Here is a 144,179-nt window from a genome sequence, read left to right as displayed (position 1 = left end):
CAATCTTGACACATGTTAAATCCACCCCTGAAGGAGAATATATACATAAAATATAAAAATTAAGTATAGCTCTATAGGACTTATAATGTAGATTCTAGTTTTTAGAGGATCATATAGAATTTCAAACTTAGTCAAGTTTCAATAATCGACATGTCAAATTTCAGTAATCAACATGATCCCATTAGCATTCTTTAGCTATATATCTCACTCTCTTTATCTTCCCCAAACTCTAGACCTATCTCTCTCCCTCTCTTGTCTCTCTCGCTTCTTTATCCTTGACTCTCTCCCTCTCTCTTCTCTCTCACTCCCTTATTGTTTCTCTCCCCTCCCACTCCTTTCTCTTGGTCACTACCTATCCCTTTTATCCTCTCTCTCCCCATATCTAGGGTTGTCCCTCCCTCACTATTCACCTCACTGTCTCTCCCTCCCTATATTATTACCCACCTTTCTGTCCCCCTCTAGGTTTCTCACTTATCTAATTGTCCACCCTCTAGTTCTCTCCCCCCCTCTCCACCTTTCTCTTCATTCTCCTTACCTCTATCTATTTATGAACTCTCTCCCTCTCTTATATCTCTCTCTCCAAACCTTTATCTCCTCATTCTCTAGGTCTCATAGTCCCTCCATGTCTACCTCTTTATCCATCTCCTCTTACTCATCTCTTTGTTCTTCTATCTCTTCTATTCTCCCTCCCTCCCCTCTCTAGGTCTCTACGTTCCTTTCTTCCTCTCTCCCTCTCTATCTCCCTCTCCCACTCTCTCGTCTTCTCTCTTCCTCTCTTATTCTCTATCTTCATTGTCTAGGTCATTACCTCTTTATCCCACCCTATCTCTCCTTTGTATACTTCTCCCTCCCTTCCTCTCCACCTATCAACCTCTGCATATAGGTCGTGTTACCCACCTCTCTTTATCCCCCTCTATCTATCTCACTCCTCTTTGGCCATCTAGGTCTCTCACCTATCTATATGCCCCCTCTATAGTTCTCTATGTCCCTCTCTACCTCTCTCTCCCTCCTCCTTAACCCTATTCCTTTATGAACTCCCTCCTTTTCTCTTCCTCCCCTAACCTCTTTATCTCCTCTTTCCATAGGTATCTCACTCTCTCCATGTCTACCTCTCCATCCATCCCCTCTTACTCCTCTCTTTGTTCTTCTATCTCTTCTATTCTCCCTCCCTCCCTTCTCTAGGTCTCTCCCTTCATTTCTTCCCCTCTCCCTCTCTACGTCCCCATCCATACATACCCCCATATATATCTCACTCCCCCACTTTTTAATTCTCTCTTCCTCTTTTATTCTCTCTCTCTATATTCTAGGTCATCAACTCTCTCTCACCTCTCTAGGTTTACCACTTCCTTCTTCTCCACCTATCTACCTCTACATCATGTCTCATTACTCACCTCTCTCTCCCCCCTCTATCTATCTCATTCCTCTCTCTTGTCATCTAGGTCTCTCATCTCTCTTTCCCAATATAGTTCTCTCACTCTCTCTTCCCTTATATCTCCCTCCCCATTTACCCCTATTTATTTTTGAACTCTCACATCCTCTTCCCGCTTTCCCCGCACCTCTGCATCATCTCCTTCCCTAGGTCTTGTAGTCCCTCCATGTCTACCTCTCCCTCAATCCCCTCATACTCTTCTCTCTCTTTATTCTTTCATCTCTCCTCTTATCCCTTCCTCCCATTTATAGGCATCTCTATTATTTTCTTCCCCTCTCCCTCCTTATCCTATCTCTCTCTCCCTTCCCTACTAATTCTTATTCTCTCTGTATCGTCTACATCATCAGCTTTCCAGCACACCCTCTCTAACCCTCTCTAGGTTTCTCCCTCATTCCCTCTCCACCTCTCTACATATCCATCTATATCTCATTACCAACCTCTCTCTACCCCCCTCCATCTATCTCAACCCTCTCTCTCTCACCCTATCTAGGTCTTTCATGCCTCTCTCCCCCTCTAGGTATCTTATATCTCTATATAACCCATTTGGGTATGTGCAAGAGCATGGTGGGCCATATAACCCTTTAGGAAACCATTACTATCTATCTTAGGAAACCATATGACCTCTTAGGACAACATATGGTGTCGTTACAAGTCATATGGTGTCCTAAGGGGTCATATGGTGTTCTATGACCCCTTAGGATACCATATGATCTCTTAGAACACCATATGAGCCCTAAGGACACCATATGGTGTCCTAATGGGTCATATGGTGTCCTAAGAGGTCATTTGGTGTTGCATGATCCCTATGGACATCATATGACCCGTTAGGATACCATATGACCCCTAATGACACCATATGACCCCTAACAACACCATATAGTGTCCTAAGGGGTCATATGGTATTCTATGACCCCTTATGACACCATATGCCCCATAATGACACCATATAGTGTCATTAGGGGTCATATGGTACCTAAGAGGTCACATGGTGTCGTTAGGGGTCATATGATGTCCTAAGGAGTCATATGGTGCCCAAATGGGTCATAGAATACCATATGACCCCTTAAGACACCATATGATCCCTAACGACACCATATGACCCCTTAGGACACCATATGACCCCTAATGACACCATATTGTGTCTTGAGGGGTCATATGGTGTCACAAGTGGTCATTTCATGTACTAGGATGTTAAAAGGGGTCATATGGCATCCTAGGGGGTCACAAAACACCATATGACCCCTCATAACACCATATGACCTCTTAAGACACCATATCATGTCGTTAGGGGACATATGGTGTCGTTAGGGGTCATATGGTGTCCTAAACAATCATATGGTATTCTATGACCCATTAGGATGCCATATGACCCCTTGCGACACCATATGACACTATATGGTGTCGTTAGGGGTCATATGGTGTCCTAAGGGGTCATATGGTGTCATAAGGGATTATATGGTGTTCTATGACCCCTTAGGACACCATATGAACTCTAAGACCATCATATGGTGTCCTAAAGGGTATATGGTGTCGTTAGGAGTCATATGGTGTCATTAGGGGTCATATTATGTCCTAAGGGGTCATATGATGTTCTATGACCCCTTAGGACACCATATGACCCGTAAAAACACCATATGGTGTCCTAAAGGGTCATATTGTGTCCTTAGGGATCATATGGTGTTCTATGACCCCTTGAGACACCATATGAACCCTTAGGATATGTCATATGGTGTCCTACGGGGTCATATAGTGTCCTAAGGGGTCATATGGTATTCTATGACCCCTTAGGACACCATATAACCCCTAACATCACCATATGGTGTCCTAAGGGGTCATATGATTTCCTAAGGGGTCATATGGTGTCAGAAGGGATCATATGGTATTCTATGACCCCTTAGGACACCATATGACCCCATACACCATAAAATTCCTAACGCCACCATATAGTGTCCTAAGAGGTCATATGGTGTTCTATGATCCCTTGGGACACCATATGACCCCTAATGACAACATATGGTGTCCTAAGGGGTCATATGGTGTTCTATGACCCCTTGAGATGCCATATGAGCCCTCAAGACACCATATGACCCCATATGACACCATATGACCCCTCATGACACCATATTATGTCCTAAGGGGTCATAGAACACCACATGACTCCTTAGGACACTATATAACCCCTAATGATGTCAAATGGCCCCTTAAGACACCATATGGTGTCGTTAGGGGTCATATGGTGTCCTAAGGGGTCATAGAACACCATATGACCCCTTAGGACACCATATGACCCCTAACAACACCATATGACCCCATAGGACACCATATAGTGTTCTTAGAGTCATATGGTGTCCTAAGGGGTCAAATAGTGTCCTAAGGGGTCACAAAACATCATATAACCCCTTAGGACACCTTATGATCCCTTAGGACACCATATGACCCTTAACAACACCATATGGTGTTGTTAGGGGTCATATGGTGTCCTAATGGGTCATAGAATACCATATGACCCCTTAGGACACCATATGCCCCTAACGACACCATATGATGATGTTAGGGGTCATATGGTGTCCTATGATCCCTTAGGACACCATGTGACCCCTTAGGACACCATATGATGATGTTAGGGGTCATATGGTGTCTTAAGGGGTCATAGAACACCATATGACGCTATAGGACACCATCTGACCCCTTAGGACACCATTTGGTGTTGTTAGGGGTCATATGGTGTCCTAAGGGGTTATAGAACACCGTATGACCCCATGGGACACCATATAACCTTTAATGACACCATATGACCCCTTAGGACACCATATGGTGTCATGTGGGGTCATGTGGAAACCATATGACCCCTTGGACACCATATGGTGTAGTTAGGGGTCATATGGTGTTATAAGGGGTCATAAAACACCATATGACTCTCTCATATATATTCCTTACTCTCTTATTGTCTCTCTCAATTCTCAAGGTCACCATGAACCCCTAGGACACCATATGACCCCTTAGGTATTGTTAGGGATCTTATTTTGTCCTAAGGGGTCATAGGGTGTCCTATGACCCCTTAGGACACCATATGATCCCATAGGACACCATATGGTGTCTTTATGGGTCATATGGTGTCCTAAGGAGTCATATGGTGTCATATGAAGGATACCATATGGTGTCCTTTATGGGTTGTATGGTGTGCTAAGGGGTCATATGGTGTTGTATGACCCCTTAGGACACCATATTGTGTTGTTATGGGCTATATAGTGTTTTAAGGGGTCATATGGTGTCCTATGACCCCCTAAGGGGTCTTTAGAGGTCATATTGTGTCCTATGACCCTTTAGGACACCATATGACCCCTTAGGATACAATATGGTGCCGTTATGAGTCGTATGGTGTCCTGAGGGGTCATATGGTGTCTGATGACCCCTTAGGGCACCATATGACCCCTTGGGATATAATATGGTGTCGTTATGGGTCATATGATGTCCTAAGGGGTCATATGGTGTAAGACACCATATGAGCCCTCATATGGTGTTGTTATGGGTCGTATGGTGTCCTAAAGGGTCATATGGTGTCCTATTACCCCTTAGAACACCATATGGTGTCATTATGGGTCTTATGGTGTGCTAGGGGGTCATATGGTGTTATATGACCCATTAGGACACTATATGACCCCTTAGGACACCATATGGTGTCATTATAGGTCGTATAGTGTGCTAAGGGGTCATATGGTGTCATATAACCCCCTAAGGGGTTGTTACAGGTCATATTGTGTCCTAAGGAGTCATATTGTATCCTATGACCCCTTAGGACACCATATGACCCCTTACGACACAATATGGTGTTGTTATGCATCGTATTGTGTCCTAAGGGGTCATATGGTGCCCTATGACCCCATAGGACACCATATGACCCCTTAGGTGTCATTAGGGATCATATTGTGTAATAATTGATCATATGGTATCCTATGACCCCTTAAGACACCATATGGTGTCGTTATGGGTTGTATGGTGTCCTAAGGGGCCATATGGTGTCCTATGATCCCTTAGGACACCATGTGACCCCTTAGGATACCATATTGTGTTATTCTGGGTTATATGGTGTCCTAAGGGGTCATATAGTGTTCTATGACCCCTTAGGACACCATATAACCCCTTACATGTTGTTAGGGTTCATATTGTGTCCTAAGGGTTCATATGGTGTCCTATGACCCCTTAGGACACCATATGATCCCTTAGGTGTCGTTAGGGGTCATATTGTGTTCTAAAGGGTCATATGGTGTCCTATGACCCCTTAGGACACCATATGACCCCTTAGCACACCATATAGTGTCATTATGGGTCATATGGTGTCCACAGGGATCATCTGGTGTCCTGTGACCCCTTAGGAAACCATATGGTGTTGTTATGGGTCATATGGTGTCCTAAGGGGTCATGTGGTGTCCTATGACACCTTAGGACACCATATGGTATTGTTATGGGTTGTATGGTGTCCTAAGAGGTCATATGGTGTCCTATGACCCCTTAGGACACCATATGACCCCTTAGATGTTGTTAAGGGTCATATTATGTCCTAAGGCCTCCTCCTTAACATACGACCCACAACAACACCAAGTGGTGTCCTAAGGGGTTATAAGACACCATATGACCCCTGACAACACCTAAGGAGTCATATGGTGCCCTAAAGGCACACCATATGACACCTTAAGACACAATACAACCCATAATGACACCATATGATGTCCTCAGGGGTCATATGGTGTCCTAAATGGTCATAGGACACCATATGACCCCTTAAGATACAATATGACCCCTAATGACACCTAAGCGGTCATATGTTGTCCTAAGGGGTCATATGGTGTATGACCCCTTAGGACAACATATGACCGCTTAGGTGTCATTAGGGGTCATATTGTATCTTAAGGGGTCATATGGTGTCCTATGACCATTTAGGACACCATATGACCCCTGAGGACATCATATGGTGTCATTATGGGTTGTATTGTGTCTTAAGGTGTCATATGGTGTGCCTTTAGGGCACCATATGACTCCTTAGGTGTTGTCAGGGGTCATATGGTGTCTTATAACCCCTTAAGACACCACTTGGTGTTGTTGTGGGTCATATGTTAAGGAGGAGGGGAAGAGAGATAAAGAGGGAGAGAGAGAACTATAGAAGGGACATATAGATAGGCAAGAGACCTCTATTTGAAGAGAGGAGTGAGATAGATAGAGGGGGATAAAGAGAGGTGGGTAACGAGACCTATATGAAAAGGTAGATAGGTGGAGAGGAAGGGAGGGAGAAACCTAGAGAGGGGAGAGAGGGTGGGTTGGAGAGTTAATGAACTAGACAATGAAGAGAGAGAATAAGAGAGATAGAGAGATAATGAGAGAGTGGGGGAAGGATATATAAATGGAGAGGGGAAGAAAGGAAGGGAGAGATCTAGAGAGGGAAGGGAGAGAGAATAGAAGAGATAGAAGAAAAAAGAGATGAGTAAGAGGGGATGGACGGTGAGGTAGAAATGGAGGGAGTGAGATACCTAGAGAATGAGGAGATGGATCTAGGTTTGTAGAGAGAGATGAGAGGGAGAGTGTTCATAAATAGATAGGGGAAAGGGAAAGGGGGAGAAAGTTGGAGAGGGACGGAGATAACTATAGGGTGGACAATTAGATAAGTGAGAAACCTAGAGGGGGAGAGAGAGGTGGGTAATAAGATAGGGAGGGAGAGGTAGTGAGGTGAATAGGGAGGGAAGGAGAGCCCTAGATATGGGGAGAGAGAGGATACAAGGGATTGGTAGTGAACAAGAGAAATGAGTGCGAGGGGAGAGAAATAATAAGAGAGTAAGAGAGAAGAGAGAGGAAGAGAGTCAAGGATATAAATTAGCGTACAAGGAAGGGATGAAAGGTAGAGAGGGTAGGATATACCTAGAGAGGGGAGAAAGAAGTGAGAGAGACACGAGAGGGAGAGAGATAGGTGTAGAGTTTAGGGAAGATAAAGATAGTGAGATATAGATCTAAAGAGTGCTAATAGGAGAATGTTGATTATTGAAATTTGACTAAGTATGAAAGTCAATATGATCCTCTAAAAACAAGAATCTACATTATAACTCCTATAGAGTTGAAACCACTCTCAAACATCCTACCAATATATACATGAAATATAACTTAAAGTGACTTATACTTAAATATTATATTTCATGTATATATTTGCATCACAAAACCTTCAAATTGGACAATGCAAGACATTTGGCGCGCACCAAATTTGGCGCTCGCCAAATGAAAAAAGTTGACTTTTCTCATTTGGCGCATGCCAAATTTGGCTCGCGCCAAATGGGAAAAGTTAATTTTTTTCATTTAGCAAGCGCCAAATAGGGCGAGCGCCATATTTGGCGCTCGCCAAATGGTCTGCATTGGGAACTACCAACCCTTTGGGTTGGATTGTACTTGGGTATCCAACCCAAAGGGTTGGACGACCATTTCAGGCCTAAAACGTGTTTTTAATAGAAGATTAGAAAATTTTCACGTATTTTTGGCCGTGCTCTCCATCAGGTTTGCATGTGTTTCAATAAAAATAAAAAAAATACCAGATAGACCTCGATCTCTCTCTTAGCTATCCAAGCATGTAATTCTTTTCACATTTTGATTTCGTTAAGGTTGTCATCTATAATTTCTTTTGTTAGTGTGTTCGTTTTTAGTCAAAAACCAACATGGACTATTTTGGGTATAGTTGCTTACACGTTCATCGGATTTTGAAGAAACCTACATTTTTAGAAACTAGACTCCATTCTACACAATTTTTTAAAAAAAAATCATTTTTTATTAGTTATCAATGATTTTAGGGGGGAGCACGCTCAAATTTCTGTTTTTCAGGATGTGTCCACTTCAAAAATTAGTAAAAAATCATATACTCATTAAAAAATTAGCTGAAAAATCTGGCATAAACTACAAGGTGTTAGCTAATTTATCACTGAAGCGATTTTAAAAATTCAAAAAAAAAGTTAACATTTTAGGGGCGACACAACAGACGCTATGTTATGTTTTTTGAATAAAAACAGGACCACTTTTTGTGGCCCCCCTTTTTGAAGCCCTTAATCTCCACCATTTTCAAAAAAAATTAGTAGTTTAGAAAGTAGACTCGAAGCACTCTGACTCTTGTTCTTGTTGCATCTTCAAATTTGGAGTCTAACTATCTTCAATTTGTCGTTGAAGTTCAAACTTTGTTGATTTCAGAAAAAAAAAGTGGCATCTTAAGACCCCCTTTTGGTACCACAACTTGGTGCACATACCCTACATGTTTTTTTTAACATATTAAATATAGAGAGTAAACTTACCAAAAGTATAGCTTCAATAGTAATGTGAGGTCATGCCTCAAAACCAACAATCTTGACCTACATAGATTCAATCAAATGACTACTAACAGTTCTGCATGCATATTATAAACAACATAATCATATACATAGCCTATTCTATGATGTGTCCAAGCAAAAAGAGTATACATAGATAATGTTCATGTTTGAACAAAAGGAACCAAACAACATCTCAACACTCATGAAGATGATCCTAACAGGGCTCCATCCAAGTTGTCCACCCCAAAGGGCCTTCCATCCAAATTATCTTCCTTCCCTCATGTGGCTGAGTCAACATCTAGATCTATTCCATTGTTGGGTTTCTGGCTTTTCAAATCTCAGCACCAAGATTCTCCATTGTAATGGAAAAAGAGGCGTGGTCTCCTGCAACCTGCTCCATTCAAATCCATTCTCCAACTCATTTACGAACATAGTAGCATGACCATCTTTGAGAAACCGCATAAATTTGTTCTTCTCTATCCTCATAGTTACAGAGACCTGTAAAATAATGTAATGAAGAGTGAGTCCATGAAATGACTCGGTAAGGTCCCTAGTTTTACATTGGAATTTATCTTCATTTCTAATTTTCCAACTATACCATAAGATATTAGTAGAAAGAATATGCCAGAATAGATTAGTATCTTTTTTCAAACCATTGATGCAACCAGTAAGAACTTCCATAATATTAACTTGGTTAGAAATAGAAATACCAAACATCAACCAGATTTCTTTAGCAATAATGCACTCAAAGAAGATGTGGCTAACATATTCAAGCACTCTACATAAATTGCACATATCAAAATTGGATTTATCTTTCCTAAAAGGAAGCTTGTTAATTAACATCAGTCATTTAAAACATTTTTTCTTAAGAACAATAGGATTGTTTCATAATCCTGTGAATACTTTCTGCCAATACTTTAAAGATAAATATGCATACCACAAAGTATTATCATGATTGATAATAGACTCATCATAAGAGAGATTATTACAAACAATGATAGACTTAACATTAGAAATAAGGATATCATTATTCCATTTATAAGCAGTAAATCTATTATTATCCACATTACAATTTTTAGGCAACTGAAGAACAACACAAGCATTTTCAACCATATTGTAAGTTCTTTTTTGGGAAGTCGGAAGATCATACTTAGCACTAAGTGCTTCCCAACTCATAAGCATATCACTATCAATAATGTCTTTAAAGCAACGAATACCTTTGGTAGCCCATGCTCCGGCAGAATAGCCTTGTGTAAGCGCAAGAGGTTTGGAGGAGTGGAAAAGGTTCCACCAGATAGATCTCTCTCCATGAATGTGATCATTATTGTTGGCCCTACCATTGGTGATGAATGGTCTAACTATTTCCCAGGCCCTCCAAATAGATTTAAAGACACATGAACCCTGTATTGAGACTGGGAAACCTCCAACCACCAGGTCACAAAAGGGTAAAGACTTCCAAGATTTAGCCCCCTTAGGTACAAACCTCATAATGTTGCTTCTGACCAAGACTTTCCATGGTTCACTGCCTTCAAATTCCTGAAAGATCCATTTTGCAGCAAGTGCAATCCCCTGGAGTCTCGGATCCTTTAGTCCGAGCCCTCCCAATCTCTTCTCAATATGACACCAACCCCATTTAACTGAATGCATCTTATTGTTTCATTTCCCATCAAACCATAAGAACTTCCTTATAAATTTCTGGATTTCAAGGATCTGATAGTTACAAAACATTTAGACAGATGAATAGTGAATGTTGTATGAAGATAGAATCTTTTGACAAACTTGCACTCTGCCAGCAAGCGATAGATATCTATTGTTCCACTTATTTAATTTATTTTCTATTTTACCTCTAACCCATATCCACATATCATTTAGAGAAGGGGAGATAGAGAAGGGTATCCCCAAGTATCTGACAATCTTGTTAGGACACCCCCACTAGAACCCCAATTGTTGTAACCAGTCTGGAGGATCATCTCTCCACCCAAGAAAGGTGGATTTAGTTTGAGAGATTTTAGCCCCTGAGATCTCACCGAGGAACTTGATTTTTCTTTCAAGGGCTTCCATGTTCTTCTTGTTGAGTTCTACAAATAATGCAGTATCATTGCAAACTGAATATTAACCAAATATGACCCATCAAGAAGGACAACACCTTTGATTTTAGGGGAAATGGTGCAGTCTCTCAATATGTAGTACAATGCATCAGAGGCAATGACAAATAGGGCCAGGGCAAGGGGGCATCCATACCTGATGGACCTTCCAAGTTTAATGACATGAGTGAGTGAGCCATTAACCTCAACTTGTGCGGAAGCATCTTTGAGAAGAACCTTCACAAATTAACAAAATTTGGTAGGGAATTTGAAGGCTTCTAACATCATCAATATAAAATCACATTCAACCCTATCATGATCTTTCTTGAAATCTAAGAGGAACATGGCAACATTTTGCCCAAAAGCATTAGCCCAGTCCATCGCTTCCCAACTGGTTATTAGGTTTTCCAAAATGAATCTTCCCTTAATGAAACCTATTTGAGTAGGAAAGATAAAATTGGGCAACACATTTTCTAGTCTGAGAGAAATAAATTTGGCCAAGATCTTATATGACACATTGAGAAGAGTAATAGGTCTCCAGTTTTTTATAAGTGTCTTATCCCCCTCTTTGGGTAACAGCTTGATAATCCCTTTGTTGATGATGTCTCCTAGGGATCCTTTCTTAAGAGCCTCAACATACAGCTCATGGAGATCTTGGCTAATCCATTCCTCATTAGCTTTATAAAACTCAACAAGCAATCCATTTGGGCCCAGTGCTCTGTCATTGTTAAGGGCTCTAATGGAATTTTTCACTTTCTCCATAGATATAGCTTGTTTCAAGGAATGGGAGTCTTCATTAGTTATTCTGTTGTGAATAAGTGCTCTGCATCTTTCTTTAGCTCTTTGTGAATTGGGATAATCTTCAGAGGAGAAGAGCTCCTTTTAGAATAGGGCAAAGGCCTCTTTAATATCTTCTACCTCCACTACCTCGTTATCAACCCATAGTCTATCAATTTTTTCTTTGTCCTTCTTCTGTCTAAGCAAATTAAAAAAGAACTTAGACCCTTTGTCACAAAATTGCATCCACTGACTTCGGGCCCTAATCATTGCACCTCTAATCTTAACCTGTTGGTGCCTCCTCAAACCATCCCTAGCTTGTGCAACTCTGCTGGATAAATCAAGGCTACCAGGGTTGCTCTGAATATCCTCTTCAATCCAGTGCAACTCGTCAACAAGTGCTCTTTCCTAAAATCTACTATCCTTAGATCTTTTCTACCCAATAGTCTGAAGCAAGTTTTGCAAACTCTTACCATTTTGATTCCATCTGTTGATCTGAGATTGCACGTTCTTATTTCTTTTATTGAGCAACCTAATAATGTTAATGGCAGTCAACACATCCTGATCCTTAAGGAGATGGGTGTTGAGGATGAATTTGTCTCCACCTTTCCCCTTCTTGGCCAATGTGTCTCCAAGCCTAATGAGAGAAACAATAGGGTGATGATCAGAGAGGGAAACCGACCAAACTATTACTGCATTGCCTTGATCATTCGGTGTAAAGCAGAAATGATCTCTATCTACATAAAATCTATCCAACTTACAATTTATTATGTGTTTTCCTTTCTCGTAATTGCACCAAGTGCACCATATCCCTCTCGCAGATTGCTTATTACCAAGTAAGGGGTCAAAGAGCTTCTTACAATTCTTCATCCTTTCACAATGTAGTTTCTCAACCCCTTTCCACTCGATAGAAACACCTCCAGACATATCCTCATGGTTTTAAATCATGTTGAAGTCTCCCCCAATAAATCCAAGGAATGTCAGGAAGAGAGGCAATCTGGTCCCATAGTTCAGTCCTCTCCCTATAATCATTGGCTGCATAAATTGAGCAAACACCTATGACAGAATTATTCAAGTTGAATGAGGCCCAAACTGCTCTATTACATGGAGAGTGTCCCTGACTAATAATGTTTTCTTTCCACTTAGGTTTGATGAGTAGCCCAACTCCCCCTCTCCCTTTATCATGATCCAACTAGATCTTAATAGAGTCTCTCCAAATGAAATCAAGATTGACCTCTAGAGTAAATTTAGTTGCCTTCAATTCTTGTAGCATCATAAAATCTAAATCTCTATGTTGGTTAAGAAACCTCCTAACAATTTGCTTCCTGTCTAGCGACTCCAGACCTCTAATGTTCCATGAAATGCACTTCATCATATCTAGGAGATTTGTTGTAAATCTTTGGTAGTCTTAAAATTGTTGAAGCATTTGGGGAGATCTTTTTTCTCTTATGCTTTCCTTTTATTAGAAGATCCTTTATTTTTGGACCCTAATGGTCTACCCCTCCTTCTTCTGGTTTTATGATCAGTGTTCTCACTATCAACCATCTCATCACCTTCTTCGACAAAGTCTTCATTGTATTGGGAGTCATCCCCATAGTTTGAATCCTTGTTGGGATCAGATTGACTGGGGGCCACCTCATCCCCAGTATAGGGTTTGTATATGTTTAAACTATCGCTATTGCCTATGAAATCTAAACCATCTACTAATGGATCACTAGGGTTGGGGTCACCTCTATTAGGGTCAACAACAATGACCGCTATAATGTAGTTATCTGCAATCTCAACAAACTTCTTAGGGGGAAGGTTTATAGACGACTCGGTAGTGAATTTTGTAAGAGGGGGGGCTCCCTCAACCAATCCAAGGTCACTAGACGAAGAGATCTCATAGGATACATCCATATCTGCAAAGTCCCTACAAGCAGCAGGCTTGATGAGTGCCCCACTAGAGCTCCCTCCCTTACCTGATTCACTATTGTTTCTTTCTCTCCCTTCAAAATTCTTAACCAAATATTTTGCATTCATACCTAAGAATCTCCTCTTGGGGGACATCTCCTATGCATCATCTTACATAGGAGAAGAAGAATTGTTCGCCCCAACATTTTTATCTTTACTATGCTCACTGCTATTGGGGTTAGCCGCTCTAATTTTTTCGAGCGCCAACTGCTGGTCATTTTTCCTCCTCTTTCTAGGGTTTTTGCCAACCATTTGAAAACCCTCTTTTTGATCTTTATCCATCTATCCTAGGGCTTCTATAATTGTAGAGTGGGGTAGGGGAGCTTCATTGAATTTCCCAAAATTTGCATTTTTATCAAACTCTGGAAGCGTTTTATTAGCTCCACTCATAGCATTTTTAACATTTTTACTTAAGGAGTCAAGTTTATCCATGAGAGGCGTAGAGGCCGATAAGGGCAAATGATTCTTGGAGGCAGACGAGGAGTCATGAGCACCCTTTTGGGGTTTCTCTACACCTTTTTTTTGATTGATAATGGGACAATTCTTCTGAATATGCCCCTATTTTCTGTAGAGGAAGCAAGCATTGACTCCTCCTAGAATTTCGATAGGGCAAGAGACAATGTCATCCCCTAATTTAGCATTGAGAAATTTAGGAACATCTAAACCAGGGTTAATCGAAACAAGAACCCTTGCATCCAAATGCAGTATAAGGGAGGTTGAATTATCCATACAAATGGTTTTGCCAATTGGGTCAATTAGTTGGGGTATGAATCTCCATAACAGTGGAGGGACATTTTTAACCAGAAGCCACCTAGGGCATGGTAGTGCCAAGATTTCTTCATTAATGGCTTTAGGAGACCATCCTAGGGCATGAAATGTGCATCTACCAACAGTCCAATATTGCTTATTAATAACTTCAGATTGGACCTTATGATGTTTGAAAAAAATAACAAATAATCCTTTTTGAATTTGTATGCAGGAAAAGCGGGGCTATGAAACTTAAAATGTGAAAAAAAGATGTTCAAAGGGCTTGTCCACACACCCACAGGATTTCTTGGTGCAAGTTATGGAGTCATGAGGAATTACTCAACTTCCCAAGGTAGGTTCCATGGTTCTCTATCTCATAAGGTCCCTCAAGCCAATGCCTTTTCTCTCAGATCACTGAGCAAAGTGACTTAGGGATGACAAATGCAAGAACAAGAGATGCTTTAGATTAATTTTAACATGAAATGCATCCTATTTATGCATGATTATGTAAATGAGTTAAACTAGATTATAAGATGACAAGGTTAGTAGCAATACTATCCTAACATGATATACTAGTTGTAGACACCTAAAATTGTCCAGTCTAATTAAATAAATATTTTATTTATTTAATTATTTGAACCTAATTCTTCAATTAATTAAATAAATCTTTATTTATTTAATTAATTCATTTATCCTCTTCTAGCCTTATTTCTCATTTAAATAAATACATTTATTTATTTAAATTATCCTTTTCCTAAATTAAATAAATATCTTATTTATTTAATTGATCCCACTTCTTCTATTACTTAAATAAATCTTTATTTATTTAATTAATTCATTAACCTTTTCTACCTATGACACATGTCATTCATCTCTTATTTCATACACTACCTACCCCCTTCATTATTTTATTATTTCTTTTACCTACCCTCTAATCATAGCCGACCTCCTTTTACACCTCTCAATCTTATCCCTCCATTTCATATTGTGTCTTCTATATAAGGAGATGTTTCCTTCATTATCAAACCCTAACCAACTAATCATCTTTTATGCAATTGACTACACTACGATCCTACTTGCAACCACATTCTGTTCTTTGTTGAGCTCTTGTGCACATAAAATCTGAGAGCAAATATATCAAGCAAGATCAATGGAGATAGGAAGAATGGAGATCAAAACCCTATTGGACGTGTGATGGTATAATCCTTGTGATTTCGTTTGATTTGCATTGTCTTAGGTAATCTTCATATGTTATGGTGGATCTTTGTTGTTGTTAGGCTAGGGTTTTGTGGTTGAATTCATTTAGCCTTTCAATATCATTATTGTTATCCATTTTCACCATATACATTTTGGCACGCCCGGTGGGACCCTTGTCCCTTTTGCATTTAACATCCTTGTTGCAGATTTTGTGTTTTGAAGTTGCAGATCTGACATTTTCGGCAGCATTTTGATATTTTCGCATCTGCACACTTTCAGATCGCGTTTTTGATTTTCTAGCGCATCTGTGACATCTGGAATCGTGTCTGTGTTATTGGAAGTATTTTATTTTGCAGGTTCCAGGAAAGCGCGTTTGTGTTATTAAGTCGCGTCTGCGGTGTTTTTAACCGCGTCTATGTCCAGAAGTCACGTCTGAGTTCTGGAGCCACGTCTATGTCTCACAGAACCACGTCTACGTCGCGAAGTCACGTCTGTGTTGAGGGTAAACGCGTCTGTGTTCACCGGTTTCAAATTCTGGGTTTATTGATTCAGTTTTGGATTTTGCATTTAGGGTTTCAAATCTGGTTTATTTTGCGCTAACATTTTCAGACCTAGCTAACGAAATTGGTGCAGCTTGTCTTGAAAGCAAAATTGTTTGGTTGAAGGCCCCTATTTTCACAAAGTTTTTTGGATCTAAAATTTACCTAACTTGTGTGCTTGCAGGAAGGGGTGATTATTTGAAACAATCCAAACTACTAACAACTCTTTGTCGCAGGTCTTTGGCAAGGGTTTTTGGATTTTTATTGTGTGCCTTGTTTTCATAGACTAGCAAACACTTCAATTGGTGCACTAAAATGAATCATTGTCTTTTGTGTCTTGAGCAATATGCTCTTTTTGTTTAATCTTTAGAGGGCATGTCTTCCCGTGTGGTCATTAGGACTACTAGTGAGAAGAGAACAACCCAAGTGGTAGCAAGGAAAACCCACCTCTTTCGAACCACTATAAACAACTATATTCATAGTGAAAACTATGGATAACGTGTGCTGATTAGTTCATACCGACACTATGTCTCCCCATAAACCCGTTTGATCAAATTTATTTGATCGGTTGTAGGACGTAACCCCTACCAGCTGGGAGCCTTCTGTATTTACAGAGTTGAAAGTGCCGCATGTATGGCTACACGAACGGATGCCCTTACTAGCACCTTTTTGTTTTAGAAGCCCAAATCCTTCTAGTTGTTGGGGCAGGAGGTCGGACCTCTAGTAGCGGCCCACACACATACGGTTCTTAGTAGAGATACAAAGTTCACCACAGGGAGTTTTTGTGGGGAGTTTTTGTGGGGACTGATGCTTGGCTGACCCGAGAACTGAGTACCGAGGGTGGAGCCAGTGAGGTCAAGCATCTAAGTATCCGCTCTGCATAATGTAGCCTCGGGGGTAAAACCCCATGTGGGATCAACAACTATTGTCTTGGCCAGCCATAAAAATTGTGCTTGACTTATTTTAAACATTCAAAACATTCAAGACCAAATAGCAAAACATTGTGTCTTTTGTGTCTTCAAGTGTATGCAAAACAATTTTACATCAAAACAACACACTTTTTATTGGAGTCATTTTGAGCCTAAACACTTGCAAACATTGGGTCTTTATCAACACTGTGTCCTCTTGTCACGAAAAGCAGTCAAACAGTCAGATTTGGTCACAACAAAATGACTTCACAGATTGGAAAAGATTGCACAAATTTTATAGAAACGCGTCTGTGTCGGACATAATAGCGTCTGTGTTGTATAACCGCATCTGTGAAGGACAGAAACAAGTTTGTGTTCCCAGAATCAACATTACACTTTGCAAAAAAATCTCAAAGACGCGTCTGTGTTGAACAGAGCCACGTCTATGTCAGGAAACTGCGTCTGTGAAGTATACAGGCGCGTCTATGTTCAGAATTGAAAAAACTTTTACAGTCCAGCAAACAAACACGGTCAGTTTCGGAATTCTTGAGCTTCCTAGGTTGTTTCTCCTTGTTTTCATCTAGCATTCAACTTGTCTTTGGGTCTCACAAAGTACATCATTGCTTCACATCTCACTTTACATTCACAGTTGTCTAAACTTGAGTCAAAAGGTCACTTGCTTGTCCTCATCATACTTTGTCGACATACTACATACAATAAAACTTTGCTAAGTGGTCCCTCATCAAGGTTTCTTACCTTTGGGTCTCATTTGGTCTTACTTAGAGTCAAGGTCAACTTACCTCATCAAGAGAAACTATCCTCTCTTTGGAAGTCACACCTACTCTACTACATACATACTTGTTCTTACACTTTGGACATTGCAAGTACACCTCAGATTCATTTACATTCCATTCAACTCTTGGTCTTCCGTACTTTTTCCATTTTCATCTAGTCTCACACATCTCGGTCAATACCTAGTTCATGGTTGAAACCTGTCTTAAAAAATATAGGAGAGAAACTAAAGAGGCTCAAGAGTCCGCAAACATGAGTTCTTATGAGTATGATAATGATATCTTTTTCAATTCCAATCATACTACATTACCTAACATGGATGCCTATAGAAACATTCCAAATGTTGAGAACATGGACACTACAAACAACAATGCTACACATAATGACAATATGGACAACTTCTCCATACATTCAGCAGATGTGGAAGAATCCATTATGAATCCCCATTTCAATAGATTGGTTGAGGAAATAATGAGGAGGGATAGACAATACTTCTTACAAATGATGGCACAAAGTGGAGCCAAGATACCTCATGATTTTGACATGTCTCAAATAATGGAAAATCGGCCTTTGCAACAAACTCACTCCAACATGGATCAAAGAAGGCCTAATAGTGGAGGCAATAGAGGACCACATATGGTACCTGAATCACCATCATTTTTGTTTCAAAGGCCAAAGGTCCCACATACACATGGTCAAGCATATGATACTCACCTTCATAGACCATTATGGAAGTCTTATGCAGACAGATATGCTCAATCACATACCAATGCTAAGGATAAACCACCAAAGCAATTGGATATTCAAAGGCATGCTCAAAATTTGGACACAAGGAAACCCCGTGTCAAATTTGGGGGCAACACATTAGAACATGACATGCCTGTAGAGTATGGTATACATGAACAAAATAGATATTTCATTCCTCAACATGAATCTATACCAAGTGGTCCATATATGCAGCATCACTATAGACCTCCTCCATATGAACATGTGTATGATCAATATCATCCATATATGCAACATGATCCTACTCCAATTGGTGCCTCAAGAATAGGGTATGGTCCAAGAAGTTGATCTCCACCTAAGAGCAATTTGGAGTAACAAATCAGGGACTTACAAAAGAAAATGGAGGACATAAATACACCAAAGCCAACATACACAATGAGAGACATATGTCCTTATCCATTTGACAAGAGCATTCCAATGCCTCCTTTTCCTACACACTTTGTGACGCCTAAATTTGATAAGTATAGAGGAAAAAGGGATCCTAAGGCACACATAAGATAGTTTTTCATAGCTTGCATTGAGGTAGCAGCAGAAGAGACATATTTGATGAGATTATTCCCACAAAGCCTAGGTGATCAAGCTATGGAATGGTTCTCGCAACTTCCACCTGGTATTAAATCATGGGGTGACTTAGCAAAGGCATTTATTCAACATTTCTCCTACAACATAGAGACAGACATATCAGTCACTACTTTGTGCAACACCAAGCAAAAAGAGGGAGAGACTTTTGCATCATTTTTACAAAGATGGAGAAATCTAGCCAGCAGATGCTCTTGTGAAATTCCACAAAAACAAATGGTAGAAATGTTCACCCAAAATGTTAACAAAGACATTGGTTATGACTTAAGGAAAGCTTGTTTGTCCACCTTCAAGGATGTCATTGAAAAAGGCTTAGCAACAGAGAAGGTCCTAATTGAACAAGGAGTCATTAAGATATTCAAGGAAAACAAAGATGACTTTAAAGGAAAAGACAAGCCGAGATTTTGGAATAGAAACAAGAACACAATCAATGATGGTGTTGTTGACACTAACACAGTGCGACCCAAATTCATCTTTTTGGGATCAAGTTCTACAAACAATCAAGTGAATACTCAAACAACTTCCAGATCACGAAGGAAGTACACTCCATTGGGAGAACCACTTGAGTCAGTTTTTAAGAAGCTAGTGGCAAACAAGGTAATCACAGTTCCAGATTTTCCTCCATATGAACCAAAGGTCAAACCAAATTGGTGGAATGATGATGAGTATTGCAAATTTCATAAGAGCAAGGGTCATAAGACAGGAAATTGTCATCGACTGAAGAACATCATACAAGATCTCATTGATAGAGGTGATATTGAGATTGAGGGACACTCATCTAATCAAGAACATGAGATGTTTAAGGAACCATTCCCAAAACATGACAAGGGAAAAGCTAAAGCCACAGAGGACCAAACCAACTATACCAGAGCATCCTACAACTATGATTCAACTATCAATCACATCTCGATGGACAATTATGTCTCTACCATTATCATCAAGGACAAAACATCTGAGAATTCTACCTGGAGACCCAAGATTGTCCTAAAAGGTGTTGGATCTTCTTCCGAACCTACCTCTGAATGTCATGTCACAACCTGCTGAGGTAAAATCACTTTGCAAGGTGCTCCAGCCAAGAACACCACCTCCTCATCAACCAAACCTGAGTATGACCTTGTAGAACAGTTAGGGAAGACACCCGCGCTAATCTCCATCCTTGAGCTATTACACATATCCCCCGCTCATAAAGCCATTCTTGACAAAATCTTGAGAGATAATGCTGTTCCTACTGATCTGAATGTCGACCAGTTTCAAGCCATGGTGGGATAACTTTCCGTTCCACATTCACAGAAGCTGATGACGCCTTTGTAAGTCAACCACATAATGCACTGCTACACGTTGAAGCCTTCATATACAAACATCGAATAAAATGAGTCCTGATAGATGGAGGAGCAGGTCTAAACATTTGTACATTGAGCACTATTAAACAATTGGGATATTCTGATAAGGCTGTGAATTCGACAAATCAAATCACCATCAAGGCATATGATGATGAAGAACGTTCGTCCAAGGGCACAGTCACCTTGCCTCTCAAAGTTGGGCCAGTTACAAAGGATGTGGTTTGTCAAGTCTTGGATCTAGATCTCACTTATAACATATTACTAGGACGTCCTTGGATTCATGAAATGAGGGTAGTCCCATCCACATATCACCAATGCATTAAGTTTCCTCATAATGGAGTGGAAGTAATAGTTAATGGCGATCCAAATCCGTTCATATACTGCAATAACATGAGATCAAAAACTGAGACCATCATTCCCAGTAATCGTGAAGCTATTCCTTCCTCGGCATACATTGATCCTGAGTCATTAAAACCTTTGACATCAAAACAAGGTGAACTTAAAGGAAAGTTTCAAGACAAGGGCATGGGGGAATACACTTTAAATTAGACCATGTACTTACGACAAGTCATGAGTTCCCCAAAAGAATATGGAAGACCACATCCTAACAAGCAAGTATCCATCATGATACTCAAATGGGACCCTACTACCTTTCAAAGATGGGGTGAACTGGAAGAGGAAGATTTATACAAAATGCTTTACAAAGACATTGAAGATGACACACAAGATCACATCAGTCTACCATGTGAGAAATATGGCAAAGGCTTCAAAATTCTACAAAAATTTGGGTATGATGGAAAAAGCCCTCTTGGGTTACGAAAGGAAGGCATCATTGAACCTTTACAACCTGAATTGACTTTCAAAAAGGAACGCTCAAAAGGACTTGGTTTCTTAACTTCCAAGGTCCACACCCAAAGGACAGAAGAAGCCTTACAAATCAAAGTTGCCAAAACTAAACAAGAGGATCGCTATTCCACAAACTCCAACGAATGGGAATGGGGTTCAGATAAGTCCTCCAGTGACTACGAGCTCGCCAAGATATTTAGAGAGCCAGATGAACCAACAGAAGAAGAGGAATTTTATAACAAGTTCAGAGTTGGTCAAGCAACAACCCATGAGGATTCCACACAGTCCTTGTCTCAAGGTTCTAGGTTGAAATCACATAGGATGAGAACACCTATCCCAGAATGCGCTACTAGTGATGATAATTTGGATTCGTTCGCGATCGAGACTGATGAGGAGAGTGCCATCGATGACCTCGATAATTACCTTGACATACCCGAATATAACTGCATCTTCACTCTTAGCCCCGCTAACTTCAAAGATGTTAAAGGCCTTCCCCTTGTTCACCACCAACTCATTGACTGGGATCATGAAGGACCTGCACAGTTTGACACATTCCAAAATGATGAAGCTTTTATTGACTATCTTGGCATACGAGATGATCTTCCTCCTGGGGACCATAAGGCGGGATACACTATAGAACTCAACAACATGGCATATTTTGGTGAGGGTGTTGGACCTTCCAGTCGCAAAAATGTGAAAATAAGAACAAATCAAGGGTCTTATGGAAAAAACCACACTATGGCGCTGTCTGATCCCAAAAAAGTAAAAAGAAAGGACGTATCTGAGGGTGAAAACCTCTTTGAGGTACCCAAAGATGGAAGGCTCGACATTCTCCCAGCATCATATGAGGAAAAGTCATCCATGTTGATAGAGGAGACTATCAAAACAAACATTGGTACAGAAGAGGGTCCACATAACATATTCCTGTCTCAATCGTTGACAGAGTCAGAAAGGTCAAAATTCATAAGTTTCTTCAAAGAACGACAAAACAACTTTGCTTGGTCATAGGCTGATATGCCTGGATTGGATCCGGATTTGGTAATGCATCATTTGATAGTCAAATCGGGGGCAAAACCAATGAAACAGAAATTAAGAAAAATGCATCCACAAGTGGCATTACTAGTCAAAACAGAACTTGAGAAATTATTGGATGTCGGATTCATATGCCCAATTGATTATCCCGAATGGATTTCCAATTTGGTGTCTGTCAGTAAACCAGATCGCAACATCAGAATATGTACAGATTTCAGAGACATTAACAAAGCTTGTCCAAAGGATGACTTCCCATTACCAAATAATGACTTGATTGTTGATCTCACAGCAGGTCATGAAATGTTATCATTAATGGATGGATTCTCTGGTTATAATCAAATAAGGATCACGCCCGACAATCAACACAAAACATCATTCATTTGTCCTTGGGGAACTTTCTGTTGGAATGTGATGCCCTTCGGACTAAAGAATGCAGGTGCTACATATCAAAGAGCCATGACTACTATCTTTCATGATCTCATGCACGTAACTGTGGAAGATTATGTCGATGACCTCTTGGGCAAATCAATTGACAAAAATACACATTTGGACATACTTTCAGTCGTCTTTGATTGTTTGGAAAAGTACAAAGTAAGATTAAACCCCAAGAAATGTGTCTTTGGAGTAACCTCCAGGAAGCTTCTAGGATTCATTGTATCCAAAAGGGGAATCGAAGCTGATCCAGCAAAAGTCAAAGCCATCTTGGAGATGCCACCACTAAGAAATATCAGTCAACTTCGATCCTTACAAGGCAGACTCCAGTCCATCCGAAGATTCATAGCACAACTTGTAGATAAGTCTAATCCTTTTCAGCACCTGCTACATAAAAACATCAAATTCAAATGGGATGATAACTATCAACGGGCTTTCCAGACACTCAAAGATTATCTTCTAAATCTGCTAGTTCTAATGCCACCAGTTCTAGATCAACCCCTGTTACTATACATATCAGCTACTTCAACAGCACTGGGGGCACTCTTAGCACAAAAAATTGTTGAGGGCAAGGAAAAAGCAGTATACTATATCAGTCGCACATTGGTAGGATATGAGCTAAACTACACACCAATTGAGCATGCATGTCTCGCCATGGTCTTTGCTTCGCAGAAATTATGACATTACATGCTCACTCATAAGACTAAGTTAGTTGCAAGGATTGATCCATTGAAATACCTTCTCAATAAAGCAACACTTACTGGGCGACTAGCCAAATGGGTAATGATCTTGAGTGAATTTGACATCGAGTATGTGGACAGAAAAGCAATAAAAGGACAAGCCATCGCAGATCAATTAGCAAATGCTCCCATGATAGATGATGTTCCTCTAAGTTCAGAATTTCCAGATGAATCTATTTTGACAATGTCACATGCGAAGCCATGGCAACTGTACTTCGACGGCTCATACACATAGCATGGGGCAGGAGCTGGCATCCTCTTTATAACTCCTCAAGGGGATTCTATACCAGAATCATACCACTTATCATTTCCTTGCACTAACAATATAGCGGAATATGAGGCATTAACAACAGGATTACGAATTGCAGTTCAGTGGAAGATCCAGGAACTTCGTGTTTTTGGGGACTCTCAACTTGTCATCCGTCAAGCAACTGATGATTACCAAACAAAAGATGAAAAATTAATGCCTTATAAACAAATGGTGGATGACCTAAAACAACACTTCACAAAGATAGACTTTGAGCAGATACCAAGAGAGAAGAATCACACCGCAGATGCCATGGCTACAATTGCTTCACTGATTGATCTACCTCCAAACGAGGCCCGTTATGAGTTCTTGGTGGATAACCTTTTGGTTCCTTCATATGAGATCATGCCTACTGAGATGATATGTGTTGTCGGTCCCGAGTCCCAGTTATATGGTTCCATCTTCACATACCTTCGTGACAATACCCTACCTTCTGATCTATCAAATAACCAACGTCGCACTTTCATTCGCCAATCCTCTCGATATGTCATTTTAGCTAATATCCTATACCGGCGAGGTCTAGATGGCACTCTTCTTAGATGTTTGGAAAGCGATGAAGCTCAGATTGCGTTACGTGAAGTACATGAAGGGATATGTGATCCACATGCTAGTGGTCCTACCTTGGCCAAGAAACTCATCAGGACTGGATATTACTGGCCCAATATGGAAAAAGATTCATATCAATTTGTCAAGAAATGTAAGCAATGTCAAATTCATGGAGACCTCATACATGCACCAGCACAAGAACTTCAACCAATTACGTCTCCTTGGCCTTTTTGTCAATGGGGACTCGATCTCATAGGCAAGATTCACCCTCCTTCTTCCAATGGTCATAAATTCATTATCACTGCCATAGAGTATTTTACAAAATGGATTGAAGCCGTGCCTCTCACACAAGTCACAAGAAAACAGATTGCTACATTCATCCTCAACTATATCATTTGTCGATACGGTATTCTTGTTTCCATTATCACTGATAACGGGCGTCCCTTCAAAAATCAGGATGTTCGTGAACTCTGTGACCGCTTCCATATTTCCCATCATTTCTCCATGCCATATTACCCCCAAGGTAATGGTCAAGCTGAGGCGTCTTATAAAACAATCCTTAAAATCCTCAAAAAGACAGTCGACGATGTTGGCCGTAATTGGCATATCCAACTTAATCCTGCACTTTGGGCCTACCGCACAAGTGTTCTCACACCTACAGGAGCTACACCCTATTCACTTGTCTATGACGCTGAAGCCATCTTGCCTATTGAGGTCAAGCTACCCTCTTTACGGGTCTCTTTGCAGAACATCATCAGTGATGAAGACTATAGGGTCTCTCGCTTACAAGAGCTGGAACTACTGGATGAACAAAGACAAACTGCTTTTAATCATCTCAAGGCTTATCAACAACGAATGAGTCGCACCTACAATCACAAGGTCAAGCCTTGCACATTTGAGGTAGGTGATTTGGTTCTCAAAGAAAACCCCAAAAATCAACAAGACAAAGAGAAGAAGGGCAAGTTTGAACCAAATTGGCTTGGTCCTTACATCATTATAGCAGCATATGGATCTGGGGCATATCAGATCTCAACTATAGAAGGTGAACCTTTGGAGGATCCTATCAACAGCATGCACCTTCGCAGGTTCTACACATAGCTCTTTGGAATATCCTAATTCAAAAATACAAAAAAATCAAAAAATTCAAAAATACAAAAAAATCTTAAAAACAAAAAAAATCGTTACTTGGTGAAAACCTGGCAAACAGGCTCCTTGTGACACAAAAAACATTGAAAAATCGAAAAAAGTAAAGAGAAATAGTTTCGTCCAACAGTGAAAACCACTTCGGTGGCGCCCTAGGCAAGTACTATGGTGAAAACTGGGTCACCAGCTCCATGTGTAGAGACATTGCTCCTCCCTCCTTCAGGATTCCATTTCATCCTTTCACTTTGCACACACTCACAACCTATTCATCCTTAATAAACTTACCGATTCCCATCATGGCTTGTTATTGATCTACCCAAGATTGGTTCGCTATTCATAATAAACATCCCTTTTCACTCCTTTCCATCCATAATAAATCAGCTCCTATCTGTGGCTAAGGCAAATCCTACGCCTAGTGATGGGTGTGGAACTGAGAACATCACACGTTTCGAGGAGTACAGTTTCTTCCAGCTTCCTTCAGTCTATCCGCACACAATCCGCAATAAAGCAACCTTTGCATCACAGATCCGCAATAAAGTTTCATCTTCTCCGCAATAAAGTATCAGTTTCATGGATTCAGTCAGTTTCAGATGAGACACAGCAACAACAATGGGCTTCAACAAATCAAATCTTTCAACAGACTCAGACAACATATGGTTCCATGCTATCTATCCTTTTTGTGAAAGTAAACATTGTGACCACAATCAAATAAGACTTATACAAGTGACAAGAGACACTAAACTTGAGGACTATAGTGGATGTTGGTGTTGAGTCTTGGTTTTCTTTTGATTTCATCTTTTTTGGTGACATGTCTTTTAGCTTTTCCGGGATGTCTCTGGCTAGAGATTCTATCTCCAAGATGTCTTTGACTAGAAAGACGAGGATGGGGTATCATCACCTATTTGTATTTGTTGTCTGTGGATTGTCTCTTAGTAATGTTATGACTTGTCCAAGGATATGAGGACACTGTGAGTCTAGTATGAACTGGGGCATTCCTTGTTTGCAACTGTCTTATCTCCATGCAAACGGGTACAATGACTTTCTAGGTCGAACATATGCCTCGATTGTCATAACCTACTTGCCATAATAAAGCTCAATGATGATAATGCACAAGAAGCTCTTTCACTTTCATATCTTCTGTCTTCCATCCCCCTTTCTTGATTGACTTCTATCGTCCTTCTCGAGACCGCGTAGTCTGCTATCACATGACTGAGTATAATGACACACCAAAAACATTTGCATTTCATGTAGTTGCACCTGCATTACCACATATAAGCATTTCATACATACATATAGATATCACAATTGCATCACATCCTGCACACAACACCTGTTAGCACAATTTACATTTGCATTATCATATTCATCTGCATTACATGCATTCACATTTGCATCATGCATACACATATAAAAGAACAAAAATATTGCATTGCATCATATACATATTTGCATCCATATCATAAGCATCACATAAGAACATCTCATCACATAGGTACACATGCATATAGCTGCTTCAAAGATGAATCATCTCATATATATATATATAAAGTGTCATGATACAATGATGTCAAAATCATATGGCTACAATCACCCGCAGGTGTCTACATCATCATACAAAAATGGTACAATACTGATACATAGGGAGCCCTCTACGGCTATGATGAACTCCCTCCCTCGGAACTGCTGGCCTCGATGGAATATGAGCCCCTGAAGGACCCGCCCCAGGTTCATCCCTCTTGTCCCCTCTATCTGGTGGTGGTGGAGGACCCATAACCCCACCACTCGATGCCTGTATCCTCCGGCTCCCTCCCGTAGCTGTCGTTGTCCGCGATGGTCTACAGAACCTCCTCGCCCGCTGATCCACTGGCACTGCACCATAATAGAGATCCCGCCAGTAGGCAATCTCCTCCCCTGCCCGCAGGACATAGGCATATCCAGCTCCTGTGTCCTCCGTTGCCTGTCTCCTAGCCCTCAGTGTTGTCTCAGCCTCTGTATAGCGTTGAATGGCCTGGTCTCGCTCCCGCTCAGTATCTCAAAGTCGCCTCCTGAGCCTATCCCTCTCCCTCTCCAACTCCTGAATCTCATCTGCCTGCCCCTAGCAGATCTCCCTCAGCTCCATCAGATCATCCTCCTCTGCATCAGCTCCCTGTGGCTCCCCCTATACGGGTGCCTGCCCCTGTGCCTGTGCCTATACTGGTACCTGTACTGGTGCCTGTACTGGTACCTATCCCTGTATCTGTCCCTGTCCCTGTCCCTATCCCTGTCCTTGTACCATATACACTAGTTAATGATTAAGTTAATGATAACAAAAATACTCTAAAATGCATATTAGATTAATTCCTATTATAAAGAGAGGCTAGATGTATTGATAAAATTGAGCATAAATGAGATACTAAAAGCTTGGATGATGTTGAATGGAGGAATGAGAGCTCTATTTATAGGGAAAATAGGGCAATGGATGGTCAAGATTGGAGGAGTTGATCAAGAGTCAGGATTAAAAGTTATCAATCCATGTTTACAATTTCCACCAATTAAATGGTGACAATTGTCAACATAAGACTGCTTGAGAGGAGAGGTAAGAAGCATTAAATGCTTGAGAAGACCTCATGGTTACCTTAGAAGGTAAGGGTTAAGGTTAGGTTAGGTTAGGTTAGGGTTATCCAATGGATAAAGCTTTTACCCAAGGGGTAAACTCTTGTGCAAAGGTTAAAGGGATGACCATGGTCAAAGCAATGAATGCTTGATGAGACCCCTGGGTTAGAAGAGGGTTAAGTTAGGCAAAAAGTCTCTAACAATGCCACTAAGGGTTAGTTAACCATTAATGGTTTGAAGACTTTGGTGACAAATTTGTAAGAGTCCTTCCAAATTTGGGGGTATTCAACAAGCTAGCTTGTTGAAGGCATAAAGGCTTTAATGCCTTTTTAAGACTTTACTCCAAATTTGAGAAGTGGCCTCCTCAAATTTAGGGAAAGGGGATAATGGATGGGTTTAGGCTAATTGATTAGGATTAGATGGATTCTAGATGAATTTAGGAAGAGGATTAGGATGCAAGTGGGAGATGTAGGAAAATGCAAGTGGATGAGGGATAATAAGATTAAAATAAATTGCTTTATTTCAATTTGGTTGCAAATTGCATTTGTAGATTTTGCAAGTGGGGGGATTTAATTAAGTGTAAATTTAATTAAATGGGCTAGAAGGGGGATTTAATTAAATGTAAATTTAATTAAATGGCTTAGATAGAAGAAGGGTATATTAATTAAATCTTAATTTAATTAATAGGCAATTAGAAGAATAAGGATATTAATTAAATATTAATTTAATTAATTGGAAGAATTAAGAATAATTAAATGAATAAAATTCACTTAATTCATTGTGCAACTTTTAGGTGTCTACAGAATTAATCTACAGAAGGAAACATGAAACCCTAGTTTAATATTCCACACATTTCTAAACCAATCATGAAGGAATTTTTGGGCCGAACACTTATCAAGATCAATAGCAGCGAAAAAAAAGCAACATCTTTTAAACTACTCTTTTCAAGAGCAATCTCATTACACATTGAATCATTAGGAATGACAGAAAGGGAGCCCAAGGAAAAACTAGGGTCCTTACCTTTCCCACTGGAGTTGCCATTATCACCTACTGCCAAGGGTTCAATGGAGACAAACCTAGCACCTTCTGCGATAGTGGGAAGCGGTTGAGCAACGACCTCCTTGAATAATTTCTTCATGCCTTTAGTTTTTGCATTATCCACCGCCTCCGTTTTGTTAAGAGTTGATGGTTCTCCTCCGAAATTGTTCTCCATGAAGTCGCATTAATCTTCGCACGTGCTTGAAAACAAAAGATCCCTATGTGGCGAGTCAGATTCTCTACCCCTCTCTTTTGCACAAAAACAAGGCCCCGGATCTGCAGGTATAGTATACAAAAGAGCGACAACCTTCAGAGTTAAAGACGCAAAGCAGAGAACGTAGGTCAAAATCCTTCTTCCAAACCCTCACATCACATCCATTTCGCTCTCTAAACCACAACAGTCACCAGATCTGAAGACGTCCACAGAAAACAGATCTTAATGAACTTCGGCCACAAGATCAAAAAATTACCCCTTAGCCGATTCTTCAAACCCTCCCGATCGACAAATTTGGATGTCGGGCAAGAAATCAATCTAGTTACGTGTTTTAAAAATATAATAATGCAATAATAGACTATTAAAATATTTATATAAATGGAATATAAAAATGAATTGAAATTATAAAATTATAAATCAAAGTTATACAATTCAAATAAAAATTTATAAACTATAGAATTTCATATTATGAAAATATTTATTAATTAATCAAGAAAATAATTTTTGAAATGAGGAGGCTTTCCTAATGAATTTGTGACATTAGGGATGACACCTGTTTCAATTTGATTGAGGCTGAAATTAGGATTTGATTTGTTTAAATTGTTATTTTTCATTGATAAGCAATTTCTATTCCAAAAATCCATAGACTATCATTGGTAAAAACAGTTTTGGACAAAAGAAAATATATGTGCGTCATCTTTTTTTCAACAATTTCTTAATCGCTTCTTTGTCGTTGAATAACATAACTATTTCTTAATAGACTATAGTTGTGCTTTGGCAGTTAACTTGGCAAAGCAATTTCATACATTGTATAATATAACGTGTGTGAGATTTTGGAACATCTATATAAATTCAAATTTATATTTTTTCTTTAGTATTTTATATTTTTATATAAATATATCAATTCAAGTATAAATAATTTTTTTCTCATTTATATTTCATATATTTATGCTAGCATATTCTTTTTTATATGCATATTTCTTATGTTCTTTTTATTAAGCCGATAAGCTTTTTGTATGAGGTTTTTTAAGCCGGAAAAGTGTCAATATGTCAGTTATTGCTATTTCCCGGGGATCATTTTCATGTTTTCTGGTAGTATCGAAAAGGAAAGGCAGTTGTTGTTGATGCGTGTTTTTTGAAATCTCTTTTTGTAATGACTCCCAAAATTTATTAAGAATGACCTTGCTCGTGTTCCACCCATCAATCTAGACAGGGAACCAATTGCTGTCAAATCCTTCGTGTCAGTGAGCAAGTACGACATATCTAGTGCCTACAAGTACATGTCATGTACTACCGCCTGCTGAAAGTATGCAGTCCGGTTTGGGCCCACACCCCGCCTCTCTCTCTCTTTCGCCGCATTTAATATATTTTTAATTATATTTTTAAAAAAAATTAATATATTTTTTCTATATTATTTTTTAAATATATATATTTTTAACTGTATTTTATTTATACTTATTTTTATTATTTAATGTATTCTGTTTATATTATAATTTTTTATTTTTTTAATATATCTAAAATTTTATAGATTTTATTTATATTTTACTCAATAAATTTTTAAAAAATTAGTTTAATAATTTTTTTTTAATTTTTAATATATTTTTATATAAATGTATAATATTCATATTATATGTTTTATTTTTCAATATATCTTTATATTTAATATTAATGTTGAAATATTGAATATTATTTTTAAATTTAAATTATTAACATTTTAGTTGTCATTTTATTGTCATTTATTTTAATATTAAATATATATTTAATATTAATTTAAAAAGTAGAGTTAAATTTTATTTTTTTTTTAAAAGGGGGTAAAGATTTATTCGGAAATCATAGAAATATAAAGAAGAGGCCTCAAGCCCTCCAAGACAACAACAAAAAATCCTAAAGGAACCACAGCACCACCACTACAAGTCCAGTGACCATAGCAATAGATCCGACCGTCGAATTTCCAATGATAATACCTTTTCGGAAAGCCCTCAGAGAGATGATGTTCATGGCTAGCTACTTTGGAATTGCATAAAGAATCAGACTCATCCGGAGCCTCAAAGGGTCTCAAAAATGACAATGAAAAGAACCAAACATAAAAGGGAATTTTATCCTACACCACAGGGTGCTCTTGCATCATCCTATCTTCAAGCATTAACCTGTCTAAAGTTTCAAGATAATCATGAGGTATATCATCCCTTCCACTAAAATCCCAACCATCAACATGCTCTTAAGCCCACTTGGCCAAACAATCATCCACTCTATTCCACTCCCTAGGAATATGACAAAAGGAGACAAATTCCAATGTGTTACACATTTGTAAAATCTGTCTGACCACAGAAGCTAATTGCCAACTCACATCGTTCAAATTTTGTTTGTTCAACATGTCCACAACAATCTAAGAGTCTGACTCACAAATAATCTTCCTCCATCCTAAAGAACATCCCCGCTCAACAACAATCTTAATAGCTAGGGCCTCCATAAGATTGTTGGAGTGTTGCCCTGTATAAATAGAGAAGAAAAAAAACTGCACAACCATCATCACCTCTACCTATACCTCCAATACCTGCATGTCCAGGATCCCCACGGGAAGAGCCATCAGTATTAATTTTTAAGATTCCCACAAGAGGGGGAATCCACCTTCCATCTCTACTTATCCACTGCTTTGCATGACGAGATCTATTTCCAGCAACACAGTCCATTTTAATGTTTTCCAATTGCAGATTCCTTACAATAGCATAATCACTCGATCAACATTTACAGACAAATTGCATTTAGCCGAGATTGTCTCCTGAAGCCCATTAACTATTTTTTGCCACAGTTGAGAACTCCCTATATGTGAATCACAAAAGACCCTCTGATTCATTTCCAGCCATAAATTCCAGATAATAAGAGTTGGCCCAATAGCTCAGGCCACTTGAAGAAAAGAGGTCTTTGATGGGGGTCTACCCAAGCTATCCCAAAATTCAATTAAGGAGGTAGCATGAAAACAAGCATGTTGCCAAGCCTCCCACCACTTGTGTCAAATATCCCTAGAGAAAGGGCATAGAAAAAACAAGTGGGAGCAGTCTTCCTCATTATGCATTCAAATGTAATAGACAGATGGTCCCTGGAAGCCTCTCTTACAAAGATTCTCCCACGTGAGGCATTTCCTCTAAGCAACCAGCCATATGAAGAAATTACATTTCGGCCAAGAAAAGCTATTCCAAACCTTCTTCCACCAGGAAACATCTGTCAAGCCATGCAATTGCCTATCAAGCTGAGCATAACCTTCAGCAATAGAAAACTTGCCTTTTGGATTAGGACCCCAAGCCAGAATATCTCTCTCCTTGAGGGAACTACATAACCTACCCTCCAAGATATTAAACAACACCACACGATCTTCATCTGAACCACCCAGGGGCCATTCAAGAGGATCCTTCAAACAAGTCACCTCAACCTGTCCAATGCGCCTAACTATTTTAAAATTCTCCACCTTAACCCATCCAACATCACTGAAAATGTTGGAAAGAGGCTAAAGCTGAGGATAACTAGACAAAATAGGAGGGTGACCATCCCAAGAGTCCTACCAAAAAAGAGCTTTAGAGCCTCTATTACAAATCTAGAAAAGACCATCTTTAATAAGTTGGGCACCTTTTTTAAGAGTATCCCAAATACAAGAGCCCCTGCCGACTAAACTGAGATGAGGCACCTCATGATCATTAGCACCAGGGAGATACTTGTGGGTTAAAATTTTGGCCCAGTCCTGATCTTGAATGTTACACCACCTCCAATACAGCTTAGCCACCAAAGCCTTGCTAACCAAAGCAATAGATCTCAAGCCAAGACTCCCAGCATGTCTCTGTCTACAAACAGAGTCCCATTTAACTAAACTCCACTTAGAAGAAAGAAAACTACCAGACCAAAGAAATTGACGAGAAAAAGCATCAAACTCTCTCACAAAGCTAGAATGGGGAGCCTGCACAAAACACCTATAAATGGGAAGTGCTTGCACCACAATCTTCAGAAGAATCACTCTTCCAGCAGAGGATAACCACTTGTAGGTTCAATGATTAACCTTACAACGAAATTTATCCAAAATTCCTTGCCAAAAATCTTTGCGCTAACCCCCCAAATCTAAAGGAATCCCAAGGTACAACAAAGGAAGAGACCCCGTCTGAAATATGAGGATCCTAGCAATCCTATTCTGAATAAGTCGAGGGGTATTAAAGAAATATATGGATGATTTATCTTCATTAATTTTCTGACCTAAGGCTTTACAATAGATATCCAAAGCTCTCCTGAAATTCACTGTCTCAATGATTCTGGCCCTGCCCATCAAACCTGTGTCATCCACAAACTAAAGATGGGAGTAGGGAGGTAAAGCATTATTCCAGCTCCAGCCCTAAATAAGACCATGTCTCACCTAGGAAGTGAGAAATTTGCCAAGACCTTCAGCCATGAGAATAAATAAATAGGGAGATAGAGGGTCCCATTACCGAAGCCCCCGAGAAGCACTAAACAATTGTGAGGGTTCCCCATTAATAAGAACTAAGAAAGAGGTAGAAGTCACACAACTAAGAACCCAATTCACCGACTCTTCTCCAAAACCAAAAGCCAAAAGGATCTTCTGTAAGAAATCCCAACTCACCCTATCATAAGCTTTGACCATGTCAAGTTTAATAAACATAGCCTTCTCCTTAGAGGAAGCCATCGAATGAATAGCCTCCATTGCTATCACAACTCCATCAAGGATTTGTCTTCCATTAATGAAACCACCTTGTTCCTGAGAAACCAAAGTGCAGAGGAGAGGTTTGAGTCGTTCAACAATCAATTTAGTGATTATCTTGTGGACAACATTACATAGAGCAATAGGCCTGTATTGATCCAAGCTATTAGCCCCCTCCTTCTTAGGAATGAGAGCCAAGAAGGTAGAATTCATAGATTTGAGCATTTGTTTATTCCTATGAGATTCTTGAACCACATCTAGGAGATCATACTTTATAATCTCCCAAAATTCTTGAAAAAACTCAATAGGAAACCCGTTAGGGCCAGGAGCCTTGCCTTTTTTCATTTGAAACACAACCCCCTCAAGTTTAGACAACAAAATGGGGCGCAAGAGAGCATCATTCATTTCAACAGAGACAAGAGGGGGAATAAAGTTCAGGATGGCCCTCTCTTCCACCATAGCTTCAGGATCCTCTTTGGTAAACAAATTAGAAAAAAAACTGATAGCTTCCGTAGCAATTTCTTCTTTAGATGAAAGATGAACCCCTTCTGAAGAAATGAGAGAGGTAATAGAGTTACCATATCTACGAGCCTTAGCAGAATTATGAAAAAAAGTAGTGTTTCTATCACCTTCTTGGAGCCAATCCACACAAGACTTTTGTTTCCAGAAAATCTCCTCACGCAGCTCTCACTCTTCTAAGTCCTTAAGAGCAAGGGACTCGGCCATACTGAGCTCCACAGTCATCCCTTGATCCCTAATTTGACGCGTAGCCTCATCCAGCTTGGATTGAGCTGCCATCTTGTGTCTATGCAGGTTCCCAAAACATTGTTTATTCCACCTCTTCAGCTTATATTTTACATGTTGTAATCTCTTCCCAAAGGAGTACATAGCCCGCCCATGGGTAGGCACCCCTTCATACCACCAATCAACCATAAGATCCCTCAATGACTGATCACGAAGTGACATCAATTGAAATTTGAAAGAGGGATTTTTGGAGGTTCTAAAAGATGTAATAGACAACTTAATAGGCCAATGATCAGAACCCCTCCAATCAAGAATTTTTGAACTGGTGGTGTAGACACCTAAAATTGTCATGTCTAATTAAATAAATATTTTATTGATTTAATTATCTAAGCTTAATTCTTCTATTAATTAAATAAATCTTTATTTATTTAATTCATTCATTTATCCTCTTCTAGCCTTATTTCTCATTTAAATAAATACATTTATTTATTTAAATTATCCTTTTCCTAAATTAAATAAATATTCTTATTTATTTAATTATCCCACTTCTTCTATTAATTAAATAAATCTTTATTTATTTAATTAATTCATTAGCATTTTCTACCCATGACACATGTCATTCATCTCTTAATTCATACACTACCTACCCCTCTTATTATTTTATTATTTCTTTTACCTACCCTCTAATCATAGCCGACCTCCTTTTTCACCTCTCAATCTTATCCCTCCATTTCATATAGTGTCTTCTATATAAGGAGATGCTTCATTATCAAACCCTAATAACCGGAAGGAGCTAATGACTTGATCAATTGACTACACTACGATCCTGCTTGCAACCACATTCTGTTCTTTGTTGAGCTCTTGTGCACATAAAATCTGAGAGCAAAAATATATCAAGCAAGATCAATGGAGATAGGAAGAATGGAGATAAAAACCCTATTGGACATGTGATGGTATAATCTTTGTGATTTCATGTGATTTGCATTGTCTTAGGTAATCTTCATATGTTATGGTGGATCTTTGTCGATTGTTAGGCTAGGGTTTTGTGGTTGAATTCATTTAGCCTTTCAATATTGTTATTATTGTTATCTATTTTCACCATATACATTTTGGCACGCCCGGTGGGACTCTTGTCCCTTTTTGCATTTAACATCTTGTTGCAGATTTTGTATTTTAAAGTTGCAGATCTGGCATTTTCGACAACATTTTCGACGTTTTCGCGTCTACATACTTTCGGGTCGCGTTTTTAATTTTCTGGCGCGTCTGCGACATCTGGAATCGCGTTTTTGATTTTCTGGCGCGTCTGCGACATCTGGAATTGCGTCCGTCTTTTCGACAAGATTTTATTTTGCAGGTTTCCGAAAGGCGCGTCTGTGTTACTGAAACGCGTCTGTGTCATTTTTATCCGCGTCTATGTATGGGAAGCGCGTCTGTGGTTTTTATCTACGTCTGTGTCACAGAGGCGCATCTGTGTAGAGGGTAACCGCGTCTGCGACATCTGGAATCGCATTTTTGATTTTATGGCGCGTCTGCGACATCTGGAATTGCGTCTATCTTTTTGACAAGATTTTATTTTGCAGGTTTTCGAAAGGCGCGTCTATGTTACTGAAACGCGTCTGTGTCATTTTTATCCGCGTCTGTGTATGGGAAGCGCGTCTGTGGTTTTTATCCGCGTCTGTGTCACAGAGGCGCGTCTGTGTAGAGGGTAACTGCGTCTGTGTTCACCAGTTTTGAATTTCGCATTTTTCATTGATTCAGTTTTTCGGATCTTGTATTTAGGGTTTCAGATCTGGTTTATTTTTGGACTAACATTTTCAGATCTAGCTAACAAAATTGGTGCAGCTTGTCTTGAAGGCTAAATCGTTTGGTTGAAGGCCCCTATTTTCACAAAGTCTTTTGGGTTTTAAAATTTACCTAACTTGTGTGCTTGCAGGAAGGGGTGATTATTTCAAACAAATCCAAACTACTAACAACTCTTTGTTGTAGGTCCTTGGCAAGGGTTTTGGATTTTTATTGTGTGTCTTGTTTTCATAGACTAGCAAACACTTCCATTGGTGCACTAAAATTGAATCATTGTCTTTTGTGTCTTGAGCAATAGGCTCTTTTTGTTTAATCTTTAGAGGGCCTGTCTTCCCGTGTGGTCGTTAGGACTACTAGTGAGAAGAGAACGACCCAAGTGGTAGCAAAAGAAAAGCCATCTTCTTCCAAACCACTTTAAATAAATGTATTCATAGTGAAAACTATGAATAACGTGTGCTGATTAGTTCATACCGACACTATGTCTCCCCATAAACCCGTTTGATCAAATTTATTTGATCATTTGTAGAGCGTAACCCCTACCGGCTGGGAGCCTTCTGTATTTACAGAGCTGAAAGTGGCGCATGTATGGCCACACGAGCGGATGCCCTTACTAGCACCATTTTGTTTTAGAAGCCCAAATCCTTCTAGTTGTTGGGGCAGGAGGTCAAACCTCTGGTAGCGGCCCACACACATACGGTTCTTAGTAGAGATACAAAGTTCGCCATGGGGAGTTTTCATGGGGACTGATGCTTGGCTGACCTAAGAAGTGAGTGCCGAGGGTGGAGCCAGTGAGGTCAAGCATCTAAGTATCCGCTCTGAATAGCGTAGCCTCGGGGGTAAAACCCCATGTGGGATCAACAACTATTGTCTTGGCCAGCCATAAGAATTGTGCTTGACTTATTTTAACATTCAAAACATTCAAGACCAAACAGCAAAACATTGTATCTTTTGTGTCTTCAAGTGTATGCAAAACATTTTTTACATCAAACAACACACCTTCTTGGAGTCATTTTGGAGTCTAGACACTTGCAAACATTGAGTCCTTATCAACACTGTGTCCTCTTGTCACGAAAATCAGTCAAACAGTCAGATTTGATCACAACAAAACAACTTCACAGATTGAAAAAATTGCACAAAATTTGCAGAAACGCGTCTGTGTCAGGCATAATAGCGTCTGTGTTATCTAGCCGCGTCTGGGAAGGACAGAATCGCGTCTGTGTTCCAACAGTCAACATTGCATTTGGCAAGCAAAAAAATCTCAGAAGCGTGTCTGTGTTAAGCATAGCAGCGTCTGTGTCGGGAAACCGCGTCTGTGAAGTATACAGGCGCGTCTGTGTCCAGAATTAAAAAACTGTTACAGTTTAACAAACATAAACAAGAAAATCTCAGAAGCGCGTCTGTGTTAAGCAGAGCAACGCTTGTGTCGGGAAACCGTGTTTGTGAAGTATACAGGCGCATCTGTGTCCAGAATTGAAAAACTGTTATAGTCCAACAAACAACAGAGTCAGTTTCGGAATTCTTGAGCTTCCTAGGTTGTCTCTCTAGGGTTTCATTTAGCATTCAACCAGTCCTTGGGTCTCACAAAATCCATCATTGCTTTACACCTTACATTACATTTACATTTGTCTAAACTTGAGTCAAAAGGTCACTTGCTTGTCCTCATCATACTTTGTCAACACACCACATACAACAACACTTTGCTAAGTGGTCCCTCATCAAGGTTTCTTACCTTTGGGTCTCATTTGGTTTTACTTAGAGTCAAGGTCAACTTACCTCATCAAGAGAAACTATCCTCTTTTTGGAAGTCACACCTACTCTACTACATACATACTTGGTCTTACACTTTGGACATTGCAAGTACACTTCAGACTCATTTACATTCCATTCAACTCTTGGTCTTCCATACTCTTTCCATTTTTCATCTAGTCTCTCACATCTTGGTCAATACCTAGTTCATGGTTGAAACCCGTCTTCAAAAATCTAGGAGAGAAACTAAAGAGGCTCAAGAGTCCGCAAACATGAGTTCTTATGAGTATGACAATGATATCTTTTTCAATTCCGATCATACTACATTACCTGACATGGATGCCTATAGAAACATTCCAAATGTTGAGAACATGGACACTATAAACAACAATGCTACACAAAATGACAATGTGGACAACTTTTCAGTACATTCAGCAGATGTGGAAGAATCCATTATGAATCCCCATTTCAATCGATTGGTTGAGGAAATAATGAGGAGGGATAGACAATACTTCTTACAAATGATGGCACAAAGTGGAGCCAAGATACCTCATGATTTTGACATGTCTCAAATAATGGAACATAGACCTTTGCAACAACCTCACTCAAATATGGATCAAAGGAGACCTAATAGTGGAGGAAATAGAGGACCATACATGGTACCTAAATCACCATCAGCTTTGCTTCAAAAACCAGAGGTCCCACATACACATGGTCAAACATATGATACTCACCTTCGCAGACCATTATGGAAGTCTTATGGAGAAAAATATGCTCAATCACATATCAATGCTAAGGATCAACCACCAAAGCAATTGGATGTTCAAAGGCATGCTCAAAATTTGGACACAAGGAAACCTCATCTCAAATTTGGGGGCAACACAATGGAACATGACATGCCTATAGAATATGGTATACATGCGCAAAATAGATATGGTGTTCCTCAACATGAATCTATACCAAGTGGTCCACATACACAGCATTACTACAGACCTCCTCCATATGAACATGTGTATGATCAATATCATCCATATATGCAACATGCTACTCCTCCAATGGGTACCTCAAACATAGGATATGGTCCAAGAAGTCGATCTCCACCTAAGAGCAATTTGGAGTAACAAATCAGGGACTTACAAAAGAAAATGGAGGACATAAATACACCGAAGCCAACATACACAATGGGAGACATATGTCCTTATCCATTTGACAAGAGCATTCCAATGCCTCCATTTCCTACACATTTTGTGACGCCTAAATTTGACAAGTATAGAGGAAAAGGGGATCCTAAAGCACACATAAGACAATTTTTCACAGCTTGCATTGAGGTAGCAGCAGAAGAGACATATTTGATGAGATTATTCGCACAAAGCTTAGGTGATCAAGCTATGGAATGGTTCTCCCAACTTCCACCCAGAATTAAGTCATGGGGTGACTTAGCAGAGGCATTTATTCAACATTTCTCCTACAACATAGAGACAGACATATCAGTCACTACTTTGTGCAATACTAAGCAAAAAGAGGGAGAATCTTTTGCATCATTTTTACAAAGATGGAGAAATCTAGCCAACAGATGCTCTTGTGAAATTCCACAAAAACAAATGGTAGAAATGTTCACACAAAATGTTAACAAAGACATTGGCTATGATCTAAGGAAAGCTTGTTTGTCCACCTTCAAGGACGTCATTGAAAAAGGCTTAGCGACAGAAAAGGTCCTAATTGAACAAGGAGTTATCAAGATATTCAAGGAAAACAAAGATGACTTTAAAGGAAAAGACAAGCCAAGATTTTGGAATAAAAACAAGAACACGGTCAATGATGGTGCTGTTGATGCCAACACAGTGCGACCCAAAGTCATCTTTTCGGGATCAAGTTCTACAAACAATCAAGTGAATACTCAAACAACTTCCAGATCACGAAGGAAGTACACTCCATTGGGAGAACCACTTGAGTCAGTTTTCAAGAAGTTAAGTGGCAAACAAGGTGATCACAATTCCAGATTTCCCGCCATATGAACCAAAGGTCAAACCAAATTGGTGGAATGATGATGAGTATTGTGAATTTCATAAGAGCAAGGGTCATAAGACAGGAAATTGTCATCGATTGAAGAACATCATACAAGATCTGATTGATAGAGGTGATATTGAGATTGAGGGACATTCCTCCAATCAAGAACATGAGATGTTTAAGGAACCATTCCCAAAACATGATAAGGGAAAAGCTAAAGCCACAGATGACTAGACCAACTATACTAGAGCATCCTATAACTATGATTCAACTATCAATCACATCTTGATGGACAATTATGTCTCTACTATTATCATCAAGGACAAAACCCCTGAGAATTCTACCCAGAGACCCAAGATTGTCCTAAAAGGTGTTGGATCTTCTTCTAAACCTACCTCTGAATGTCATGTTACAACCCATCGAGGTAAAATCACTTTGCAAGGTGCTCCAGCTAAAAACACCGCTTCCTCATCAACCAAACCTGAGTACGACCTTGTAGAACAATTAGGGAAGACACCCGCGCTCATCTCCATTCTTGAGCTCCTACGCATATCTCCTGCACATAAAGCCATTCTTGACAAAATCTTGAGAGATACTGCTGTTCCTACTGATCTGAACGTGGACTAGTTTCAAGCCATGGTGGGATACCTTTCCATTCCACATTCACTTACTTTCACGGAAGCTGATGACGCCTCTGTAAGTCAGCCGCATAATGCGCCATTACACATTGAAGCCTTCATACACAAACATCGAATAAAAAGAGTCCTGATAGATGGAGGGGCAGGTCTAAACATTTGCACATTAAGCACTATTACACAATTGGGATATTCTGATAAAGCTGTGAATTCTACAAATCAAATCACCATTAAGGCTTATGATGACGAAGAGCGTTCATCCAAGGGCATGGTCACCTTACCTCTCAGAGTTGGGCCAGTTACAAAGGATGTGGTTTGTCAAGTCCTGGATTTAAATATCACTTATAACATATTGTTAAGACGTCCTTGGATTCATGAAATGAGGGCAGTCCCATCCACATATCACCAATGCATTAAGTTTCCTCATAATGGAGTCGAAGTAACAGTTAACGGTGATCCTAATCCATTCATATACTGCAATAACCTGAAATCAAAGACAGAGACCATCATTCCCAGTAATCGTCAGGCTGTTCCTTCATCGGCATATATTGATCCTGAGTCATTAAAACCTTCGACATCAAAACAAGGTGAGCTTAAAGGCAAATTTCAGGACAAAGGCATGGGGGAATATACTTTCAATCAGACCATGTACTTATGACAAGTCATGAGTTCCCCAAAAGAATATGGAAGACCACATCCTAACAAGCAAATATCCATCATGATGCTCAAATGGGACCCTACTACCTTTCAAAGATGGGGTGAACTAGAAGAGGAAGATTTATATAAAATGCTTTTCAGGGACAATGAAGAGGAAACACAAGATCATATCAACCTACCTTGTGAGAAATATGGCAAAGGCTTCAAAATGCTACAAAAATTCGGGTATGATGGAAAAAGCCCTCTGGGGTTACACAAGGCATCATAGAACCTTTACAACCTGAATTGACCTTCAAAAAGGAACGCTCGAAAGGACTTGGTTTCTTAACTTCCAAGATCCACACCAAAAGGACAGAAGAAGCCTTACAAATCAAAGCTGCCAAAATACAATAAGAGGATCGCTACTCCACAGATTCTAACGAATGGGAATGGGGTTCAGACAAGTCTTCTAGTGACTACGAGCTCACCAAGATATTCAGAGAGCCAGATGAACCCACAAAAGAAGAGGAATTTTATAACAAATTCAGAGTTGGTCAAGAAACAACCCATGAGGAGTCTACACAGTCCTTGTCTCAAGGTTCTAGGTTGAAATCACATAGGATGAGAACACCTGTTCCGGAATGCGCTACTACTGATGATAATTTGGATTCGTTTGCGATCGAGACTGATGAGGAGAGTGCCATCGATGACCTCGATAATTACCTTGACATACCCGAATATAACCACATCTTCACTCTTAGCCCCGCTAACTTCGAAGACATTAACGGCCTTCCCCTTGTTCACCACCAACTCATTGACTGGGATCATGAAGGACCTGCACAGTTGGATACATTTCAAAATGATGAAGCTTTTATTGACTATCTAGGCATACAAGATGATCTTCCCCCTGGAGACCATAAAGCGGGATACACTATAGAACTCAATAGCATGGCATATTTTAGTGAGGGTGTTGGACCTTCCAGTCGCAAAAATGTGAAAATAAGAACAAATCAAGGGTCTTATGGCAAAAACCACATTGTGGCGCTATCTGACCCCAAAAAAGTAAAAAGAAAGGACGTATCTGAGGGCGAAAACCTCTCTGAGGCACCCGAAGATGGAAGGCTCGACATTCTCCCAGCATCATATGAAGAAAAGTCATCCATGTTGGTCGAGGAGACTATCAAAACAAACATTGGTACAGAAGAGGTTCCACACAACATATTCTTAGCTCAATCATTGACAGAGTCCGAAAGGTCAAAATTCATAAGTTTCTTCAAAGAACGACAAATTAATTTTGCTTGGTCATACGCTGATATGCCTGGATTGGATCCGAATTTGGTAATACATCATCTGACAGTCAAACCGGGGGCAAAACCAATAAAACAGAAATTAAGAAAAATGCATCCACAAGTGGCACTACTAGTCAAAGCAGAACTTGAGAAATTACTCGATGTCGGATTCATACGCCCAATTGATTATCCTAAATGGATCTCCAACTTGGTACCTATCAGTAAATCAGATCGCAACATCAGAATTTGCACAGATTTCAAAGACATCAACAAAGCTTGTCCAAAGGATGACTTCCCATTACTAAACATTGACTTGATTGTTGATCTCACAGCAGGTCATGAAATGCTATCATTGATGGATGGATTCTCTGGTTATAATCAAATAAGGATCGCGCCCAAGGATCAACACAAAACATCATTTACTTGTCCATGGGGAACTTTCTGCTGGAACGTCATGCCTTTTGGGCTAAAGAATGCAGGTGCTACATATCAAAGAGCCATGACTACTATCTTTCATGATCTCATGCATGTAACTGTGGAAGATTATGTTGATGACCTCTTGGGAAAATCAATAGACAGAAATACACATTTGGACATACTTTCAGTCGTCTTTGATCGGTTGGAAAAATACAAAGTAAGATTAAACCCCAAGAAATGTGTCTTTGGAGTAACCTCCAGGAAGCTCCTAGGATTCGTTGTATCCAAAAGGGGAATTGAAGCGGATCCAGCAAAAGTCAAAGCTATCCTGGAAATGCAACCACCAAGAAATATCAATCAACTTCGATCCTTACAAGGCAGACTCCAGTCCATCCGAAGATTTATAGCACAACTGGCAGATAAGTGTAATCTGTTTCAGCACCTGCTACATAAAAACATCAAATTCAAATGGGATTATAACTGTCAACAGCGTTTAATCCGCCAGTTTTGATGCCACCAGTTCCAGATCAACCCCTATTACTATACATATCAGCTACTTCAACAGCACTGGGGGCACTCTTAGCGCAACAAATTGCTAAGGCAAGGAAAAAGTAGTATATTATATCAGTCGCACATTGGTGGGATATGAGCTAAACTACACACCAATCGAGCGCGCATGCCTCACTGTGGTCTTTGCTTCACAGAAATTATGACATTACATGCTCACTCATAAGACTAAGTTAGTTGCAAGGATAGATCCATTGAAATACCTTCTCAATAAGGCAACACTTATCGGGCGACTGGCCAAATGGGTAATGATACTGAGTGAATTCGACATCGAGTATGTGGACAGAAAAGCAATTAAAGGACAAACCATTGCAGATCAATTAGCAGATGCTCCCATGATAGCTGATGTTCCTCTAAGTTCAGAATTTCCAGATGAATCCATTTTGACAATGTCACATGCAAAGCCATGGCAACTATACTTTGACGACTCATATACACAGCATGGGGCAGGAGCTAGCATCCTCTTTATAACTCCTCAAGGGGATTCTATACCAAAATCATACCGCTTATCATTTCCTTGCACTAACAATATAGCGGAATATGAGGCATTAACAACAGGATTACGAATTGCAGTTCAATGGAAGATCCAGGAACTTCGTGTTTTTGGGGACTCCCAACTCGTTATCCGTCAAGCAATTGGTGATTATCAAACAAAAGATGAAAAGTTAATGCCTTATAAACAAATGGTGGATGGTCTGAAACAACATTTCACAAAGATAGACTTTGAGCAGATACCAAGAGAGCAGAATCGCGCCGCAGATGCCATGGCTACAATTGTTTCACTGATCGATCTACCTCCAAATGAGACCCGCTATGAGTTCTTGGTGGATAACCTTTTGGTCCCTTCATATGAAATCATGCCTACTGAGATGATATACGTTGTCGGTCCCGAATCCCAGTTATATGGTTCCATTTTCACATACCTACGAGACCATACTTTACCTCCTGATCTATCAAATAACCAACGTCGCACTTTCATTCGCCAATCCTCTCGATATGTCATTTTAGCTGATATCCTATACCGACGAGGTCTAGATGGCACTCTTCTTAGATGTTTAGAAAGCGACGAAGCTCAGATTACGTTACGGGAAGTGCATGAAGGGATATGTGGTCCACATGCTAGTGGTCCTACCTTGGCCAAGAAACTCATCAGGACTGGATATTACTGGCCCAATATGGAGAAAGACTCATATCAGTTTGTCAAGAAATGTAAGCAATGTCAAATTCATGGAGATCTCATACATGCGCCAGCACAAGAACTTCAACCGCTTGCATCTCCTTGGCCCTTTTGTCAGTGGGGACTCGATCTCATAGGCAATATTCACCCTCCTTCTTCCAATGGTCATAAATTCATTATCACTGCCACAGAGTATTTTACAAAATGGATTGAAGTCGTGCCTCTCACACAAGTTACTGGAAAACAGATTGCTACATTCATCCTCAACTATATCATTTGCCGATACGGTATTCCTGTTTCCATTATCACTGATAACGGGCGTCCCTTCAAAAATCAGGATGTTCGCGAACTCTGTGACCGCTTCCATATCGCCCATCGTTTCTCCACACCATACTACCCCCAAGGTAATGGCCAAGCTGAGGCGTCTAACAAAACAATCCTTAAAATCCTAAAGAAGACAATCGACGATGTTGGTCGTAATTGGCATATTCAACTTAATCCTGCACTTTGGGCCTACCGCACAAGTGTCCGTACACCTACCGGAGCTACACCCTATTCACTAGTCTATGGTTCTGAAGTCATCTTGCCTATTGAGGTCGAGCTACCCTCTTTACGGGTCTCTTTGCAAAACATCATTAGTGATGAAGACTACAGGGTCTCTCGCTTACAAGAGCTGGAACTATTGGATGAACGAAGACAAACTGCTTTTAATCATCTCAAGGCTTACCAACAACGAATGAGTCGCAGCTACAATCACAAGGTCAAGCCTCGCACATTTAAGGTAGGTGACTTAGTTCTCAAAGAAAATCCTAAAAATCAACAAGACAGAGAGAAGAAGGGCAAGTTCGAACCAAACTGGCTTGGTCCTTACATTATTACAGCAGCATATGGATCTGGTGCATATCAGCTCTCAACTATAGAAGGTGAACCTTTAGAGGATCCTATCAACAGCATGCACCTTCGCAGGTTCTACACATAGCTCTTTAGAGTATCCTAATTCAAAAATACAAAAAAAAATTATAAAACAAAAAAATCGTTACTTGGTGAAAACCTGGCAAACAGGCGCCTTGTGACACAAAAAAAATATTGAAAAATCAAAAAAAGTAAAGAGAAATAATTTCGTCCAACGGTGAAAACCACTTCGGTGGTGCCCTGGGCAAGTACCATGGTGAAAACTGGGTCACCAGCACCATGTGTAGAGACATTGCTCCTCCCTCCTTCAGGCTTCTCTTTCATCATTTTACTTTGCACACACTCACAACCTATCCATTCATAATAAACTTACCCATTCCCATCATGGCTTGTTATTGATCTACCCAAGATTGGTTAGCCATTCATAATAAAACCTCTCTTTTTACCCCTTTCCATTCATAATAAATCAGATCCTATCTGTGGCTAAGGCAAATCCTACGTCTAGTGATGGGTGTGGAACTGAGAACATCACATGTTTCGAGGAGTACAGTTTCTTCCAGCTTCCTTCGGTCTATCCACGCACAATCCGTAATAAAGCAACATTTGCATCACAGATCCGCAATAAAGTATCAGTTTCATGGATTCAGTCAATTTTAGATGAGACACAGCAGCAACAATGGGCTTCAACAAATCAAATCTTTCAACAGACTCAGACAACATTATGGTTCAGTGCTATCTATCCTTTCTGTGAAAGTAAACATTGTGACCACAATCAAATAAGACTTATACAAGTGACAAGAGACACTAAACTTGAGGACTACAGTGGATGTTGGTGTCGAGTCTTGGGTTTCTTTTGATTTCATCTTTTTTTTGGTGACATGTCTTTTAGCTTTTCCGGGATGTCTTTGACTAGAGATTCTATCTCCAGGATGTCTTTGACTAGAAAGGCGAGGATGGGGTATCGTCACCTATTTGTATTTTTTGTCTATGGATTGTCTCTTATTAATGCTATGACTTGTCCAAGGATATGAGGACACTGTGAGTCTAGTGTGAACTGGGGCATTCCTTGTTTGTGACTGTCTTATCTCCATGCAAACAGGTACAATGACTTTCTGGGTCGAACACATGCCTCGATTGTCATAACCTATTTTGCCATAATAAAGCTCAATGATGATAACGCACAAGAAGCTCTCTCACTTTCATATCTTCTGTCTTCCATCCCCCTTTCTTGATTGACTTCCATTGTCCTTCTCGAGTTCGTGTAGCCTGCTATCACACCAAAAACATTTGCATTCCATGTAGTTTCACCTGCATTACCACATATAAGCATTTCATACATACATATAGATATCACAACTGCGTCACATCTTGCACACAACACATATTAGCACATTTTACATTTCCATCATGTAAATAATTATTTGCATTATCATATTCATCTGCATTACTTACATTCACATTTGCATCATGCATACACATATAAAACATAAACGAACAAAAAAAAAAATTGTATTACATACATATTTGCATGCATATCATAAGCATCATAAAACATCTCATCACATAGGTACACATGCATATAGCTGCCGCAAAGATGAATCATCTCATATATATATATATAAGGTGTCATGATACAATGATGTCAAAATCATATGGCTACAAACACCCGCAAGTGTCTACAATACAAAAATGGTACAAAACTGATACAAAGGGAGCCCTCTAAGGCTATGATGAACTCCCTCCCTCGGAGCCGCCTGGCCTCGATGGAATCTGAGCCCGTGAAGGACCCGCCCCAGGATCATCCTGCCTGTCTCCTCTATCTGGTGGTGGCGAAGGACCCATGACCCCACCACTCGATGCCTGCCTCCTCCGGCTCCCTCCCGTAGCTGTCGCTGTACGCGACGGTCTATGGAAGCTCCTCGCCCGTTGATCTGCTGGCACTACACCATAGTAGAGGTCCCTCCAGTAGGCTATCTCCTCTCCTGCCCGTAGGACATAAGCATATCCTGCCCCTGTGTCCTCTGCTGCCTGCCTCCAAGCCCTCAGTGCTATCTCAGCCTCTGTGTAGCGTTGAATAGCCCGATCCCGCTCTCGCTCAGTATCCCTGAGCCTAGTCTTGAGTCGATCCCTCTCCCTCTCCAGATCCTGGATCTCATCTGCCTGGCCCTGGCAGATCTCCCTCAGATCCAGCAGCTCAGCCTCCACTAGGTCAACCCCCTCTGCCTCTGCCCCTGCCTGTGGCTCCTCCTCTGCGGGTGCCTGCCCCTGTACCTGCCCTTGTGCCTGTACTGGTACCTGTCTCTGTCCCTGTCCCTATATCTGCACCTGCCTGGGACCCTATGCTGCTGGCACCTGTAAAGGCAATCCACCGCGACCCCTCACCACCCGAGCCTGCCTCTCCTCTCCACCCTCCCTCCGAGGTGCAACTCGCCTCTCTCCAACTACTCCTCTCCTCCTCCGTCGGCCTCGGCGCCCCTCGCCTCCACCATCATCCTCGTCACCACCACCATCTCCCTCCAGTGCCTCTCCTGGATCTGTCAATCGGGGGAATGGATGCTCTGCCCAATATGCTATATACTAAGCATCCATCTCGGCGTCCTCGATCTCAGGCCACATGTCCCAAGGTAGAGGTATCATCTCCACTAGCTGAGTCACTGCCTGATCATACGACAGTAGCGGCCCAAACTGTGCCTGATCTCTGACTGTGTGGGCATACATGCCTGATCCCCGGGGAATCCTCTGAATCCGACCAAACTGTCAGCCAATCCTGTCTACCAGCTGCCTCTCTAGCACATAGGGCGTCCGCCCAATCAGGTACCTACTCCGAAAGGTGTACGGTAGGTCAACTGTATCATCCTCCCACTGCTCACAGCCCAGATATGGTTTCCATATGACCTCATCAATGTCATCAATCACTTGCCCCCAGTACTTTAGCCTGCTAATCCGCGGTTGTGATGTGATCATATCGTACAAATGCACAAAGCTGCGTCCATGACCTCTGCCCCTGAAGTGTATCGGTCGGGTAACCGGCAGATGCTCGTAAGCCCATACCTGCAGCAATGTAACTCCGCAGCCCAATCCCACTTATCCATGATAAAAAATTTGATGAAGCTCGTAATACAAGTGTGCCAGCACACCCGGTCCCCAGGCATATCTGGTGTGCTATGTCACCAGTGTCTCCAGTGCTCCCCCCAGCCCACAGCCAATCCCCGTGTCGCCCTATCCGGACATAAGAACCCACTGATAGCTCCTCCGATCACTGCCGGCAATGCTAACCCTGTGGCTGTCATGGTGTCCCATGCCACATGTCCTGCCCTCATCTCCAATCCAGGATCCTGAAATACCCGTCTCAATGCCTCCCTATCTTCATCTCGATCGTATGGGATCAGCTCCCCATCGATCGGCACCCACAGAATCCTGTATACATCCTCCAGGGTGACTGTCATCTCACCCATCAACAAATGGAATGTGCACGTCTCAGAGTGCCATCTCTCAGCTAATGCAGTCAGCAAACCCATGTTTGCCCGAAACTCAGGCACATACAGCACATGTCTCAAACCCATCTCCTCGATGGCAGCTCTGTCCTCGAGCGACAACTCAAGTCGCAACCTCTGAGTAGATGGGAATCTCTCTCATGACTCTAGCATCGGCAAATACTCCTGCAGTCAAACAACTCAATCATGTCAGTTATAGTGGCATTCACTGTTTATCACAAAATGTTACTCGCTATCTAAATGCATATGGCTATCTACCCTAGTGACACTCACTGTTCATCACAAAGTGTTGCTATTTATCCTAGTGGTACTCACTGTTCATCACAAAGTACTACATGTGTGACACTCCCTATTCATCACAAAGTGTTACTCACATTTGCACTCTCTGTTCATCACAAAGTGCTTCTCATATTTCAGTACTCCCTGTTCATCACAAAGTACTCTATCTTGGTACTCACTGTTCATCACAAAGTGCCTTGATCTATCCTAGTCTTCCTAGAGGACCTGCTTGAGTGTATCCTCTCAGCAGCTTATCCAATCGGCAGCGTATGTTCATCACAGAACTATCGATTTGACCTAGAAGATGCACATTCATACTTTTCAAACGCAAACGTGCTTACATGACATACACACGCTCAAAGACTGCATAGGCGCCTGAACAACACAGATGGGCCTTCCTGACACAAACGTGCCTATGCTTTGCATAGACGCGCCTAGTTGACATAGATGTGCCTTCTTGGCACAAACGCGCCTGAACAACACAGACGCGGCCGCATTTGACACAGACGCAGGTGCAGACATAGACGCGCCTAGCACAAACACAGACGCGCCTATCGAACGCAGACGCGCCTGGCACCAACGCAGACGCGCCTAAACGTTTTTTTGACACTTTTTGGACCCTAGTCTAAGCGCATTTATTACCCTATTCGACATGCATTAATGACAAAATTAAATGCGTCAAAGTACAAGGAGGTTGGGTGGTACTTACTGGCTCTCTTGCCTCTGCTGGCCTCTGAAATCGGCAAATGCGGTCGAATCTGTGAGTGAAAGCCATCGCTGTTGACTGCTCCTGCTCTATTTTCGCTCTATAATATGCTCTTGTGAATGTGTAGATGACAATGAGGATGTATTTTCCCTCGTGGTCTATCTTATAGCCTACTCTAGCCCTTGCCTTCATTTCCCGAGTCAGTCTTCATTATCCCGTGACTTTGTCACTTTATCCGGTCAATCCATTCTAGCCTTTCTTTCTTATCGAGAGATTGTCTGCAATCTTTTCAGACATTTTCATCCAATCTCTCGAGGGGGCATATCATTCCCATTCTGGGGCAACTCTTTATCAGTTCATCTTATCTTCTTTGAAACAACGCGACAAGCCGCATTGTCTCAAAGAGGGGCAAAATGTAGACACCTAAAATTGTCATGTCTAATTAAATAAATATTTTATTTATTTAATTATCTAAGCTTAATTCTTCTATTAATTAAATAAATCTTTATTTATTTAATTCATTCATTTATCCTCTTCTAGCCTTATTTCTCATTTAAATAAATACATTTATTTATTTAAATTATCCTTTTCCTAAATTAAATAAATATTCTTATTTATTTAATTATCCCACTTCTTCTATTAATTAAATAAATCTTTATTTATTTAATTAATTCATTAGCCTTTTCTACCCATGACACATGTCATTCATCTCTTAATTCATACACTACCTACCCCTCTTATTATTTTATTATTTCTTTTACCTACCCTCTAATCATAGCCGACCTCCTTTTTCACCTCTCAATCTTATCCCTCCATTTCATATAGTGTCTTCTATATAAGGAGATGCTTCCTTCATTATCAAACCTTAATAACCCGAAGGAGCTAATGACTTGATCAATTGACTACACTACGATCCTACTTGCAACCACATTTCGTTCTTTGTTGAGCTCTTGTGCACATAAAATCTGAGAGCAAAAATATATCAAGCAAGATCAATGGAGATAGGAAGAATGGAGATAAAAACCCTATTGGACATGTGATGGTATAATCTTTGTGATTTCATGTGATTTGCATTGTCTTAGGTAATCTTCATATGTTATGGTGGATCTTTGTCGATTGTTAGGCTAGGGTTTTGTGGTTGAATTCATTTAGCCTTTCAATATTGTTATTATTGTTATCCATTTTCACCATATACAGGTGGACCACCTATCATGCACCCAAAAGCAGGAAACCAAAAATCTATCAAGCCTTTTAGAGATAGCCTCAACACCACTCCTCCTATTATTCCATGTAAAGACACTATTAATTGGCTTCACATCAATGAGATTCAAGAGACCAATATTATCTCTGAGTAAATTTGAGGAAGGATCAAGCTTGAATAACCCACCTCGCTTTTCCTCCAAACTAGTAATGACATTAAAATCTCCAGCCAAAATCCAGGGTAGAAAAGGATCCTGAGCTCGAACAAAATTGATGTGAGCCCAAAGATGAGACTTACCCACAAGATCCGTAGGAGCATAAATATTAGAGAAGAGGCATCTTTCTCTTGTCTCAAAGCTAGAAGCGACCATAAAAATGGAAGACCTGCTAGAAAACCACCACAAAGGGGAAACTTTCCTCGGGTTCCAAAGGCAAGCAACCCCCCCCTGAACTACCATGAGAGCTCACTCCCTGCCAAAGGCCCTGGGGCCAGACACAACAAGCACAACTGGCCAAACCATCCACTAAAAGCTTGGTTTCCTAAATAAAAACAACATCAGGAGACTCAGAGTCAATTAATCTATGAACAACCTTTTGTCTAGGGATGATGTTCAACCCCCTTACATTCCATGAGAGCACAATCATTTATGTGGTTGAGAGAAGTGAGAATCAATGGGCTTTACAGACCCCGAATCAACCAAAGTATCACCAATAAGCTTAACCTTTTCCTTATCCCGTTTTCATCCACTCCTTAAAGGTTTGTCTAAAGAACCCCTTTTGAGGATCTTCTGATGCAAGCCTAAAACAGGTGGGGCTTTGTTACTCTTCACTGAACTTGAAGCCAAAATAGTGGAAGGGGGAGTAGACACCATGATCACTGCACCTTCAGGAACCTGTGACTCACTAAGATCTCTGTTGTCTTGAACATGGGATGGCAAATCCGTAACCATTTGAATATCCTGTTGATTCTCCAAAGATAGGGCCCGACCCTCTTTGTTGGAATCCCCATCTAGCACTTCATGCTGAAATTGGGCACCCAAGGACATTTCAACTGGAACTCCTTCCTCTTGGACCAAATCCTCTAGAATCTCAAACCTATTTAGGGTGACATCATTTTCCCTATCCAACCAGGTTCTCTTCTTTCCCTTGTCTTTATTTCGAGGTTTCACAGGAATGAAGCCATCTTTATCAGCAGGACCATTAGGCATATGGGCTTTCCCCTTATCTTCCCCCAGAACAGAATGAGGAGGATCGGAAATAGTTGGTTTAGAAGATTTATTTATGGGGCATCTCCGTTGTAAATAACCATATTCATGACAAATTATGCATCTAAATGGTAGGGTCTCATAGTCCAACTGTTGGATCCAAGAAGATGTCCCCAAACAGATTTCCATAGAGTTTGGCAAAGGATTATTTAAATCAACTTCTACACATATGCGAGCGTAGGAAATTACCTTTCGATCTTGAGTTTGTGAAGCTGAACCCACAGGTTTACCAAGAAGCAGTGAGATTGAGTGGAGAATATCTTCTCTCCAGAACTCCAGCGGAAGCCTCGGCAATTGAATCCACACGGGCACACGAGAGGGAAGCTCCTCAGTAGAATTAAAGCCAATATGCCAAGGTTTGATAAAGAGTCCCACCTGGTTGAAAAAATAAGGGCCACCTTCAAAAGCCTTGTTCCTATTTGCCGGGTTGGAAAAAATAACCAGAAAATAGTTATTGGCTGCCATAAGTAGCTCCATGTCTCCTTCAGGATTCCAGACACGGCGTGCCCAAGACTCTAAAATAGGTATAGAGAGGCGAAGACCGATGAATTTGCATATGAGAGCATGGTTGCACCAATATTCAACATCCTCTGAAATTTGCTCAGGTTGAATAACCAAAATTGGGCGATCTTGGGATCTCTCCAAACAACCATTCACCTTTTTCATGCGAAAAGGCTCTTTCGAAGAAGAAACGCCTACCCTTGATTGGGAATGACCAATGTGTTCCTTTTCACATGCATCCATCAAATGAGACGAATCCGCCATAGCCAAATCTCCAGAGACCATCTGAGAAGAGGATACTCCTCTATTCTCCATGGATCCAGAGAAAATACCAAAAGAAGAAAAATAAAAGGGGCGGAAAACCCAACCCCACAAACCCCAACGACAACACAGAGCAGAAGAAACAGAAGAGGGTTGCAAAAAAAAACCCTTCGGCAACCCAAAAAACCCGACTACGGGCAAGCAAAAGTCGACCCCCAGCAAGCAAGAACTCCCCCCCCTCTGGAACAAAGCAAGTAGAGCGCAAATTACAGGCTAGGGCACTTCGGCCCTAGCACGACATCCACGCACACACAAAGCCATCCTCTCTTCACCATATATTAAATTTTTGTCCTTCATTTTCATCACGTATTAAATTTTGTCTTCATTTTCATCAAGTATTCTTATTTTCCTCTCACTCCATAAATTTTCAAAAGTAGAGTTAAATATAAAATATTAAACATGATGTTAATTTAAAATGTAAAATTTAATAAATTATATTAAACTTTAATATACTTTAAAGTTTAACATCATAATATAATTTAAATATTATAATTTGAAGTTTCATATTTAATATATAAAGTTATAAAACTTTATAAAATTTATTATTGGGTATGTTTGTAAACTTTATAAATAATATAGATATAAATAATAAAACTTTATGCATTTTTAATTTTTACGCTTTAAATATTTTATATTATAATTTCAAAGTGAAAAACTATTACTTAAAAGTGAATAAAGTTTCATTCCTAAAGTTTGTTCAAAAGTGGATAAATTGTATACACTTATAAATTTTCACTTATAAGTGAATAAAATTTATTATAATTTAAAAGTGAATAAGCTTTCACTTCAAAGTGAAACAAAGTTTATTATAATTCAAAAGTGAATAAACTTTAAAGTATTTAAAGGTTATATTATAATAAACTTTATGCACTTTTGAATTTTGAATTATAAGTATACAAAGTTAATTATACTATAAAGTATAGAAAAAATATAATTTAAATGATAATACATAATTAAATGAAGAATATATAGTTATTTATGAATTATATAATATAATTTAAAATTTAATATATAAAATTAAATATAAAAAAATTTATATTAAATATTAAATATTTATATTATATTATATAAAGATATATTATATCTCAATATTTAATATTTATGTTTATTCATTTTATATTAAATATAATATAAATAAAATATATTAAAACAAAAAATATATATATATAAATGAAATATATGACATTAAAATGTTAATAATTTAAATTTAAGAGTAATATTAAATATTTCAATATAAATATTAAATATAGAAATACATTGAAAAAAATAATATAAAAATGTTCATTTAAAAAAAATATATTAAAAAATTATATTAAAAATAAAATTAAAAATTAAAAACTTGCACCATAGAGCGAGAGAGAGGTGGGGTGTGGGCCCAAACCGGACTGCATACTTTCAGTAGGCGACAGTACCGGACAAGTACTTGCAGGTAGACCAAAGGTTATGGGCACTAACTATGCAGTGTTGTTTAAAGGGTTGCTTACTTGACAAAAGATAAACCGCTATCAAAACAACTGGTACAATTAGGATTACTTCGAAGGCACGTTGAGAGATTAGAAAGTTGCAATAGAACTGAAAGTACTTTTGTATGGAAAATTAGCACTGTATTAATGAAATTTACACTGATGAAACTATTCATTGAGATTCAGATAACAGATAAACAATTCCGCGAAAGGATTCCAATGTTATATTCAAGAAAATTGTATTTGTTGGGTTCTAGAGAATGTGTTGGCCTCACACTCATTGAAATTCATCATTCTCACAATCAAACCACAACCAAGATTTCTTAAAAAAAAGTCTAGCCAACAGCATTTTTCAAACAAATTGAGATGCTTATAACCCAAACCATTTTTCAAACAAATAGCTTGCAAAACATGTCCATTTGTAATGGGTAATTCATTGGAATTCTCAGCATTGCTTCTCTTATGCATGTTGGATAGACATTCCATGCTTTGATATAGACAAACAAGTTATTACGTTAAGATTTTTGTAGTCTACCAACAATCAATAACAATTGTACTGTTTGAAATTTTTCCAATAAATTCATCAAGTGATTACCATCACCAAGAGAAAACAGTGTTCTTATAAATCTATTGTGCACTGATAATTTCTATGCATATCATTTGAATCTATATTAAGCAGGGAAGATGTACATACTTGAAATTTGACTGCTATCTTCTCAACAATGAATTAGATTTTGAAATATAACAGAAGTATTGGTGACAGTATGTCACTAAATCTCAACCTTTATGAAATATGTACATACAAGTTCCCACTGATGTTGGAACTGTAGTTTGAAGATCTCATTAAAAACCATTGCTGCTAAAGCACAATTCTTCATTTTTGTTAGCCAAATCCTATTTATGAGTGCTCACTATTGATTAATATGCATACAATTTAGAAATATGATATTTATTTATGATTGCTTATATATATGCCAAAATATAAGACTCTTTAGATATGTTTTACTTAAATGTTCAACCATATGCTACTAAATCTTGATGACTAATTACTCTTTCCAAATATTGGAAGTTTTGATATCACATTGCCTATAAAAATCTACATAATAATGAAAGCTATATATAAATTCACCTGTGAACATCTCGCTTTTGGGTTGTTAAATGATATTATGTCACTTTAACAAATCTCTTTGCAGATCACACTGTTCATCCATTTTCAACAGCATATGAATTTTGAAGACTAACAAATCTAACTGTGAGTTGTGCAACTGTAGTGCATACCTATTCAGAAACCATCTAATTGTGGATGATACTTTTTAGTGTTGTGCATTTTTTTATCAATGTTATTTTGTCAATAAATATAAAATAATTGCAATTGACAATTGATATTTGTGTTCATTTTTTAAAAATGTTTTGTTAATGCTAAGTATTATTGTATATTTTGTTTTCGTAAAGTTCAAAAGCTTTTTATTGTATGTTACCAAATCACTACCCATGCCCTTAGACTTGCATACTTGATCGCCTATCGGCTTCCCATTGCACGAAAATAAAACGTACAACTGCTAGTTTGTATGATAAGTAGCCTAAAATTTCTTGTGTCTCTTTTTACTCGAGGTTTAGCTTTGCTCATCCATCCCTTCTAGTTTCATGATTCTTGTGTCATTTTGTCTTGAGTCACATTTTTTTCCATCTATTTAATCATCTTGGTCTACTACCATCTTATGTCTTCTTTTATGTGGAATCATATACTAATGATGAATCGTGAGGCTTGATCCAAAAAATTGGTGACAAAAATTCTACATGATCGAATACAACTATATTAACTAAATAACATGTGCATGAAGAAATAAAAGATAATAAATCAATGCTTTGAAATAAATTGTGACATGTCTTTCGAAGGATTTAAAGAGATTTTTCGGACATTACATGGATTTTTGATGTTGCATCTTAGTGTTACCTATTTTCGCTGCTAGCTCAATTAGGATGCAGGAGATATCAGACCAATGTGTCCTAGAAGGAGAAACGAGTGCTAAGTATGAAAAGAATACATGTTTTTGTCTAACTTGTTTGCTTCATGTGCAAACACAGGGAAAATAACTTTTTGACTCATTGAATGATAGCATATGGGGTAAAATGTGGCTCCCATGAGGGTTGAGCCCAACATGTTGATGGAAATGGGTGTTTCTTTGCAGTTTCTTGAATTTTTGCCTTATCGGCATGACCTACCCCAATCGGCAAGACTTACCCCAAAGACCCAAAGAGTAGTGCGAAGCACAGAATGTTGTCGTCGGGTTATCGGAAGGAACTATCTTATGTAATCCCAGTCACCCGATAGAAATTGCAAAGCGGTGTGCAAAGTCATCAGCTATCGAAGGGAGTGTTTTCATCTTATCCCGACGACCCGCTGGAAAAGGCTAAGGCGAACCTTTTATCCCACATTGGCCACAGGGAGGAGCATTTCAGTATTTATGTGCAAGGTTGCGTATATCTTAAGTGTCAAAGCTTACAGGCTTTTAAAAAGGAGCAGTTCAGTGTTGGTGGGCCTTCCACGTGTGCACGCATCTTAAAGCAGTCAAATTTTGCAATAAAAGGGCAAATTAACAGGTGAGCAGGTTGCAAAGGATTTGACGACCATCGCTATACTGCAAGATAAAAGTTCATGATGAAACTAAGATTTCGATAAGACAAGAAAGCAGTTCACCGAGTGCTTAGATCCATCGACAAAGGCACATCGAAGAAATATCAACCGGTTCCATCGAAAAGTGAAGGCATCGATGAAACTGCAGTTTCGATGAAACACAAAAATGGATAGTTGAAGAGGAAGATTGGTTGAAAGGTTGAAGCCGAGCAAACCAAAGTAAAACGGTGGGCCCAGTGGTGGTGAGATGGCGTCCACATGGAAGTTGAAGTGGCGCCCGAGTGGATCATATAGCGAAACAAAGGCGTGACACGTGGCATAAGAGAGAGTCGCTTAGAAAGTTAAAGGTCGACCAAGTTGAAGAAAGATCAACGGTGATACGAGAGATCTGACGGCGGTCGATATGTCGCTATAGAAAGAAGCTCGCCAGTTATCATAGCGACTTGGCGACAAAGAACGTGCGGAAAAGAGAGATTCGCTTAGAAAGTTAAAGCTCGAGCAGTTTGAGGGCAGATCAATGGTCGCCGCTATACTGCATGATGAAGATGCTCGTTGGTTATCTCATGCGACTTGGCGACTGGCGAGGTGGCATTTAAGGTGGTCAACCAGGTGGGCTCAGAACGAGTGAGGATACGCCATGTGGTAGAGAGAAGATGAAGAACCAAGTCAGACCAAGTCCAGATGGCAGACAAAGTGGACCCGCGAGCAAATCAAAGGCTAACACGTGGCAAATGTTTGCGGACAAGCGGATCAACTTGGAATTTGAACTTCAACTTGGTTCAATCATTCAAAATGGTTCAACGCTTCAAAACGGTTCAATGGCTCGACAATGGTTCAAAGTACTTCAATGGCTCAATGATGGTTCAACCGGTTTAGGGGTTCAACCGGTTCAAAGGCAAATTAACAAGCAAGCAGCGTGCAAGTCATCGGTTATCGGGAGGAGCTATTCCAATGTTATCCCGATAACCTGATGGAAAAGTGCGGAGTAATGGAAAAGGCGCGAGGTAATGCGGGAAGTATCGGAACATTGGGTAATTCATTCCAATGTTGTTCCGAAGACCCGAAAGAGGATGCAGAGTCAATGCAAGAAAGAATGCTGCTGGGAGCGCGCCATCGGTTATCGACGAGACTATTCTGATGTTACGCCGATAATCCGATAAGAAGATGCACAATCCAAAATAATGGCATCCAACAAGATCACTAGAAAGCGGGCCTAAGTCCGGTAGCATCCAGGTGGAATCAGTGCGAAAGAGAGTTTTTCTTTTAGTCACAGCCCTGATTTGGTGCATAAATGTCAACACGTGTTTTGAGAGCCTTTTTTTCATTTTTTTTGAATTTTGAATTTCTGTAAGTTCAGTATAAGGGGCTTGACGGATTCAGAGTTCGGGGGTTCTGGGTCTGATCTTTGTGGCAGCAGATATTCACACTTCTGTAACTCGTTCCTTATGAGCATTGCTCAAACTTTGTAATAGAAACTCCTTCTTTTCAATAAAAAACGAGTTCCTTCTCTTGTATCTGAGCTCTAAATATTGTTGTGAATACATTTTGGATGAAACAATTGTGATTATTATTCAAGTAATCCTTCCTTTTATCTATTTTCCTTCAATGTTCAGTTCATGGTTTAGTATGCTATAGTGCAGGTTTGTGATTGTGTAAGTTATTTTGTTGTGTCAAGATTGTGAGAAACATTTATGTTATCCTTTTATGAACAACATAAAGCTATCCTTTCATAAGAATCATTTTTGCAAGTACGCATTAGGGAGATGTGAGCATTTTAGTTTCATTATTGGATCATTGTGAGTTCATTATTATAGGAAGTCATTTTTTCAATAATTGGTGCATCACCTATTTGTTCATTTTCATTTTTATAATCTTCCTTCCATCCCTTTTCCAAATTAAGTTTTTGTCATTAGTTTTCTTAATATATCTGAAGGAAGCCAACCCATAATCTGGAGGTCTACTCTCGCTATAGGATACACACAGCGTAAGAGTAGTCCCATGTTGCACGAGATTGCAAGAAAATCAAGCTTGCATCGAGTGCAAATCCCCGTGACAACACTTAGAAGATGTAAAATCTCCTTTAATTTTTTAAAAAAAAAAAACCCAAGATAATGGAAATTAAATTCAATTTCCCATCCACCAATGTAAGAAATTGTGACGACTGAAAATTATAAGAAAAAAAATTAAAGACATACTTAAAAACTAGAGAATTGTGTTGAAGCGAATGGAATTATTAAACTTTCTTATTAAATGGTAACCTTATGGTATACATTTGAAAGACCTGTCTTCGGATATAGATTATAAAGTGTTTACTCCCACCACTCATTTTGCTTGCAGGTACATATAAATAAAGCGATGGTGACTTATCTATAAGTATATTAGACACTAGTTATTTCTATATCGCATGTGTGGATGTATCTTCTGCAATCTATTGTTTTTTTTTTAATATTTAAAGATATTATTAAATAGTTTTTCAAATTATAATGAAAACATACAATTTGTAATACATAGTGTAAATTAGTTATATTAAAACTGTATATATAGAAAAACAATTCAAAACAAATTATTCTATTAGATGTAAATGCAAATAAATTCCTGTTTGGAAAACTCAAAGCTAAGGTTCCATCTAGTCTGATCCTGGCAGTGGATAATATAAGATAAGACAGTTCAATATATGGCAAACCAAATAAATAAAGTGGAATAATAGTACTCCACAAGAATATGGAGACATGAAACTTTACAGAAGTAGTGCAAAAAAATACAAACTAGAGATTTCAGATTTCCATAAAATTACTTTGAAAACTAAATTACAAAGATGAAGTATGAAAATTTTAAAAATACAAAGGTGGGCTCCAGTTCAAGCCACTTGAGATGTGTTCTTCTCTCATACATACTGTCAATTTAAAGTGCTAATACTACTATGCTGATATTAAATTTCTTACTGCACATTTAAATTGCCAACTACCTTCTGAGCTTGACTCCTTTTGAGGGGATATACTGCTAATGGAAACCTGAAAAACTATGGCTGCACTTTGAACTAATGTATACGTACGTTTACATATATATTACGAAGGGAGGCCTCGCTGCACTTCCGTGAGGTGACCACCATAAGGGCAAAACCAGTTTAGAGCATAACAATGGGCTGTCATCAGTATAAGATAAAACTGAGAAAGCATCTTAGTTTGTTGAAAGCGTCTTAGTTTGTTGAACTCGTACTATCTGTCCTTTCAGCTTGTGCAACTGCATGGGCACGGCCTCTAAGTTCCTCAAATGCGCGCATACTCTCCGCATCAAAACCTCCAGCAAACTACAAGAAATTGTTGTCAGAAAACACATGCATGTTCAACTATCTTAAAAATGAATTTAACACACAAAAATCACTTGCAAGTTGCAAATACTATACTATAATTTGTATGAAATGCATCCTTACACAGTTTTTCCTTTATATTTTTTACTTCTTTTAGGCCAACTATACAATATTTTAGAGATTATAATGTCTCACCTGGTGAACTCGAAATGCAAAACGTACACCTTGCAAAAGTATGAACTCTCTCACTGGCTCCTTCTCTTGAACATTTATAGTATTATCTAGCTCTGATGCAACCCTTTTCATGTATTTTCTTGCCAGTTGAACAGATGCAAGTTTAATCTGCAAATTGAAAGTGCTTTTAGTTTCCCATTCACTCTGAAGAAAAGAAAAGGCTAGAATGTAGCAAGTTATGTAGAATGCTATCTTGATGAATCTAACATACACAAAATAAATGAGTAGACTTTCCATGAACAGAGAGCAAGAAACAAAATATATCAACTCACTAAACCATTTCAACACATAAATACTAATATGATTAGGGAGCACATAAAATTGCAGAACATTAATATTTCACTTAAATGTTTTGGTGCATGTAGTAAGAAAATTAGTTTCATTCATTTGGAGAAAATGGATGACATGGTAGCTACGACTCTCAGAAATTAAGAATTGATAAGAAAAATTAGAAGAGAACATTTTGGATGAACACCTATAATAATTGCCACGTGTCCAAATTACTGCTATAATGAATCATCAAATCTTTTGGATTTTGAAACAGAATATGGATGATCAAAATAATTACTCTGAAAAATCCATTCATTTTATGGCCACTGTTTAGTCATTGGCAACAATTCCCCTATAAACTGTTCCAAATCAGACTTCTCCAGTTATTTTTTTTGTCACTAAAATTGGCTGTTACTTCAAGCAAAATCTTTTCATGTGAATTTAAGTATGGCTGGGAATTCTTTAGAATTTGGCTTCTTGGGTTTGAAAACTAGAGACAGCGTTTTTAATATGTTGTTGCAGAAAAACAGAGGAAAACAAGAGATGTTATTACCACAATAGTAGAGACTAGGGGAAATACTCAGAGAACTGGATGATAGGAAAAAAGCATCGATGATATAATTAGGGAGACAGCAGAGAATGAGATAATTGAAAGAACAAAGAATAAAACACACAAGGATTCCCTCATGGCAGTAATCCCTTGCAAATTGTAGAGCTCTGTCTGTAAATAATAAACTCCATAGATTGACCCCTAGTAATCCCTTGCAATTTTTATGCTGCCATAGCCCCACCACCCCCAAACTTTGGAATATAGTCCTTCCCGTTTGCCACCTATGGATAAACTATTAAATGCAGAAAGTAAATGCACAGAACATAATGGAAATATATTAGAGAACCAGTCTTTGTATTAATTCAACAGTCCATGTACATCAAGTGCTTATAACATCACACCCAGATACGACTATCATTATGCTACTAAGAAGGAAAGGTATACAATATATAATACCCGAAGGGGTGTGACCAACCGTCGCATCCAACTGCCCTTCGGGAAGACTAACTGACTGCCGTAACCCATAATTACCGACGACACCATAACATAATACGACAACATAACATAATGATTATTCCCGACAACATCATCCCCCCAAGAAAAGAAGTTGTCTCCGGACAACTTAATACAAAATAGAGATGATGTTTATACACTAAACAGAATCAAGGTATAGAACTGTAGGAGCTGCTGACGCCAGTCGAGCCCGAAACTCATACACCTATTGCATCCTCGCCTGAAAAACCCTTTTCTGCTACCATCTTTTTCTTTTTCTTTTTTTTTGTCTTGACATCACAGTCCTCCTATGCGTAAAGCAAACTTGTCTGCAAAACACGCTTTTCAGTTTTCAGTCTCAACCTCCACCAACTACTACTCAAATGATACTGTCTCCCTAGCCAATTTGTCCTCAATAGCCACCCGCACTGCCCTCTCGACATCCAACTCCTGGGTACGCTGAACTAAGTCTCACGCTACTGCTGCCTCCAACCTGGTGGTTAGCTCCTCCCGACCCTCTGTGCATCCACCAAGGCAACCTCACGTCCAACCGAGACATACTCCGAGTTCCTCAAAGCATACCATTCATGCCTGGAAGTGGCCACAACCCTCTGGCACAAAGGCTAGGAGACACCTCAAATCCTCCATCACTCCACAAAGGCTGATAACTGAACTGAATAACTCCCTGGTACCGTACGACTACGTGTTCTTACAATGCCTTCCCTCGAACTCTGTTTGTTCGCAACCTCCAAATCTGTCTCCCTCTACGGCTTATGGCTTCCCCACCAATGCTTAGCTTCAGACTTCTTTCTCACAGTACAGAACAACCCCAACACTTACCATGACTTCTCGGATGCCCTTCGCCCAACTCAAAAAGTGCATTGTAGCTCAAAAATAAACTGGGGGTAGCGGGGTCGAGGGGCAATGCACATCATTTTTGTGATATTTTAAGATGCCAAAAACCTTCTTCGCAGCTCTAATTTTTTCAACATCCGGACTCCAGACTCCATCGAATGATTTTTCAATCTGGTTGTCATTTTTTTTTTTTTTCACGTGCCATCACCACCTGCCGTGCCATGGTATTTTTCCTTTCACCCTCTTTTAAACCGCCACTGCCATTCTCCTTCAAGCCTACGGACTATAATGTCCCGAGCCCGTACAGAGGTTATAAGTTGTACGGTGGAGTGAACCCGTACGGTGGCTGAGTCGTACGACGACTGGGGTCACTCGAAGCTTGGTGTCATACCGTGATTGGTCTCTCATACGGTGGCTGGGAAGGTCATACGGTGGATGAATACCCACCGAGTTCTGCCCTTAGAGGCCGGTGACCTCCGTCGACGGTGGTGCACCGTACAGTGTCCCACTGCACGGCGGTCGACCGTGGTGGTTCCACCGTACAGTGGTCCCACCACCACTTGAAAACAATATATATTTATTCATTTTTTTTTTTTCAATTTTTTATTTTTTTTTTCAAATTTTTTTTATTTTTTTTCAATTTTTTTTCCTTATTTAATTGTCCAAAGAGTCTTCGACTCGAGTCCCGTGCCTTTGGGATCGCCCTTCATCCTTCTCAGTTTGCCTTGCCCGAGAGTCTCCCGATTTGGTCCTGTGCCTCTCGGGTCCCCCTCTGGACTCTCAGGTGTCCTTCCGGCCTCTAGGGTCCCCTGCGCGCTTCTCGTGGTAGGGTTTCAATTTGGACCTGTTGATGGCAAGTCTATTTTCAATGGCCATCCGAAGACCTAGAACCATAAATTCTACAGGGACCATCGAGGTTTGGGGTGTCTCCCTTCCAATATTCTCTGTATTCCGACAGGTACACCTCCTCTATTACTTGCTCTGGTTCCTCTACTTCGATCCTGTAGCTCTAGAACATTTCGTAATCCTCCAATTTCCAGTGGAAGAGCCTGTTCAATGAGACAATCTCATCCTCGGAGCACTCTCCTAGTTTGAGAATCCCTTCGTCGTTGGGCTCCTTGCAGCCCCGTCCTTCATTCCTCAAGTCGCCTTCTCCTTCACCCTCCAATTCAGAAGATGATGCTAGTTCCTCACTAACCAACTGCGTCCCAAGGTCTATGATAAACTTCCTTCCTCCATTCTCCATAGACAGAGTGTTCTTCCAGTTGTGGGTGGCCTTGGCTGCCACCAGCGACCCTCTCCCTAAGATCGCATCATACCCTTTTTTCTTTAGTGGGATTACCACGAAGTCCAGTATGAAGGGTTGCGTCCCGATGGTAACTTGTTGGCCCATCAGTGTCCTGATGAGTTTGATTCCATGTTGATCTGCTCCCAGCAGATTGAATGTAGATGGCCACAGCGTCGGCTTCCCCAGCTCTCGACAGGTTTCTTCTGGAAGAACATTCACTCCTAATCCACCATTGACGATGGCATCAGTTAGAATGGTGCCAAGGATACCCATCTCCACAATGGTCGGGTTCCTTCCAGTGTTACCTGCCAGTAGCCTGGGATCTATTGCAGACCCCTCAGGAACATCTTTGCGATGGTTGGTATTGGTGTGTGGTTGGGAGAGATTATTCAGCAACGCCGTTTGTTATTGAGGCATCGTCTGGAGGAGGTCGTGTACCTTCACAGGCACCTCCAGTTTTAAAATTTGATTTAGTATAGCCTCCTCCCCCTCCGATCGGCTGGAAGTACCCGTCGTACCCTTCGCCTTCGCCCCCTCTCGTATCTCTTTCTCAATTTCTTCCCGTGCTTCCCGTACCCTTCGCTTCTCCGTCTCCGAGTCTGGGCACATTGCTTGTTTGGCTTGGGCGCGGGTTACGACTAGCACTTCCTCTTCTTTGCTTTCCTCAATATTGAGCAAGTTGACACCGAACTTCGAGCAAGTGGCGTCTTCGTGGTCTCCCGGCCCGCACCATTTGCACAAATATTGTGTGGCCTCTCCCTTAGGGCAGTCTCGGGCGAAGTGCCCCCCATTAGCTGCACACTCTGCATTGTATCATCGGTCAGCCTTTGGAGTCGTATTGGATACGGCTCCTTGTAATGTTATTGTTGTTTCATCCTCCCCACCGGTTATCTCGATAGCCTCCCGATGTTGCATTGTTGTTCACCTGGGAGCTGCCGGTACCGCCTGATGTAGTTGGTTGTTCTTGCATAAGCAATACTTGTTGGTTTCGTGTTTTCAAGTTGTAGGGGCATTCCCTGGTGGGATGCCCCATCAAATGGCATATATCACAATAGGCCTTCTTTGGGCAGGAGCCTTTCGTGTGGCCGTCCGTCTTACATTCCGTGTACCAAAGCTCCCCTTCGTCGGTCTTGCTCAGACCTCCCTTCATAACCTTTAGTTGTTTCATCACCCTCAGCATGTTCTTCTGCAGGGCTTGCACCTTTTTGCCGGACTCGCCATCACTGTTGCTTCCCTCGGAAGAGTCATCATCCTCGGACGAGCTATCTTTCTTCTTTTTCTTCTTGGATGTCTTGGTCTCGCTCTCGAGATCCATCGCTCTATTATATGCATCTTCGTACGAAGTTGGTGGAACAATTTTCATCTTCTTCCGGATGGAGTGTTTCAGTCCCTCCACGAACCATCTCTTTTTCAACCCATCCGCTGGTTGACTCCATTTTCCCCAACAGTTCCTTAAGCCGCCGACTATAGGCTCGGACAGTCTCGTTCTTGTTCTGCTTTGTGCCATAGATTTTGGCTACTATTTCATTGTCATCTCTAAGGAGGCGGAACTCTATCTTGAACTCCTTCAGGTTGGGCCATGTGCCGACTTTGGCCTTATCCGTATCGGAGTACCAGTCGATGGCCACTCCCCTTAAGGTTGCTGGAAATTGTGTTACCCATTCGTCCTGGTCGGTAACACCATTCGCTGACCATATGGTTTCGCAAGTGCGGCAATGGCAGACGGGATCTTCCTTCTCGTCATCGTTGAACTTCGACAGCTTCTGTTTACTTGCCATCCCACAGTTGGGTCTCGCTCCTCCAGTGCCCTATGTGCTTGTACCTGGTGATCCTCTGCCTCCGCCTCCTGCACTTGACCCTCCACTCGTGGGTCCTCCGGAGAAGGTTGTTGACCCCGAACAGAACAAATTGCCTCCCATACGATACCCTTGTGCTCCCTCGGCACCTTCAGCCATACCGTCACCTTCGGTCGTCTCCCTTCGGTTGTCCTCCGAAATGGACAAGTTCTTTAGTAGGTCTCTGGTTGCGTCGATCAGGTTTAGACTTCGCCTTGTTTGTTCCACCAAATCTTCGCGACTTCTTACCCTACGGTGGTATTCTGGCAAACTGTATAGCTCTCCTTCGACACCCTCCGTGACTCCTTCTAGGTTCCCTTCGGGCAACCCTACGGTAGTGTAGAGAGTGTAATTCTCTCCGTCTATCTTTGCCTCCACAACCTCTGTGACACCTCTTGGGTTCCCTTTGCAACCCCTCCGTCGGTCGTCCCTCGGCAAGCTGCCTTAGCCTATGCCTTCGTTCTATCTGCTGTCTGAGTTTCAACGCTCTTTGTGCCACTTCGCATTCGTCACTTTGTATCTTTTTATTTTTGTCCTTATTTAGTATATTGGGCATAAATCACTTCCGTACATAGCAAGCACACACCATGTACACAAAACAAACAAAAAAAATTATTATTTTCCCTTTCGGCCACAATTTATGTCTACATTGTGTCGGGATTATTACAGGGTTCAATTTCCCCTTCGCCTCTTGCCATCACGCTCTGCATCCCAACGACGATTGTTTTCTTCGTACTGTCGGAGGACCTATTGGCGTCACTCCTCATGGGCAATCTCCTCCAGGCGGGTTCGCTGTGCCAGTGATGCCTGTGCAAGCAACCGAGGGAGGTGGTTCATCAACCGATTCGCTGCGAGGCTAACTTCCAGTGCGGTCCACACGGCACTTGTTGGGACTTCAGCCTTCGTGGCCTCTCTTCGGACTTAGGTCTTGATGGTTGCCTGAAGTAGGATTGAGAATTCCCTCGCTGCAATCACTTCCGTACATAGCAAGCACACACCATGTACACAAAACAAACAAAAAAAATTATTATTTTCCCTTTCGGCCACAATTTATGTCTACATTGTGTCGGGATTATTACAGAGTTCAATTTCCCCTTCGCCTCTTGCCATCACGCTCTGCATCCCAACGACGATTGTTTTCTTCGTACTGTCGGAGGACCTATTGGCGTCACTCCTCATGGGCAATCTCCTCCAGGCGGGTTCGCTGTGCCAGTGATGCCTGTGCAAGCAACCGAGGGAGGTGGTTCATCAACCGATTCGCTGCGAGGCTAACTTCCAGTGCGGTCCACACGGCACTTGTTGGGACTTCAGCCTTCGTGGCCTCTCTTCGGACTTAGGTCTTGATGGTTGCCTGAAGTAGGATTGAGAATTCCCTCGCTGCAGTGTCTTGTCCATCGTAGAGTTCCGTTTGTGCGTCGTGTTGTGACCTTTTCACACATCGCCCCATTGCAAATGGGGACCCTTGCTTTTTGCTTTTTAGGGTTTGTTTTCTAGGTCTTTTAGGGTTTTGTTAGTAGGCCTTTGCATTTTGAGTGCTGTCGGGGAGATCAATAGGATAGCAGGTCCTGCTGGAGTGAAGTCCTGATCCTGAAATTTGGCTAAGTCTGGAATGTCCTGATCCTGAAATTTGACTAAGTTTGGAAACTGAAAACCTCAAAAAACTAGATTTTGCAATATAACTCCTGGAGGTCTGAAACCACTCTCAAACATCCTGAAAGTATATATGGAATATAACTTAAAGTATAAGATCACTTATACTTCAATGTTATATTCCATAAAAATTATCCTGATAGAGAGTTCAAAAAGTCAAATTTCGCTCCTGTCCTTCATTGAGGATCCAGAGCGAATTTTGCTCCTGTCCCTCTCCCACGGACCAAGGCAAAGCGCTCCTGTCCCTCACCAAGGGTCCAGAGCGAAAAGGCTTATTTGAGTCATTCCTGACCTTGTTTGGTCAAATTGAAACATCAAAGACACAATGAAGGACGAAATGAGCATGATAGAGCATCCAGACTTGACAATGAAATGATGAAGTTTTTTGCCTAGAAGGTCAAATTCGCTCCTGTCCCTCACTGAAGGACCAGAGCGCTTTTCTTTATATGCACAATTTTAGACCTTTTTTGGACATTAACTTTTATTCATAGCATGAAGTAAGGTGAAATCTTCCCTAGCAAAGGAATTTCGAGATGAAAAGTGAAAAGATTTGGCCTAGAGGGCAAAATTCGCTCCTGTCCCTCACTGAAGGACCGGAGCTTGATTTTCAAATTTGCACTGTTCTTGCAGGATTAGGACAATTTTATGATTGGAAGAGATCAAGGAGGGCATGTTTTGTCCATTGAATATAATTTAAGCAGTCTACAAAGGAGTAAATCAACCCAAATGACAAAAAGTGCTCCTGTCCCTCACTGAAGGACTGTGCCACTTTTTCAAGTTTCTCCTATTTGTTTGATATTTTATGGCAAAACTTGACTTGGATGGAAGGACGAAGGATGTTTTATGCCTTGGACGCAATTGAGAGATTTAAAGAACAAAAGGGTACGCCAAGATGTCAAAAGTGCTCCCGTCCCTCACTGAAGGACCGTCCCACTTTTCCAAAAGTGCTCCCGTCCCTCACTGAAGGACCGTCCCTCTTTTCTAAAAATACAAATTTCTTGCAAAGGCAAGGCAAGTTGCGTGATTGAAATGAATGAAAGAGGGCAAGATTCATCCATTGAAGATAATTTGGAAGACTAGCAAAGGACGAATTGGCTTAAAAATGAAAAAGTGCTCCCGTCCCTCACTGAAGGACCGGAGCTTGAATTCCAAATTTGCATTATCCTTGCAAGATTTAAGTGATTTCACGATTTGAAGAGGTCAAGGGAAGTATGTTTTGCCCGTTGAATATAACTTGAATAGGCCACAAAGGAGAGAATCAACCCAAGTTGCACTAGGCGCTCCTGTCCCTCTCCAAGGGACCAGAGCGATTTTCTCACAAGACAAACTTCGGGCAAAGGCAAAGCAAGTTTTATGTTTGAAATGAATGAAAAGGGGCGTGATTGGTACAATGAAGATAATTTTGAAGGCTAGCAAAACACAAGTAAGCTCATAGTTGCAAAATCGCTCCTGTCCCTCTCCAAGGGACCAGGGCGAAAATGTTCTAAGGTACGCCCCTTCCAAAGATCACATGAATTGAACTTAAAGTTCCAGATAAAACACCATTTTGAACGTCAAGGATGAAGTTTCAAACGTAAAAAAATGAAGGATGGAGGACAAAAATGCAGGAGCGCTCCTGTCCCTCTCCAAGGGACCAGAGCGAAGTTATCAAAATTCATTATTTTTTGCCTTATTTTAGCAAATCGCACTAGATGCCAAGTTCGCCAAAAAACTTCGAAATATTTTTAAAAATTCTAATTAAATTGGCATTTAATGAAAATCGCATAGCATTTAATAATTAATTTTGAGCCTTAGAAAATCGTTTTTTTAATTAATTGAGGCATTTCGAAATTAATTATTATTAATTTAAAAGTTAAAAGAAGAGCGCTTGAGGTATCATTTTTTATTGCTTAATTAAGTCGGCCTTCTCCTTTTATTAATCTTTGTTTATTTTTTCTACCAAGTCGGCCTATGGAGAGATGTAGAAGGCGAGCGCTCTATATATTGGAGGTGTTTTTCATTATTCAAATCATCCACTCATTGTTTCAAGTGCGATTTGGAGAAGCAAGGAAGGAGGTGCGAAATCTAGCTTGTGTGGAGCGAATTTCTACCAAGTGTGGAGACTAAGGAAGGCGAAATTCATCTTGAAGGCTATTGGAGAGGCGTATTTCTTGCTAGATTGGAGGATAAATTCCAGATGTTTTGAAGGTGTTGAAGGCTAGAGGTGGTGGAGTTGATGCTTGTGAAGACTAAAGGGGGGGCATTTTGCTAAAGGGAGTCTTGATCTACATTTTGCCTAGCGAATTCTCCTATTTTTGCATCATTTTTTTAGAATTAATTCCCAAGTGGAGGTATGGCGTAATCACCTTGGCACCATTTTTGAAGATTTAAATTTTGCTTTGAAAATCCTAAATTAGGAAATGATAACTCAAGATTTATCATGAAGTTTCCTAATTAAAATCTTGAATCTTCCTTTTAAAGTTTAATTTTTAGATTTCAAGATATATTACTAATTTTGAAATATTGTGTAGGTATCAAGATGGCGACTCCAAGCTCGAAAGATCTACAAGTCGGAAGACTCTCCTCAAGGAAAATCAAGCCAGATCAAGGACGATCAATCAAGGACAAGGGTGACCTCCTCCAGCCTAGCATCGACAGGGACGACCTTCTTCAATCCAGCCTAGCGTCATCAAGGGTGACCTTCTCCAATCCAGTATTCCAAGGCGAGGTACATCATCATCCTGCACATCAAGGACACAAGAAGTCAGAAGCAAAGGGTTCGTTGAAGAAGCAGATAGTACCAGATGAATTAATTAAAGCTAGCTTCTCAACAACATCAAGTTGAATATCTACCAAGTTACAAGTGTCAGACGAGGTGGCATCCTAGTCATCACTTCTCCAATCAGTGTGGTCCACCTCAACATTTCCAGATTCAATGTACCTAACTCATGGAAGGTGGCACAAACTCCGATGTACCTACCCCAGCTATCCATTGGTGGAATTTTCTAGAGAGGACATGTGTCCAAGCAATACAATTTTATCATTGGTCAAGCAATAAATGTTATGTAATGGTTGTAACAAACCCTAATTAGGGTTTTCATTGTAAAATCTTGGCCATTGATCTCGAATTGATCTCAGCCATCGAATTGTATTGAGGGCACTATATAAGCCCTGGCATTTCATTTTGTAAAAGGAATAGTTAGAATAGTTAGGAATAGTTGGAAGCAATTAGAAGATAGAGAGAGAATAGCAATTAGAGTAGAGTAGAGAGAGAAGGCAAAGATTGTTGCCAAGATGTTGTTGTAAAAGACTTGTAACTTCATTGAAGAAATGGTGAAATTTATGGGTCGATTCGACAATTTGCATGGTCTCTATACTTCTCGTGTTTGATTTCATGTTATTAGATGAGTGGAAGAAATGTGCTTGATTGATGGTGGAATTCGTACATCCATACTACTAGCAGTTCGTTGATTGCAGACTTGCCTTGTGTAGTCAACTGGAATCATTCAGCTTAAGCTTAACTTCAATTGTCGCTTCTTCATTGATATGCATCAACCTGATGGTGTCTATGCCTGCAATGATGATTTGAACATCATAAAGCTTTCCTTCGAAGATCGCACTAACCTTGTGGAGATGGTCCTGGGATGTCAAAACAAGACTTAGTTAGAATTTCATCAAAGATCATTCATTGCTCTTACATTCTTAGTGTTAGGATTAGATCCTTTCATCGCCCTCATCTTTTTTCCTTTTTTTTCAAGTCTAAGCTAGTAAGAGCCTGTGTTCCAGCAATATTCAAAGCAGATCAGACATTCAATCATCAAATGTAAGTCCCCTTGTGATTCCAGCAAATCACATCAGACCACAGAGAGCTTATCCACACGTAGAGACCCTACATACAAGAACCTTGGAGTCATCCTGATTGATCCTTTTCCACGATATCTTCAGCAATCAGAGGCTTTATTCAAGAGAGGATAAGGTACCCTTGGGTATTTTATTCTGTGTTAGGCAGTGTACAAAATACACGTCAACACGTCGTCAGCCTATGGGTTAATCTCACCAATTGGTAGGCCCATCGTGTCCGTACGCCATCCGCTCCTTCCTTTCCCGAGTATGTCTAGGCAGTGGCGCCAAATGTTTGCCACATACGGGTAAACGATTAAATGCAGAAAGTAAATGCACAGAACATAATGGAAATATATTAAAGAACCAGTCTCTCTATTAATTCAATAGTCCATGTACATCAAGTGCTTATAACATCACACCCAGATACGACTATCATGATGCTACTAAGAAGGAAAGGTATACAATATTTAATACCCGAAGGGGTGCGACGTCGCGTCCAACTGCCCTTCGAGAAGACTAACTGACTGCTGTACACCATAACATAATACGACAACATAGCATAATGATTATTCCCGACAACACTTCCAGCCCCAAAATCTGCCCTTGTACCCTCCCCCTGTTTAAAACCTCTGTTAAACTACATAATAAAACATCCCAACTTTTAGAACTCAAATCTAAGCTGTCACTTCCATTTTAAAAATGTTATACCACCTGACATCTCTAGATACCATTGAAGGAAAATACTGCACAGTTTCTTCATTCGGTGAATGTCATAGACCTGGATCTGGTATGCAATTGCTTAAACGGGGTTAACATGCTGCTGGTTTCGGTGCTTGAAATCTTCCTCATTTTTTGAGTTATAGCATTATATTTTCATAAAGCTTCCTCTGAAATCTGCTTTCTTGATTTGATAAATTTTCAGTTCTGGTTGGTAATTCTTGTAACAGCAGCATATTTTGGTTCTTACTGCATCTATATGTTATTATGGTTAGTTTACAGCTATCTCATTCTAGTAAACATTTTTCTCTTGTTGCTTGGGATGTATTCATGCTCATGATATTAATATAAGAGCTATATACTATGGGAAAACTTTATAACTGCAATCATATAATCTCATCTGTTATTGATTGGGTTCCTCTGTAGCAGGTGCAAAGAATTTTTTGTAATGAGGACAGTTAGTTTGACTAGTCTCTCACTGTTAGACAGCATTCATGCCATGCCCAGTTAAGACAACATCATGTGTTAAAATCTTTATTGATAACATAAATCTTTAGGCTCTATAATGAGATGTGCCCATGGTAGAAAAAATACAGTGCAGTCTTTCTTCAAACTGTTCAACAATCCAATGTCTACAAAAAAGCAATATGTAGTTTTCTTCGGGATCATGGAAAGCATTCTTCAATGGACAGAACTATTGATAAAGACACCACATAGTTTGCATCAAAAGAAGATTGAGAACCTGACCTTATTTCTGATAACAAGATGATCAAAGTGACTCGTGTCTTTTACTTCAGCCATGTAATTTGTATTTACCCCAAACTTGAACTTCCATTGCTTCATTACCAAGATGTCTACTCTTCATTTCAACCATCCCAATAAGTACGGATGAGAACGATCATATGACAAAAAAAAGCTTTTCTTCCAACTCTTGAGAAACCAGCTTTTCTCAAAAACAAGAACCAAAGAGCACACCTATCTTTGTGTTCTTGATTATTAAGTTGATGATGAAGAATGCACTTAACTCACCTGTCTCGAGATTCTTCACTGCCCATGCATACTTGGGTGCTATCTTCTCAGGAATAATGGAACTACTCACAAATTCTTCCTTCTACCAAGGATGTCATTCTTCTTCGATCCTCCATGAAGCCAGTCTTTCGATGCAATTCTAAATGTACTTTATAACTCTTATACTTGATCATGATTTGACCATCTATATCACAATGATTTTGCAAATAGCAGTGATAGTTCTCCTAACTTTCATTTACCTCTCTGCTTGGCTTGGAAGACTCTTACTGATTTGATACAGAGTAGTTGTCATCCTCTCCTCTCATCCACCTTTATGCCGTTAGCTTCAATTCACACATCATCAATGCTCTCAAGCTTGCAAAATAGGGCTTCTCCCTGTGTGGCTGGGAATTCCTCCAAGGTACTTTAGTTACCACTCCAATCTTGTGTGTAAAATCTTAATTGGATTTCTCACCCCCTAAATTCAATGGTCTATTCCTTCACACTTGTCCTATGGTACTATATATAGATAGGGAGATATGTAACATAGATATTTGATTCTAGTTCAAACGCTATGGTCATTCTATATAGGGGGTTGCCCCTATTTATACTATGTATGTCCCTATCTATATAAAGAATTGAGGCAATTAATTGTTTAAATCATGGTAGCATTCCATTTATACAAAAATCTGTCAGGTGGTAAATGAAAATGGAGTTCAAATACTCACGCTTCAAACAGAAAAAACTTGACAAACTAGAAAAAGATGAAATATCCATAAAAATAGAAAAGACTCGACAGCTATGAATTAAAAACTGTCTTTTTCAAATAACCAAGAAAAACTAGCAATTTAATCTTAAATTGTTAAATAAACGATAAAAAAATGTATCTTCCCTCATAATTTCATTTTTGACAGAACAACATCACAGCAATTTGAATTGGCACAGGAAAACTGGCAAGCCATGATTACCAGTGACTAATTGTGAATTTTTCTAGATTTTACTGCTGCAATTTAAATTCCTTCCATTTAATTATTACTAGTGATTCACTAGAACTCAGGGCCATTCTGAGACTGAAAGGATCCAGGTTCTGGTACATCTCCAGCTCATTTAGGGTGCATCCCAGGCAGAGTTCCCAGACTCGCCGCGAGTCAGGCGAGTTCGCCGAGTTGGCGAGTCGAGCCAAGCTCGGCGAGTTTTGCTGACTCATGGCTCGGACTCGGCGAGTTTTGGGCAAAACTCGCCGAGTCCGAGCTCTAGGACTCGGCCGTGCGAATGGGCAATTTCGATTTTAAAAAACAAAAAAAATAAAAGCTTTTTCTTTGTTTTTTTTTAACTTTCTCTTTCATATAACCCTAAAAGGTCTTCTAATTGTTAGTTGTGAGAAAAAGAGAGGAAAAGTGAGAGAGAGGAAGGAAAACAAGAGGCCATAGGTTTGCAACCAGCAAGGAAGAAGAGCATCAAGGAGACCACAAATCACATTGGGGAGGCCATAGGCTTGCATTGAGAGCATCAAGGATCCAAAGCAAGACTTCTCAACTCATTTGAAAGAGGTAAGGTAAATTTTGCTGGTTTTTTTAGGTATGTTAATGGATTTTTTTCATTTATTTGTTAATTTTTTTTTAGTTTAACAGTTAACTTTCCAAATCTTGAATGTTTTTATTTTTTTAGCTTAATTACAATGAGAGAAGTAGAATAATAGCAAAGCGCAAACCCTACATTTTTTTAGAAAAAAATTGTAAACATATATTTACAATTTTATTTTTTTTAAAAGTAGGGTTTGCTGATTTTTTCTATTAGTTTATAACTTTATTAAATTTTCTTATTGCAGCAGCCTTCACATTTAAAAAACATTCATTTTTCACAATGCCTAAAAAGGATGAGGCTTGGAAATATACTGAAGACTTTATTGGCAAACAAAAAAATCAAACAAAAAGTTTTTTTTGTAAAGAAATTAATTTTGGTGGCATCAATAGATTTAAATATCATATTGCTGGCATACCTGGCCATGATATTGAGGTATGCAAATTACAAACTCCTGAGGCAAAACGTTTCTGTTATGTCCAATTAGAAATATATGTAAACTTAAGATTCTTAAGTTTATGGCTTATGCATTTTAATTTTTGATTTTATAATCTAGCCTTGAAGTTGGAAATGAGTTTGATTTTTTTTTCTTTTTCGTTATTTCAGATAGATGGTGGCAAATGTTTGGGCCCTCAACCCCAAACCTTCAAAAAATTGCCATCCGTATTTTGAGTCAGCCATGCAGCGCTTCTGGATGTGAGCGCAATTGGTCCATGTTCGAGCACATCCACTCGAAGAGGCGTAATAGATTGTCTGTGGAGAGGTTGAATGATCTTGTTTTTGTTCATTACAACCTCCGTCTTAGGACCAGACAGATTTTGGACACTGACTCCTCTCCAATTACTTTAGCGGAGATCGATCCAAAGTCTGAGTGGATCACTGAGTCTACCGATCCCGTCTTCACTGAGGAGGACCATGAGTGGGTTGACCAGGCAAACAGAGAGGCTGAGGCTGTGGCTATGGCAGAGGAGGAGGATAGAGCACGATCCGGCACAGGCACCTCACAGGGGGAGACTATGGCTTCTCAGTCATCCAGGACCTACCTTAGACGCATTTGTAGGAGGCAGACAAACTACTCTAAGGCTGAGGATGAGCTAGAGCCTGAGCCATAGACTTGTTTTTGTTTACAGTTATATATATGTTTGGGAACATTTGATGTCATGGATTTTATATACATTTGACAATATTTATAACTCTATATATCTATGTTTTCTATTTCCTTCAGCTACAATTTACATTTCTACGCATGTGATGGATGTATGTTTATGTATGTGATCAAATTAGCTTCTATTTGATGATGTTATAGTGTCTTTAAGCTTTATTCAATAATGGTGCATGAAACAAGTTTTAAATCGTTAAAAATCTCTAAATTTCAGGGGTTTTTTATTTTGCCGAGTCACGAGTCGAGTCGGCCTTGCCGAGTCGAGTCGGCCTTGCCGAGTCTGAGCCGAGTCTGAGTCTGGGATCTTTGATCCCAGGTACATCTGAGACATGCCCAGGAGTTACCCACAGCACCTGTGCAAGACAAAAGAAAATGCAGTTGAACAAAAACAATGTATTTAAAAAAGCTCTAACTGAATTTTTGGAGTGTTCGACTCAGTAATTTCCATAGCAATATTGACCTACAACTCCTTCATGTTCTCTGTTAATATTGGTGGACAAATCAATCCTTTGTTTCTCAGATTGAGAAGCAAGGAAAGTGAAATGATGTTTGGTTCCAGTGCCCTTGGTTTCAGTGGCAACACCATCCATTGCTTTTTAAGTGAAACAACATTGAAGGCAGTTGTCTGCAAGGATTCATCTCAAATGTGTTTTATTCCATTGCCCAAATGCCCCACCTGCTCCACCTGCCCTGTCATTTTCTGGCACTTACACATATTCTCCCTAAGAAAAAAATAGCTGCTTGGAATATTCTTTCTCTGGTTGAGTAATATTTTTCAGTTGTCCAAAAGGGTACTCACTCAGCACTTCAATTCATTTGCAACTGCATGGTGTTAAATTTACTTAATTATTTTAGAAGTTTATAATATTATATAAAATAATTAAGTAAATTCAACACCATGCAGTGGCAAATAATTAAGTTTTCTCATATCAACTGAATCTTTATAGGGCTAAATTTCCACCTCATATCTCTCTTCAATATTAGTTGTGGTGAGGCATTGCTTGAGCCTTCTCCTCCATGGGATTTGTCTTTCTCTTAATGTTTGTCCATGATCTGCTCCTCCCCTTGCTTGGAATGCTCTTCCTTTAACTTAAAATGTAGATTTTGAAAACTAAGGGAAATCCAATTACTATTGAAGCTGCCACTCACTCCTCCAATTAATCATGCTTACCCATAGATTAAAAGATGTTTTTGCATAGCACATCCAAGCTTAAGAAACTTTTCTTCATGCCAATTTTTTGGCTATTGATGTTCCATGCATTCTTTTACTTCCTTATTTGACTTCTTTGTGAAGATCTTTTACTACAAAAGTTAGTAATCCTCTGGCTATTTTATATTATTGTCCATGGAGCACATAGGACTCAAGCCTAGGACCTCCCATGTACATGTTTGGATGTTTTGCCATTGAGCTACAGACCTTCTTTGTGACCAAACATTTTGGTAGGCTACTTAGTACAATCTCGTTGTGGATCATTTTCTCCAACAGCCCCTGGGAGCCACTCTTTGATGGTCAGTCCTCCTTGGCTCCATAAGCTAAGTTCTATTACCATTGTATTTTCTATTGCTCTGCTAGGACTCGAAACTAGGACTTTCCATGTACACACTGGGATGCTCTATCACTAAGCTACCAGCCCTCTTTGTGGCCCAGCATTTTAGTAGGCTATTTATTTTGGGTATTGTTACTTTTCTCCAACAAATACTTTCCCCTGATTTCCATGTAAGAATCAAAGGGCATTCTGAAAGGGTAACTGAAAACCCAAAAAATCCAAGCAAAGAATTCAGAGTCCTTGAATCAAAAAATTTTGGCAAAGGATTCATATATGCTAATTTCAATTCAATGGTTCTAAATAGATGCCAAGTAATCTTAGATGAAACAATTTCTTTATCCACATTATTATTTATATGATTTGGAAGGTAGATAGCGGGTACCATATACAAACCACATTGGTTTGCTTACTAAACATCTAATACAAAGATATATCCATAGCATGAATATATTTGGGGTTTCAACTATACAGACACAAGTCATGGTATCATTTAAACCAAAGGAAACATTACTGTATCTTTTCCAAGCAAGATGCAATAGAGACTATGGTTTTCGATTTCCAAAAATTACATACCTTGCCGACAACACCAGAATCAAGCAGCCAATTGGTGGGAATACTGAACTCTTTGTACCGTGCAATGGCCATATCTCTTGTACGAAGAAGTGCATAAACACTTTGCTCAACTCTGCAATGGAAACCAAATATGACTCAAGTAATGACAGAAAATTTTGTGAATTCTCAAGTAATGATTTGTAATAACACTTCCATTCATTGCAGGAGACAACAGTCTTCTCGCTACAAAGACTTGTTTCTAAATATTCCTATTGAAATTTAAATTGGAATTATTTTCCTTCAGATTTCAAATATTTAATCAGTCATAAAACAACTACAACATGCACACTTACTTTTCAAGTAGAGAGTACATCTTTTTCAAAGCAGCATCACATGAAAGTTTTGCATCATCAACAAATGAAGTAACTTCTGTTTCTAGCTTCTTTAAGTCCTGGTACTCAAACGCTGCTTCCCTCAGGGCATCAGCTTTACTCTCAGGCCAGTCAAAATGTTTAAGAACTGCACGTTCATCAACCTAAGACAAATTTAAACAAGCTTTAAGGCAATGGACATGTAATGAACTCACTAGGACCACACTGATAACCATACTACAGCTACCTATGAATGTACGATGCAAAAATATTTTCGTGTTTCTGGATTAACTTCCTAATGTCAGATTTGTTCCAATAACCGACTATTTAAAGGAGCATTTTACAAAATCCAAATAAGGTACAGATCTCTCTAAAATGCTCTTACACTGATGCAAAAAGGAAAGAGCTTGCTAAGAGACATAGTGTTTCCATAGTCCATGATAGTGATTTAGTATACTTCTGGATTTAGCTGTGCAGTAGATTTTTTATCAAAAGGGGGGAAAAAGTTTACAGATCACACTCCATGATCCATCATCAAGCAAAGAAAATTTTTTGGTCAGATTGCAGATTTTTCTTCTGAAAAAGTGGGGAGGAAGGAAAAGAGATGGAACACCAAACGAAAACAAGGAATCAGAATGCATGTAACAACATAAGTACTTAAAAGAAAACAAAGAATACTAGCAAAAAAGGATTAAACCAAGCAAGCACCCTATACAATATTTAAATGATAAAACTAGAGCGCAAGAGTATAAGGAAAAAAGACTGGACATAATTTGATCACAAAAATATATTTTCAGGTATAAACCATAATATTATAATAGCGATAATATTGTTATAAAAATAATAAAGGAAATGAGAGTAGTAAATGTTGATGTGTTTTTTAGGCACATGCGAACACAGAATAAAATACTGTAAGTATCTTATCCTCTCTTGAACAAAATCTCTCGGATGCTGAAGATTAGCTTAAGGATCATTCGAGTAGACCCCAAGGTTCATGTATGTAGGATCACTACGTGTGGATAAGCTTTGTTGGTCATTGTGATTGCTGTTTCATCTAGGGGCATTTATGGTTCGAAAAGATTTCATAAAGTGATTGCAGATGATATGCAATGAAGTTCTTTCCTAAGGCTACTAACTGATTATCAAAAAATGGCAAAAGATAGGGGGTTTAGAGATTTTCAAATCACTACTAATCATAGACACCATTAGTTGAATGCATATCAATGATTGAGCAATAATCGAACTTAAACAATTTTAAGAGTTTCAGTTGACCACACAAGGCTCGCCTACAATCAGCAAGAAAGCTAGTGGTATGGATAACGAGCTTCACAATATATCAAGTGCAACATTCCATCATTTAATCTAAACACTAAAACTAACATCAAAGATTGACTTGAGAAGATAAAGAACCATGCAATAAGCTTCAAGGATTGAGCAAAAACACCATAACTTCAATGTTTTATTGATCCAATAGCCAAACAACAACAATTCTTCAAGTCTTTCTCTTGTCACTATTCTAACACCTTAACCTATTTCTCTCTTATTGCTCTTAATCTTATTCTATTGCTATTAACCATTACAAATGAAATGAGTGGAACTTACATAAGACTCCCAAATACAATGAAGGGCCAAGATCGAATGAAGATCAAGGGCCAAGATTTTGCCACCTAAACCCTAATTAGGGTTTGATACAAATGAAAACCCTATCAAGATAATCATCATCATGAATCAACCAATGAGAAGATAACATGTGCTGACACGGAAATCGAGGAAGCATCCTCCAATAGGAAAATGGAATGCCAAGTGGGATCATAACAAACCTTCTTCTAGAACTTTGTTCCCCTTCTCCTTTTCTTTTCTGGCATATTCAACAAATCTGGACATCATACTTTCAACTTCAAAAATTGGAATCTCGGGTAGATTCTTCATTCGTTCTTCTAGGTGGATCACTTCATCAAAGGTTGCAAGAAGTGTTATCTCCCATCCATGCTCAACTTCTTTTGTCTTATCAATAAGGAACATAGTGGTATACATACGATCCAGCTGTTTTTTTGTGATTAGTCCACCTTCTCCCTGAAAGATGACTTTTATCATGTCCTCCAATTCTTGAACGTCCACATTTGTTTCAATTTCTGCCCTTTTGTCAAGAATGACACACATCACCTCAATTATCTTATCATGAATAGGATGGACGGTATCTTCAACTTGACTACATCTGTTAATAACGTCTTCAAAAAGGCGTTTCTTCATTTGAAGCAAAGTCGACCACTATAACAGATTAGGAGTTGATTCTTTCTAATTACCCCTTCTTGTGCCAGTATCTGTCTAGGTGCTTTCCTTATTGCTTGCAATACCGGGATGGTGACATCTTTAGTATGAGTGAAGACATCAACTGTGACCATGAGGCTATGAACTATCTCAAGGACCCGAATGGCTCTACCAAATATTTTCATCATATTTCTTACAAACTCATTAGCCATTGTGAAGGATTTGTTGACCCATGCATCTAGAAGTTGTGTTGAGTTTGCTATTTTTTCCATATGATTTACCGATTCATGAGGAAGCATTAGTGGAGGTGTGTTTGTTGGGTCATGCTGCCTTAGGGGTTCCTTGAACTAATGGAAATAACTCTTCCATGCATTTATCTCCTTTTCTAACCTTTTGTTCTTCTCTATTTCAGCCTTTAGCTTCTCATTGTGTGCCTTCACTGAATCGGTTGCTTCCTCCATGGCTTGTTCTGAAGTAAGTGGACCTAAGTCAAATGTCTCCAAATCATATTCATCTGCCATAATCTCATCCTCACATTTATCTACTACCGGAGTGGCAATCTGTATCTTCTTGGAGCCTGTATCATCTCTTATTACTTTAGACATTTTTTAAGCTTTCTTCTTTTCAATGACTTCTTGAGGTCCATTTAGAAGACTCTCCAAATCAAATGCTTGTTCTTCTTCTTCCACTATTACCTCCTTGGCAAGTCTTTCCTTTAGCCAGTCGGGGATAGAAGATCTTCCTTCTTTTACTTGCACTTCTTCTGGCAATGGCTCATTTCTAGGAGGGGAAGTTTCTTCATTATTATCTCCTTGTTCCTCATCATCACAAATCTGGATATGAAGGGTTGGATTTGAAGATTCTTGTGGAATCTTTCCTTTATCTTGTCTATCATTCCTGTCATTTTGTATTGTAGACTCCATTGATTCATCCACCTCATGGACCATGTTCCCATCTATCCTTTGATACTTGCCTTGATTTATTTCTCTCTCATGTCTAGAAGAAGCACTAGGAGGCTGATCAAAATTTGTCTTTTGCTTCTTCTTGGATGTCTCCTTCTTTCCTTGTTCATTCTTCCTCTTTGATCCTTTAGAATGAGAAGTGCTCTCACTTACACTAGCCCTTTCTTCTTCTTTTGCCCTTGTCTCCAAGTTGAATGTAATAGAACTTAGCTTATGGAGCCAAGGAGGACCGACCAGAATTGGGTGCCTAAAACGAGTGTCTCTGGTTTGAAAATCCTTCATCCCTTGCAGCTTGCACCGTTCTTGTCTAGTTGTGAGGGTGTCTCTGGCAAAACAAGAACTGTTGTTAGGGGTAAAAACGTATGTTAGTACGAATAATAATTATAAGTGTGTTATGTGTGTTTATGTTTTGCTGTTGCCGAGAGGTTCCCGTCGGGTAGTTGGGAGTTGGTGACGGTTGGCAACTTGGCCAACTGTCGGGTCTATATATTGTTTGGTTGGAACCTCGGCAGGGGGATTATGGATGGACAATTTTGGACATTGGAATAAAGATATAACTTTCTGGTCTAATTATTATCATTTGTCATTTATGTTATGATATACAATTGTTCTGTTCCAAGAATACTTGGTACGTGCAGGAATTACTATGTTATCGGATTATTCACCAACTATACATTTAGGACTAAACATTTTGGCGTCGTTGCCTGAACGAACCTAGAGATAACCATAGCGGCAGGCAGAAGCAATTAATGGGCCGACCATTTAACCAGCAATTAATTGTCGTGGACAGCGACACGCACGAAGAGAGTATTGCGGAAGAGGAACGAGAGGATCAATTGACGGCAGACTTGGTGGAGTTGTGGGACGTGTCGGTTACTCAGTACGTACGGTGAGAGGCTCAAGAGAGAGTCGTCTCGGAAGGTACGGTACATGGTGAACTCACCGTCAGCACCCCCGTCTTTGACCTACTCGGAAGTATTCCAAGGTTACTCACCAGGAATTTGATTGCACTCCAAGACCAAATGGAGGAAACAGCAAAGGAACTTCGGCGGCAACAAGTTCTCCGACGGTACGAGGAACGAAGTCGTAGGGAGGAAGAGGAGAGGGACGCCAATCAGTGTCGTACCTCTGGCACTTGATGCCCCTACGACCGAACAAAGACAGACGTACCACTGCTACCAAAGGAGTAAACAAGGGAACTGTACAGCGATCTCTCCGCATAAAAGAACAAGCCGACAGGAGACGGCGACTAAGAGAGGTTGCCGACTCGAGGAGTCCGGAGAAACATAGCAGAAGTCAAAGTGTGAGTCGGAGTCGGAGTCGTAGTCGGGAGAGGCAAAAACCATGTACGTGGAAGGAGTTGGCCGAGGTCGCCAGGAACCTGCCACTTCCAGACGTAGTGGAAGAAGATCTCGCCGACCAGGCCCCACACTCGACGTCAAGTGAAGAAGACTCCAGAACCAAATCACAAAGCACCCAATCGGAATTTTTCGAACACGGAGGAGGCGGTACGAGATCTACACCAGGAAATCGCCACTATTTTCGAAGCAACGTTGTCTGGCATTAAAAACTTGTCCTTGTCAGAGGGCATCAAAATAGGAAGATCGGATCCGAAAACGCCAGGAAGGAGGGACTATAGAAGTGAAGGTGACCAAAGCCCGGTTGGCAGGGGCCCAGCCAGACCAAGAGCGTACGGTACCCTCCGAACACATAGTACCTTCCCAACATATAGCCATTTCCAGGCACTGCATAAAACCGCACAGAAAAGAACGATGGCACGCACCCCAGAGAAACAAAAACTTCCAAAATTCATGGGCGATGGGTCAAAGGACCTCGTACGGCATTGCAAGACATACGTCACCATCTGGGAAGCAAATGGCCAGGACGACCGAGACTACTGGGTGAAGGCATTTCCGGCCACTCTGCGAGGAATAGCTATTGACTGGTACACAGACCTTGATGCTCAGCATAAAACATCCTGGAGCAATCTGAAGAAGGCCTTCGAGGAAGAATTCAAACTCCTACGAGATGACAACGAGATTGTGGCGGAAATTTACAACACCAAACAAGGAAAAAACGAAAGTGTGCGCGCATATAACAGAAGGCTGAGGGAATTGCTTAACAAAATGGAGAACCAACAGACAGATGGCCTCAAGAAGCGATGGTTCGTGGAAGGATTGATACCATCCCTGAGAAGGACGATGAAAGTAGTCCCTCCGCCATCGTACGATGAAGCATACAACCGCGCCATGGATATTGAAAGTGAAAACAAGACATCCCGAGGGAAGCGACGGACCAGTGATGGTGACAGCACGGACGAAGACAGTGACGGGGGATCCAAAACCATGCAAGCACTCCGGAAGGATATGATGAGGATGATGAAGGAGTTAAAAGGTGACAAAGAAAGTGGTAGGGAAGGAAAAGAACTATGGTGTACTGACTGCAAGACCGAAGGACACACTAAAGGAAGTTGTCCCCGTAAAGTTTTTTGTGACATCTGCCAAGTAATGGGACATTCCACTAAGGAATGCCAGTACAACTTGAAAGCACGGAGCACACAAGTGCTCTACGCCCAACCTGACCAAGCCACACTGCCGGTGACACCACCGAAGCCAACAGCAAACTCTGACGCCTCACCTGGAGGGTACAGAAACAATTGGGGTAACAACAGATCCAATAATAACACACCGAGGAGTAGAATTCAATACGACGGGAAGGGGCAACCCATGATTCAGTGCAGGAAGTGCAACGAATGAGGTTACTTTGCCCGAGAATGCCAAAACGGAGGTGATGTAGGAAGTTTGTTGTGCAGATGGTGCGGTCCAGGAAATCACGAGGACATAGATTGTCCAAAACAAAAAGGGGTGAACATGCTCAATGTGGAGGGATCAAGAGAAGACGTACTGGCAATCACAAGGTTGCAGGATAAGAAAGCCATGTACCCGGACCCTTGCACAGAAAAAGAAAGACTCTAGGTGGCAAGGGTGGATATCGAGCGGGCGATGGCTGGAGAGCGGAGGGCCTCGCACCTGGCTGCCGATACACCAGTTCGATTGGAACCAGAGAAGAATATTACCAAGCAAATGTTACAAACCACAATACCCATATGGGTGTCGGACCTTCTACAGACCATGCCACAATTAAGGATGGCTCTAACAAATGTAACCGGGGACACTACCATTGGCCAGGAACACCAAACGATGACAAAGTCTGGTACGGACCCGGTGAAGGGATCCGATACGGATGCCATGAACCCTATGCTACTAGCGGTGGGCGTCGGACGGAAACCCGCAGTGGTAGAGATGGATATATTGGGACAAAAGCTGACAAACACCATTGTTGATGGTGGGTCCGGAGTCAACGTACTGTCGGAGGAAATTTGGCAGAACCTCGGCAAGCCGACTCTATGGCCACCAACCTTCCACCTAGTTGATGCGGATCAGCACGGCATCAAACCCCTTGGCACCCTCATGGCACAAAAGGTGGTAATTGGGACACAACACTTCCTTATGGATTTTGTAGTCATCCCTCTGGAAAGGAAAGCGTACGACGCCCTTCTAGGAAGAGGGTGGCTGATCATGGCCAAAGCTAACCACAACTGGAAAAGGAATACGCTTTCAATCGAGAGTGACGGTCATAAGTATGTAATTGATCTAAGGAACCAGTCCGTTAGCGAAGAGCTCGCGTCATCGGACTCCAACTCAGAAGATTCAAATAGATGGGAGTGGGGTTTTGCAGGAGACGGAGGAGGGAAAGAACCCGACGAGGAAAGAGTGTTGGAACTGGATGAATGTTCTGAGGATGGAACCAGTTCACTGGCTGGACTTTTTCATTGGCAAATGGAGGACTATGAGGTCTTCCACCCAGAGTGTCACATGCTTCAAATATGTGAGATAGGAGAATCAAGCGGCGAGATGGAAGAACAATCCTTTTCCCCAGAGTGCGGTAGATACCAAGAGGGAATGGCACGGATGGACGACACGCCAACCCACCAGTTTGAACGGGATAAACCCATCAAGTATGAGGAAAGGGGTGTGAAAAAAATCAATCTAGGCAAGGACGAGGACCCACAGGTGATACTTGTAGGGGATGACTGGAACCCCGTACTAGATCACTCGTACGATGTACACCAGTCGAGGGAGTGTTTGAGTTATCTGCACAACGTACAATCAGCAAAGAAGGGAGACTGGCATAGCCCGTACGGTGTACAACCTGGAAGATTAGGAATACTGTATGACGAAACATTGCACCCACAGGAAACTAAGTCATACAATCTTGTACGACTAGCAACGGATAAAGGAGAAAGACCGTACGGTCAGAAAACAGACAAACCGTATGTGCAAGATCCGTACAATCCCCTCCTTCGCGGTGTTTGTACACGCAAGGAGCGGTTGTATGAAAAGTTTGAGGGTATCTGTGCAGAGATTTGTGCCATCCATGTGAAGCTGAGTGAAGAGTTGGCACAAGTTGAAGAGGTCGTACGACCAGGGAGCGGAAGTGCACGAGTTAATCCATATGGTGTAGAGGCAGCAATCGGTCCAATGGTTCGTACCAGTATGGCAAACCAGACAATGGCAGAGGTTGCACTAAGTAAAAACGAGGTCGCTGTACAGGTAATTGGTACTAGTACGACATGTTCAAGTACTGGTACGACGAGCACTAGTACAGTACCAATAGGTATTGGTACGGTTCTAGTAGGAACTGGTACGTTTTTAGTAAAAACCGGTACTGCGACAACAAAAACTGGTACGGCGGCAACAGAAACTGGTACGACGACAACAAAAATTGGCACGGCAATGACAGAAACTGGTACGGTGTCGATAGAAACTAGTATGGTGTCGGCAGAAACTGGCACGATGTTGGCAGAAACTAGTACGACGACAACAAAAACTAGTACGATGGCAGCAGAAACCAATACGACGGCAACAAAAACCGGTACGGTGTCGACAGAAACTGGAACTGGTACAACGGCAACAAAAATTGGTACGACGGCAATAGAAACTAGTACGGCGGCAGTAGAAACTGGTATGACGGCAGCAGAAACTGGTACAGTGTTGGCAGAAACTGAAACTGGTACGACGACAGCAAAAACTTGTACCGTGTCGACAGAAACTGGTACGGTGCCAACATGTACGGGTACAACAGGAATTGGTATGGTGCCAACAAGAACTGGTACGGTGCCAGCAGGAACTGGTACTGTGCCAACAGGAACTTGTACGGTACCAACAAAAACCGATACGGTACCAGCAGACATCGGTACAGTACCAGCAAAAACTGGTACGGGTGACTTGGAGGCAGAAACCGGTACGGTACCAGCAAAAACTGGTACAGGTGACTTGGAGGCATTAGCAACCTAGGTGGTGACGCTCACTTCACAGCTGGAACAAAAAGATAAAAAGCTATTGGAAGCTACTCAAGTGGTAAAGAAAGCTCGGGAATGGCAGTTAATGGCAGAAAAGAACCTGAAACTCCAGGCCGGACAACAGCCTCCTACCGCGCCCACTACAGGGACGCCTCCTCCCTCTTCTCGGTCTTAGCTATGTTTTTCATTTCAGTTTCTCTTGTTTGAGTCGTCTGGAAGACGACTACGTTTTTGGGGGGGCTAATGTTAGGGGTAAAAACGTATGTTAGTACGAATAATAATTATAAGTGTGTTATGTGTGTTTATGTTTTGTTGTTGCCGAGAGGTTCCCGTCGGGTAGTTGGGAGTTGGTGACGGTTGGCAACTTTGCCAACCGTCGGGTCTATATATTGTTTGGTTGGAACCTCGGCAGGGAGATTATGGATGGACAATTTTGGACATTGGAATAAAGATATAACTTTCTGGTCTAATTATTATCATTTGTCATTTATGTTATGATGTACAATTGCTCTGTTCCAAGAATACTTGGTACGTGCAGGAATTACTGTGTTATCGGATTATTCACTAACTATACATTTAGGACTAAACAACTGGTTTATCGAAATCTGTATACCCCCTGCATCAACTGTTATCATCTTTGTCCTTAAGCTTCCTGAACCCTTCTCTTTTGATTTTATTTCCCAGTCCAAGAATCAAAGCAGACCAACTTGTTGCAAAACGTAAGTCCCCTTGTGCTCCCAGCAAATCACATCAATCACTGAGTTATCCTGCAGTCAAGACTTGACAATCGAAACCTTGGGGTCGTCCCCATTGATCCACTGAAACAGCATTAGGGATTTCCTTATCTCAAGAGAGGATAGGATACTGAGCATTCTATTATGTGTTGGCCGAATGAAGTCATAGTTCTGCGATTTTAGCCACGTCAAAAGAATTGGTGCTAGAAGGAGGGCCCTCTCAGGTTCATTGCAGCAAGTTGAGTCCATTGAGACCTTTTAAATGCTATACTCGAGATATGCAAAATCCCCGAAAACCAGAAAAAATCGAAAAATCTGAAAATACAACAAATTCTGAGTCAGTATGTCGAGTCAGCCATTTCGTGAAGATTGTCCGCAATCCGATGTTTTCCAATTCCAGCAAAGGCTGAGTTTGTAGTTATATCCCAAGCAACTGTTTGAATTTGCATCTGCAGCTCACTGCAGAATTCATGGTACGACGAAGCACGATGAGTTGAGTTGCTTGACATTTTTGTCAAGGGTCGACCTCGCATTGCAAGGACGGATATTCTTTTGGGATATCCCCAAACTAGAGGAGATCGTACAGCCGGATATCCTCAATCCTTCGTCAAGCATTGAGGAGTTTACAAGATTTAAGGATCGGATTGAGAACCAGTTTGATCTCAAAGAGGAGTTATGCTTGGAGAGCGTGTTGACACCCTGGTGGTGCAGAATTCACTGCACCCCACATTCAGAATTCACTTGCTCGCTATGCATGGAGGTAGTCATTCAAGTTAAAGCCCAGTTTGGACTGTCAGAAGAACCAGAAGAGCCCATCACCAGCAAAGAATGGAGTGCCTATCTTGCTGCAGATGAGTACAGAAGATTGCAAAACCAATGCAACGCCGCACTCCCCGACGATGTTGGGATGGAGCTACCACGTGCTGAGCGAGATGAACCAGTCAATCGGGCCAAGGCAACAAATGAATTTATTATCCCTGCAACTGATGAGGACAGTGTTCAAGAGGACGATCAAGGGTGCTTTATGGATCAACCCGACATCGAGGAGTAGTTTGCAGTAGCCCTGCCAATGGAGGATACGGTCCAAGAGATAGTTGAAGACATTTTTGAGGATCAATCGATCAAGGAGTCCCCGTTGTTTGAAGACGTGCTGAGAGAGGTGCCTAAGGCTGCATTGTTCACACAATTTGAAGATACACTGACAGGTGATGCACCCCTCTTTCCTAAGTTCGAGTTCGGTTTTGAGACTGATTTTCAACCTGTGCAACCTGATGAAGAATTCAATGTTGATTTGCACACATCGGACACTATCGAGAAAGTCCACCACCAGTGGCAACCTCCTGATACAACTACTAAAGATCTCCCGCCGCATGACTCAGAAACTTGCCAAGTTGTTTCTTTCCCTCCTGCTGTTAATTCTGAAAATGTTCAGTTTAATTTATAGAATATTCTGGGAAAACAACCTATAAATGGATTAACCATGGACCTAATGAACTCCCTCAACTGTTAATTCTAACCGATGTCTTGGTTAAACCTAATAGTGGCCAACTGAAAAATTTCCTTTTCAGAGTACAAAGACAAACAAGCCAAGCTGAGAACCATTCCCACTACCATGTTACTGCTGCACATACTGAGAAATCACCCTAGGTCGGGAACGCATACATATAGTCCGCATTTTGTACAGTTGGTCTCTTCTTGTATATAGTTAGTCTAGGTTTTATTCTTTGTTCTTAAAGTAGTTTGTTTTTTGTTCCTAGTTTAGTTTCCTGTTTTGCTGCTTTAGTTAGTTTGCTTTGCTATAAGTGTAGGTGTCCTTTCGGAAGAAGTTGTCTCCCTGTCAGTTTTTGTAGGGGTGTGTTTGCTTTTCTCAACATTGGTGTACGAAGTTAGGAAATTTTTCGGGCTCATTTCTTAGATGTTGACTTTGGTAGAGCGCCTAATTGACGGTTGCCCACATAGTTAGCTCGTTTGGTTTAAGGCTTAGTAATTCTAAAAATTTAGTTGCTTACTACGTCCTGTCGACAACATTGTGATCACTACACTTTTAAACACTTAAAATTGTTTGTCTGTCATTTTATCAAAGGGAAGTCAATACAAGCGAAAATTTGAAGCTCTGCTTCAGCAACCACTGTAACGCTCAATCTCACGTAGGCTTCGCTGCTTACCAACCATGGTGAAAAAGTGAAAATAAGAGAAAAATCAAAAGAAAAGAAATTGAAAAGCAAAGAAATATCAAATTGCTTGGCTTTGGGAATGCAGACACCTCTACCGATTTTCAAAAAGAAAATTTATTGGAAACTAAGCAATCTATGTGAGCTTACAGGCAATAACTCCGCCAGGGCTATAGACGCTCGCTGACAACGGGGCTCTATCTAGGTTGCTTTTGGAGTATGAGTCTGCAACGTAGCTTGTCTTGATCGAACAATGATGTCTCAACTTTCTCTAAGCTAGAATGAACCTCATTGCACGCGCTTGATTTTTAAGGTTGGTGACTTGATTCAGTTTGCGACCTCATTTTTATTTGAATTTGTCTTTTGTCATTTGGTAGTTTTGTGGGGTATATACCAAAGATTCTGGGGTTCGATCCGGATAGTCATCCTTGAAATGTTCAAGAACATTTCCCAACCGAGTCGCCATTTGTTCTGCGTATTGCACACGTCGCCCCATTTTCTTCAAACAGGGGACCCCCATCTCTGAAATCTCACAAATAGTCTGAAATCTCTTACAAATCGGCCAAGAGGGCCGAAATGCAAGCTCACAACTCTCAAGACTCCTTTTAGGCCTGAAATTGTTTTATAAGGTAAACATCACAAAATGGCCCTCCAGGCCAAAATTCACAAAATGGCTTTTACACCCGAAAACCACTCAAGAGCTCTAAAACCGGGCATTTTTTAATCCAAGGTTTTTCATGCCTTCGAAATAATGATGAATCTTCACATTTGTGAAGCCAAAAATGGTGAAAGTTCAAATTCGCGTTGAAATGCAAACTGAAAGCTTGTGAAGTACCTTTACATGTCGAAAATATGCAGGCTCACAAATCAGCTTCATAAGCTGAAATGTGAGGTTCTACAAAACTTGCAAAGTCATCCAACTTGCCGAAAACCTAAAGGAAAGAATCCAAAATCACGCAAAGTAACTTCTTTGGCCGAAATCCACAGAAGCTCACGAATCCCTTTATTTCGCCGAAAAACGCAAAAGTCAGAGCTAGAAAATCGCGCGATAGTCTTTATTGAGCCGAAAATCATTCACGCTCATAAACTAAGTTAGAAAGTTGCCATGCGAAAAGCTCACAAATTTCTCTAATCCACCGAAAAACGAAAAGGACAAGTTTGTAAAAACATCGCTCAAAGTGCCCACACCAACAGAGAACCTAAACTTCAAAATCGAAATGCTTAGCCGAAAATCATGAAAAGGTCCAAAGCTTCCAAAACTCTTGATAAGCCGAAAGTGAGATTCTCCATTGACTCACAAAACGACCTTATTGGCCGAAAATGAACAATCTTGCAAAAAATGCTTTTACACGCGAAATGTAATAACCTCACAAAAAAACCAAATAAACCGAAAGAAAGGAACTCTACGCCAAAAGTCTTCAAGCTCAAAATCGGCCAGTAAGCCGAAAAAGTGAAAACGTCTAAAGCTGGCAAAATGCCCCTCCACGCCGAATTGCAAGATAAAGAGAAAATTGAGTGGCTGGAGTAAGAGAAATAAAAGGCCAAATCACGGTGTGTACAAACTCGGCCTAATGGGCCAAAAATATGCCTTAAGTTAGAAAATCAGCCTAAAAGGCCAAATTATAAGGCGCGTGAAGTTCTCAAATCAGCTTTCTAAGCTGGAATCCGAAATGAAAGGAGAGGTGAACGCTTAAGGGAGAAAATCGGCCCAAAAGGCCAAAGTGCTAGCTCCAAATTCGCAAAATAGCGCTTCAAGCTGAAATTGCTAAAGTAAAGGTAAAACTCATAAAGATCTCTCCTTTTAGGTGAATGGCTCGAAATCATAAACAAAGGGCAAGTAAAACAAAGAGAAATCTCACATTTTAGGTAAAGCGTTCAAAATTGGAAGGTTTAAACTTAATATCTCGCAGTTCACCTCTCAAGCCTAAATTTCGTCTAGGTTCGAGGGTGAATCAAGACAGATCGAACTTCATGTAAGAAGTGGGAGATTCAAAAGATACATATCACAAAGAGCTTCTCGAGCCAAACGTTAAAAATTTAATATTTGTTAAATTGATTTATTAAAGTGAGATTAATTGTTCGCAGGTCTAAGGCATCGTCCCGAAGAACCAGGAGAAGGCCTGAAATGTCAAGGAGCCAGGCGCTGCGAGGCTAGAGAAGAAAGATGCAGAAATGCACCATAGAGCGCAAAATTGAGCATTGGGAAGCTTGTCGATGTGCCACCAGACCCCAAGCTGAAGTCCACCATCGGGACCAAAGACCAAAGAACACTCTGAATGTTTCAAGTCTATGCATTCCTAAGAAATACACAACTAGATTTAATTCCAGGAATTCAGTTTTAAGAACTAAAATTGTTTTAATGTAAAACTGTCTGTGGGTCCCGTGCAAGATATTTTAAAACAAAGGGGACACAGGTTAGTTATGTTCAACTACTGGATAGGCCCAAATTGAAGCCAAACAGTTGTAGGTAGTTGAGAAGGTGGTTGGGTAGATGACTGTGAGTTTAATGGGCATGGGGAAGGCAGATTGCAGCCCTTTGGTGCAGCCAATCCTGCCCTTCGATTCAAAATTGTAAATTATATAAAACGCGAAGGCCTTTCTTTTGTAAGGGTTTTAGATAGAATTTTGTAGTTAGATTTTAGAAGTTAGAATAGGTTAGATATTAGGAATAGCATAGAGATGCTGCAGAAATTATTGTAATAGGCAGCTGAAATCAATATATAGACATTGATTTGGTGTTTATCATCTTGTTTTTAGTCTATTTGCATGGTTTCTTTCAGCTGGTTAATTTTAGAATGCAGGGATTTTGATGGTGAAGTGTGGAGGGGTATTTGATACATTTCTGGTTCATACCATTAGAGGTTTGCTGATTGTAGGTCACCGTGCATGGTTAGTCTGAACCCAAACAGTGCTTAGTTCAACTGCAGGTGTTTGTCTTAGGCTACACCAGAATTGGGTGCCTAAAACGAGTGTCTCCGGTCTGAAAATCCTTCATCCCTTGGAGCTTGCACCGTTCTTGTCTAGTTGTGAGGGTGTCTCTGGCAAAACAAGAACTGGTTTATCGAAATCTGTATACCCCCTACATCAGCTGTTATCATCTTTGTCCTTAGGCTTCCTGAACCCTTCTCTTTTGATTTTATTTCCCAGTCCGAGAATCGCAACAGACTAGCTTGTTGCAAAACATAAGTCCCCTTGTGCTCCGAGCAAATCACATCAATCACTAAGTTATCCCGCAGTCAAGACCTGATAATCGAAACCTTGGGGTCGTCCCCATTGATCCATTGAAACAACATTAGGGATTTCCTTATCTCAAGAGAGGATAGGATGCTTACCATTCTATTCTGCGTTGGCCGCATGAAGTCGTAGTTCCGCGATTTTAGCCACGTCAACACTCTCCAAGTCTGATTTTGTGAGCTATGCTTCCAAGTTAGCCTATAGATCTTTGTCTATGATATCGTTATCATTTTAGAAAGTCTTCCCCAATGTTACTTGATGGTTACCTGCTTTCCCTATCATCTAGAAGATGACTTGTTCTTTTTGGGGGGTGGGGGATGATGTAGTTGGTGTACACCCATTCTATGTTTCTATAATATGGTTTGTCCAACTATGTATTACTTATTTGTCAGTGTTGGGTGGTTATAAGAGTTAGATAGGTGATGATTGTGTTCCTCTTGGCAACTATGAGGTCCTTTAAATAGATTTTGTGTTGTCAAGGAAAGCAATATGATCTAGTCAAATTAAGTCTAATCCTGGCTAACCATCTATCGTCTACTTTTATTGACTTCATGTACAAATAAAGATGTATGTTTACTCCTCTATCTGGGTTGCATTATTAATTTTGTTCACTCATTCAAGTATTCATTTTATAATTTATTAGCTAGGAGAGTAAACAATTGCCAGAAAAAGTTTGCTTGACATTTGGGGAGAGAGCATAAAAAAATCATTGATTATAAAAATGCATCATTTTGCTGTAATGAATGTTTTCTAGTAGGGCAACATGCAACATGGTGGAAAGGAGCTTACATTGGACATTTATCAGTGAACCAACAAGTACCGAATTCTTCTAGTGATTCAGCATGTTCCATTCCAAAATCACATTCAAGTATGGGTAAAGATGGTGTCCAAACTATCAATTCTTCTTGGGAGATTCACAAGGATAAACCATACAAAGGCAAGCTCGGAGAATCTTGATAAGGATGTGCAGCAGAGCCAGTTTTAAGAATTACAAAGAATAAAAAGTACAAGAAAAGATGAATGCAAGCTTCTGCCTGAGCACTCTTCCAGCAACAATATAGATCCTCTTTCTGGCTCAACATCCTCTTCTGGTTTAAAAACTCTGCTAATTGCGTCTTTTTTGAAATCTAATCTGGATCATTAAAAAGCCTCTATGGCACAGGCTTCTTGACAATCGGCGCTGACTTATGCAGAAGAATGGGGACTTAGTGAGTCACTTTTTGATCAGATAAATCAGTCCCTCGTGGCTTTGCCTGCCTCTTCTGTATTTGTGGAGGAAGACGAAAATATTGGTTGGCTGAAGTGCTTTCCTAAAAGTCGCAGTCTAATATGGTTCTTAGATCACATAGGAAAAAATGATGGACATCTATGTCTTTTCGTTTGGTCCTGTCACCCTTGCTTTAGTTTTGACAGGAGTCTCACTTTCATTTTAGTATGTATGCATGTCTTGCTGCCTGTTGGGATGGGGCCCCTTAATAGTACCTCAATATTTTAATCAGAAAAAATAATCAAAGCTTCGTATAAGTCAATCACCATGAAAGGAGCTTCTTAATTTGGTAAGTCATCAATTCAATCTTATTAAATTACTTAGCCATTATAAGATTGAAGTCCCTTAATTATCACACAACATTGATTTCAAAAGACAGATAAAAATAGTTGACCCTTCACCACTTGGTGAAACCATTGCCAGACTTAAAGACCTAAAAGTCTCAAAAAAATTGACTTCATAAAGATGTGTGGACTCTAGAGAACAGAACTAATACCTGTTATGACGTTTTCACACATCGGCCCATTGCAAATGGGGACCCCTACTTTTTCGCTGTCTAGGTTAGTTGTCTTAGTTTAGTCGTCTGGCTTGGCAATAGTTTTAGTGTCTTTAACCTTTTACTTGAGGAGGTGTAGTGCCTTAGGTTGTTAGGGAGTGATCTAGTCATGTCCCTCTCTTTAAGTTGGTGAGGTTAGTTTAGCTCTCAATGCCTTAGTGATGAGCGATTTGGGATGATCATTTCATTTGATCATCACCATGCAGCTTTCAAGTTCTAGGATGGGAAGGTTGAGTTTAAGTGTGGAGGACAGTTAGACGAGGCAAAATGCTTGGGGAGAGGGTAGCCAGGGCATAATAAATGATGAAGAAGCCTTTTAGAGATGAGGTTACTTTTATAAGATGAATGGAGAGCCCTTGAAACGGATGAAGTGATAGAAGTAGCAAAATGGGACAAGTCAAGACACTTCCAGTGACCCCCCAAATCCACGCCTTGCTTCATCACCACTTCCAGTGACCCTCCAAAAGTCCGACCAACTTCTTGGAGCCACTTCTAGTGACCCTCCAAAAGTCCAACCACCTTGGGAGCACTTCCAGTTGGCTGTCAAAAGCCTAACCATGATGAACATGTCTTTCTTCTTGGCAAGATTGATTGAGATAAATACTTGATGTTTTGAAGGATGATGTTGCTCAAGGTTGGTGAAGTTTGCCAAGAGTGAGTGGAAACACCTTGAAATAGTCATTGAGCAAGTAAAGCTGATACCTTGGCATCATTAAGCACGACCAGCTGCTGACCACTTCCAATTGGGGGTGAAACCCACAAGCCATTAATGGAGACTTCCTGTTGCTAATCAAATACACGATCAGCTCTTGAGATGACTTCCACTTAGCACCTAAAAACCCGGCCTACGGTCATGAATGATGTTTGTGCTGCTAGTTGCCTTCATGGATAATGTTTGTATTGCTAAGATGAGAATGATTTCAATATTGAAACCTGCAAGTGATCAAAAAATGACGAAGAGATGCAAATAGTCAAGGGAGGAAGTTGTTGTTGGATTTGTGCGAGTGTTGTCATTGATGTCAAACCCGGTAATCCAGTTAGGACCAGTTAGCATACCACATCCAATGTATGTTGTTGGAAGCAGTTTTGGTATTGCAGATAGGTATGACCGTGATATAAAGCAGTAAGGCATAGATGATCTACAGGAGTCATTTCCGGAAGATCCTCATCTCCGGAATCCTGTTTTGTGCTCATTTTGGTTAATATCATGTTCTAGTATCAGTTGTGTGAGGTTTGGTATCAATGGTATCAATCATATCAGTTGTACATGATTGTATCTATCATGATCTATGTTTCAGCATTTGTGGTATCTGTATCTTGGAGTTGGGAGTTGTGCTAAGAGTTTGGTGCTTATGGGCCTGTTGTGACCATTTCACACATCGCCCCATCGCAAATGGGGACCCCCTCTTTTTGCTTGTTTTTCGCTTGTTTTCGCTTTCGTTTTTAGGGTTTTGTTAGTCCGTTAGTTGTCTGGATTTAGGGCTAAGCCTTAGGGTTTTAAATATTGCCTTTTCAAGCCAAAATCCAGTCACTTTTAAGAGTTTTTTTTTGAGCTTCTTTTCTAGAATGCAAATTTTGAATGCAATGATTTCGCCAAAATGGTCTAATTTTCAATTGGAATGTTCATGCAGAGCTTAAACTTGTCTAAGTGTTGACCGTCAATATGAATTTTTGTCTGACTGAATATTTTGACCAAATTTTGACTTTTTTGAAGTTTGATCCTGGGCATCGGAATTGATTTGTTTTTGCCTCGTGAAGTGTTAAAATGTGAAAAATCTTGTTATTTTGGCCTGTAGGAGCAAAATCGCTCCTGTCCCTCAGTGAAGGACGGGAGCTCAATTTCAAATATCTCATCGTCCCTACAGAGTCCAGACAAATTTTACGTTTGAAATGATAGAGAACGACAAGATCTTTCATTTGAATATAAATTGAAGATTTTCATGAGCACAGAAATGCCTCCAGGAGGAAAATCGCCCCTGTCCCTCAGTGAAGGACCGGAGCTACAATTCAAATTTCGCCTTGTCCTTGCAAGATTTTGAAAACTTAATGATTTGAGGACGTCCGAAGGAAGATACTTTGCCAAATGAATATAATTTGAGATGCAAAAAACGAAGGAAAATGACCTATATTCACTAAATCGCTCCTGTCCCTCTCCAAGGGACCAGGGCGAGGTACCTTGTAGCTCTCGTCCCTCTCCCAGGGACCAGAGCGATTTCCTCCATTTTGCAAAATCCAGACAAGGGTCAAGGCAAGTTTACGTTCAAAAACGAAGGAGAACATGAGATGAATGCATTGAATATAAATTGAAGATTTTTGGGACGTCCATACCAGCATTAAATGCCTAGTTCGCTCCTGTCCCTCTCCAAGGGACCAGAGCGATTTTTGATATAATTGCCTTTGTTGCAAAATTACAAACAATGTCAAGGCATGGGCGGATAGAGTGAAGAAGGACGACTCCGTTGAATATAAACTTGGAACCTGGCAAAGTAAGATGAAGGCCACAAAGGAAGGATCGCTCCTGTCCCTCTCCAAGGGACCAGGGCGATACAATGGTGATGATGCGTCCCTCCAGAGTTCAAGGTCGTCCCTCCAAGGTTCAAGGCCGATCCAAGTTAGGACGAAGGGTGGCGAGGACATTTCAAGGCATTTCCATCAAGCGCAACGTTGCAAAGGTCATCACATGGAAGGATTTGCACTATAAAGACCTGGATCGCTCCTGTCCCTCTCCAAGGGACCAGAGCGATATTTCTATTAAAGCATCGATTTCAAAAGACAAGCAAGTTTCAAGCTACCAAGAGGGTCGAAAGGACATCATTCCACGCAATGAAGATGATTGCAAGTCGGTACAAACAAGAACAAGCATGTTATGATGAACTTCGCTCCTGTCCCTCAGGAAGGGACTAGAGCGATATTGATATATTAGATTAATCCATGCAAAATTTACGTAAGGACAAGACATTGCAATGTTTTGGAAGGTCCATGGTATGGTAAAAAGATGATAAACAAGAGTTTTGAACGTGAAATGATCATCATTTTGAGCATGGAGAATAGATCGCTCCTGTCCCTCTCCAAGGGACCAGGGCGATTTGCTTTGGATTCCTTGTTTTGCTTCAAGATCAAGCTAAGTCAAGACGTCTTAAGATAGCATATGGTCCAAGGCATCGTTTGAAGACAATTTGCAAGAGTTTTTAACGTCCAAACATTGCTAATCGAGGTAAAAGTCTCCCATCGCTCCTGTCCTTTGGACAAGGACCAGGGCGATATCATTAAAAACACTCACGTTCCTTCAAAGATCAAGGCGACATGAGGATAGGAAATGCGAGGGACGACATTTGGAGGACATTGCAAAGGAGATCAAAGTGTAAAGTTGCCAAGGTCAAGGAGAAAACATGGATCGCTCCTGTCCCTCTCCAAGGGACAAGGGCGATGGTCCCTTTAAATACGTCCAAACACATAATGAAGCGAATAGGAATAAGCGCAAAGGACACAAGCAATGATTTTTCGAAGGTCAAAGATACAAGATGAACATAAAAACATGGAGATCGCTCCTGTCCCTCTCCAAGGGACCAGGGCGATAATGGTCATAGGATGCACTTGCTCACACAAGGAAGAAATTCAAGTTCGAAAGACCACCAGATGATCGATTTGGGACGTGGAAATGAAGGAATTAAACGTCGAAAACGCAAGAATCATGCCAAAGATGGTGAATCGCTCCTGTCCCTCATCAAGGGACCAGAGCGATGAGGTACGTCCCTCTATTTACATATTTTTTGGCGCCAAATTAAACAATTCGAATTTACTTTAAATGCTAAATCAATTTAAAAATTAAAAAATCCATTTTTATTGGCATTTAATGTGGCGTTAACATTTATTAATTATTTTTGCCTTATTTAAAAATCGAAATTTGCAATTAAAAAACGCAAGGCATTAGTAATTAATTAATTAATTAATAAAAAATCGATTTGAGCGCTCATATATGGAGGTCGGCCTTGTTATTTCATTGCAAATCATTTAAAAAATGGTTTTGTTTTTATTAAGTCGGCCTAAGGGGTAAAGGATGCAAGCGCTATATAAGGGGGGTAGAATTATCATTTTCTACATCATTATTTTTACCTTCCTTTATGCGAGTTGACAAGAGGCGAATATAGTGCGAGTTTTATTTATCCAAGGTGGCAAAGACACTCCAAAAGAGGTGCGAATTGCATTGAAGACCAAGGGTGGCGCGCTTAGACATTCCAAAGGTGGTGCGACTTCAAACCAAAGGTGGCGTAGACATTCCCAAGGTGGTGTGAGGCGTGCGAAGTGTGTTGGAAGAGGTGCGAATTGCATTGAAGATCAAAGGTAGAGCGAATTTGAAGATCCATCCAAGACCACGCCTAAGGCGAATTTGCTAAGGACTTGGTGATTTATTTGTGCGAAATTGAAGATCACATTCTCTCCAGAGGTGGCGAAATCAAATTTGAGGGGATCATATTGAAGATTATCTTTATACCTCAATTTTGCTTAGGCAAATTTTGTTTTTGCATTCTAGAGTTAGCTCTCTATCGAGGTATGGCGATTTAATTATTATTGTTTTATTCATTCATCGTCATATTTCAAATTTTGAATTTTAAAATCTCTTAGCTCAATCGTTGTATTTTAGGAAATGATAACTCTAGGGACTTATCATGAGGTTTCCTAAAATCTATCTCTCTTATCTACGTTATTTATTGCAAAATCTATTTCTTATAATGAAATGTTGTGTAGGTATGGCGACCCCAAAGGCGGGAGCATCCACCAGTCGCTCGGCTCTCATGAAAGAAGATCAGAAGACTGAAGAGGTGGAGACCAAGATCGTGTCCAAGTGGAGCAACATTGGAGATACAAACTTGGGGAACTTTAGCATGAAGAAGTTCCGAGAGGTCCCTTACATCGGCAAGCCATCACCTGTCGCCCGGAGAATAATAGAGAGTGGCATTATCAAGGCGGCCGGTTTTCCTCCAGCTATTCAGTGCCACGAGTTGATGATCGAGTGTGCCCGTCATTACAATCCACAGTCCAGGACAATTGTGTCCAATGAGGGAAACGTTTTGGCGTACCTTTCAGAGGAAGCCATAAGTGAAGCCTTCCATCTTCCAGAGCACAGGGACATGATATACAAGAGCATTGAAGGAGCCAGATCAGTGTACGATGATGATCCAGATGCTTGTCTAAGCATAATCAACAAGAACTGGCTACTCAAGAGTCGTCCCCGTCTGAGCAAAGTACCGAACACACCACACCGGATCGATTTCCAAGAGGAGTACAGAGATTTGATTACCATGCTCAACAGAGTTACAGGAGCACCTCATGCCTTCTATTTTGAGAAATGGATGTTTTATTTCATCCAGGTGATTGTTCAAGGAAAGGGTACAATACATTGGGCTGGGATAATTAGCCATTGCTTAGACGTACAGTTGAGAAGACTCAGGGCTACTAAGTCCTTCCACATGAGTTCATATGTCATCTATGCCTTAATCAGGAGCGTTGAGTACGCAGGACTACCTCACAGAGGAGTGATTGGAAGAGGACCCGGCGAGGTCAGAGTTTGTGAATCCTATACCCACTTGCATCATCCACCAGGGAAGAACTACAAGTTAATCAATGATACTTTCACGATGAACATCACAAGGACGTTGCAAGGAGGGATTCACAATAGATTATCTCAGGATGCCCAGGAGTTAATCAAGAGGTACGGTGCTTGGTTCATTCAGTTTCCTAAGTTCACTTACATTAGAGTGTATGGATGTCCTTTACCTCCATATATGTTGCCGAGATACCCGACAGACAGGATTGTGTTACTTGAAGTAACAAGGCAGTTGGCAGCATATGTGAAGGCATTCAGACACAGACATCAGAATGGAGTTCAGGTACCTATTATTTTGGGTAATTCAGTTGAGGTATGTCCCAATGTCTCAGCCATGGATGACGCAGAGAGGGAGTTAGCCTTGTATCCTTTTTCATCTTTTGCTTGGAGGAATAGTTTTGATCCACATGGACATTTAGAGGAGACAGTCGGTAGAAGATTTAGACATGAGTACCAAATTGAAGATTTTATGATGAATCTCCTAGATGATCTTGAAGTAAAACGCAAGATACATTCTAGATTGCCTTTGGATTTCATCAGGAAATGTAAGATTTACAGAGTAGCCGACCAAGCTCAGGACAACGGCAGGCACATCCAATCTTCATATGATAGGGAGAGCAAAACAATAAGTTTGAATTGGAATGAGCCCGAAGCCGTGGATTTAGATGATTTGATGGCACCAGTCTTGTCTTGTACTCGCAGATGGGTAGACATTCAACATCAGAAGTTGAGAGAACAAGGCATAGCCATGTCTTTTACTTTGGAAGAAAAGCCAGCCGAAGGTGGAGCCAGTGTTAGTGAAGGCAATCCTAATCCTAGGAATTCAGGAGAAGGTAACCTTCGATGTGCCAGTGAGGGCAATCTCCATCCGAGAGGTTCAAAGAGAAAGGAAAGATCAGAAAAGAAAGAGCCTTCCAAGAAAAAGCAAGGTGCTAACAAAGATCAAACACCAGGTACTTCTTCCAGGCCAGAAGATAGAACAGTTCGAGTGGAAGAATCCATGGAATCGATGGTACAGAATGATAGACAGGAGGAAGAACAGGCACAGCATGTTTCATCCGATGGATCTCTCCAAGACTATGATTTAGATAATGATAATGAAGTAACATCTCCTCCCAGACAAGAAGAAGTAGTACACAAAGAAATTCAAGTTCAAGAGACAAGATCAAATATCCCAGATTGGTTGAAGGAAAGATTGACTAAGGTGATCGTAATTGAGGACGAGGACAGTGCAATCGATCTAGAGAGCCTTGTTGGACGCTCACATATGACAACAGAGAAGAAGAAGGCTACAAAGATGTCCAAGATGATTCGAGATGAGACTGGATCTAGAAAACTGCAGATAGCTACACCGGCGGCAGACAAATATGAGGGTGAGATCCTAGCAGAAGACTATCATATACAGACTATTGAGTTAGGACCATCCACAGCAGAGCAGACTTTAGATGATGCCACCGACACATTTGAGGCATTGAAGGATAAATTTAGAGAAGAAGTAGAGAAGAATAGAAAGCTTGAGAAAGAGGTCGGTGCATGGAGAACATATTTCAGTCACATCAATGAACCTTTGGGACGTCAGGATCCAGTTAGATCACCATTGCAGGCATTGCCCCTTCAATCAATCAATGAAGCAGAAAGATTCAGGAATATGGTCCAGCGTACATGTAATTGGATGGATAGATCTCACACGGTGGCCATTGAGTTTATTACAAGGATGTCGAAGATCACCCACCAGGCTATCCAAGTTCTTGAGATAATCCACAGATTGATGGCAACAGTAGCTGCATTTGCCCATACCAAGGACGTTGTCATTCCTGTCTTGAAAGTTATAAGACATACATCCAGAAGAATTTTAGCACAAGAGAAGATCTTGGAAGGCGATTCTCACAGTTTGTTTCAGTGGTCAACCTTACTCCATATAAAGAGTGTTCTCTTTGAGGACATCAGTATTAGATGTGGTCAAGTTGAGGAGGTGATCAATCCGATCCAGGACAGAGTATTTGAGGTACTTCGTACCATTCTTGGCAGAAGGATCGAGGTCGAGACAGATGTGGATTTACAAGAATTTGAAGATAGAATCAAGATCATCTTCCGCAAGGACGCAGATGTTACAGATGAGCAGTATGATCAAATGTATGCCACCATGCTCCTGATTGATAGAACAAAGGAACTTGAACCTACTTGGGACACAGCTCTTCTAGATGCATTTGATCAGGTTATCCACTTAGAAGAGAGTATCAAGAATCTTCCCGAGATTCCAAGCACAGAAATCGAAGGAATCGTGACAAAATTCATTGCATATGCTAAGAAAGAGAATTGGAAAGGGAATAAGATTCTAGATGAAAGGTTGTTACAGATGACATGACATCTTATTTCTCATTGGCTGATACCTCCTAGATTTTTGTGCCAAATTTAATATTTGGCTATGTATTTAATATTGTTCAGTAAAAGGGAGGTCATTTGTAACAAACCCTAATTAGGGTTTAGGTGTCATGATCTTGTCCATTGATTTACTTTCAATCTGGACCTTTCATTGTAACTGGGGATGCTATTTATACCCCCATTTTTCATTTCATTTGTAACAGAATAGTCAATAGAGAAATAGAGAATAGAGTTGTAAGCAATTTTTATTTTGTAGCAAGATTGAGTCTTGAAGAGAGAAGTTCAAGCAATTGTTGTATATGATGACTTGGAAATCAATAAAATATTGAAGTTATGGTGTTTTGTTGCAAATTTCTTAAGTTATCTTCATGGTTGTTGGATGTACTTGAATCACGCTCAATCAAAGTAGTTTGTTAATTTGAAAGGCTAAGTGTGAGATTTGATATTTGGTAGGATTCGCAATCCAAACCACTAGCTTCTTGCTGATTGTAGGAACGCCTTGCGTGGTCGACTGGAAAACATTTTGAGTCCTTAACCTTCAAGCATTTTCGCATCTAGGATATGTACCTTCGTAGTAGTGTCCTTGATCTTTGATGCATTGAACACCATTATTACCTTAGAAGATCGCACTAATTTCAATTAAGTTGTTATCTTATGGCAAAATTGAAGTTGGTTGAGTCTTGCCAAATCTCATTCATGCTAAGTCGTTCATAGGGTTAGGCTAGATTAGACCTCTTAAGCCCTATCTTTTTTCCATTTTTTGAAAGTTCTTTTTAGATTAGTGAAATCTTCGAACTATTGAATCCGTAAGAAGCCTTGAAGGAAACAGCAAATCACATCATACCACTAAAAGCTTGTCCACACGTGGAGACCCCACTAAAAGAACCTTGGAGTCTATCTAACTGATCCTTTTTGCAGATCTTCAGCAGTTAGAGACTATTTTCTCAAGAGAGGATAAGATGCATGTCGGTATTTTATTCTGTGTATGATCGTGTACAAAATACACGTCAACAGAATTGGCGCTAGAGGGAGGTCTTTCTTTAGTTTCAAAGTTCGAAGTCCGAAGATTTTGAAAAGAGAAAAACATTGCGAACATGATCATGAAGTACGATGGTGTTGCCAGATGAAGGACGGAATCAAGTGGTGCAACCCAATTTGCAAATAGGCAATACCCAAGAAGACATCATTTCCGAATTGAATCAAGTAGCTTGGAACGCAAGGAGAAGTCAAGTCGAATATAACAGAGTCAGAATCATCTTAGAGCAAGAGGAAGATATAGCCGAAGAACATCAAAGGGTCATAGCTAGGAATCTTCGCAATCAAAGGAATCCACAATAATCCCTGCAGAGACTTCACGCTGGATCGCATTGGTTCATTCTCGCCCGAGAAACATCAAAGGTTGTTGAGGTCTACACCAGGCATCAAAGATCTAAGTGAACTTCAGTTCACTTCCAAAGCAAAGCGAGTTAAGAGAGAGGACACCCCCAAAGAGTTCGAACTAAGATTGGAAGGATCTCCTGAGTCATCACAAGTTCTCCAAGAACAAGTCCAAGCAGCGATCCAATCTAGTATCCAAGCAATTTCACAAACAAAGAGCCAAGCTAGTTCATCAAGTTCAGTTTCAAGGAATACAATGGCTCATCGTGCTCCACCACCACCTCCTCCTCCTCATGTACTTAATGGTGCGACGTGGCTAGTCAACAATCCATCACCGTTGGAATTTGCAGTTTATCATGATATGCCGAAGAATCCAGAACACTTTTGTTCCAAGTTCAATGTTAGTGATTTCCATCGCACGGCAGAAGATCACATCAAGATGTTCGAGGACCTTCTTCGTAACAGACAAATTGAATATGGAGATGTGGCATGTAGGCTTTTTCCCTACTCATTGGGAGAAGAGGCATACTTTTGGTTTATTCATTTGCCTACAGGATCCATCAAGACTTGGGACGCGATGAAAGACGCGTTCATTGCTAAATTTGGCATCCCAACTACGCCAGCAGAGTTATATAGACAATTTGTTGAGGTTCGAAGGAGAGAACATGAACCTATTACTTCCTTCAACGACAGATTTCACCGAGCATACACAATGCTACGTCCTCCTTATCTTATTGCAGATCCAAGGGAAATTTACTATGGAGCCTTAGATCATCTCACAGCCATGTTCGTAAGGACACATCCAACTCCGAATGATCTAAATGCGGCATATACAAGAGCCATTGAAGTGAGTAAGCACATGGGACAAAACATCACTGGACCACTACTACATATGGGACCCGTCGCAGCACCTAACCAGATGCAGGCAGTTGGCACCGCTTTGGCCAACCAAACTCCAGTCATGAATCCAATTCCGCAAGCGACATATCCCAACGTACAGCCAGCGAATCAGTTGGTCCTTCACCCAGGAGCTCCAATTTCTCAAGCCCCACCCGCTCAACCTGTGTACCTGCAAAATGCTACAAATTCGTCAAGGACACAAGAAGAGAAAGATGAAATGAAAGAGCTGATTGAGCAAGTCAAGAAGTTATCAACTGAGGTCACCCACCTGAGGAACGAGAATAATCAACTCCAGAGCATGCAGAGGGCCAACCACGGCCAACACGCGAACAACCAGAATTTCCAAGGCAATAATAATCAAGGATTCAGAAACAATTATCAAGGAAATAACAATCAAGGCTTCCAAAGAAGACCATGGAATACAGCTCCGAACAATGGAAATGTGGTGACGCCTTTGGACAATCCACCAAATGCGCAAAGCCAAGAGAACCCCTCTTCGGGCAAAGTGTTTTTAGCCGAAGCAGCCTTGTCCAGTTGGTGCAGACTCCACAACACGAACCAACATTCCGAGTTGCAGTGTCCTGAGTTCAAGATTGCGGCCGACATTTTCCAACAAGAGATGCGTACTACCAATCCGCCTGAAAACCCTCCCACCACAGGGTACGAAATTGTTCCAACCACGCAGTATGGTCAAGCCATGATCGTTGAAACCTGCAGGTATTCACAAGAAGAAACTAGTCAAGAACAAAATGGGAGATTTCCTCCAGAATCGGCCAATGGACCAATGGTGCCACCAGGATCTCAGTTTCCGCCAGCGTCTGCAAATGGACCTGTAGAGGATTCAGAATACTATTTCCCACCATTGAACGACAGTGTTTTAGTAGAAGGAATCAAGGAAGTATTCCACCAATCGTCAGGAGGTGCAAACCAAAGAGTTTATCACAGGAATCAGAGAAATCCCGAACCATTAACAACATCGATTCCTCCAAACAATTTTTCAACCCCGCCGGATCCCCAAGCCAGCAACGTCCCTGAATATCCACAAAACACTCAAGAATACAGACAAAGAAATATTTCACCTCCTGCGGGAAATGAAATGAAAAGATTGGCCGCCTTGGTGTTAGATGAACTCAAGAAAGTCAAGGTAAGTTTACCACTCTATGAGTTGCTCAAAGTGTCTGAAATTAAAGAGGCAGTGATCAATAGTTTGAATGAACCTAGTGCAACGAGGTCAAATGTTCAAGCCACTATCAATGTGACTCAAGAGGAAGCCGATTCTCAAGAACAACCCGAGCAAAATGAGTGCATGGTTCAAACTATAACCTTCCCAGCTAAAAAGGAAGATATGTTGGAAGGAAAAGTATTACTCAAAAGAGGCGAAACCAAGAAAGCTCAGCCTACAGTCAAAGAGAACCTCACCACTAACTTGGTTCTACCCGAGAAGGAAGTTACAATCAAGAAAGAGGTGGTTAAAAAAGGAAAATCTGCAAGCCAAGCCAGTCAATCAAAAGAGGAGAGCCCAGCGAAGGAAGATCACTCAAAGATCAATCAAATTAAACATCAAGAACCAAGTGAAGAGAATTCAGTACCTTCTCAAGGAAAGGACGAACCGGCCCCGTTCCTGCTATCAGTCAGAATATTTGGAAAATTATTGCACAATTGCCTTTATGATTCCGGAGCCTCAAGCAATGTCATGCCCCTAGCCGTTTGTCAAAGACTTGGAATAACTCCTGCACCTACCAAGAGAAAAGTCACTCAGCTTGACAAGACAGAAGTTCCAGTCATGGGGGAATTGAACAACATTCACATGCAATTGGCCGCAGACCCAAGAGTCCAGAATTTTATAGATATATCAGTAGTGGATATTCCAGATTCATATGGAATGCTCCTGAGTCGAGATTGGTCCCGAAAGTTGAATGGATATGTATCGACCGATTTCGCACACATGTGGCTACCATGGAGAGGAGTTCCAAACCAGATTAAAATTGATAGCACCCCAAGGTTGAGATTGATGATAACTGAATATGGAGAGGACAATGAAGTCCTATTTTTAGAGTCCGACCTAGGAACATATAAACCAAAAGTAGAGGAGATCTTGATGATACAAGATATACAAGATGAGAATACCCAACAAGAGGTCATGGAGTCAACTGAGATCGTCATTGAAAGCGATCAAGGATCCGACCAAGAGGACGAAGGGATGTTTGAAAACTTCAGAAGATTTGTACAAAGAAACATCCAGCAAAGTGTGCAACTTGGCAATCTAGCATCTGTTCGAGAGTTGCTCCTTCCGAATTGGTGTAGAATTCACAATGCCGTCCACTCAGAATTATCTTGTGCTTTATGCCAGACCGCATTGGAGCAAGTAAACAAAAGAATCCCGCAGACACTAATTGTAGAGGAAGCTCAAGATTCAGAGAATGAAAGCTCTACAGACACCGAGAGTTCTGTAGAAGATGAAGTTTCGTCCGATACAACAGATGAAAGTCATGAAAGTCCAGAAACAGACAATCAAGAAAATCAGATATGGACACTAAGGTTCGACAGATCTAAGTCCAAACAAGGATCCGGAGCCGGATATGAATTAATTAGTCCTAAAGGAGAAACATACCTTGCCGCTCACAGATTACAGTTCCCTTGCACCAACAACGTAGCAGAATATGAATCTTTGGTCCATCGATTACTGTTAGCCATCCAAAAAGGGGCAAAGATACTGCAAGTATACGGAGACTCAGAAATCGCAATAAGGCAAATCAGGAAGCAATATGTTTGCCATGACAAAAGGCTAACCAAGTATAGAAATCGAGTCTGGGATCTAATTGAAAGTTTTGATGCTTTCAATATCAATTCAATTTATAGACATCAGAATCAAGTGGCCAATTCACTTGCACAGGCCGCGAGCTCATTGATTCCATTAGCAATGGAAGGATTAAAGAAGTTTACAATCGAGTTAATATCAGTTCCTTCAGTCCCAGATAACATTACCAATTTCCAAGTTTTCGAAGACGACAAGCACATTTTAGACTTCCTATCCAGCACGGACGTCTTCTTAACACAGATCATAGACGAAGATGAAGTAGGTGAAGCTGAGTTCGATGCCGAAGGAGTTCTGAACTTAAAGACAAACACTATTCCAAAAGGAATGGTTGAATTAGAAAGGATTTTTGATCCTGACAAGTTGAAAGAAAAGAAGAATCACAGTGTAGAAGGCAATATGTGTGACGCGATCAATCTAGGTGATGAGACACAAGTTAAAAATGTTTTCATTGGAAAGTCCTGCACAGCAATTGAAAAAGAAGGAATCCTAAAAAACATGAGGGACTTCCCAGATGTCATTGCATGGAGCTATGAAGATCTCAAGACCTACGACACTACGATTATCACTCACACAATCCCGTTGAAACCAGGAAGCAAGCCATTCAGGCAAAGACAAAGACCCGTCAATCCTTTGTTAGAACCGCTGATATACCAAGAAGTGAAGAAGTTACTCACTGCTAAAATCATCTTCCCAGTAAGACATTCGACGTGGGTCGCCAACCTGGTGCCTGTTAGAAAGAAAAACGGAGAGATCAGATTGTGTGTGGATTTCAGAAATCTTAATAGAGCGTCAGAGAAAGATAACTATCCGCTCCCATCATTAGATGAAGTATTGCAGATCGTCAATGGATCGCAGATGATGTCCTTCCTAGACGGATATTCAGGATACAATCAAGTCCTAGTCGAACCTGAAGATCGAATAAAGACTGCTTTCACCACCAAATGGGGAACATTTGCCTATAAGAGAATGCCTTTTGGACTCATAAACGCCGGGGCCACATTCCAGAGAGCTATGGATATCGCTTTCAGAGATTTAATTGGTAAAAGCATTATTATATATATGGATGATATCACAGTTTTCTCTAGGCAGAGAGAAGATCATGTGGACGATTTGAGAAGAGTCTTCCAAAGATGTAGAAGATACGGTGTCTCCCTTAATCCGAAGAAATGCATATTTGGAGTCACAGAAGGAAAGCTTTTAGGACATGTCATCTCAGAGAAAGGAATATCTATTGATCCTGAAAGGGTGAAGGCCATATCTACTATCAATTTGCCAGCAAGCAAGAAAGAGCTCAAATCATTTTTCGGCAAAATCAACTTTGTCCGAAAATTCATTACCGGATTTGCCGAGATTGTCAGACCATTGAATGAAATGTTAAAGAAAGATGCAAAGGTTGAGTGGACTCCACAAGCCAAAAGGGCATTTGAAGAAATAAAGACCGCAATCATGGAGGCGCCAGTTTTGATTAGTCCTGATTATCTCAAACCATTTTATTTATATTCCTTCGCTTCCGATTACACTTGTGCCGCCATTCTCACCCAAAGAAGTGAAGAGAGGGATGAAAATCCCATTGCTTTCATGAGTACCCCATTGAAGGATGCAGAATTGAGATATCCAAACATTGAAAAGCAAGCATACGCATTAGTAAAGGCAGTAAAGAAGTTCAGACATTACCTCCTGAGAGCCAAGATTTATGCAATAGTGCCTGATGCGGCAGTCAAGACTCTTCTCATGCAAAATGAATTAGGTGAAAGAAGAGGAAAGTGGGTCGCCATTATCCAAGAATTTGACATTGAGATTCAGCCCATGAAACTTGTTTGAGGACAAGCTTTGGCACAGACATTAGCAATAGATGGGCCAGGATTAGTCCAACAAATTTATGAATTAGAAGATGTCACGCCTGATGAATGGTACAAAGACATTGTGACATATTTGCTTAATCACAGATGTCCCGCTCATATGGCACCCACACAAAAGAGAGCATTAAGACTAAAGTGTCAACATTACGTGCTTCAAGGATCTGTCCTATACCGGAAAAATTATGAGGGAGTGTACCTGAGATGTGTTGGCAAAGACGAAGCAAAGCAGATAATTGAACATTTCCATTCCAAGTTTGGAACCGGACATGGAGCCAACCTCGCCACAGCTCACCAGATCCTAAGAGCAGGATATTACTGGCCTACGCTTTTTAAAGATACATTCAATCACATTAAGACTTGCCACACATGTCAAGTCGCAGCTATTAGAGAAAGAAATCCTGCCATGCCACTAAATCCAGTGATTGAAGCCAGACCATTTGCTAAATGGGGAATGGACTTTATTGGGGTTATTAACCCCGCATCCTCAGCACAACACAAGTACATCATTACAGCTACAGATTATTGTACCAGATGGTCAGAGGCACAGGCACTTAAGGTTTGTTCTACTGAAGTTGTAATCAAGTTTCTAGAGGAGAACATAATCACAAGGTTCGGATGCCCTTATGCGTTGGTTTGCGACAATGGATCGGCATTCACATCATTGAGATTCTCAAATTGGGCTTTTGAGTACGGGATAACTCTCAAGTTTTCATCAAATTATTATCCTCAGGGTAATGGATTAGCAGAATCCACAAACAAAAATTTGCTCAGTGTTATCAAGAAATTATTAGAGAGAAGTCCAAGAGAATGGCACACCCAGTTGAGATTTGCTTTATGGGCAGACAGAATCAGAACAAAGAACGCATTAGGCATTTCGCCTTATTTTCTAGTCTATGGCCAAGACCCAGTCTTCCCCATGCAACTCAGGATTCCAACCTTGAGATTCATTCAGGAGTACGTGGAAGACACAGATGCAGTGCAAGCCAGGTTGACACAGTTGATGAATTTAGAAGAGAAACGAGATCAAGCACTAGAGACCTTTGCTAAACACCAAGGAGTGGTGAAGAGATGGTTTGATCGACAAGCAAGAGTCAAGGCGTTCCGAATTTCGGATCTCGTCCTGTATTGGGACAAAGCGCATGAGAAAAGAGGAGAACATGATAAGTTTGATAAGCTTTGGAAAGGTCCTTATCAAATTTCAGAGATATTGGGAGAAAATGCATTTAGGTTGCAGACTTTAACTGGAGAGGACATTCCGTTGCCTGTCAATGGGAGATATCTCAAACACTATTTCCAATCCTAAAATGCCAAGGCCTTCCCTTGTACATAGCTAGTTTAGTTTGCTTTCGTCGTTTTCGTTTGTTTGTTTTTCTCGCGTTGGTTTGCCTTTTGTTTTTCTTAGTTTAGGTGCTTTTGTTTTTTTAGGTTAGTTGTTTTTGTCCTGAGGGGTATCCATTTGACATTGGGTGATTCTGTTATATAACGCTCTGACTTCCTGCCGGATTGTTGGATGCATTTGGAAAATCATGAGGTCTTTTGGAATTACTAAGGGAGTTTCTTTTAATGAAGCTTTGAGTCAGGACATATTTGCATTGAAGTAGATTAGCTTATTGAACTCACGTATTTTTGTCCTTCAGTTATTATATTTTCACACACTTATAATCTCCGAGTCATTATGGTTTACAGGCGAAGCTGTGATCAGTGAAAAATCTAAAGTCTAGCTTCAGCGCCACCGCAATCCTCAAACCCTAGTGGGTTTCACTACTCACGAGCCAAAGAATTGACAGAACTGAAAAGCAGTATCAAAAGAAAAGATGAAAAAATGAGAAAAATCAAAAGAAAAGAAATGAGCTAAGAGGAAATATCAAATTGGCTAAAGGGAATATGCGAGTAACTCCATCGGGGCTATAGACGCCTGGCTGGCAATGGAGCAATGTTCGTGAGCTTGCGGCGATAACCTCGTCGGGACTATGGACGTCTGACTGGCAGCGAGGCTCTATCCAGGATGCTTTTGGAGTTTAGACGAACTATGTAGCTTATCACAGGGGAACCTGGAGATCATGATTGTCTTGTTGAGGGGAATTAACACATTTGCACACACATGGGTAACTGTGGACTTGATACTTTGTCTCAATATGATGGTCTCTTCTTGTAAGTGTTTCTTAACTCCTGGTTTTGTTGAGGGAGGTTTTCTGAGTCTTCCTTGAGAAAGATTGATTCCCAAATGTTTTGCAACATTTCTTAGTGGTGTCGCCAGATGTTGTGACCATTTCACACATCGCCCCATCGCAAATGGGGACCCCCTCTTTTTGCTTGTTTTTCGCTTGTTTTCGCTTTCGTTTTTAGGGTTTTGTTAGTCCGTTAGTTGTCTGGATTTAGGGCTAAGCCTTAGGGTTTTAAATATTGCCTTTTCAAGCCAAAATCCAGTCACTTTTAAGAGTTTTTTTTTGAGCTTCTTTTCTAGAATGCAAATTTTGAATGCAATGATTTCGCCAAAATGGTCTAATTTTCAATTGGAATGTTCATGCAGAGCTTAAACTTGTCTAAGTGTTGACCGTCAATATGAATTTTTGTCTGACTGAATATTTTGACCAAATTTTGACTTTTTTGAAGTTTGATCCTGGGCATCGGAATTGATTTGTTTTTGCCTCGTGAAGTGTTAAAATGTGAAAAATCTTGTTATTTTGGCCTGTAGGAGCAAAATCGCTCCTGTCCCTCAGTGAAGGACGGGAGCTCAATTTCAAATATCTCATCGTCCCTACAGAGTCCAGACAAATTTTACGTTTGAAATGATAGAGAACGACAAGATCTTTCATTTGAATATAAATTGAAGATTTTCATGAGCACAGAAATGCCTCCAGGAGGAAAATCGCCCCTGTCCCTCAATGAAGGACCGGAGCTACAATTCAAATTTCGCCTTGTCCTTGCAAGATTTTGAAAACTTAATGATTTGAGGACGTCCGAAGGAAGATACTTTGCCAAATGAATATAATTTGAGATGCAAAAAACGAAGGAAAATGACCTATATTCACTAAATCGCTCCTGTCCCTCTCCAAGGGACCAGGGCGAGGTACCTTGTAGCTCTCGTCCCTCTCCCAGGGACCAGAGCGATTTCCTCCATTTTGCAAAATCCAGACAAGGGTCAAGGCAAGTTTACGTTCAAAAACGAAGGAGAACATGAGATGAATGCATTGAATATAAATTGAAGATTTTTGGGACGTCCATACCAGCATTAAATGCCTAGTTCGCTCCTGTCCCTCTCCAAGGGACCAGAGCGATTTTTGATATAATTGCCTTTGTTGCAAAATTACAAACAATGTCAAGGCATGGGCGGATAGAGTGAAGAAGGACGACTCCGTTGAATATAAACTTGGAACCTGGCAAAGTAAGATGAAGGCCACAAAGGAAGGATCGCTCCTGTCCCTCTCCAAGGGACCAGGGCGATACAATGGTGATGATGCGTCCCTCCAGAGTTCAAGGTCGTCCCTCCAAGGTTCAAGGCCGATCCAAGTTAGGACGAAGGGTGGCGAGGACATTTCAAGGCATTTCCATCAAGCGCAACGTTGCAAAGGTCATCACATGGAAGGATTTGCACTATAAAGACCTGGATCGCTCCTGTCCCTCTCCAAGGGACCAGAGCGATATTTCTATTAAAGCATCGATTTCAAAAGACAAGCAAGTTTCAAGCTACCAAGAGGGTCGAAAGGACATCATTCCACGCAATGAAGATGATTGCAAGTCGGTACAAACAAGAACAAGCATGTTATGATGAACTTCGCTCCTGTCCCTCAGGAAGGGACTAGAGCGATATTGATATATTAGATTAATCCATGCAAAATTTACGTAAGGACAAGACATTGCAATGTTTTGGAAGGTCCATGGTATGGTAAAAAGATGATAAACAAGAGTTTTGAACGTGAAATGATCATCATTTTGAGCATGGAGAATAGATCGCTCCTGTCCCTCTCCAAGGGACCAGGGCGATTTGCTTTGGATTCCTTGTTTTGCTTCAAGATCAAGCTAAGTCAAGACGTCTTAAGATAGCATATGGTCCAAGGCATCGTTTGAAGACAATTTGCAAGAGTTTTTAACGTCCAAACATTGCTAATCGAGGTAAAAGTCTCCCATCGCTCCTGTCCTTTGGACAAGGACCAGGGCGATATCATTAAAAACACTCACGTTCCTTCAAAGATCAAGGCGACATGAGGATAGGAAATGCGAGGGACGACATTTGGAGGACATTGCAAAGGAGATCAAAGTGTAAAGTTGCCAAGGTCAAGGAGAAAACATGGATCGCTCCTGTCCCTCTCCAAGGGACAAGGGCGATGGTCCCTTTAAATACGTCCAAACACATAATGAAGCGAATAGGAATAAGCGCAAAGGACACAAGCAATGATTTTTCGAAGGTCAAAGATACAAGATGAACATAAAAACATGGAGATCGCTCCTGTCCCTCTCCAAGGGACCAGGGCGATAATGGTCATAGGATGCACTTGCTCACACAAGGAAGAAATTCAAGTTCGAAAGACCACCAGATGATCGATTTGGGACGTGGAAATGAAGGAATTAAACGTCGAAAACGCAAGAATCATGCCAAAGATGGTGAATCGCTCCTGTCCCTCATCAAGGGACCAGAGCGATGAGGTACGTCCCTCTATTTACATATTTTTTGGCGCCAAATTAAACAATTCGAATTTACTTTAAATGCTAAATCAATTTAAAAATTAAAAAATCCATTTTTATTGGCATTTAATGTGGCGTTAACATTTATTAATTATTTTTGCCTTATTTAAAAATCGAAATTTGCAATTAAAAAACGCAAGGCATTAGTAATTAATTAATTAATTAATAAAAAATCGATTTGAGCGCTCATATATGGAGGTCGGCCTTGTTATTTCATTGCAAATCATTTAAAAAATGGTTTTGTTTTTATTAAGTCGGCCTAAGGGGTAAAGGATGCAAGCGCTATATAAGGGGGGTAGAATTATCATTTTCTACATCATTATTTTTACCTTCCTTTATGCGAGTTGACAAGAGGCGAATATAGTGCGAGTTTTATTTATCCAAGGTGGCAAAGACACTCCAAAAGAGGTGCGAATTGCATTGAAGACCAAGGGTGGCGCGCTTAGACATTCCAAAGGTGGTGCGACTTCAAACCAAAGGTGGCGTAGACATTCCCAAGGTGGTGTGAGGCGTGCGAAGTGTGTTGGAAGAGGTGCGAATTGCATTGAAGATCAAAGGTAGAGCGAATTTGAAGATCCATCCAAGACCACGCCTAAGGCGAATTTGCTAAGGACTTGGTGATTTATTTGTGCGAAATTGAAGATCACATTCTCTCCAGAGGTGGCGAAATCAAATTTGAGGGGATCATATTGAAGATTATCTTTATACCTCAATTTTGCTTAGGCAAATTTTGTTTTTGCATTCTAGAGTTAGCTCTCTATCGAGGTATGGCGATTTAATTATTATTGTTTTATTCATTCATCGTCATATTTCAAATTTTGAATTTTAAAATCTCTTAGCTCAATCGTTGTATTTTAGGAAATGATAACTCTAGGGACTTATCATGAGGTTTCCTAAAATCTATCTCTCTTATCTACGTTATTTATTGCAAAATCTATTTCTTATAATGAAATGTTGTGTAGGTATGGCGACCCCAAAGGCGGGAGCATCCACCAGTCGCTCGGCTCTCATGAAAGAAGATCAGAAGACTGAAGAGGTGGAGACCAAGATCGTGTCCAAGTGGAGCAACATTGGAGATACAAACTTGGGGAACTTTAGCATGAAGAAGTTCCGAGAGGTCCCTTACATCGGCAAGCCATCACCTGTCGCCCGGAGAATAATAGAGAGTGGCATTATCAAGGCGGCCGGTTTTCCTCCAGCTATTCAGTGCCACGAGTTGATGATCGAGTGTGCCCGTCATTACAATCCACAGTCCAGGACAATTGTGTCCAATGAGGGAAACGTTTTGGCGTACCTTTCAGAGGAAGCCATAAGTGAAGCCTTCCATCTTCCAGAGCACAGGGACATGATATACAAGAGCATTGAAGGAGCCAGATCAGTGTACGATGATGATCCAGATGCTTGTCTAAGCATAATCAACAAGAACTGGCTACTCAAGAGTCGTCCCCGTCTGAGCAAAGTACCGAACACACCACACCGGATCGATTTCCAAGAGGAGTACAGAGATTTGATTACCATGCTCAACAGAGTTACAGGAGCACCTCATGCCTTCTATTTTGAGAAATGGATGTTTTATTTCATCCAGGTGATTGTTCAAGGAAAGGGTACAATACATTGGGCTGGGATAATTAGCCATTGCTTAGACGTACAGTTGAGAAGACTCAGGGCTACTAAGTCCTTCCACATGAGTTCATATGTCATCTATGCCTTAATCAGGAGCGTTGAGTACGCAGGACTACCTCACAGAGGAGTGATTGGAAGAGGACCCGGCGAGGTCAGAGTTTGTGAATCCTATACCCACTTGCATCATCCACCAGGGAAGAACTACAAGTTAATCAATGATACTTTCACGATGAACATCACAAGGACGTTGCAAGGAGGGATTCACAATAGATTATCTCAGGATGCCCAGGAGTTAATCAAGAGGTACGGTGCTTGGTTCATTCAGTTTCCTAAGTTCACTTACATTAGAGTGTATGGATGTCCTTTACCTCCATATATGTTGCCGAGATACCCGACAGACAGGATTGTGTTACTTGAAGTAACAAGGCAGTTGGCAGCATATGTGAAGGCATTCAGACACAGACATCAGAATGGAGTTCAGGTACCTATTATTTTGGGTAATTCAGTTGAGGTATGTCCCAATGTCTCAGCCATGGATGACGCAGAGAGGGAGTTAGCCTTGTATCCTTTTTCATCTTTTGCTTGGAGGAATAGTTTTGATCCACATGGACATTTAGAGGAGACAGTCGGTAGAAGATTTAGACATGAGTACCAAATTGAAGATTTTATGATGAATCTCCTAGATGATCTTGAAGTAAAACGCAAGATACATTCTAGATTGCCTTTGGATTTCATCAGGAAATGTAAGATTTACAGAGTAGCCGACCAAGCTCAGGACAACAGCAGGCACATCCAATCTTCATATGATAGGGAGAGCAAAACAATAAGTTTGAATTGGAATGAGCCCGAAGCCGTGGATTTAGATGATTTGATGGCACCAGTCTTGTCTTGTACTCGCAGATGGGTAGACATTCAACATCAGAAGTTGAGAGAACAAGGCATAGCCATGTCTTTTACTTTGGAAGAAAAGCCAGCCGAAGGTGGAGCCAGTGTTAGTGAAGGCAATCCTAATCCTAGGAATTCAGGAGAAGGTAACCTTCGATGTGCCAGTGAGGGCAATCTCCATCCGAGAGGTTCAAAGAGAAAGGAAAGATCAGAAAAGAAAGAGCCTTCCAAGAAAAAGCAAGGTGCTAACAAAGATCAAACACCAGGTACTTCTTCCAGGCCAGAAGATAGAACAGTTCGAGTGGAAGAATCCATGGAATCGATGGTACAGAATGATAGACAGGAGGAAGAACAGGCACAGCATGTTTCATCCGATGGATCTCTCCAAGACTATGATTTAGATAATGATAATGAAGTAACATCTCCTCCCAGACAAGAAGAAGTAGTACACAAAGAAATTCAAGTTCAAGAGACAAGATCAAATATCCCAGATTGGTTGAAGGAAAGATTGACTAAGGTGATCGTAATTGAGGACGAGGACAGTGCAATCGATCTAGAGAGCCTTGTTGGACGCTCACATATGACAACAGAGAAGAAGAAGGCTACAAAGATGTCCAAGATGATTCGAGATGAGACTGGATCTAGAAAACTGCAGATAGCTACACCGGCGGCAGACAAATATGAGGGTGAGATCCTAGCAGAAGACTATCATATACAGACTATTGAGTTAGGACCATCCACAGCAGAGCAGACTTTAGATGATGCCACCGACACATTTGAGGCATTGAAGGATAAATTTAGAGAAGAAGTAGAGAAGAATAGAAAGCTTGAGAAAGAGGTCGGTGCATGGAGAACATATTTCAGTCACATCAATGAACCTTTGGGACGTCAGGATCCAGTTAGATCACCATTGCAGGCATTGCCCCTTCAATCAATCAATGAAGCAGAAAGATTCAGGAATATGGTCCAGCGTACATGTAATTGGATGGATAGATCTCACACGGTGGCCATTGAGTTTATTACAAGGATGTCGAAGATCACCCACCAGGCTATCCAAGTTCTTGAGATAATCCACAGATTGATGGCAACAGTAGCTGCATTTGCCCATACCAAGGACGTTGTCATTCCTATCTTGAAAGTTATAAGACATACATCCAGAAGAATTTTAGCACAAGAGAAGATCTTGGAAGGCGATTCTCACAGTTTGTTTCAGTGGTCAACCTTACTCCATATAAAGAGTGTTCTCTTTGAGGACATCAGTATTAGATGTGGTCAAGTTGAGGAGGTGATCAATCCGATCCAGGACAGAGTATTTGAGGTACTTCGTACCATTCTTGGCAGAAGGATCGAGGTCGAGACAGATGTGGATTTACAAGAATTTGAAGATAGAATCAAGATCATCTTCCGCAAGGACGCAGATGTTACAGATGAGCAGTATGATCAAATGTATGCCACCATGCTCCTGATTGATAGAACAAAGGAACTTGAACCTACTTGGGACACAGCTCTTCTAGATGCATTTGATCAGGTTATCCACTTAGAAGAGAGTATCAAGAATCTTCCCGAGATTCCAAGCACAGAAATCGAAGGAATCGTGACAAAATTCATTGCATATGCTAAGAAAGAGAATTGGAAAGGGAATAAGATTCTAGATGAAAGGTTGTTACAGATGACATGACATCTTATTTCTCATTGGCTGATACCTCCTAGATTTTTGTGCCAAATTTAATATTTGGCTATGTATTTAATATTGTTCAGTAAAAGGGAGGTCATTTGTAACAAACCCTAATTAGGGTTTAGGTGTCATGATCTTGTCCATTGATTTACTTTCAATCTGGACCTTTCATTGTAACTGGGGATGCTATTTATACCCCCATTTTTCATTTCATTTGTAACAGAATAGTCAATAGAGAAATAGAGAATAGAGTTGTAAGCAATTTTTATTTTGTAGCAAGATTGAGTCTTGAAGAGAGAAGTTCAAGCAATTGTTGTATATGATGACTTGGAAATCAATAAAATATTGAAGTTATGGTGTTTTGTTGCAAATTTCTTAAGTTATCTTCATGGTTGTTGGATGTACTTGAATCACGCTCAATCAAAGTAGTTTGTTAATTTGAAAGGCTAAGTGTGAGATTTGATATTTGGTAGGATTCGCAATCCAAACCACTAGCTTCTTGCTGATTGTAGGAACGCCTTGCGTGGTCGACTGGAAAACATTTTGAGTCCTTAACCTTCAAGCATTTTCGCATCTAGGATATGTACCTTCGTAGTAGTGTCCTTGATCTTTGATGCATTGAACACCATTATTACCTTAGAAGATCGCACTAATTTCAATTAAGTTGTTATCTTATGGCAAAATTGAAGTTGGTTGAGTCTTGCCAAATCTCATTCATGCTAAGTCGTTCATAGGGTTAGGCTAGATTAGACCTCTTAAGCCCTATCTTTTTTCCATTTTTTGAAAGTTCTTTTTAGATTAGTGAAATCTTCGAACTATTGAATCCGTAAGAAGCCTTGAAGGAAACAGCAAATCACATCATACCACTAAAAGCTTGTCCACACGTGGAGACCCCACTAAAAGAACCTTGGAGTCTATCTAACTGATCCTTTTTGCAGATCTTCAGCAGTTAGAGACTATTTTCTCAAGAGAGGATAAGATGCCTGTCGGTATTTTATTCTGTGTATGATCGTGTACAAAATACACGTCAACAGGGCCCATATCTATGGGTTTGGTAGACCCCTGTTTTGTCCTGGTAATTAAGGTGTATGCATCACTAAATGAAATGTGTGAAGGAAGCGTGTAGGAGATCAAGTGAAGGCCGACTTTGTTATCATGTTTTTTGGTCAAGGCTTTATTGGATAACATGTTGATCCGAGCAGCTTATTATTGTATAAATCATTTGTGTTTGGCCAACATATTATCTCGACGTATGAGCTTACCGGTATATATATATAGAAGGTGTATGAAGAGTATGAGATAGAAAGCAGAGTGTGTGCGGTATAGCAGAGTAAGAGGTATGCGAATGACAGAGTTGTGGACAGCAAAGCAGTTGTAGTGTGAGGAGTATATGAGCTAAAGAGTATATAGCAGGGTCAGTGTGCAAACAGTGTTGCAGTAATCCTTTACCGAATGCTTTGGCAAAGTAGTGCAGTAATCCCTTATCGGATTTGCTGCAGGTGATTATGGACAGTGGTACAATGAAACTTTTCCGGATCTGCTGTAAGTTTTGTGAGTTGTTATCTAATCTTAATTCGCAACTAACCACATACATTAGGAGATGCAATTTTCCTCAATTCATTTATATCTATTGTAGTGGGCATTCCGACGGTGAGCCGTTTTTGTAATCTGGCAGTGAGCCACTCCTTTTTGTAAACACCATATAACTAGTTATATTATCTTGAGAGCTAACACTCTCAGTGGTTTTTCCCATTTGGGTTTTCCACGTATAAAATCCGGTGTTCAATTGGTGGCTGTGTTATTTGTGAATTCTGCATTTGCTTTTTCATATTGATGAGCTTAATTGATGAAATTGATATATCAATAAAAGGTTTAGAAATTGTGGGAAAGTTTTAGTTAATGTGGGAATACTGATTCACTTCCCCCCCCCCTCCCCCATCAAAATCCACGACACTGTTAGTGACACCTCAAAACCCCGACCTGCTCCAAGTGACTTACAGTAGGAGCCTAAAAGTCCGACCAAGCAGTAACACTTCTAGGAGGTCAAAAGCCCGACCACTTGGAACCATTTCCAAATACCCCTCAAATCCACGCCCAAGAGCAGAATAGTGAAAAAAATTGGACCTTGAAGCAATTCGGATCAGACAATATCAGTGAATCGGACTTGAAACATAAAATCAAACTTAAAACATTACAAAATCAGACATAAGGTTGGAAATCAGAGCTTCATTCAGAAGACATATCAGGTTAGAGAACTCAGAAAATGTATAAAATCTAAATCCTTATATACTATATATGTTTGATGCTATCTCAATTGTTGTTTCAGGTGATCAAATGAAGGAATTGCTGCCAGCAATATCAAGGTCTAAGCATGTGGGATGCAGGAGAAACAACTTCAGCACGGTAGAGATCAACACATGGAAGTTACTCAAAGGAAAAGATTTCACAAGATCACACAAGAAGGAGAAGAATATAAGCATCTTCAAGGCAAGAGAGAGGCATCATGACCTCATGCTGTGCATATGCAATGATCAGCACCTTCAAGGATGCCGTTGAATGAAAGATGAAGAAGACAGCAAAGAGCAAGAATGATGAGAAAGATGTTAAGGCAATCTTGAATTTCCTCCTGGAATCCAAGAAATCATTGCCAATATAGAAAGAATAATCCAAGACGGAGGCTTCAAGGCAAAGGTGGTCAAGTCAGACAATATGATGCAATTTGGGAGTATCTCCCACCATCATCTCATTCATCACTGAAGGTGTGTAGAAGTGTTGAGTATCAAGAGATATGCCTCGATCACCTAGAATTTGTGATGAGTTACAAGAAGGAAGTAGCTGAGGTGGCATCGATCATCACTAACTCAAACCATCACACATCATTCCAATTCAAGGCGTCTAGATTCAATGCACCTAACTCATCTAACGAGGTGGATAACTACCACATGTGGGCACAAAGTTCGATGTACCTATCCTCACCATCTATTGGTCGAAATTCAAAGGACATGTGTCCTATAAAATGTAATTTTATCATTGGTCAAGCATTAAATGCCATATAATGGGTGTAACAAACCCTAATTAGGGTTTTCATCTTGTAATCTCAGCCATTGATTGTGAATCAATCTGAACCGCTCATTGTAATGAGAGCACGATATAAGGCTCCACTTCCTCATTTGTAAAGAGTAATAGTCAATAGTTAGATAGTAGCTAGAGTAGAGTAGGAGAAAAGGAGATTTTTGCCAAAACTTTGTTGCAAGAAGCATATTATTTTCATTGAAGATATGGTGAATTTCATGTGTTGATTCGGCATTTGCATGATCTCTACTTCTCATTTATTTTCATGTTGGTTAGATGGATGGAAGCTATTGTGGATGATTAATGGTGAAATTCACATGTTCATACTACTAGTATTTCACTGATTGTGAAGTATCTTGCATGGTCAACTGAACTCTTTATAAGTTTAACTTCGATTGCTACTCACCCATTGATATGCATCCTCTTGATGGTGTCTATGCCATTGGTGATGATTTGAACATCATAAGATTACCTTAGAAGATAGCACTAGCTTTGTGGGGTTGTTGCCTTGCATGGCAAAGCAAAGTCTAGTAGAATTTCACTAAGTCATTCATAGTCTCTTACATTCTTAGGATTAGACTAGCTTACTAAACCCTATCTCTTTTGTCTTTTGTTTTAAAGTAAAGTAAAATTCTACGGTCCAGCAGCATTCAAACATTTAGGTTCAACGTAAGTCCCCCTTGTGATTCCAGCAAACCACATAACAATCACTGAGTCTATCCAAATATAAAGTCAAGACCTGGCTATCAGAACCTTGGAGTCGTCTTGTTTGATCACATTGTTTAGCATCCAAGAGGTCTTTGTTCAAGATAGGATGGAATACTTGGTATTTTATTTTATGTTGCATGGTGCATACAAACAGATCAACAATACCCAACCTGATCACTACAAAAATTTTAGAACAGTTAATCTTTTGATCAGAACAACTCAAATAAGTAATGGCAATGGATACATAATCTTCAGAGGACTTGCAGAGCATAATATTCACAGTAGATCATGAGTTGTTAACTAATTGACAGATTTATCATACAAACATTTATCTTAAGTCTTTAAATCTTTTCAGAACATAATCTTCACAGTACAGAATGAATTGTTATGCTCTTGATCCATCACCATATAAACATATACAAAGATGTATATGTAAACTTTTTGCAATATTATTTCCTGTATAGGAAATGGACTTGGGAGAAAGCTTACTCTATAATACAAATAAGAAATGGACTTGGTTGGAAGCTTTATTTATCACACCAAATGGTAACTGTACATGAGAGCATCACTAGTTTCTCTTAGACTCCAATTCTGAAGCATACCAAATCATTTCAGATGACATGACATAATAAATTCACAACCATAGTTGCTAATTAAGGAAAACTCTTTCCAAGTTCCACCATTGATAGTCATATTTCTACCTAAAAGGCTAAAACTAACAGCCAACGGACATGCAGACTTCAGAGTATTGCTGACATATCAGTAGCACTAGAGAAAAATACAACAGGCAAATGAGAGCTTCTCATAGTCAGTCATAAACAAAAAAAGAAATTTTTTAATCATGTAAACAAATCACTAAAAAAAGGTCACTGTGACTCAAAAGACATGCTATGATGCAGAGAAATAAGTATCTAAAGTATCTCCCACTATGAAGATTTAAAAAAAAAAGGAGTGTTTTACTAAGAGAAATGTAAATCCGAAAGAGTGTATATTGCCTATGAGATTACAAAGTTCACACATTAGCTATAAGAGAATAATCATGAGATATATATAACATATGAAATGAACCTATATCCTAAATGAGAAATGTGACCAGAGTTATTTCCCATGGGCCATAGATACTCATACGGTGTCTGTCATTTTCTTTCTAGTATCCAATTCAAAGAAATGTTATAGGTCCAAGATTAAAGAAAATGTTCCCGCGAACAACGAACAAAATCCATTAAAACCAGTTGTTCAATTCTGTCAATTAAATTCTGAATAGAAGAAAAAGTTATTTTTCACTTTCCATAACAAATTTGAAGTTTCCAGTTCCACTATCAAAGTTTTATTTCATTGCCAAGATTGTATAGGATTTATGCTACATAAAGATTTTCACAAAAAGTTACAAAAGCAACAGAAAGATTGCAAACCTAGAAATGCAATTAATATTTTGGAAGGGGAAATGGTTTTAATGCGTAATAAAGGTAACTAAAGATCAGAAATAGTCAACAGACAAAGGCAACATCGCAAGAACAATATATTTCATAATTGGCCTTCGATTATAGACATGCACTCATTTATAACCTTAGTATCAGCATAATACACTATTTGGATCATATGAAGAGGGGATACATACCAGGAAAGACAGTTCTTCATCCAGCCAATTCACAAATGACACAACGTCTTCCATATTTGTATAAGCAGCTGCACGGACCTCTGTGGCTAGTGACTGAACAAAGTCACCTTGAGTTTCCACATCAGCTTTGACCTGAAAGGCCACAAAAAATCTCAAATAAGAAATAGAAATAATCCATACCTCTTTTCCTTTATGTTATCAATAGTTTTCCATCTCTAAAAGAGTGTAGATGCAGATAGAAAAGACTAGTGTTGTGTAGCAATGAGTCAGTTCTTATAGAATCTCAAAAGGACACACTTACAGAAAGTAAGAATGCTGATCGATTTTCTATCTCTCCAATCATGTTATTCCGAGCTGCCGCAACATTAGGTGCTGCAGATGTCATAGTAGCAGCCTCCTTCTTGGCCTCTCTTTTCATCAATGATTGATAGAATTCTACAAGCTCTGGAGCCCTGTGAACTTTTTCTCCTGTTGGTCCTTGTGATTTTAGCATGCCCCCTGGAGGTGGAGGTGGAGGTGGAGGTGGACGTGCCCCAGGGGCACCTGATGGAGGTGGTGGACGAGGTGGGGGTGCAGGTATACCAGTAGGACCTTTCGCAGGAGTACTATTAGAAGAAGAAGCTGCTGGTTTAGGAGGAGGCTTTGCCACCCGTGGAGATCTTTTTTGCACTTCTGCAAGCTTCATTTTGCTGATTTCTGGAGGTTGAGTAGGATGTTCACTTGATTGGCCATTTGAATGCTCATTTGTTGGGGTAAATCTTGTCGCCAATGTTCCTATAGGCTTTTCTGTTGCAGTTTTGGGTGCTAATGTTGCTACAGGATTCTCTATCATAGTATTCGGAGCTAGTGTTCTAATAGGCTTCTCTGCTGTACTTTTTGGAACCAATGTTCCTACAGGCTTCTCAATACTAACTTGTCCACCAGACACATCTACTTTTCCAGCAAACTTCTCAGCTCTTGCTTGCTCTGCCTTTTCTTTGATTGCTTTCTCCCTTTGGACTGCCAATTTGTGCCTATCTTTAAAGGCAGGGTATTTGTCTTCCAGCACTCCTCCAACAGATTTTGACATAAGGTGGAATGAAGCAGCAACATTGTTAAAGGAATTATCATTTCCATTAGTTTTTGTTCTAATTGGTGGAAGACTTGTCCTTTCAGGGGAATCAACCATTGATGTCATGATATCATGAGAATCAATAGAAGAACTAGAGTTTACTCGTCCAAAGCCAGTTCCCTGGTCCCTTTTACCTACTGAGGTGATGGAAAATTTGTCGCTAGAATTTTTCAATAACAATGCTTCCAGTGAACCTTTTGTTGCAGCATGTCTTCTGTAACTCGGGCTCATCTTGAATGCAGAACTTGCATCTCCTCTTCCCTCACTAAATGAACTACCAGGTGACATTGTTAAGTCATCCTTACTTCTTCCCCACTTTTTCAGTTTCTGTATCAAACTCGACTTTTTAGAGCTACTATATCTGCTAGATGAACTGTCAATAGATGCATTATCAAAATCATCACTCTCAGAAGGTGTCGATGGTTGTGAAGATATGCTCTCAAAGTCAGTTTCTGTGCTATTTTTCTCACGTGATGATAGAAGATCAGGCCCTGCATATTGCAACATGAGCTGCTTGGCTTTCTCCTGTGACTTGGGACTCAAGCCTTTACTGAGGTCCCGTGCTGTCACTTTCCCAGGTGGTGCTTGGTAGTTCCGCAGTTCATATCGTAAGCATGCATTAACCCAACGCAAATAAACCAATTCTTCCACTTCGCTAAATCGATTCACTTGCAGCCCTTCAACTTGTTTCAATAGGTCTGCATTCATGTGCCTCAAACTGTTGGTCTCCTCTCTTTCTTTTGCAACAATCTCACTCTGCATACCAGTAAATTCACCAAAAGGTTGGTTTAAGTATCAACATGAAATAAATGCAGAATAAACAAACAAGAACAAGGTGTAAATTTGCACAAGGAAACAATAGTTTAGAGAAAAGCTACCTCTGTCATCTTGGAAAGTGTAGCAATCTTTGCCTCGCAGGCATCTAATTTCACTGTCAGCTCCCGTTTCTCATGTTGCAACTCTTTATTGGCCCTCCTTAATTCCACCACTTCCACATCCAATTCTTTCAGATGATGTAGTTTCTTCTCAATGCCAAAATCCTTTTTAGATGCTTCCTTCTCTTTTGCTTGAAGGCTAGCAACTTGTTGCTTGAGCATAAGAAGCTGTTCTTTTGTTTGTCCAGAATCCATTTGAATCTGCTTCTGAAGCTCTTTGATTCTTGTCCTAGCCACCTCAAGCTCCTTTTTTGTTGCGGCAATAGCTACTTCTTCTTCCATTTTCTTCTTTTGGGTTTCCAAAGAATTAATTCTGAGCTTGAGCATGTCAATTTCCACTACTTTTATTTGAAGCTGTCTTTGCAGCTCTCCAATGCTCGTTTGCTGCTCTCTCATACCATAATATTCAAGCAATTCTCCTTCAAGCTTTACTTCCCTTTCTTCCAACTCCTTGACCAGATTCCTTAATCTCTCAAGCTCAACCGAGTTACTCTCCATTGTAGCTTCATATGATAATTTTGATAAGCTATCTTTCTCAGATATCCGCCTCGGAAGACTTCCCTCTTCTGATTGAAACTCCAAACTGCTTGAGAAGAGGTCTTCAAATTCAGGCAAGAGAATTTGTTCTCCATCGGAAAAGCTCTTACAACTCATAGTAGGACTCATAACATGATTAACTCTTTTGACTTCCTCTTCTTCCTCCTGCACAAAAGGCCATTGACTAATTGATACACCGCAGAGTGAAAAATTAAGCGAACTTAGGAAAAGGCAAAAACAAATGGGGACATTCTAATCTTTACAAGCCACTACTAAAAGTCTATTTCAGATAGGGTAAGTTAGAAACAAATTTTCTAATAAAGATACGAAATTATAGTTGCTTTTCATAAAGCATGGATTATAATTCCGTGGTGAATACCATACTTGCTCTTCCTGTGTTGAATCAACATCAGCATATGCACATAATTCTTTCTCGTGCTCATTTTGATGTTTGTTCCCATCTCCGTGCCCTGACTCTGTATCATAAGAATAAATCAGAAACCAATCTTAACAGCTTTGACAATAAGTAGAATCTTATTAAGAGATCAGCCAATGCTTTAATGAATTATTTTGAATTGACTTCTAAAGTTGAACTTTAAAACAACAGCTAAACTTAATCAATATCGTTCACCATGTCGAAACTTCAATAAGACAATTTTTCATGTATGCAGAATAGAGAATTGAAGTCAGTACCAGCAGATGTAACTTTACTCTGTTTCTTGCTTTGGAACCGCTGAAATGTGTAAGCTGCAACTGATACAGTGGCCGCAAGGCCTATCCTCACTAACATAAATATATTTTTTCTTTACCTCTCAATCATAATCCACAGGCTATTCAGCTGTATTTCCTGGAAACAATACAAAATTTCAAGTTCCTCGATCAACTAGTAGAATACTTTATATGCAAGAAATAGTCATATCAACAATGAAAGAATTTGAATCTTGTTATGAGTAATATATTGCTCACTTTGAATTACAAAAACAGAAACAAAAAACTGCATGAAAGAAAACTACGGTGGAAATTTTATTTTCCAATTCAGTCAATGCAGCTCTGATGCAAAAAATGCTTCACATCTTACCATGAAAACTTAGTAAACATAAGATTTTCCTTTAGTGAACAGACAATAATTGGATATATTGGAAGATTACACACGTATTTAGGTGTGTTTACGAGTTCTATTTTACCCTCATATATTCTAAAGATCCCTTATTTATGTCTCCTACAGCTAATTTTAAGAAAGCCTTTTTAAGTTTGAAGAATCTTCGAAGAATTCTCAAATTAGCATTAATTTAGAAATGTTATTCTATCTCCTATATAGATTTTATAGCATTTTTAGAAAATTTGGCAAATTATTTTTTTTAAAGAATGTGAAACGCTCTTGTCAAACGTTTTATTGCCAATATTTTATGGGGTAAACAAGGCGAAAATAGCTCACTGGTAACATAAACTGAAGCTATCCATTCTATCCTACAACTGTTTAAATAATAAATTACTCTTTCTGTATAAGGCACATGATGTAGATGCATAATAGTAGTGAGCTTGGACACTAGGTCTGGTGTTCCACGGTGATGAGGTTCTCTGTTACGGCCTCATTCTGGGATCTGGAAGCATTCGTCAATATACAATTTTGTTTTTTTTATAATCTATCTGATAATTTAAAAAGAATTATTTAAATGACATCCTACAGATTACAGAATCGAACCGAAGACATTAATAGAACTAAGCAGTGAATATTTTATGAACTAATTTCCATTGATTGGTCAAAAAGTTTCAAATTAGATTCCCTCATTAGTAATGTATTTTAAAAACATTCAATAAAATGAAGAAAAAGTCATTAGATTGGTGAAAATATACTTTCATATTTTCTTGAACGTAAGAGATTCCCTGCCATCGTAGTTAAACAAAACTCCAAAAGGGGAAGCATCAAATATGGAATCAGATTTAAGGCTAAATGGTTTTAAATATTCACTTAACACATTCGGTCCTTACCTAGAATTTGCCCATCAATAACCGTTTCACGCCATTAAAATTTCCATTTCTCCACTGTACAAAAACCGCCAATCCAATACCGTTGAACAGCAACGTTTCGGCAATGTTTGTGAAATTGCCGCTTCGCACTGACAAACTGCCGTGGCATGAATAGTTATTCTCGCGAAGTTTCATTTTGCAGCTGTTTTCGGCAGAAAAAAAATAACCGCCAGATTTAAGGTAAATGACTACTAAAACCAACAAGTTTTTCAAGGCAGGGATTTAAGACCACTGTGGCCCCGTATGTAACAATAGCAATGGGGCCAGATTTGGGGGCATGCGAGAAGTTTAGGAAGGGCTGGCAACTGGTAGAAACTGAGTGCGCCCAAAACAAAATAAACCCCGTGGAAACAACATAAACTTAAGCCGCCTGGTTTTAATGCAGGAAATATATGCGGGAAACAGTGTAATGTGGGAAACAGTGTAATGTGGGAAAACAGGATTAAGACAGAAATAAATGTGAGTAGTTTTAGAGCGGGAAATATACACGAGGAATGTAGAAAACACTTAATGTATTGACCCACCTTATGCCTTATGTCGGAAGAACTGAGGGGCCAGTCATTATTTCTTCTGCGATTTCCTATTTTAGGGGCAACAAATGCGTAGGTGGTTTTGCTATTCTTTGTTTGTACTTTGTAAATTTATAAAGTTTTATTAAAATTTTGGTAGGTGAGTTCTTACCAGCAGCTACAAAGCATTTTTATTTTGGGCATTGAGGAACGTGGGTATTCCTGGATTATGTGGAATTATTCTATTTTTTTCTCGTATCCACTAACAATATATACAGCTGCTGAATGAATTTGACAGTCGACTTTCTGCGATGTAATTTTTTTTGTGATTAGGGGAAAGGATTCAGTAGTTGACCATGTACCAATTGTTGTGAGAGTTGTTAAGTAAGCTGTTGTAAAAAAATCGGAGTGATTTGAAATTTCCAAGTAGGATTTTGAGAAGTGCAAAGTTAGGGTGCACAACTACTAGGTCCTTTCCCCTAGTTGGGTTAAATTAAAAGAAGTGATGATTATCATTAAATTCAAATTCTTTGAGGGTCATAAATAAGAAATGTCACATGGTATTACGAATTGATTATTTCTTTTCCTTAATTTATTTGTGTTTCTTAATGGATAGTAAAAATAATTATGTAGGTTTGATATAAAATAGTGTAAAAAAATTATCCTTCAAATATAAACAGATATCTTATTTAAAAACTCTTATATTAAAAAAAAAAATTAATAGAAATTTTGACTCTCTGTCAGTAATCTCATTCGTATGATTCAATTTTACTAATATTTTAATTATATTTATGAAAAAAAATACTTAAATACAATTATATGTCTATTTTATTTAGGTCATATATGCAACCACAAAATCTATGAGAAACAAATACACACTTACATCATAAATAGCATTACAATATATTATAAATATACATAGAATTATCAAAAACCAATATAGATAGTAAATTTGTGTATATGTTATATATTTGTATGCATGGTTATGGCATACACATTCGCGTGTTTTATTAATAGTAGTATAATTTATTTTGAAACTTGGTCGATGTGTGTGACTTGATTTGTTTCAATTTATTGGTGAAGTCTTTGTTTGCTACTTGTGATTGAGAAGATAATGATATACTCTAGAAAAATAGTCTTGATTTATAATTTTGAGAGTAATAGGAGATTAGAAAATAAAGCTTAGCATATATTTCTCCACAAATATTAAGCAATAACATGTCTAATTACTAGCAACTAAAGTATCTTGTAAACTTATTCCAAGTAAGGCTTCTTTCTAACACAAGTGACAATTAAAAGTAGTAAGAATTCTCTTAAAAAAAAATAAACAATGATTTTTAGCAAATTCACAATTCCAAAAATGTGTTTCACAATCTCATCCAAATAACAAAAAAAGGACATTTAATTGGTCGAACAATTATTTCAACAAATAATGCAATTTAAAATTTTCAAGAAAACATTTAAACATTTTCATTAAGTTTGAATTTTTTAAAATTTATGCACTTTGACCTGGTATTTATGATTGATCTTGAACTTTCATTTAATGTTAATATGAGGAACTAAATGTAGCTTGGGTAGAAGAAGGAGATTGATATGTTTTAAGGGAAAGAATTGGAATTGTCTAGATAAAAGATAATGTAATCCATGAAGAAATTGCATGGCACTAGAGTGGATAATTTGATTATCAAAATAAGGGGACCAAATATTGCACATTATTAAAAAATTGTTCAAAGTTATTATTCGAACTAAAATATTCTTCGATGAATTGACAAAGAGAGTAAATTACAATGAAGATAAATCTCATATACCAAAATATTATTAATGCCTTTTCGTGAACAATTTATATGCTATTTTAGGAAAGTCGATGACCAAAGGCTTCTCATGGTTTGGTATACTTATTCCACCAAATCAAGGAAGTAGTAAAGCTAAGAACATGATATAATGAAGGCTCTTTCCAAATCAATATTTAATATACTTATTGCCAAGATTTCATAATGGATTGTATGGGAAAGGAAATTTTAATCTAAAAACCAATTAATATTATAATGAGTCTTTAAACATAGTTATAATGGTTTTACCTTACCAAAACATTCTATGGTTTATCACCTTTAATAGCTCTAGTAATCCATTTAGTAATCAAACACATTCCTTCGATTTTGGAATCTAAAATTCCTTGTTCTCATTTGGACTTAGGTTAGATCCTAGTTAGATGCAATATGACCAACAGGTGGCTCTAAAACTAGCAATATCATCCCACTTTTCCCAAAAGAAATACCAAATCAATTCACAAAAATATTTATATTATATTTTATTAAATGAAAAATACTTGATGGCAAGAAATATTCTATTTCTCACTTGGTCTCTCAATAAAATAGTGGAATTTGTTGCATTGATTGAATAGTTTGTTCTTAATCTTGTACCATTTTGATCTATAAGAGATGATCCTAGACCAATGGAATGGCAAGATATTGAGTTATTTTTTTATACGTTTGATTTGTTTTCAATTTTTTGGAATCTACGAAGGGATGCAACTAACTAGATCATTAATAATTTTCCTAATGAGCTATCTAATATTTTGACACATAACAATCAAAATCTAGAATGTTGATGATTGTTTCTAGTCATATCTTTGAGTTTTATAAAAATAACATTGAGTTATCATAACAAATGTGAATTAATGACATTCTATGGAAGAGAGATACTAAATGTTATTTTTAATTTATTGAATCTTTGCAATCAATAAGTCAAAACATTAGTAATGAGAACACGTGTATGTGAAGGGTGAAATGGGATAACCTTTTTTGGTGGAGCATTATAGAGATAAATATTCAAATCTTGTGTTATTTACCATAAGGTAGTCATTGGCATCTTTGAAGAGAAATTGAACTTAAGTACAAGAATTGGGTTCAAATCCCACTCATTGCATTATTTTGAGAATGAAATTCTAGTGGATCTTATCATAGTTTTTATCAAAATATGGTTTTATTGGTAATGCATTTTAACTTAATTATTGAGCCTATTAGTTTCTAGGTATGCCCAAAAAAGCCAAAGCATGTGCAAAGGGTATATCTCCCACTATGAATCTTGGTTGTTCTAGTATTGCTATACCATGAGCCACTAGCTCATTTCAAACATAACTAAAGTATTGGTAATAATACTATAAGAAATGTTTAATAGTGTAATACAACACTGGTCAAAATGGTGTCTCGTATCTCCCCTTGGGAAGAAGTTTGACTAGACTTTTATTGATGCTTGGGCTTAGGGATCCCATTTCAAATGTTTATATAATGTCATTTTAATTTGTATACTAAGAAATTTTTTGTATTTGTTTTATATAAAGACTTGAAGTAATGAATAATAAGGATTTTAGTAGCCTTCAATATAGCCTTCTAAGGTTTTAATGCAATCTTGCTTCATCTTGTTGAGATGTTAAGATAAGAGACTCAAAAAAAAATTAGTTGTTGTTAAGGTTTAAGGAATTTGAAAGTTTTAAAATTAAACCAATTGGATATTTATTTGTATTATATTATTCGTTAAGCTATGCATGTAACTACTTTTTTTATGAGTTGTTTACAATTTTTTTCATCTTTAGTTAAGCTCAAGTAGGGGTTAGAAAAAATATCTTCTCTAAAAAGCTAATAAAGTGTAACAAGCTCACTTTTACATTTGCGTAAGCAACCAAGGTGTGAGGGGTAGCTTTTTTCCTCCCAAATAAAGACTTGTCTAGAATTTTCTTCTTTTTAATATGCAATTAGGTAATTTTAGTGAGGTCTACATAAATCCGCCCTTAAATAGATCACTTACATTACATGATAACTATTTTAATAGATTTTACTTTTAAGAATAGTCATCTCATATACTAGAAGGTACCATGTACTACATGTAATGTGGTCACATATATTATAATCAAGTTCAAATTGTGAGCGCAATTAGAGTAAAATGATGATATGCATCATGTAGCATACCACACGCATTATATATCTTAAAAGAGACTTTTGTTTCCCTCAAAGGAACTAAAAAATTCCTTTTAGTTAGATAGTATCTTTGAATTTTATCAAAATATAGCAAAAATTACTAAATTGTCCATTATTTACACATTAAATTTGCTAAGCATTCATGCTCTTAAATGTATTATTTTTTATGGTTATCATATAGAACTTTTGTATCCCTGTTTTATCGAAGAGTAGGAACATATAATTACATTGATAATGGCAAGCTTCATTTTCCATGTTGTTACAAGATTAGAACTTAGGCTTCCCTTATGTTTAAGGTGTCTCACTTAAAACTATGTGACCTTCAACTACCTTTAGGATGCCTTCCATAGTTATTTTTATTATTCAAAGAAGCAATCTTCATGGTACATGAGAGGATAACTTGGGGAAGCTACACAAACCTCCTTCTTTAAAATATACCATTTTCCCTAGGTATATATAATGTGTTTCTTTTGAGCCAAGAGCCTAGGTCCCTTGTTTTTTTTCCTCTCCATCATTGCTTACAAAATTAAACACTACTCAGCCCTTCCTCAAGTCCCCTTTATTGATAGGGTGATTTCTTATTAGCTTGATAAATTTTGGTCTTCATATCCAAATGTGTACATGTCTAAGAATTGTTAATGTAAGAAAAAAAATTCATGTATGAGCCTAGTCTATTAGACTAATATCAATTTTTTCCCCATATGTACTAGGTTTGAAATAAAATAGTTAACTAGTGTATATTTACATTCAACCCCTCATGGGACTTTATCTCTAGTATAGGCTCACTAGTATGAATATTATTTGGAATTTTCATAAAATCCATAACTAAGGATCACTTGGTAGAATATAAATAAAAAATTGCAAAGATAATCCATCCTTACTAGTAGATTCTGGTGATAATATTGTTATTAGTGCATCTTTATCAAACATGAAAATCGTTAAACCTACCTTGATTGAGTGAGGCCACAAATAGGGGATCTCGTCCCAGACATGAACACATTGCATTAATGTGAATGCCTACAATCGAAATATCCCAACCAAGGTTTGAACCTTGGTGGCTACAACAATAATGTCATGGTTTCACCATTACACTGTTTGACGAATGGCATTGTTAGTATATATTATATCTATGGATTGTTTGATGAAGGTTAGTAATAGGGGCCCCACCCCTCTGCATCATGCAAAAATATTGATCTATATAATATGCTTTCCCAAGGGAGATACTATTAGAATTACAATTCTCCTACCTATACTCCAACTTGAAAATATAACCTTTTATTTCCTCTTATAGGGAAACCAATCCTCATCTCCAACTCCCTCTTATACTTCTAACTTGAACATTAAATCTTCTTTTGATTCATTAGCATGCTTTTATGAAATTGAATGCCTCACCTCCTACAAGGCCCTCACCTTCTAACTCTTCAAGTACAAGGCAATATTCTCTAGTGAGATCCTCCAGCTTGAAAAATGTACCATTTATCTCCTCCTATAAGACAACTCCTCCTCAAGTTTTATCCTTTTTCCATACATCTCATGTGCACCACCAACATCACCTATAAGACTATTACTCTATATATAAGTTGATTTGAGGATTAACTCTTTAATATGCCTATCAACACTAAGATGTCACTTGGAGAGACTTGAACTTTGACCCCAATATGAGAACCAAGTGATTCTACTACTTGATTACAACCCTTTTGAAAATAGTGAACTATTTTATGTTATCATATATGCATTATATACACATAGGATAATATTGCTTAGATTCTCCTAGTGTAGGTGTAATCTCTCACACTGAGAGGTGTTTACTTAGTTTGGTAACTAGATATATATATATTTTTACTTATGTTTTTCTTAATCAATATCTCATGATTTTTTAGCCCGACTTTAGCTAGGCGAGTCTACAAATGAGGGACGTTATCTTTGACATGAACACACAACAATAACATCAATATTCTAAACTTGCAAGCACATTAGCCCATGAACATACCTACCTAATGTGGGTTTGGAGCACCAATTTACTTGAAATGAATGTTTAATGATGTCTACACAAAGGTTAAAACCTGTGAGCGTGCAATAGATCAGTGAGGGCACAATCATAATGGCCTAGCGGGGATTTAAACCTTGGTAGATACAACAACAATGCCATGAATGTTATTTAGCAAGTGATTTTTTAATTAGAATTATTAGTTACTTAATAGATTACTCACTTTGAGTGTTTATTTTTAGTTGAGATTCCACTCTTGTCTATATAAACAATTTAAGAAATCGACCTTTCACTTTATACATGAATCATCTTATGTAAAAAAAAACTTTTTTACAAAGCTTCTTGACTTCTTATATAGATAAGGTCACCCATTTTATCAATTAGAAGGTCCATATTAATAAAAAGAAAATAAAAAATAGCAATTGAAAAGATTTTTTTCAATCTAATGATTGTTCACAATCATAATTATCTTTCTAGAAATTGTAACTTCTCTAAGAAAAATTAGCTAAGTTTTGTTCCAAAAATTTAACTCACACAAAGCAATATATTCTATGAGCTTAGTATTTTTTTAGAATATTGAAATGTTATTAATAGTATTTTCCACCCTTTTAAGATACAAATTCCTTCTATCAAAATCTTATTAAAAGCATTTTTTAATTCAATTTGAATGCACATATCATAATATAGGATGCTTTTTAATTCAATTTGAACTTGATTAATATATGCAATAGGCTTTCACCAAAAATTTGGTAGAAATATATATCTTTTTAGGATCCATTTGGTAGTCTATAATATTCATAAATTTTATATAGAGAAATTTTTTATTCTAATAGAAAATTCAAAAATTCAAGTTTGGAATATTTGAAAAGTTATAATGAAGTCTCAAAATTTTTATTGTTAAATAATCTATGGATGGGATTTAAATGTGAGTTTTGGTATGTAAAATATATCGTCCAAAAATCATTCATCCAAAAGAAAAATAAGAATTGAAACTTTCTCTAGTTATAATAAACATATAAATTTTCATTTGTAACAACTAAATTATGGTGTCTAATATTTCTACCTTGTTCTTTAATAATATAACCCAAAAAATACCAATATGAAAATAGACCACCAAATAAAAGTTTCTTGAAAAGTTCACCACCATTGGTCTCTCTAGAGAGAGAGAGAGAGAGAGAGAGAGAGTCTCCAATACATACATGTTTGTGTTTTGTATGTATTGTTTTCTTTGGGGTGACTAAGTTATCATGTTTTTATACTATAAACTTTACATTTTCGTGTATCAAATCAATTTTTAAAGTTGTGGAGGCTAATTTATGGTAGACAAAGTAAATATTATATAATAAAAAAATAATTTTAAATCTTTGTTGCTAACATTCTACAAACAAGTGAGCTATATTAGTAATCTTTTAATTAATATATTTTATGGTTTTCTCATAATTTATGCATACATATAAAAAGATTATTAATATGGTAGAAATCTATATTTTCAAAATAATAAATGAAGTATTTAAACGAAGTCTAAAATGAAAAAAATATATAATATTAAAATAATCTTCGAAATACATATAAACCAAACTATAATAGTAGACTCTAAGAATTATATCGGATTATTATTCTTCTATCCTACATGTCTATGAAAGAAGTTGAATAATGGGATGAAATAAGAGTGTTGTTTGATGAACTCTCTATTGTTTGATGATCTTGTATGCTTACACATTCATTAGATCTCTTAAATATATAAATTATCTTAAATATAACCTAAAATTAAAGATAATATAGATTAGAAGAAAATATTTAAAAATTAAAAATCTCATAAATAATTAAAATGGAATATTTTATCTATATTATATAAACTAATATTGAATGAAAAACTAAAAAACATATGAACTTCTAAAAACAATAAAAGAAATAGTATTTCATAATATTATCTAAAAATTTGGAAATTGTAAAAATATGAATAGAACATAATAATATGCCCCCTAGTTCTTACCCATCCCCATAATAAAACAGAGATGATAGAGACAAAAATGTGAGTAGTCGATTCTTTTATAGTGGAAAGAGAAAATGTGACTTACAGCTAGCAGTGGCCATGATGATAGAGACAAAAATGTGAGTAGTCGATTCTTTTATAGTGGAAAGAGAAAATGTGACTTACAGCTAGCAGTGGCCATGGCCAATGATTGGTAACCTTTGTCTTACATATTGGCTGTTTGTGCGGGGAAAGTTAGATTTTGGTGTGATTCAATATAAAATGTATGCACTGTTCGGGTGGGCTCACTTAAAACAGCTAATTATAATGTACTGTAAAGTATGATTGTACTGATACAAAATGCATACATGGAGAGTCTGGATTGAAAGCCATGTAAATAATATCAGATTGAGAAGACGTTTGGCTTTCCCTGCACCTCCCGACATATTTGTTTATTAACTAAGGAATCAGATCTCAGAACCTACAGCCAGATACTTCCCTTTATTCGGTAACACGACTTAAAATTTCAGAAAGATTCACTTCCTATAAAAAAAAAAAAATTATAGTTTGATAACTCAAAGAAAGAAAACTCTACCGAAGAATTTATGTATCTTAATTCAGCCATTAAAATCTTTTACCAGAAGCTCTTTCATTCATTTACTTCGAAAGCTCAATAACTCAACAAAAATAAAGATAATTATTCAGAAAAAAATTATGTAAAGATTTTCTGACCAATCGATAACGCAGGGTATTACCTATATTTCAAAGTTCACTATTAATTTGAAAAAACTTATTCTGAAATTGGCGTCTGTCTAACATAAAAATATGTGGATGAAGCTTCCCATTACTCACCGAGCATGGATTTTCTGGTAAGCATACAATTTATGCCAGAATTTGATAATTTGAACTGGAAATTTGAAAATACGCTCAATATCTCTACAATTGAACCGGAAACATTACCTGAAAAAAAATAAAAATTTAAAAAGTTTGAGCACCAAATCTGAGGCCACGAACAGATTGAATTAGACGAAAGCCTTAAAATAATTTCAAAAAAATTAAATAGTTCCATTTCACTTGAAATTTTCAATTCCTACCTAGTTCTAAAATTTCCGTCTATCTAACGTAAAAACATGTGGATGAAGCTTTTCATTACTCACCGAGCGTGAATTTACTTGAAAGCAAACAATTTATGCCGGAATTTAAAGCTTGAACTGGAAATTTGAAAATACGCTCAAAATCTCTACAATTGAACCGGAAATATTACCGGAACAATTACCTGAAAAAAAAATTTAACAAAAAAAGTTGAACACCAAATTTGGGGCCATGAACGGAGTGAATTAGACGAATGCCTTAAATAATTTCATAAATATTTAAAAATAGTTAAATTTCACTTGAATATTTCAGTTCTACCTATAATTTATCTGCCAAAACCGCTTTTAGTCGCTAAAGCTCACCATCCACAACCGCTTAAGCCAATCCGAAACCGGAAAAAAGTAAAATAAGACGCTGGAACAAACAGTCGCTCTGCACTAAGCAACTGCTCTCTGCATACAGTGTTGTGCAGCAATGCTTTCATTTTGCAACAGCAAAAATTTACCTCCATTCTTAATCAGAAGACGAATATATTGCCAAATTCTCAACGGAATAGTTCTTGCAAAGATGGACCTCAGAAGAAATGTGTGGCTACTCTGAGGCCGAAAATAGTAGATAAGAATTGAGCCAAATTTGCTGACAGCCTAGAAGCCAAAGCAGGATTAAGGAGACAGTCAAGGAGGACCAGTAGAAATTGGAAATACCTAACTGAACGGAAAAAAATAACAAAAAACAAATTCAATCAAATAAACCAGAGCTCCAGAGCTCGTTTTCAACGCGTTGTTGTGAACTACCAATCCATTCGTTGTGGGGAGTGGGACACATAAATTGTAGGTCAGTGAAGTGACAAATTTTGTTCTGGGCACCACAGAATTTTCCTACACAAGGTTATCCTATCCTATTCGTTTTTGTTTTTTTTTGTACTCTTTCTAATCGAAGCAATTTATTTTTATATTCTAGTATCTTTTTGTACGAGCCTTTTGAGATAATCCTTGTATTATCTATACTTTGTGTGGCCCTAGGTGTCTTTTAGAAGTGTTTCTTTTGCTTCAAAGTGCTTATTCCATTACTCATTAAAAGAAAAAATAGATTTGATTTGTTTTTAATTGTCTTAAGAAAAATAATAATAAATAAATATATTCATTGAAATCATTTACCTCAAAAAAAATCTCATTAAATTATATTATAATTTAATGAGATTTTTTTGAGGTAAATGATTTCAATGAGTATATTTATTTATTATTAATTTTCTTAAGACAATTAAAAACAAATCAAATCTATTTTTTCTTTTAAAAATAAATCAATTCAATTTTTACGTGGGTTTGCTTTATTAGTCTTCCGAGACTAATTTAATTAATTTAACTTCTAAAGTTGTGTGAAATATTTATGCTATAGTTTATCCTATAGTTTCAGTAATTTATTTATTAATATCTTTTTTCTCTCAATTTGTCTTTTTAGCAATCCATCTAAATGAAATATCTTGGAATTCCGAAGCAAGACTAGAAAACAAACCACATAGAATTAAGTGTTGTCATTTCTAAACTCTAATGCAACTAAACCCTTTTATAAACCCTTTTCGTTATATATATTTTTTTTAATATTTTAAAATCTTATAAAACATTAAAATTAATTTTTTTTTAAATAATATTTGACATTATCTATGATATCAAAAGATAATAAAAAAATTACATAAACAAAATTAATTTTTTTCAAAACTTTTTAAAAATGTTTATTTGTATTTTTAGCTTTTTTACTATAATTTTATTTTAATTTTTAATGTAAAAGTTAAAATGTAAATTGTATCAATTTTAATATAGTTTATTTATTTTTTAATATTTTATTTGAATAATAGTTTTAATTTTTCAAATATAATTTATTTAAGAATTTAACTATATTTATCTTCAATTTTATAATAAAAAATTATTTGTTAATATTGAATTTATCTTTCAATTAATGTTATTATTTTTTGCAATATCAAAGTTTTTTATTCTTATACTTTTAAAATTTTAAATTTAGATTAAGAAATATAATTTATTTATTTTTTTCTTTTGACTGGAGCTATGAACCAGTGGGGACACAGTAGGGGGCCCCATCCCCATTACATATCTTTGAATTATTTTTATTATTATGTTTGATTATATTGACCCCAATTCACTTCAGATGTCCCTATTGGGAATTGAACTTGGGTCTCCACAGTGAGAACCCAGTGTTTTAACTAGTTAAGCTCAACCCCTTGGACAGAAATATAATTTTATTAACTAGTATAATATTATAAAATAAAATAATATGATATGAACATGCTCCATTTAAAATAAAATAAAAAACTTGATATAATAATATTATATAGTTAAATGTTATATATTTAACTTTTATATAAAATTATTATTCAATTATATTTATTTCATTTTTAAAATATATAATATAATTTATACTTATTATTAGATGCAATACTTTAATATATTTATCTCTTTCTTTTCTATCTCTTCCTCTTTATATGCATGTATTCCTCTCCCCCTCTCTCGCTATCACAAACATAACATGTGTGTATTGACAATGGATCCTTATTACTCTCTGTCACTCTATATCAACATGTAGATCCATCTTTCTTTCTCCCTCTTCCTCTATATCTTTCCATCTCTTCTGCTTTATATCTCCCCCTTTGCCTTCCTACCTCTCTCTATCTTTATCTCTCCCTCTACCTCTCTCTATATTTATATCTATTTGTCTCGCTTTTTTTCTTGCTCTATCTTCCTCCTACTCCCTCTATCCCTAGACATGTGTCCCTCTATTCATTTATGTATCTCCCTCTTTTTTCCTCTCACTATTCTTACGCCTCTATATCTATACCTCATTGTCTCTTTATCTCTATCTCCCCATAATTCTTCTCCCAAATTTCTCTTTATCATAATCTTGTTATCTTGTCCCCTCTCTCCACCCCTATATCTCTCCTCTCTCTATTTCTATCTATATATCACTTCCTATCTCTATATTTATCTTTCTATCTCTCTCTAGATCTCTATGAGCTACATCTCTCTCTCTCTCTCTCTCTCTCTCTCTCTCTCTCTCTCTCTCTCTCTCTCTCTCTCTCTCTCTCTCTCTCTATATATATATATATATATGTGTGTGTGTGTGTGTGTGTGTGTGTGTGTGTGTGTGTGTGTGTGTGTGTGTGTGTGTCTTTTTTTTTAATCTCAATCTCCTTACCCCCTCTCTCTCACTCTTCCCCACTCCATCTCTCCCTCACTAATACATTTGGACTAGATTTCCGACTGAGGTTTCCGACGGAGAAGGTATATTGTGGCCAAATTTGATTTTTTTTTTTAAAAATGCTCGAATTCGTGGTAATTCCGATGGTAATTTGCCATTTGGTTTCGACGAAGAAGGCATTAGCAATGAAAATTTTCTTTTTTTCAAAAAAGTGCTCGAGTTCGTCGTAATTCCAACAACAACGGCCATTACTTAAAATAAAGAAGAGGGCAATTCATTTGTGCATTGCAATCCCGCGTAGGCGTCCGTGGCGACTTCAACCCCCAACAACATCAAACCCGCATCGAAGGCATTTGTGGCATTGCTTGCAATCCCACGCAGGAGGTAGATTCTTCACCTTAATTTCATGTTGCAAAGAATATACCATTCAAGAGATTCCTTTTTTGTGCAAATTGCCCTAGTTTTTAATGCAAAATGGTCAATCTTGTATTCATATTGATTATCCAATCTCAGGCCGGATGGCTTCTAGTCAAAGGTGTGGTTCCCTAAATGCGTGATACCCTGTAGGAATCCATTCCTTGTAAAACCATAGAACTGTGATTGAGGAGTGAGCATTCAGTTTTGTCGTAGCAATCCCTTCCTCCCGTATATGCATGTGTTGATTGTTCACATGAGATCACATCTCTTTGCAGCATCGTATCAAACAATTCACGAGCCTTGTCCATGTTTCCACATTTTGCATACATGTCAAGCAAGGCATTTGCAAGTACAACACCTAACAAAATTCCTCTATCCGTTATGCTTTGATGGATGTCCATAACCTGTTCCAAAGCTCCCATTTTTGCACAGGCAGGGAGGATGTTGGCAAAGGTTGTGGAATTTGGCTTTATGCCTACCAATTTCATTTGCTTGAAAGTGTCTAAAGCCTTTTCAAAAAATCCATTTTGTGCATATCCAGCAATCATTGCATTCCACGAGACAACATTTCTTTCAGGCATTCTATCAAACAGTTCACGTGCCTTGTCTATGCTTCCACATTTTGCATACATGTCTACCAAGGCAGTTGCAACTACAACATCTAACAAAATTCCTCTATCCTTTATGCTTCGATGAATGTCCATACCCTGTTCCAAATCTCCCATTTTGGCACAGGCGGGGAGGATAGTAGCAATGATCGTGGAATTTGGCTTTACACCTATCGATTGCATTTGCTTGAAAGTTTCTAAAGCCTTCTCAACAAATCCATTTTGTGCATATCCAGGAATCATTGTAGTCCAAGAAACCACATTTCTTTGAGGCAATCCGTCAAATAGTTCTCGTGCCTTGTCTATGCTTCCACATTTTGCATACATGTCTAACAGAGCAATTGCAACTACATCTGACAAAATTCCTCTATCTTTTATGCTTTGATGGATGTCCATACCCTGTTCCAAAGCTCCCATTTTGGCACAGGCTGGGACTATGCTGGCAAATGTAACTAAAGAAATGCAATGATCAGCTCCAAAGACATCAGATCACTACTAACAAAACCGAGAGTCTAAAATATGATAGGGAATAGTGTGAGTTGTCTTGAAATAAAATATTTTATTTTCAATTTCAACTAAAACATAATTACTCAGCCATTTATTAATGTTATTAATAAATGTTTAATTTATGAAAGAGATAAATGGTTGGCCACAAGTACATGAGTTACTAAATGCACACAAATAAGTGAATTTGATATTCAAAACTATCTACAATGAATTCAATTCTTGTCCATTAGTCATTTATGTTTGCAATAAGCATCTTTCTGTGTTTTTCTTAATCGTTATTCATAGTTATGTGCATATTTCACATTCTATAATTAGGATATCAATTGCTATGGTTGAACACTAGCATGATGTTTGTGTTGTGGTATAGATGCGTGGAAACATAATTATGGGATTGTTATATTATAGAGATCATAAATCTAGATATCACATATTGTTAGGATTCCCACAGATACTGAG

At 39.3% G+C, this 144,179-nt stretch overlaps 1 protein-coding gene across 4 annotated transcripts; it reads right to left on the bottom strand.

Annotated features, from left to right (window-relative positions):
- Nucleotides 1–60,588: 60,588 nt before the first annotated feature.
- On the bottom strand, nucleotides 60,589–139,832 carry LOC131078850 (protein CHUP1, chloroplastic). 4 transcript variants are annotated; one of them, XM_058016652.2, is made up of 12 exons: nucleotides 139,303–139,832; nucleotides 139,050–139,168; nucleotides 138,745–138,852; nucleotides 128,116–128,269; nucleotides 127,807–127,892; nucleotides 126,829–127,587; nucleotides 125,141–126,706; nucleotides 124,840–124,971; nucleotides 79,063–79,244; nucleotides 78,731–78,842; nucleotides 61,342–61,488; nucleotides 60,589–61,146 (listed from the first exon to the last, which is right to left on the bottom strand). In XM_058016652.2, exons 4-12 carry the CDS (start codon nucleotides 128,210–128,212, stop codon nucleotides 61,036–61,038), a joined length of 3,192 nt encoding a protein of 1,063 aa, XP_057872635.1. In that variant the 5' UTR covers nucleotides 128,213–128,269; nucleotides 138,745–138,852; nucleotides 139,050–139,168; nucleotides 139,303–139,832; the 3' UTR covers nucleotides 60,589–61,035. The 4 variants fall into 4 exon arrangements, with proteins under 4 accessions (XP_057872635.1, XP_057872631.1, XP_057872632.1 ...); XM_058016648.2 differs by having other exon boundaries at nucleotides 127,807–127,898; nucleotides 139,303–139,829; XM_058016649.2 differs by having other exon boundaries at nucleotides 127,807–127,898; nucleotides 139,347–139,829.
- Between the last annotated feature and the right edge of the window lie 4,347 nt (nucleotides 139,833–144,179).

This window comes from Cryptomeria japonica, chromosome 2, assembly GCF_030272615.1.
Source record: "Cryptomeria japonica chromosome 2, Sugi_1.0, whole genome shotgun sequence".
Classification (NCBI taxonomy): domain Eukaryota; kingdom Viridiplantae; phylum Streptophyta; class Pinopsida; order Cupressales; family Cupressaceae; genus Cryptomeria; species Cryptomeria japonica.
The sequence above is the reverse complement of the archived record's forward strand: the minus strand, read 5'-3'. Positions and strand labels throughout refer to the sequence as shown.

Bases quoted from the DNA above. Each gene is read 5' to 3' on its own strand.
- LOC131078850 (XM_058016648.2), bottom strand. From the start codon at position 128,212: ATGTTAGTGAGGATAGGCCTTGCGGCCACTGTATCAGTTGCAGCTTAC. The intron at 61,489-78,730 runs GTATGTAATTTT...TTCAATTTGCAG, and splicing joins ATTCTGGTGTTGTCGGCAAG to ATTAAACTTGCATCTGTTCA. The intron at 61,147-61,341 runs GTGAGACATTAT...AATTTCTTGTAG, and splicing joins TTGCATTTCGAGTTCACCAG to TTTGCTGGAGGTTTTGATGC.